Raw genomic sequence first — 144,179 nt, 5'->3', positions numbered from 1 at the left:
CGTTGAAAAGACCACTACCTTCAAACTGGTTGCAATTATTCCTCTTATACGATGGAAAAACTTTGTATCTCTATTGTATTTTATGTTTCGGGTGTTGACTTCTATGGCCCTACCTATCCGATCTGGTGGAACAACGCCCTACAGTGAAGCCCAGGTTCGCCGGAACGTCGATATGACCATAACATTCACACTGGTTGCGATTATTCGTTTTATACAATGGAAAGACTGTTGTATTTATAATTTATTTTGTGCTTCTGGCGTTGACTTCTAAGTCCCTAGCTATTAGATATGGTGGAGCAACGCCCTAGAGTGAAACCCAGGTTAACCGGAACGTAGGAACGACCAGTACTTTCACACTGTTTGCCATATTCCTGTTATACGATGGACAAACTGTTGAATTTTTCTCTACTTTATGCTTCTGGCGTTGACTGCTAAGGCCCTTTGTATTCGATCTGGTGGAACAATGCCTCACAGTTAGGTCTAGGATGCCCGAAACGTTGAAATGATCATTACTGTCACACTCGTTGCAATTATTCATGTTATACGATGGACAAACTGTTGGACTTTTATTGTACTTTATGCTTCTGGATTTGACTTCTAAAGCCCTATGTATTCGATCTGGTGGAGCAATGCCTCAGAGTTAAGTCTAGGATGCCCGGGAACGTAGAAATGACCATTAATTTCACACTGGTTACAATTATTCCTGTTATACGATGGAAGGGCTGTTGTATTTTTATAGCATTTTATGCTTGTGGCGTTGACTTCTTAGGCCCTAACTATTCGATCTGGTGGAGCAACGCCCTAGAGTGAAGCCTAGGTTACCCAGAACGTAGAAATGACCAGTACTTTCACATTGGTTGCAGTTATTCCTGTTATACGATGGAAATACTGTTGCACTTTTATTGTATTTTATGCTTCTGGCGTTGAATTCTAAGTCCCTAACTATTCGATCTGCTGGAGCAACGCCCTAGAGTGAAGCCTAGGTTGCCCGGAACGTAGAAATGACCACTACGTTCACAGTTGTTCCATCTGTTCCGGTCATACGTTCGCAAACCTGCCGTATTTATTCTTTATTCTAATCTTCTGGCGTTGACTTCTAAGTCCGTAGATATTAGATGTGGTGAAGCCACGCCCTAGAGTGAAGCCTAGGTTGCCCGGAACGTAGAAAAGACCATTACTTTCACACTGGTTGCAATAATTCCTGTTATACAATGGAAAAACTGTTGTATTTTTATAGTATTTTATGCTTCTCGCGTTGAATTCTATGTCCCTAGCTATTCGATCTGGTGGAGCAACGCCCTAGAGTGAAGCCTAGGTTGCTCGGAATGTAGAAATGACCATAACTTTCACACTGGTTGCAATTATTCGTTTTATACGATGGAAAAGCTGATGCACCTTTATCGTATTTTATGCTTCTGGCGTTGACTTCTAAGGCCCCAACTCTTCGATCTGGTGGAGCAACGCTCTAGAGTGAAGCCTAGGTTGCTCGGAACGTAGAAATGACCATTACTTTCACACTGTTTGCAATTATTCATTTTACACGATGGCAAAGCTGTTGTATTTATAATCTATTTTATGCTCCTGGCGTTGACTTCTAAGGCCGTGGTTATAAGGTGTGGTGGAGCTACGCCCTAGTCTTACGCCTAGGTTGCCCGGAATGTAGAAATGACCAGTACTTTCACACTGGATGCAGTTATTCCTGTTATACAATGGAAAAAATGTTGCATCTCTATTGTATTTTATGCTTCTGGCGTTGCCTTCTTAGGCCATAACTATTCCCTCTGGTGTATCAACGCCGTAGAGTGAAACCTAGGTTGCCGGAACGTAGAAATGACCATTACTTGCGCAGTGGTTGCAATTATTCCTGTTATACGGTGGAAAAAGTGCTGTATTTTTAATGTATTTTATGCTTTTAGCGTTGAATTCTAAGTCCCTAGCTATTCGATCTGGCGGTGCGACGCACCAGAGTGAAGACTAGGTTGCCCGGAACGTAGAAATGACCATTACTTTCACAATGTTTGCAATTATTCATTTTATACGATGGAAAAACTGTTGTACTTATTTTGTATTTTATTCTTCTGGTGTTGACTTCTTAGGCCCCAACTATTCGATCTGGTGGAACAACGACCTAGAGTGAAGCCTAGGTTGCCCGGAACGTAGAAATGACCATTACCTTCACACTGTTTGCAAGTGTACATTATATACGATGGAAAAGCTGTTGTATTTATATTGTATTTTATGCTTCTGGCGTTGACTTCTTAAGCCCTATCTACTTGAGCTGGTGGAGCACCGCCCTAGACTGAAGCCTCGGTTGCAAGGAACGTAGAACGTAACATTACCTTCACACTGGTTGCAATTATTCCTGTTATACGATGGAAAAACTGTTGCATCTTTATTGTATTTTATGCTTCTGGCGTTGACTTCTAAGGCCCTAACTATTCGATCTGGTGGAGCTACGCCCTAGAGTGAAGCCTAGGCTGCCCAGGAACGTAGAAATGACCATTACTTTCACACTGGTTACAATTATTCCTGTTATACGATGGAAGGACTGTTGTATTTTTATAGCATTTCATGCTTCTGGCGTTGACTTCTTAGGCCCTAGCTATTCGATCTGGTGGAGCAACGCCCTAGAGTGAAGCCTAGGTTAACCAGAACGTAGAAATGACCAGTACTTTCACATTGGTTGCAGTTATTCCTGTTATACGATGGAAACACTGTTGCACTTTTATTGTATTTTATGCTTCTGGCGTTGAATTCTAAGTCCCTAACTATTCGATCTGGTGGAGCAACTCCCTAGAGCGAAGCCTAGGTTGCCCGGAACGTAGTAAATACCATTACTTTCACACTGGTTGCAATTATTCCTGTTATACGATGGAAAAACTGTTGTACTTTTATCGTATTTTATGCTTTGGGCGTTGACTTCTAAGGCTCTAGCTATTCGATTTGGTGGAGCAACGCCCTAGAGTGAAGCCTAGCTTGCCCGGAAAGTAGAAATGACCATTATTTTAAGACTGGTTGCAATTATTCCTGTTATACGATGGACAAACTGTTGGTTTTTTATTGTACTTTTTGCTTCTGGATTTGACTTCTAAGGCCCTATGTATTCGATCTGGTGGAGCAATGCCTCAGAGTTAAGTCTAGGATGACCGAAACGTAGAAATGACCATAACTTTCATACTGATTGCAATTATTCGTTTTATACGAAGGAAAAACTGTTTTATTTATATTGTGTTTTATGCTTCTGGCGGTGACTTCTTAGGCCCTGACTATTCGATCTGGCGGGGGAACGCCCTAGAGTGAAGCCTAGGTTGCCCGAAACGTCGAAATCACTATTACTTTCACACTGCTTGCAATTATTAATGCTATACGATGGAAAAACTGTTGTATTTTTATTGTATTTTATGCTTCTGGCGTTGACTTCTTAGGCCCTAACTATGCGATCTGGCGGGGGAACGCTCTAGAGTGAAGCCTAGGATTCCCGAAACGTCGAAATGACCATTACTTTCACACTGGTTGCAATTATTCCTGTTATACGATGGCCAAACTGGTGCATTTTTATTGTACTTTATGCTTCTGGCTTTGACTTCTAAGGCCCTACGTATTCCACCTGGTGGAGCATTGCCTCAGAGTTAAATCTAGGATGCCCGAAACGTCGAAATGATCATTACTTTCACACTGATTGCAATTATTCATGCTATATGATGGAAAAACTGTTGTACTTTTATTGTATTTTATGCTTTGGGCGTTGTCTTCTAAGGCCCTAGCAATTCTATCTGGTGGAACAACACCCTAGAGGGAAGCCTAGGTTGCCCGGAACGTAGAAATGACCATTACTTTCACACTGGTTGCAATTATTCCTGTTATACGGTGGTAGGACTGTTGTATTTTTATAGCACTTTATGCTTCTGGCGTTGACTTCTTAGGCCCCAACTATTCGCTCTGGTCGAGGAATGCCTCAGAGTTAAGTGTAGGATGCCCGAAACATAGAAATGACATAACTTTCATACTGATTGCAACTATTCGTTCTATACGATGGAAAAGGTGTTCTATTTATATTGTATTTTATGCTTCTGGCGTTGTCTTCTTAGGCCCTAACTTTCCGATCTGGCGGGGGAACGCTCTAGAGTGAAGCCTAGGTTGCCGGAAACGTCGAAATGACCATTACTTTCAAACTGGTTGCAATTATTCATGCTATACGATGGAAAAACTGCTGTATTTTTATTGTATTTTATGCTTCTGGCATTGACTTCTAAGATCCTAGCTATCCGATCTCGGGGGCAGCGTCCAAGAGTGAAGCGTGTGTTGTCCGAAACGTAGAAATGACCATTACATTCGCACGGGTTGCAATTATTCGTTTTATACGATGGAAAAACTGTTGTATCTATATCGTATTTTATGCTTCAGGCGTTGACTTCTAAGGCCCTAACTACTCGACCTAGTGGAGCAACGCCCTAGAATGAAGCCTAGGTTGCCCGATACGTAGAAATGACCATAGCCTGACCACTGGTTGCTATTATTCCTGTTATACGATGGAAAAGGTGTTGTATTTATATTGTATTTTATGATTCTGGCGCTGACTTCTCAGGCCCTAACTATTCGATCTGGCGGAGCAACGCCCTAGAGTGAAGCCAAGGTTGCCCGAAACGTAGAAATGACCATCACTTTCACAATGGTTGCAATTATTCCTGTTATACGATGGACAAACTGTTGCAATTTTATTGTACATTATGCTTCTGGCGTTGACTTCTAAGGCCCTACGTATTCGTGCTGGTGGAGCAATGCCTCACAGTTAAATCTAGGATGCCCGAAACGTCGAAATGATGATTACGTTCACACTGGTTGCAATTATTCATGCTATACGATGGAAAAACTGTTGCATTTTGATTGTACTTTATGCTTCTGGCGTTGACTTCTTAGGCCTTAACTATTCGATCTCGGGGGCAGCGTCCAAGGGTGAAGCGTATGTTGCCCGAAACGTAGAAATGACCATTACATTCGCAATGGTTGCAATTATTCTTTTTATACGATGGAAAAACTGTTGTATCTATATCGTATTTTATGCTTCTGGCGTTGTCTTCTAAGGCCCTAACTATTCGATCTAGTGGAGCAACGCCCTAGAATGAAGCCTGGGTTGCCCGGAACGTAGAAATGACCATAGCCTTAACACTGGTTGCAATTATTCCAGTTATACGATGGAAAAGCTGTTGTGTTTATATTGTATTTTATGCTTCTGGCGCTGACTTCTCAGGCCATAACTATTCGATCTGGCGGAGCAACGCCCTAGAGTGAAGCCTAGGTTGCCCGTAACGTAGAAATGACGACTACTTTCACACTGGTTGCAGTTATTCCTGTTATACGATGGAAAAACTGTTGCTTTTTTATAGTGTTTTATGATTCTGGCGTTGACTTCTAAGGTCCTAGCTATTCGATCTCGTGGGGCAACGTTCAACAGTGATGCGTATGTTGCCCGAAACGTAGAAATGACCATTACTTTCACTCTGGTTACAATTATTCTTTTTATACGATGGAAAAACTGTTGTATTTTTATTGTATTTTATGCTTCTGGCGTTGAATTCTTAGGCCCTAACTATTCCATCTGGTGGAACAACGCCCTAGGGTGAAGCCTAGGTTGCCCGGAACGTAGAAATGACCATAACTCTCACACTGGTAGCAATTAATCGTTTTATACAATGGAAGAACTGTTACATTTATACTGCATTTTATGCTTCTAGTGTTGACTTCTAAGGCCCTAACTATTCGATCTGGTGGAGCAACGCCCTAGAGTGAAGCCTAGGTTGCCGGGAGCATAGAAATGACCACCACTTTCGCACTGGTTGCTATTATTCCTGTTATACGATGGAAAAGGTGTTGTATTTATATTGTATTTTATGATTCTGGCGCTGACTTCTCAGGCCCTAACTATTCGATCTGGCGGAGCAACGCCCTAGAGTGAAGCCAAGGTTGCCCGAAACGTAGAAATGACCATCACTTTCACAATGGTTGCAATTATTCCTGTTATACGATGGAAAAACTGTTGCATCTTTATTGTATTTTATGCTTCTGGCGTTGACTTCTAAGGCCCTAACTATTTGATCTGGTGGAGCTACGCCCTAGAGTGAAGCCTAGATTGCCCGGAACGTTGAAATGACCATTACCTTCACGCTTGTTGCAATTACTCCTGTTATACGATGAAAAAACTGTTTTACTTTTATTGTATTTTATGCTTAGGGCGTTTACTTCTTAGGCCCTAGCTATTTGATCTGGTGGAGCAGCCTCCTAGAGTGAAGCCTAGGTTGCCCGGAACGTTGAAAAGACCACTACCTTCAAACTGGTTGCAATTATTCCTCTTATACGATGGAAAAACTTTGTATCTCTATTGTATTTTATGTTTCGGGTGTTGACTTCTATGGCCCTACCTATCCGATCTGGTGGAACAACGCCCTACAGTGAAGCCCAGGTTCGCCGGAACGTCGATATGACCATAACATTCACACTGGTTGCGATTATTCGTTTTATACAATGGAAAGACTGTTGTATTTATAATTTATTTTGTGCTTCTGGCGTTGACTTCTAAGTCCCTAGCTATTAGATATGGTGGAGCAACGCCCTAGAGTGAAACCCAGGTTAACCGGAACGTAGGAACGACCAGTACTTTCACACTGTTTGCCATATTCCTGTTATACGATGGACAAACTGTTGAATTTTTCTCTACTTTATGCTTCTGGCGTTGACTGCTAAGGCCCTTTGTATTCGATCTGGTGGAACAATGCCTCACAGTTAGGTCTAGGATGCCCGAAACGTTGAAATGATCATTACTGTCACACTCGTTGCAATTATTCATGTTATACGATGGACAAACTGTTGGACTTTTATTGTACTTTATGCTTCTGGATTTGACTTCTAAAGCCCTATGTATTCGATCTGGTGGAGCAATGCCTCAGAGTTAAGTCTAGGATGCCCGGGAACGTAGAAATGACCATTAATTTCACACTGGTTACAATTATTCCTGTTATACGATGGAAGGGCTGTTGTATTTTTATAGCATTTTATGCTTGTGGCGTTGACTTCTTAGGCCCTAACTATTCGATCTGGTGGAGCAACGCCCTAGAGTGAAGCCTAGGTTACCCAGAACGTAGAAATGACCAGTACTTTCACATTGGTTGCAGTTATTCCTGTTATACGATGGAAATACTGTTGCACTTTTATTGTATTTTATGCTTCTGGCGTTGAATTCTAAGTCCCTAACTATTCGATCTGCTGGAGCAACGCCCTAGAGTGAAGCCTAGGTTGCCCGGAACGTAGAAATGACCACTACGTTCACAGTTGTTCCATCTGTTCCGGTCATACGTTCGCAAACCTGCCGTATTTATTCTTTATTCTAATCTTCTGGCGTTGACTTCTAAGTCCGTAGATATTAGATGTGGTGAAGCCACGCCCTAGAGTGAAGCCTAGGTTGCCCGGAACGTAGAAAAGACCATTACTTTCACACTGGTTGCAATAATTCCTGTTATACAATGGAAAAACTGTTGTATTTTTATAGTATTTTATGCTTCTCGCGTTGAATTCTATGTCCCTAGCTATTCGATCTGGTGGAGCAACGCCCTAGAGTGAAGCCTAGGTTGCTCGGAATGTAGAAATGACCATAACTTTCACACTGGTTGCAATTATTCGTTTTATACGATGGAAAAGCTGATGCACCTTTATCGTATTTTATGCTTCTGGCGTTGACTTCTAAGGCCCCAACTCTTCGATCTGGTGGAGCAACGCTCTAGAGTGAAGCCTAGGTTGCTCGGAACGTAGAAATGACCATTACTTTCACACTGTTTGCAATTATTCATTTTACACGATGGCAAAGCTGTTGTATTTATAATCTATTTTATGCTCCTGGCGTTGACTTCTAAGGCCGTGGTTATAAGGTGTGGTGGAGCTACGCCCTAGTCTTACGCCTAGGTTGCCCGGAATGTAGAAATGACCAGTACTTTCACACTGGATGCAGTTATTCCTGTTATACAATGGAAAAAATGTTGCATCTCTATTGTATTTTATGCTTCTGGCGTTGCCTTCTTAGGCCATAACTATTCCCTCTGGTGTATCAACGCCGTAGAGTGAAACCTAGGTTGCCGGAACGTAGAAATGACCATTACTTGCGCAGTGGTTGCAATTATTCCTGTTATACGGTGGAAAAAGTGCTGTATTTTTAATGTATTTTATGCTTTTAGCGTTGAATTCTAAGTCCCTAGCTATTCGATCTGGCGGTGCGACGCACCAGAGTGAAGACTAGGTTGCCCGGAACGTAGAAATGACCATTACTTTCACAATGTTTGCAATTATTCATTTTATACGATGGAAAAACTGTTGTACTTATTTTGTATTTTATTCTTCTGGTGTTGACTTCTTAGGCCCCAACTATTCGATCTGGTGGAACAACGACCTAGAGTGAAGCCTAGGTTGCCCGGAACGTAGAAATGACCATTACCTTCACACTGTTTGCAAGTGTACATTATATACGATGGAAAAGCTGTTGTATTTATATTGTATTTTATGCTTCTGGCGTTGACTTCTTAAGCCCTATCTACTTGAGCTGGTGGAGCACCGCCCTAGACTGAAGCCTCGGTTGCAAGGAACGTAGAACGTAACATTACCTTCACACTGGTTGCAATTATTCCTGTTATACGATGGAAAAACTGTTGCATCTTTATTGTATTTTATGCTTCTGGCGTTGACTTCTAAGGCCCTAACTATTCGATCTGGTGGAGCTACGCCCTAGAGTGAAGCCTAGGCTGCCCAGGAACGTAGAAATGACCATTACTTTCACACTGGTTACAATTATTCCTGTTATACGATGGAAGGACTGTTGTATTTTTATAGCATTTCATGCTTCTGGCGTTGACTTCTTAGGCCCTAGCTATTCGATCTGGTGGAGCAACGCCCTAGAGTGAAGCCTAGGTTAACCAGAACGTAGAAATGACCAGTACTTTCACATTGGTTGCAGTTATTCCTGTTATACGATGGAAACACTGTTGCACTTTTATTGTATTTTATGCTTCTGGCGTTGAATTCTAAGTCCCTAACTATTCGATCTGGTGGAGCAACTCCCTAGAGCGAAGCCTAGGTTGCCCGGAACGTAGTAAATACCATTACTTTCACACTGGTTGCAATTATTCCTGTTATACGATGGAAAAACTGTTGTACTTTTATCGTATTTTATGCTTTGGGCGTTGACTTCTAAGGCTCTAGCTATTCGATTTGGTGGAGCAACGCCCTAGAGTGAAGCCTAGCTTGCCCGGAAAGTAGAAATGACCATTATTTTAAGACTGGTTGCAATTATTCCTGTTATACGATGGACAAACTGTTGGTTTTTTATTGTACTTTTTGCTTCTGGATTTGACTTCTAAGGCCCTATGTATTCGATCTGGTGGAGCAATGCCTCAGAGTTAAGTCTAGGATGACCGAAACGTAGAAATGACCATAACTTTCATACTGATTGCAATTATTCGTTTTATACGAAGGAAAAACTGTTTTATTTATATTGTGTTTTATGCTTCTGGCGGTGACTTCTTAGGCCCTGACTATTCGATCTGGCGGGGGAACGCCCTAGAGTGAAGCCTAGGTTGCCCGAAACGTCGAAATCACTATTACTTTCACACTGCTTGCAATTATTAATGCTATACGATGGAAAAACTGTTGTATTTTTATTGTATTTTATGCTTCTGGCGTTGACTTCTTAGGCCCTAACTATGCGATCTGGCGGGGGAACGCTCTAGAGTGAAGCCTAGGATTCCCGAAACGTCGAAATGACCATTACTTTCACACTGGTTGCAATTATTCCTGTTATACGATGGCCAAACTGGTGCATTTTTATTGTACTTTATGCTTCTGGCTTTGACTTCTAAGGCCCTACGTATTCCACCTGGTGGAGCATTGCCTCAGAGTTAAATCTAGGATGCCCGAAACGTCGAAATGATCATTACTTTCACACTGATTGCAATTATTCATGCTATATGATGGAAAAACTGTTGTACTTTTATTGTATTTTATGCTTTGGGCGTTGTCTTCTAAGGCCCTAGCAATTCTATCTGGTGGAACAACACCCTAGAGGGAAGCCTAGGTTGCCCGGAACGTAGAAATGACCATTACTTTCACACTGGTTGCAATTATTCCTGTTATACGGTGGTAGGACTGTTGTATTTTTATAGCACTTTATGCTTCTGGCGTTGACTTCTTAGGCCCCAACTATTCGCTCTGGTCGAGGAATGCCTCAGAGTTAAGTGTAGGATGCCCGAAACATAGAAATGACATAACTTTCATACTGATTGCAACTATTCGTTCTATACGATGGAAAAGGTGTTCTATTTATATTGTATTTTATGCTTCTGGCGTTGTCTTCTTAGGCCCTAACTTTCCGATCTGGCGGGGGAACGCTCTAGAGTGAAGCCTAGGTTGCCGGAAACGTCGAAATGACCATTACTTTCAAACTGGTTGCAATTATTCATGCTATACGATGGAAAAACTGCTGTATTTTTATTGTATTTTATGCTTCTGGCATTGACTTCTAAGATCCTAGCTATCCGATCTCGGGGGCAGCGTCCAAGAGTGAAGCGTGTGTTGTCCGAAACGTAGAAATGACCATTACATTCGCACGGGTTGCAATTATTCGTTTTATACGATGGAAAAACTGTTGTATCTATATCGTATTTTATGCTTCAGGCGTTGACTTCTAAGGCCCTAACTACTCGACCTAGTGGAGCAACGCCCTAGAATGAAGCCTAGGTTGCCCGATACGTAGAAATGACCATAGCCTGACCACTGGTTGCTATTATTCCTGTTATACGATGGAAAAGGTGTTGTATTTATATTGTATTTTATGATTCTGGCGCTGACTTCTCAGGCCCTAACTATTCGATCTGGCGGAGCAACGCCCTAGAGTGAAGCCAAGGTTGCCCGAAACGTAGAAATGACCATCACTTTCACAATGGTTGCAATTATTCCTGTTATACGATGGACAAACTGTTGCAATTTTATTGTACATTATGCTTCTGGCGTTGACTTCTAAGGCCCTACGTATTCGTGCTGGTGGAGCAATGCCTCACAGTTAAATCTAGGATGCCCGAAACGTCGAAATGATGATTACGTTCACACTGGTTGCAATTATTCATGCTATACGATGGAAAAACTGTTGCATTTTGATTGTACTTTATGCTTCTGGCGTTGACTTCTTAGGCCTTAACTATTCGATCTCGGGGGCAGCGTCCAAGGGTGAAGCGTATGTTGCCCGAAACGTAGAAATGACCATTACATTCGCAATGGTTGCAATTATTCTTTTTATACGATGGAAAAACTGTTGTATCTATATCGTATTTTATGCTTCTGGCGTTGTCTTCTAAGGCCCTAACTATTCGATCTAGTGGAGCAACGCCCTAGAATGAAGCCTGGGTTGCCCGGAACGTAGAAATGACCATAGCCTTAACACTGGTTGCAATTATTCCAGTTATACGATGGAAAAGCTGTTGTGTTTATATTGTATTTTATGCTTCTGGCGCTGACTTCTCAGGCCATAACTATTCGATCTGGCGGAGCAACGCCCTAGAGTGAAGCCTAGGTTGCCCGTAACGTAGAAATGACGACTACTTTCACACTGGTTGCAGTTATTCCTGTTATACGATGGAAAAACTGTTGCTTTTTTATAGTGTTTTATGATTCTGGCGTTGACTTCTAAGGTCCTAGCTATTCGATCTCGTGGGGCAACGTTCAACAGTGATGCGTATGTTGCCCGAAACGTAGAAATGACCATTACTTTCACTCTGGTTACAATTATTCTTTTTATACGATGGAAAAACTGTTGTATTTTTATTGTATTTTATGCTTCTGGCGTTGAATTCTTAGGCCCTAACTATTCCATCTGGTGGAACAACGCCCTAGGGTGAAGCCTAGGTTGCCCGGAACGTAGAAATGACCATAACTCTCACACTGGTAGCAATTAATCGTTTTATACAATGGAAGAACTGTTACATTTATACTGCATTTTATGCTTCTAGTGTTGACTTCTAAGGCCCTAACTATTCGATCTGGTGGAGCAACGCCCTAGAGTGAAGCCTAGGTTGCCGGGAGCATAGAAATGACCACCACTTTCGCACTGGTTGCAATTATTCCTGTTATACGATGGAAAAGCTGTTGTATTTATATTGTATTTTATTTTTCTGGCGTTGATTTCTAAGTCCCTAGCTATTCGATCTGGTGGAGCAACGCCCTAGAGTTAAACCTAGGTTACCCGGAACGTAGAAATGACCAGTACTTTCACACTGTTAGCAGTTATTCCTGTTATACGATCTAAAAACTGTTGCATCTTTATTGTATTTTATGCTTCTGGCGTTGACTTCTAAGGCCCTAGATGTTCGATCTGGTGGAGCAACGCCCTAGAGTGAAGCCTAGGTTGCCCGGAACGTGGAAATGACCATCACTTTCACACTGGTTGCAATTATTCCTGTTATACGATGGAAAAGCTGTTGTATTTCTACTGCATTTTATGCTTCTAGTGTTGACTTCTAAGGCCCTAACTATTCGATCTGGTGGAGCAACGCCCTAGAGTGAAGCCTAGGTTGCCCGTAACGTAGAAATGACGACTACTTTCACACTGGTTGCAGTTATTCCTGTTATACGATGGAAAAACTGTTGCTTTTTTATAGTGTTTTATGATTCTGGCGTTGACTTCTAAGGTCCTAGCTATTCGATCTCGTGGGGCAACGTTCAACAGTGAAGCGTGTGTTGCCCGAAACGTAGAAATGACCATTACTTTCACACTGGTTGCAATTATTCGTTTTATACGATGGAAAAACTGTTGCATCTTTACTGTACTTTATGCTTCTGGCGTTGACTTCTAAGGCCCTAATTATTCGATCTGGTGGAGCAACGCCCTAGCGTGAAGCCTAGGTTGACCCGAAGGTAGAAATGACCATAACTTTCATACTGGTAGCAATTATTCGTTATACAGAATGGAAAAACTGTTCTATTTATTTTGTATTTTATGCTTCTGGCGTTGACTTCTAAGGCCCTAACTCTTCGATCTGGTGGATCAACGCCCTAGAGTGAAGTCTAGGTTGCCCGGAACGTGGAAATGACCATCACCTTCACACTGGTTGCAATTATTCCTGTTATACGATGGAAAAGCTGTTGTATTTATATCGTATTGTATGCTTCTGGCGTAGACTTCTTAGGCCCTAACTATACCATCTGATGGAACAACACCCTAGGGTGAAGCCTAGGTTGCCCTGGACGTAGAAATGAACATTACTTTCACACTGGTTGCAATTATTCGTTTTATACAATGGAAAAACTGTTGTATTTATTTTGTATTTGATGCTTCTGGCGTTGACTTCTTAGGCCCTAGCTATTCGATCTGGTGGAGCAACACCCTAGAGCGAAACATAGGTTGCCCGGGACGTAGAAATGACCATTACTTTCACCCCGGTTGCAATTAGTCCTGTTATACGATTGAAGGACTGTTGTATTTTTATAGTATTTTATGCTTCTCTCGTTGACTTCTTAGACCCTAGCTATTCGATCTGGTGGCACAACGCACTAGAGTGAAGCCTAGGTTGCACTGAACGCAGAAATGACCATAACTTTCACACTGGTTGCAATTATTCGCTTTATGCGATGGAAAAACTGTTGTATTTATATTGTATTTTATGCTTCTGTAGTTGACTTCTTAGGTCCTAACTATTCGATCTGGTGGAGCAACGCCCTAGAGTGAAGTCTAGGTTGCCCGAACGTAGAAATGGCCATAACTTTCACACTGGTTACATTTATTGGTTTTATACAATGGAAAAACTGTTCTATTTATTTTGTATTTTATGCTTCGGGCGTCGACTACTAAGGCCCTAACTATTCGATGTTGTGGAGCAACGCCCTAGAGTGAAGCCTAGGTTGCCCGGAACGTAGAAATGACCATAACTTTCACACTGGTTGCAATTAGTCGTATTATACGATGGAAAAGCTGTTGTATTTATATTGTACTTTATGCTTCCGGCGTTGACTTCTTACGCCCTAACTATTCGGTCTGGCGGAGCAACGGCCTGAAGTGAAGCCTAGGCTGCCCGAAACGTAGAAATGACCATTACTATCACACTGGTTGCAATTATTCATGCTATACGATGGAAAAACTGCTGTATTTTTATTGTATTTTATGCTTCTGGCATTGACTTCTAAGATCCTAGCTATTCGATCTCGGGCGCAGCGTCCAAGAGAGAAGCGTATGTTGCCCGAAACGTAGAAATGACCATTACATTCACACTGGTTGCAATTATTCTTTTTATACGATGGAAAAACTGTTGTACTCTTATTGTATTTTATGCTTTGGGCGTTGACATCTAAGGTCGTAGCTATTCGATGTGGTAGAGCAACGCCCTAGAGTGAAGCCTGAGATGCCCGGAACGTAGAAATGCACATTACTTTCACACTGGTTGCAATTATTCCTGTTATACGATGGAAAGACCGTTGTATTTTTATTGTATTTTATGCTCTTGGCGTTGACCTCTAAGTCCCTAGCTATTCGACCTGGTGGAGCAACGCCTTAGGGCGACGCCTAGGGTGCCCCGAACGTAGAAATGGCCATTACTTTCACACTGGTTGCAAATATTCGTTTTATACGATGGAAGAACTGTTGTATCTATATCGTATTTTATGCTTCTGGCGTTGACTTCTAAGGCCCTACGTATTCGATCTGGTGGAGCAATGCCTCAGAGTTAAGTGTAGGATGTCCGAAACGTAGAAATGAGATAACTTTCATACTGATTGCAATTATTCGTTTTATACGATGGAATAACTGTTCTACTTATTTTGTATTTTATGCCTCGGGCGTTGACTTCTAAGACCCTTACTATTCGATCGGGTGGAGCAACGTCCTAGAGTGAAGCCTAGGTTGCCCGGAACGTAGAAATGACCACAACATTCACACTGGTTGCAATTATTCGTTTTATACCATGGAAAAGGTGTTGCATCTTTATTGTATTTTATGCTTCTGGCGTTGACTTCTAAGCCCCTTACTATTCGTTCTGGTGGAGCAACGCCCTAGAGTGAAGCCTAGGTTGCCCGGTACGTAGAAATGACCATTACCTTCACGCTTGTTGCAATTATTCCTGTTACTCGATGAAAAAGCTGTTGTATTTCTTATTGCGTTTTATGCTTCAGGCGTTGAGTTCTAACGCTGTAGCTATTCGATGTGGCGGAGCAACGCCCTTGAGTGAAGCCTAGGTTGGCCGGAACGTAGAAATGGCCATTACTTTCACACTGTTTGCAATTATTCGTTTCATACAATGGAAAAACTGTTCTATTTATTTTGAATTTTCTGCTTCTGGCTTCGACATCTATGGTCCTAGCTATTCGATCCGGTGGGGCAACGTCCAAGAGTGAAGCCTATGTTGCCCGGAACGTGGAAATGACCATCACTTTCACACTGGTTGCAATTATTGCTGTTATACGATGGAAAAGCTGTTGTATTTATATCGTATTGTATGCTTCTGGCGTAGACTTCTTAGGCCCTGACTATACCATCTGATGGAACAACACCATAGGGTGAAGCCCAGGTTGCCCTGGACGTAGAAATGAACATTACTTTCACACTGGTTACATTTATTCGCTTTATGCGATGGAAAAACTGTTGTATTTATATTGTATTTTATGCTTGTGTAGTTGACTTCTTAGGTCCTAACTATTCGATCTGGTGGAGCAACGCCCTAGAGTGAAGTCTAGGTTGCCCGAACGTAGAAATGGCCATAACTTTCACACTGGTTACATTTATTCGTTTTATACAATGGAAAAACTGTTCTATTTATTTTGTATTTTATGCTTCGGGCGTCGACTACTAAGGCCCTAACTATTCGATGTTGTGGAGCAACGCCCTAGAGTGAAGCCTAGGTTGCCCGGAACGTAGAAATGACCATAACTTTCACACTGGTTGCAATTAGTCGTTTTATACGATGGAAAAGCTGTTGTATTTATATTGTACTTTATGCTTCCGGCGTTGACTTCTTACGCCCTAACTATTCGATCTGGCGGAGCAACGGCCTGAAGTGAAGCCTAGGCTGCCCGAAACGTAGAAATGACCATTACTATCACACTGGTTGCAATTATTCATGCTGTACGATGGAAAAACTGCTGTATTTTTATTGTATTTTATGCTTCTGGCATTGACTTCTAAGATCCTAGCTATTCGATCTCGGGCGCAGCGTCCAAGAGAGAAGCGTATGTTGCCCGAAACGTAGAAATGACCATTACATTCACACTGGTTGCAATTATTCTTTTTATACGATGGAAAAACTGTTGTACTCTAATTGTATTATATGCTTTGGGCGTTGACATCTAAGGTCGTAGCTATTCGATGTGGTGGAGCAACGCCCTAGAGTGAAGCCTGAGATGCCCGGAACGTAGAAATGCACATTACATTCACACTGGTTGCAATTATTCCTGTTATACGATGGAAAGACCGTTGTATTTTTATTGTATTTTATGCTTGTGTAGTTGACTTCTTAGGTCCTAACTATTCGATCTGGTGGAGCAACGCCCTAGAGTGAAGTCTAGGTTGCCCGAACGTAGAAATGGCCATAACTTTCACACTGGTTACATTTATTCGTTTTATACAATGGAAAAACTGTTCTATTTATTTTGTATTTTATGCGTCGGGCGTCGACTACTAAGGCCCTAACTATTCGATGTTGTGGAGCAACGCCCTAGAGTGAAGCCTAGGTACCCCGGAACGTAGAAATGACCATAACTTTCACACTGGTTGCAATTAGTCGTTTTATACGATGGAAAAGCTGTTGTATTTATATTGTACTTTATGCTTCCGGCGTTGACTTCTTACGCCCTAACTATTCGATCTGGCGGAGCAACGGCCTGAAGTGAAGCCTAGGCTGCCCGAAACGTAGAAATGACCATTACTATCACACTGGTTGCAATTATTCATGCTATACGATGGAAAAACTGCTGTATTTTTATTGTATTTTATGCTTCTGGCATCGACTTCTAAGATCCTAGCTATTCGATCTCGGGCGCAGCGTCCAAGAGGGAAGCGTATGTTGCCCGAAACGTAGAAATGACCATTACATTCACACTGGTTGCAATTATTCTTTTTATACGATGGAAAAACTGTTGTACTCTTATTGTATTTTATGCTTTGGGCGTTGACATCTAAGGTCGTAGCTATTCGATGTGGTAGAGCAACGCCCTAGAGTCAAGCCTGAGATGCCCGGAACGTAGAAATGCACATTACTTTCACACTGGTTGCAATTATTCCTGTTATACGATGGAAAGACCGTTGTATTTTTATTGTATTTTATGCTCTTGGCGTTGACCTCTAAGTCCCTAGCTATTCGACCTGGTGGAGCAACGCCTTAGGGCGACGCCTAGGGTGCCCAGAACGTAGAAATGGCCATTACTTTCACACTGGTTGCAAATATTCGTTTTATACGATGGAAGAACTGTTGTATCTATATCGTATTTTATGCTTCTGGCGTTGACTTCTAAGGCCCTACGTATTCGATCTGGTGGAGCAATGCCTCAGAGTTAAGTGTAGCATGTCCGAAACGTAGAAATGAGATAACTTTCATACTGATTGCAATTATTCGTTTTATACGATGGAATAACTGTTCTACTTATTTTGTATTTTATGCCTCGGGCGTTGACATCTAAGACCCTTACTATTCGATCGGGTGGAGCAACGTCCTAGAGTGAAGCCTAGGTTGCCCGGAACGTAGAAATGACCACATCATTCACACTGGTTGCAATTATTCGTTTTATACCATGGAAAAGGTGTTGCATCTTTATTGTATTTTATGCTTCTGGCGTTGACTTCTAAGCCCCTTACTATTCGTTCTGGTGGAGCAACGCCCTAGAGTGAAGCCTAGGTTGCCCGGTACGTAGAAATGACCATTACCTTCACGCTTGTTGCAATTATTCCTGTTACTCGATGAAAAAGCTGTTGTATTTCTTATTGCGTTTTATGCTTCAGGCGTTGAGTTCTAAGGCCGTAGCTATTCGATGTGGCGGAGCAACTCCCTTGAGTGAAGCCTAGGTTGGCCGGAACGTAGAAATGGCCATTACTTTCACACTGTTTGCAATTATTCGTTTCATACAATGGAAAAACTGTTCTATTTATTTTGAATTTTCTGCTTCTGGCTTCGACATCTATGGTCCTAGCTATTCGATCCGGTGGGGCAACGTCCAAGAGTGAAGCCTGTGTTGCCCGGAACGTGGAAATGACCATCACTTTCACACTGGTTGCAATTATTGCTGTTATACGATGGAAAAGCTGTTGTATTTATATCGTATTGTATGCTTCTGGCGTAGACTTCTTAGGCCCTGACTATACCATCTGATGGAACAACACCATAGGGTGAAGCCCAGGTTGCCCTGGACGTAGAAATCAACATTACTTTCACACTGGTTGCAATTATTCGTTTTATACAATGAAAAAACTTTTGTATTTATTTTGTATTTGATGCTTATGGCGTTGACTTCTTAGGCCCTAGCTATTCGATCTGGTGGAGCAACACCCTAGAGCGAAACATAGGTTGCCCGGGACGTAGAAATGACCATTACTTTCACCCCGGTTGCAATTAGTCCTGTTATACGATTGAAGGACTGTTGTATTTTTATAGTATTTTATGCTTCTCTCGTTGACTTCTTAGACCCTAGCTATTCGATCTGGTGGCACAACGCACTAGAGTGAAGCCTAGGTTGCACTGAACGCAGAAATGACCATAACTTTCACACTGGTTGCAATTATTCGCTTTATGCGATGGAAAAACTGTTGTATTTATATTGTATTTTATGCTTGTGTAGTTGACTTCTTAGGTCCTAACTATTCGATCTGGTGGAGCAACGACCTAGAGTGAAGTCTAGGTTGCCCGAACGTAGAAATGGCCATAACTTTCACACTGGTTACATTTATTCGTTTTATACAATGGAAAAACTGTTCTATTTATTTTGTATTTTATGCTTCGGGCGTCGACTACTAAGGCCCTAACTATTCCATGTTGTGGAGCAACGCCCTAGAGTGAAGCCTAGGTTGCCCGGAACGTAGAAATGACCATAACTTTCACACTGGTTGCAATTAGTCGTTTTATACGATGGAAAAGCTGTTGTATTTATATTGTACTTTATGCTTCCGGCGTTGACTTCTTACGCCCTAACTATTCGATCTGGCGGAGCAACGGCCTGAAGTGAAGCCTAGGCTGCCCGAAACGTAGAAATGACCATTACTATCACACTGGTTGCAATTATTCATGCTGTACGATGGAAAAACTGCTGTATTTTTATTGTATTTTATGCTTCTGGCATTGACTTCTAAGATCCTAGCTATTCGATCACGGGCGCAGCGTCCAAGAGAGAAGCGTATGTTGCCCGAAACGTAGAAATGACCATTACATTCACACTGGTTGCAATTATTCTTTTTATACGATGGAAAAACTGTTGTACTCTTATTGTATTTTATGCTTTGGGCGTTGACATCTAAGGTCGTAGCTATTCGATGTGGTGGAGCAACGCCCTAGAGTGAAGCCTGAGATGCCCGGAACGTAGAAATGCACATTACTTTCACACTGGTTGCAATTATTCCTGTTATACGATGGAAAGACCGTTGTATTTTTATTGTATTTTATGCTTGTGTAGTTGACTTCTTAGGTCCTAACTATTCGATCTGGTGGAGCAACGCCCTAGAGTGAAATCTAGGTTGCCCGAACGTAGAAATGGCCATAACTTTCACACTGGTTACATTTATTCGTTTTATACAATGGAAAAACTGTTCTATTTATTTTGTATTTTATGCTTCGGGCGTCGACTACTAAGGCCCTAACTATTCGATGTTGTGGAGCAACGCCCTAGAGTGTAGCCTAGGTTGCCCGGAACGTAGAAATGACCATTACCTTCACACTGGTTGCAATTATTCCTGTTATACGACGGAAAATCTATTGTATTTTTAGTGTATTTTATGCTTCTGGCGTTGACTTCTTAGGCCCTAGCTATTCGATCTGGTGGAGCAACGCCCTATAGTGAAGCCCAGGTTGCCCGGAACGTAGAAATGACCATTACATTCACACTGTTTCCAATTATTCATTTTATACGAGGGAAAAGCTGTTGTATTTATATTGTATTTTATGCTTCTGGCGATGACTTCTAAGGCCGTAGCTATCAGATGTGGTAGAGCAACGCCATAGTGTGACGCCCAGGTTGCCCGGAACGTAGAAATGACCATCACTTTCACACTGGTTGCAATTATTCCTGTTATACGATGGAAAAGCTGTTGTATTTATATCGTGTTTTATGCTTCTGGCGTTGACTTCTTAGGCCCTAACTATACCATCTGGTGGAACAACGCCCTAGGGTGAAGCCAATTTTGCCCGGAACGTTGAACTGACCATTGCTTTCACAACTGGTTGCAATTATTCGTTTTATACGATGGAAAACTGTTGTATTTATTTTGTATTTGGTGCTTCTGGTATTGACTTCTTAGTCCCTAGCTATTCGATCTGGAGGAGCCACGCCTCAGAGTGAACTCTAGGATGCCCGAAACGCCGAAATGATCATTACTTTCACGCTTGTTGCAGTTATTCCTGTTATACGATGAAAAGACTCTTGTATTTATATTGTATTTTATGCTTCTGGCGATGACTTCTAAGGCCGTTGCTATTAGATGTGGTGGAGCAACGCCCTAGAGTGAAGCGTAGGTTGCCCGGAACGTAGAAAAGACCATTACTTTCACACTGGTTGCAATTATTCCTGTTATACGATGGAAAAACTGTTGTATTTTTATTGTATTTTATGCTTCTGGCGTTGAATTCTAAGTCCCTAGCTATTCGATCTGGTGGAGCAACGCCCTATAGTGAAGCCCAGGTTGCCCGGAAAGTAGAAATGACCATAACTTTCATACTGGTTGCAATTATTCGTTTTATTCGATGGAAACACTGTTGTATTTATATTGTATTTTATGCTTCTGGCGTTGACTTCTAAGGCCCCAGCTATTCGGTCTGGTGGAGCAACGCCCTACAGTGAAGCCCAGGTTGCCCGGAACGTAGAAATGACCATTACATTCACACTGTTTGCAATTATTCATTTTATACGATGGAAAAGCTGTTGTATTTATATCGTATTTTATACTTCTGGCGTTGATATCTATGGCCCTAACTATTCCATCTGGTGGAACAACGCCCTAGGGTGAAGCCTAGGTTGCCCGGAACGTAGAAATGTCCATTACGTTCATACTGGTTGCAATTATTCGTTTTATCCGATGGAAAAACTGTGTATTTATTATGTATTTGGTGCTTCTGGCTTCGACTTCTTTGGCCACAGCTATTCCATCTGGTGGAGCAACGCCATAGAGTGAAACGTAGGTTGCCCGGAACGTAGAAATGACCATAACGTTCACACTGGTTGCAATTATTCGTTTTATGCGATGGAAAAGCTGTTGTATTTATATTGTATTTTACGCTTATGGCTTTGAATTCTAAGGCCGTAACTATTCGATCAGGTGGAGCAACGCCATAGAGTGAATCGTAGGTTGCCCGGAACATAGAAATGACCATTACATTCACACTGGTTGCAATTATTCATGTTATACGATGGAAAAACTGTTGTATTTATTATGTATTTGGTGCTTCTAGCGTTGACTTCTTAGGCCATAACTATTCCGTCTGGTGGAGCAACGCCATAGAGTGAAGCCTAGGTTGCCCGGAACGTAGAAATGACCATTACGTTCATACTGGTTGCAATTATTCGTTTTATACGATGGAAAAGCTGTTGTATTTATATCGTATTTTATGCTTCTGGCGTTGACTTCTTAGGCCCTAACTATATCATCTGGTGGAACAACGCCCTAGGGTGAAGCCTAGGTTGCCGGGAACGTAGAACTGACCATTACTTTCACACTGGTTGCACTTATTCGTTTTATACGATGGAAAAACTGTTGTATTTATTTTGTATTTGGTGCTTCTGGTATTGACTTCTTAGGCCCTAGCTATTCGATCTGGAGGAGCAACGCCTCAGAGTTAAGTCTAGGATTCCCGAAACGCCGAAATGATCATTACTTTCACGCTTGTTGCAGTTATTCCTGTTACACGATGAAAAGACTCTTGTATTTTTATTGTATTTTATGCTTCAGGCGTTGACTTCTAAGGCCGTAGCTATTCGATGTGGTGGAGCAACACCATAGAGTGAAGCCTAGGTTGCCCGGAAAGTAGAAATGACCATAACTTTCATACTGGTTGCAATTATTCGTTTTATACGATGGAAAAACTGTTGTATTTATATTGTATTTTATGCTTCAGGCGTTGACTTCTAAGGCCGTAGCTATTCGATGTGGTGGAGCAACACCATAGAGTGAAGCCTAGGTTGCCCGGAACGTAGAAATGTCCATTACTTTCACACTGGTTGCAATTATTCGTTTTATACGATGGAAAAACTGTTGCATCTTTATCGTATTTTATGCTTCTGGCGTTGACTGCTAATTCCCTAACTGTTCGATCTGGTAGAGCAACGCCCTAGGGTGAAGCCTAGGTTGCTCGGAATGTAGAAATGTCCATAACTTTCACACTGGTTGCAATTATTCGTTTTATAGGATGGAAAAACTGTTATATTTATACTGTATTTTATGCTTCTGGTGTTGACTTCTAAGGCCCTAACTATTCGATCTGGTGGAGCAACGCCCTAGAGTGAAGCCTAGGTTGCCCGGAACGTAGAAGTGGCCATTACCTTCACATTTGATGTAATTATTCGTTTTATACGATGGAAAGACTGTTGTATTTATATTGTATTTTTTGCCTCTGGCGCTGACTTCTTAGGGCCTAACTATTTGGTCTGGTGGAGCACCACCCTAGAGTGTAGCCTAGGTTGCCCTGAACGTAGAAATGACCATTACCTTCACACTGGTTGCAATTATTCCTGTTATACGATGGAAAAGCTGTTGTATTTATATCGTATTTTATGCTTCTGGCGTTGACTTCTTAGGCCCTAACTATACCATCTGGTGGAACAACGCCCTAGGGTGAAGCCAATTTTGCCCGGAACGTAGAACTGACCATTGCTTTCACAACTGGTTGCAATTATTCGTTTTATACGATGGAAAACTGTTGTATTTATTTTGTATTTGGTGCTTCTGGTATTGACTTCTTAGTCCCTAGCTATTCGATCTGGAGGAGCCACGCCTCAGAGTTAACTCTAGGATGCCCGAAACGCCGAAATGATCATTACTTTCACGCTTGTTGCAGTTATTCCTGTTATACGATGAAAAGACTCTTGTATTTATATTGTATTTTATGCTTCTGGCGATGACTTCTAAGGCCGTTGCTATTAGATGTGGTGGAGCAACGCCCTAGAGTGAAGCGTAGGTTGCCCGGAACGTAGAAAAGACCATTACTTTCACACTGGTTGCAATTATTCCTGTTATACGATGGAAAAACTGTTGTATTTTTATTGTATTTTATGCTTCTGGCGTTGAATTCTAAGTCCCTAGCTATTCGATCTGGTGGAGCAACGCCCTATAGTGAAGCCCAGGTTGCCCGGAAAGTAGAAATGACCATAACTTTCATACTGGTTGCAATTATTCGTTTTATTCGATGGAAACACTGTTGTATTTATATTGTATTTTATGCTTCTGGCGTTGACTTCTAAGGCCCCAGCTATTCGGTCTGGTGGAGCAACGCCCTACAGTGAAGCCCAGGTTGCCCGGAACGTAGAAATGACCATTACATTCACACTGTTTGCAATTATTCATTTTATACGATGGAAAAGCTGTTGTATTTATATCGTATTTTATACTTCTGGCGTTGATATCTATGGCCCTAACTATTCCATCTGGTGGACCAACGCCCTAGGGTGAAGCCTAGGTTGCCCGGAACGTAGAAATGTCCATTACGTTCATACTGGTTGCAATTATTCGTTTTATCCGATGGAAAAACTGTTGTATTTATTATGTATTTGGTGCTTCTGGCTTCGACTTCTTTGGCCACAGCTATTCCATCTGGTGGAGCAACGCCATAGAGTGAAACGTAGGTTGCCCGGAACGTAGAAATGACCATAACATTCACACTGGTTGCAATTATTCGTTTTATGCGATGGAAAAGCTGTTGTATTTATATTGTATTTTACGCTTCTGGCTTTGAATTCTAAGGCCGTAACTAATCGATCAGGTGGAGCAACGCCATAGAGTGAATCGTAGGTTGCCCGGAACATAGAAATGACCATTACATTCACACTGGTTGCAATTATTCATGTTATACGATGGAAAAACTGTTGTATTTATTATGTATTTGGTGCTTCTAGCGTTGACTTCTTAGGCCATAACTATTCCGTCTGGTGGAGCAACGCCATAGAGTGAAACGTAGGTTGCCCGGATCGTAGAAATGACCATTATATTCACACTAGTTGCAATTATTCCTGTTATACGATGGAAAAACTGTTTTATTTTTATTGTATTTTATGCTTCTGGCGTTGAATTCTAAGTCATTAGCTATTCGATCTGGTGGAGCAACGCCCTATAGGGAAGCCCAGGTTGCCCGGAACGTAGATATGACCATTACTTTCACACTGTTTTCAATCATTCATTTTATACGATGGAAAAGCTGTTGTATTTATATTGCCTTTTATGCTTCTGGCGTTGACTTCTAAGGCCGTAACTATTAGATGTGGTGGAGCAACGCCCTAGTGTGACGCCTAGGTTGCTCGGAACGTAGAAATGACCATCAGTTTCACACTGGTTGCAATTATTCCTGTTATACGATGGAAAAGCTGTTGTATTTATATCGTATTTTATGCTTCTGGCGTTGACTTCTTAGGCCCTAATTATATCATCTGGTGGAACAACGCCCTAGGGTGAAGCCTAGGTTGCCGGGAACGTAGAACTGACCATTACTTTCACACTGGTTGCACTTATTCGTTTTATACGATGGAAAAACTGTTGTATTTATTTTGTATTTGGTGCTTCTGGTATTGACTTCTTAGGCCCTAGCTATTCGATCTGGAGGAGCAACGCCTCAGAGTTAAGTCTAGGATTCCCGAAACGCCGAAATGATCATTACTTTCACGCTTGTTGCAGTTATTCCTGTTATACGATGAAAAGACTCTTGTATTTTTATTGTATTTTATGCTTCAGGCGTTGACTTCTAAGGCCGTAGCTATTCGATGTGGTGGAGCAACACCATAGAGTGAAGCCTAGGTTGCCCGGAAAGTAGAAATGACCATAACCTTCAAACTGGTTGCAATTATTCGTTTTATACGATGGAAAAACTGTTGCATTTATATTGTATTTTATGCTTCAGGCGTTGGCTTCTAAGGCCGTAGCTATTCGATCTGGAGGAGCAACGCCTCAGAGTTAATTCTAGGATTCCCGAAACGCCGAAATGATCATTACTTTCACGCTTGTTGCAGTTATTCCTGTTATACGATGAAAAGACTCTTGTATTTTTATTGTATTTTATGGTTCAGGCGTTGACTTCTAAGGACGGAGCTATTCGATGTGGTAGAGCAACACCATAGAGTGAAGCCTAGGTTGCCCGGAAAGTAGAAATGACCATAACTTACATACTGGTTGCAATTATTCGTTTTATTCGATGGATAAACTGTTGTATTTATATTGTATTTTATGCTTCTGGCGTTGACTTCTAAGGCCCCAGCTATTCGGTCTGGTGGAGCAACGCCCTACAGTGAAGCCCAGGTTGCCCGGAACGTAGACATGACCATTACATTCACACTGTTTGCAATTATTCATTTTATACGATGGAAAAGCTGTTGTATTTATATCGTATTTTATGCTTCTGGCGTTGATATCTATGGCACTAACTATTCCATCTGGTGGAACAACGCCCTAGGGTGAAGCCTAGGTTGCCCGGAACGTAGAAATGTCCATTACTTTCATACTGGTTGCAATTATTCGTTTTATACGATGGAAAAACTGTTGTATTTATTATGTATTTGGTGCTTCTGGCTTCGACTACTTTGGCCACAACTATTCCATCTGGTGGAGCAACGCCATAGAGTGAAACGTAGGTTGCCCGGAACGTAGAAATGACCATAACCTTCACACAGGTTGCAATTATTCGTTTTATACGATGGAAAGACTGTTGTATTTATTTTGTAGTTTATGCTTCTGGCGTTGACTTTTAAGGCCCTAACTCTTCGATCTGGTGTAGCAACGCCTCAGAGTTAAGTTTTGGATGCCCGAAACGCCGAAATGATCATTACCTTCGCACTGGTTGCAGTGATCCATGCTATACAATGGCAAAGCTGTTGTATTTATATTGTACTTTGTGCTTCTGGCGTTGACTTCTAAGGCCCTAACTATTCAATCTGTTGGAGCAACGCCCTAGGGTCAAACGTAGGTTGCCCGGAAAGTAGAAATGACCATAACTTTCATACTGGTTGCAATTATTCGTTTTATACGATGGAAAAACTGTTGTATTTATATTGTATTTTACGCTTCTGGCTTTGAGTTCTAAGGCCGTACCTATTCGATGTGGTGGAGCAACGCCCTAGAGTGAAGCCTAGGTTGCTCGGAATGTGGAAATGTCCATAACTTTCACACTGGTTGCAATTATTCGTTTTATAGGGTGGAAAAACTGTTATATTTATACTGTATTTTATGCTTCTGGTGTTGACTTCTAAGGCCCTAACTATTCGATCTGGTGGAGCAACGCCCTGGGGTGAAGCCTAGGTTGCCCGGAACGTAGAAATGTCCATTACTTTCACACTGCTTGCAATTATTCGTTTTATACGATGTAAAAACTGTTGTATTTATTATGTATTTGGTGCTTCTGGCTTCGACTTCTTTGGCCACAACTATTCCATCTGGTGGAGCAACGCCATAGTGTGAAACGTAGGTTGCCGGGAACGTAGAAATGACCATAACATTCACACTGGTTGCAATTATTCGTTTTATGCGATGGAAAAGCTGTTGTATTTATATTGTATTTTACGCTTCTGGCTTTGAATTCTAAGGCCGTAACTATTCGATCAGGTGGAGCAACGCCATAGAGTGAATCGTAGGTTGCCCGGAACATAGAAATGACCATTACATTCACACTGGTTGCAATTATTCATGTTATACGATGGAAAAACTGTTGTATTTATTATGTATTTGGTGCTTCTAGCGTTGACTTCTTAGGCCATAACTATTCCGTCTGGTGGAGCAACGCCATAGAGTGAAACGTAGGTTGCCCGGATCGTAGAAATGACCATTATATTCACACTAGTTGCAATTATTCCTGTTATACGATGGAAAAACTGTTTTATTTTTATTGTATTTTATGCTTCTGGCGTTGAATTCTAAGTCCCTAGCTATTCGATCTGGTGGAGCAACGCCCTATAGTGAAGCCCAGGTTGCCCGGAACGTAGATATGACCATTACTTTCACACTGTTTTCAATTATTCATTTTATACGATGGAAAAGCTGTTGTATTTATATTGTCTTTTATGCTTCTGGCGTTGACTTCTAAGGCCGTAACTATTAGATGTGGTGGAGCAACGCCCTAGTGTGACGCCTAGGTTGCTCGGAACGTAGAAATGGCCATCAGTTTCACACTGGTTGCAATTATTCCTGTTATACGATGGAAAAGCTGTTGTATTTATATCGTATTTTATGCTTCTGGCGTTGACTTCTTAGGCCCTAACTATATCATCTTGTGGAACAACGCCCTAGGGTGAAGCCTAGGTTGCCGGGAACGTAGAACTGACCATTACTTTCACACTGGTTGCACTTATTCGTTTTATACGATGGAAAAACTGTTGTATTTATTTTGTATTTGGTGCTTCTGGTATTGACTTCTTAGGCCCTAGCTATTCGATCTGGAGGAGCAACGCCTCAGAGTTAAGTCTAGGATTCCCGAAACGCCGAAATGATCATTACTTTCACGCTTGTTGCAGTTATTCCTGTTATACGATGAAAAGACTCTTGTATTTTTATTGTATTTTATGCTTCAGGCGTTGACTTCTAAGGCCGTAGCTATTCGATGTGGTGGAGCAACACCATAGAGTGAAGCCTAGGTTGCCCGGAAAGTAGAAATGACCATAACTTTCATACTGGTTGCAATTATTCGTTTTATACGATGGAAAAACTGTTGTATTTATATTGTATTTTATTTTTCAGGCGTTGACTTCTAAGGCCGTAGCTATTCGATGTGGTGGAGCAACACCATAGAGTGAAGCCTAGGTTGCCCGGAACGTAGAAATGTCCATTACTTTCACACTGGTTGCAATTATTCGTTTTATACGATGGAAAAACTGTTGCATCTTTATCGTATTTTATGCTTCTGGCGTTGACTGCTAATTCCCTAACTGTTCGATCTGGTGGAGCAACGCCCTAGAGTGAAGCCTAGGTTGCTCGGAATGTAGAAATGTCCATAACTTTCACACTGGTTGCAATTATTCGTTTTATATTATGGAAAAACTGTTATATTTATACTGTATTTTATGCTTCTGGTGTTGACTTCTAAGGCCCTAACTATTCGATCTGGTGGAGCAACGCCCTAGAGTGAAGCCTAGGTTGCCCGGAACGTGGAAATGACCATAACCTTCACACAGGTTGCAATTATTCGTTTTATACGATGGAAAGACTGTTGTATTTATTTTGTAGTTTATGCTTCTGGCGTTGACTTTTAAGGCCCTAACTCTTCGATCTGGTGTAGCAACGCCTCAGAGTTAAGTCTAGGATTCCCGAAACGCCGAAATGATCATTACTTTCACGCTTGTTGCAGTTATTCCTGTTATACGATGAAAAGACTCTTGTATTTTTATTGTATTTTATGCTTCAGGCGTTGACTTCTAAGGCCGTAGCTATTCGATGTGGTGGAGCAACACCATAGAGTGAAGCCTAGGTTGCCCGGAAAGTAGAAATGACCATAACTTTCATACTGGTTGCAATTATTCGTTTTATACGATGGAAAAACTGTTGTATTTATATTGTATTTTACGCTTCTGGCTTTGAGTTCTAAGGCCGTACATATTCGATGTGGTGGAGCAACGCCCTAGAGTGAAGCCTAGGTTGCTCGGAATGTAGAAATGTCCATAACTTTCACACTGGTTGCAATTATTCGTTTTATAGGGTGGAAAAACTGTTATATTTATACTGTATTTTATGCTTCTGGTGTTGACTTCTAAGGCCCTAACTATTCGATCTGGTGGAGCAACGCCCTGGGGTGAAGCCTAGGTTGCCCGGAACTTAGAAATGTCCATTACTTTCACACTGCTTCCAATTATTCGTTTTATAGGGTGGAAGAACTGTTATATTTATACTGTATTTTACGCTTCTGGTGTTGACTTCTAAGGCCCTAACTATTCGATCTGGTGGAGCAACGCCCTGGGGTGAAGCCTAGGTTGCCCGGAACGTAGAAATGTCCATTACTTTCACACTGCTTGCAATTATTCGTTTTATACGATGTAAAAACTGTTGTATTTATTATGTATTTGGTGCTTCTGGCGTTGACTTCTTAGGCCGTAACTATTCGATCTGGTGGAGCAACGCCATAGAGTGAAACGTAGGTTGCCCGGAACATAGAAATGACAATTACATTCACACTGGTTGCAATTATTCCTGTTATACGATGGAAAAACTGTTGTATTTTTATTGTATTTTATGCTTCTGGCGTTGAATACTAAGTCCCTAGCTATCCGATCTGGTGGAGCAACGCCCTATAGTGAAGCCCAGGTTGCCCGGAACGTAGAAATGACCATTACATTCACACTGTTTGCAATTATTCATTTTATACGATGGAAAAGCTGTTGCATTTATATTGTATTTTATGCTTCTGGCGATTACTTCTATGGCCCTACCTATTCGATCTGGAGGAGCAACGCCTCAGAGTTAACTCTAGGATGCCCGAAACGCCGAAATGATCATTACTTTCACGCTTGTTGCAGTTATTCCTGTTATACGATGAAAAGACTCTTGTATTTTTATTGTATTTTATGGTTCAGGCGTTGACTTCTAAGGACGTAGCTATTCGATGTGGTAGAGCAACACCATAGAGTGAAGCCTAGGTTGCCCGGAAAGTAGAAATGACCATAACTTACATACTGGTTGCAATTATTCGTTTTATTCGATGGAAAAACTGTTGTATTTATATTGTATTTTATGCTTCTGGCGTTGACTTCTAAGGCCCCAGCTATTCGGTCTGGTGGAGCAACGCCCTATAGTGAAGCCCAGGTTGCCCGGAACGTAGAAATGACCATTACATTCACACTGTTTCCAATTATTCATTTTATACGATGGAAAAGCTGTTGTATTTATATTGTATTTTATGCTTCTGGCGATGACTTCTAAGGCCGTAGCTATTAGATGTGGTAGAGCAACGCCATAGTGTGACGCCCAGGTTGCCCGGAACGTAGAAATGACCATTGCTTCCACACTGTTTGCAAATATACATTATATACGATGGAAAAGCTGTTGTATTTATATTGTATTTTATGCTTCTGGCGTTGAATTCTAAGTCCCTAGCTATTCGATCTGGTGGAACAACGCCCTAGAGTGAAACCTAGGTTACCCGAACAGTGGAAATGACCAGTACTTTCACACTGGTTGCAATTATTCATTTTAAACGATGGAAAAACTGTTGTATTTACATTGTATTTTATGCCTCTGGCGATTACTTCTAAGGCCCTAACTACTCGATCTGGTGGAGTAACGCCCTAGAGTGAAACCTAGATTGCCCGGAACGTAGAAATGACCATTACTTTCACACTGGTTGCAATTATTCCTGCTATACTATTGAAAAACTGTTGTATTTTTATAGTATTTTATGCTTCTGACGCTGACTTCTAATTCCGTAGCTATTCGGTGTGGTGGAGCAACGCCCTAGAGTGAAGCCTAGGTTGCCCGGAACGTAGAAGTGACCATTACTTTCACACTGGTTGCAATTATTCGTTTTATAGGATGGAAAAACTGTTGTATTTATTTCGTATTTTATGCTTCTGGCGTTGACTTCTAAGGCCCTAGCTATTAGACGTGGTGGAGGAACGCCCTAGTGTGAATCCTAGATTACCCGGAACGTAGAAATGACCAGCACTTTCACACTGGTTGCAGTTATTCCTGCTATACGATGGAAAAACTGTTGTATTGTTATTGCATTTTATGCTTCGGGCGTTGACTTCTAAGGCCCTAACTATTCAATCTGTTGGAGCATCGCCCTAGGGTGAAGCCTAGGTCGCCCTGAAAGTAGAAATGACCATAACTTTCATACTGGTTGCAATTATTCGTTTCATAGGATGGGAAAACTGTTGCATCTTTACTGCATTTTATGCATCTGGCGTTGACTTCTTGGGCCCTAACCATTCGATCTGGTGGAGCAACGCCCTAGAGTGAAAGCTAGGTTGACCGGAACGTAGAAATGACCATTACTTTCACACTGGTTGCAATTATTCCTGCTATACTATGGAAAAACTGTTGTATTTTTATAGTATTTTATGCTTCTGACGTTGACTTCTAATTCCGTAGCTATTCGGTGTGGTGGAGCAATGCCCTAGAGTGAAGCCTAGGTTGCCCGGAACGTAGAAATGACCAGTACTTTCACACTGGTTGCCATTATTCATGCTATACGATGGAAAAACTGTTGCATTTGTATTGCATTTTCTGCTTCTGGCTTCGACTTCTAAGGCCCTAGCTATTCGATCTGGTGAGGCAACGTCCAAGAGTGAAGCCTAGGTAGCCCGGAACGTAGATGTGACCATGTCGTTCACACTGGTTGCAATTATTCCTGTTATACGATTGAAAAACTGTTGTATTTATATTGTATTTTATGCTTCTGGCGTTGTCTTCTAAGGCCCTAACTATTCGATCTGGTGAAGCAACGCCCCACAGTGAAGCCTAGGTTGCCCGGAACGTAGAAATAACCATTACCTTCACGCTTGTTGCAATTATTCCTGTTATGCGATTGAAAAGCTGAAGTATTAATATTGTATTTTATGCTTCTGGCGTTGACTTCTAAGGCCCTAACTATTCGATCCAGTGGGGCAACGCCATAGAGTGTTGCTTAGCTTGCCCGGAACGAAGAAATGACCATAACTTTCACACTGGTTGCAATTATTCGTTTTATACGATGGAAAAACTGCTGTATTTTTATTGTATTTTATGCTTCTGGCATTGACTTCTAAGATCCTAGCTATTCGATCTCGGTGGCAACGTCCAAGAGTGAAGCGTATGCGGCCCGAAACGTAGAAAAGACCATTACTTTCACACTGGTTGCAATTATTCTTTTGATACGATGGAAAAACTGTTGTATTTTTATAGCATTTAATGCTTCTGGCTTTGACTTCTAAGGCCGTAGCTATTCGATGTGGTGGAGCAACGCTCTAGAGTGAAGCCTAGGTTGCCCGGAACGTAGATATGACCATTACTTTCTCACTGGATGCAATTATTCCTGTTATAAAAAGGAAAAACTTCTGTATTTATATTGTATAATATGCTTACGGCGTTGACTTCTAAGGCCCTAACTATTCGATCTGGTGGAGCAATGGCTCAGAGTGAAGCCTAGGTTGCCCGGAACGTAGAAATGACCATAACATTCACACTGGTTGCAATTATTCGTTTTATGCGACGGAAAAGCTGTTTTATTTATATTGTATTTTATGCTTCTGGCGTAGACTTCTTAGGCCCTAGCTATTCGATCTGGTGGAGCAATGCCTCAGAGTTAAGTCTAGGATGCCCGAAACGCCGAAATGATAATTACTTTCACACTGGTTGCTATTATTCGTGCCATACGATGGAAAAACTGTTGCATTTTTATTGTATTTTCTGCTTCTGGCTTTGACTTCTAAGACCCTAGCTATTCGATCTGGTGAGGCAACGTCCAAGAGTGAAGCCTAGGTAGCGCGGAACGTAGAAATGACCATGTCGTTCACACTGGTTGCAATTATTCCTGTTATACGATGGAAAAACTGTTGTATTTATATTGCATTTTATGCTTCTGGCGTTGTCTTCTAAGGCCCTAACTATTCGACCTGGTGAAGCAACGCTCCACAGTGAAGCCTAGGCTGCCCGGATCGTAGAAATGATCATTACCTTCACGCTTGTTGCAACTATTCCTGTTATACGACGGAAAAACTGTTGTATTTTCATTGTATTTTATGCTTCTGGCGTTGACTTCTTAGGCCCTAGCTATTCGATCTGGTGGAGCAATGCCTCAGAGTTAAGTCTAGGATGCCCGAAACGCCGAAATGATTATTACTTTCACACTGGTTGCAATTATTCATGCTATACGATGGAAAAACTGTTGCATTTGTATTGTATTTTCTGCTTCTTGCTTTGACTTCTAAGGTCGCAGCTATTCGATCTGGTGGAGCAACGCCCTAGAGTGAAGCCTAGGTTGCCCGGAACGTAGAAATGACCATAACATTCACTCTGTTTGCAATTATCCTTTTTATACGATGGAAAAGCTGTTGTATTTATATTGTATTTTATGCTTCTGGCGTTGACTTCTCAGGCCATAGCTATTCGATCTGATGGAGCAATGCCTCAGAGTTAAGTCCAGGATGCCCGAAACGCCGAAATGATCATTACTTTCACACTGGTTGCAATTATTCATGCTATACGATGGAAAAACTGTTGCATTTGTATTGTATTTTCTGCTTCTGGCTTTGACTTCTAAGGTCGTAGCTATTCGATCTGGTGGAGCAACGCCCTAGAGTGAAGCCTAGGTTGCCCGGAACGTAGAAATGACCATAACATTCACTCTGGTTGCAATTATTCTTTTTATACGATGGAAATGCTGTTGTATTTATATTGTATTTTATGCTTCTGGCGGTGACTTCTTAGGCCCTAACTATTCGATCTGGTGGAGCAATGCCTCAGAGTTATGTCTAGGATGCCCGAAACGTCGAAATGATCATTACTTTCACACTGGTTGCAATTATTCATGCTATACGATGGAAAAACTGTTGCATTTGTATTGTATTTTCTGCTTCTGGCTTTGACGTCTAAGGCCCTAGCTATTCGATCTGGTGAGGCTACGTCCAAGAGTGAAGCCTAGGTAGCCCGGAACGTAGATGTGACCATGTCGTTCACACTGGTTGCAATTATTCCTGTTATACGATGGAAAAACTGTTGTATTTATATTGTATTTTATGCTTCTGGCGTTGTCTTCTAAGGCCCTAACTATTCGAGCTGGTGAAGCAACGCCCTACAGTGAAGCCCAGGTTGCACGGAACGTAGAAATGGCCATTACCTTCACGCTTGTTGCAATTATTCCTGTTTTGCGATGGAAAAGCTGAAGTATTTATATTGTATTTTATGCTTCTGGCGTTGACTTCTAAGGCCCTAACTATTCGATCTTGTGGAGCTACGCCATAGAGTGAAGCCTAGTTTGCCCGGAACGTACAAATGGCCATACGTTTCACACAGGTTGCAATTATTCCTGTTACACGATGGAAAGACTGTTGCATTTTTATTGCATTTAATGCTTCTGGCTTTGACTTCTAAGGCCGTAGCTATTCGATGTGGTGGAGCAACGCTCTAGAGTGAAGCCTAGGTTGCCCGGAACGTAGAAATGACCATAACTTTCACACTGGTCGCAATTATTCCTGTTATGCGATGGAAAAAATGTTGTATTTTTATTGTATTTTATGCTTCTGGCGTTGACTTCTATGGCTGTAACCATTCGATCTGGTGGAGCAACGCCCTAGAGTCAAGCCTAGGTTGCCCGGAACGTATAAATGACCATAACTTTCACACCGGTTGCAATTATTCGTTCTATACGATGGAAAAACTTTTGCATTTCTATTGTATTTTATGCTCCTGCCGTTGACTTCTAAGGCCCTAACTATTGGATCTGTTGGAGCAACGCCCTAGAGTGAAGCCTAGGTTGCCCGGAACGTAGAAATAACCATTACCTTCACGCTTGTTGCAATTATTCCTGTTATGCGATTGAAAAGCTGAAGTATTAATATTGTATTTTATGCTTCTGGCGTTGACTTCTAAGGCCCTAACTATTCGATCCAGTGGGGCAACGCCATAGAGTGTTGCTTAGCTTGCCCGGAACGAAGAAATGACCATAACTTTCACACTGGTTGCAATTATTCGTTTTATACGATGGAAAAACTGCTGTATTTTTATTGTATTTTATGCTTCTGGCATTGACTTCTAAGATCCTAGCTATTCGATCTCGGTGGCAACGTCCAAGAGTGAAGCGTATGCGGCCCGAAACGTAGAAAAGACCATTACTTTCACACTGGTTGCAATTATTCTTTTGATACGATGGAAAAACTGTTGTATTTTTATAGCATTTAATGCTTCTGGCTTTGACTTCTAAGGCCGTAGCTATTCGATGTGGTGGAGCAACGCTCTAGAGTGAAGCCTAGGTTGCCCGGAACGTAGATATGACCATTACTTTCTCACTGGATGCAATTATTCCTGTTATAAAAAGGAAAAACTTCTGTATTTATATTGTATAATATGCTTACGGCGTTGACTTCTAAGGCCCTAACTATTCGATCTGGTGGAGCAATGGCTCAGAGTGAAGCCTAGGTTGCCCGGAACGTAGAAATGACCATAACATTCACACTGGTTGCAATTATTCGTTTTATGCGACGGAAAAGCTGTTTTATTTATATTGTATTTTATGCTTCTGGCGTAGACTTCTTAGGCCCTAGCTATTCGATCTGGTGGAGCAATGCCTCAGAGTTAAGTCTAGGATGCCCGAAACGCCGAAATGATAATTACTTTCACACTGGTTGCTATTATTCGTGCCATACGATGGAAAAACTGTTGCATTTTTATTGTATTTTCTGCTTCTGGCTTTGACTTCTAAGACCCTAGCTATTCGATCTGGTGAGGCAACGTCCAAGAGTGAAGCCTAGGTAGCGCGGAACGTAGAAATGACCATGTCGTTCACACTGGTTGCAATTATTCCTGTTATACGATGGAAAAACTGTTGTATTTATATTGCATTTTATGCTTCTGGCGTTGTCTTCTAAGGCCCTAACTATTCGACCTGGTGAAGCAACGCTCCACAGTGAAGCCTAGGCTGCCCGGATCGTAGAAATGATCATTACCTTCACGCTTGTTGCAACTATTCCTGTTATACGACGGAAAAACTGTTGTATTTTCATTGTATTTTATGCTTCTGGCGTTGACTTCTTAGGCCCTAGCTATTCGATCTGGTGGAGCAATGCCTCAGAGTTAAGTCTAGGATGCCCGAAACGCCGAAATGATTATTACTTTCACACTGGTTGCAATTATTCATGCTATACGATGGAAAAACTGTTGCATTTGTATTGTATTTTCTGCTTCTTGCTTTGACTTCTAAGGTCGCAGCTATTCGATCTGGTGGAGCAACGCCCTAGAGTGAAGCCTAGGTTGCCCGGAACGTAGAAATGACCATAACATTCACTCTGTTTGCAATTATTCTTTTTATACGATGGAAAAGCTGTTGTATTTATATTGTATTTTATGCTTCTGGCGTTGACTTCTCAGGCCATAGCTATTCGATCTGATGGAGCAATGCCTCAGAGTTAAGTCCAGGATGCCCGAAACGCCGAAATGATCATTACTTTCACACTGGTTGCAATTATTCATGCTATACGATGGAAAAACTGTTGCATTTGTATTGTATTTTTTGCTTCTGGCTTTGACTTCTAAGGTCGTAGCTATTCGATCTGGTGGAGCAACGCCCTAGAGTGAAGCCTAGGTTGCCCGGAACGTAGAAATGACCATAACATTCACTCTGGTTGCAATTATTCTTTTTATACGATGGAAATGCTGTTGTATTTATATTGTATTTTATGCTTCTGGCGGTGACTTCTTAGGCCCTAACTATTCGATCTGGTGGAGCAATGCCTCAGAGTTATGTCTAGGATGCCCGAAACGTCGAAATGATCATTACTTTCACACTGGTTGCAATTATTCATGCTATACGATGGAAAAACTGTTGCATTTGTATTGTATTTTCTGCTTCTGGCTTTGACGTCTAAGGCCCTAGCTATTCGATCTGGTGAGGCTACGTCCAAGAGTGAAACCTAGGTAGCCCGGAACGTAGATGTGACCATGTCGTTCACACTGGTTGCAATTATTCCTGTTATACGATGGAAAGACTGTTGTATTTATATTGTATTTTATGCTTCTGGCGTTGTCTTCTAAGGCCCTAACTATTCGAGCTGGTGAAGCAACGCCCTACAGTGAAGCCCAGGTTGCACGGAACGTAGAAATGGCCATTACCTTCACGCTTGTTGCAATTATTCCTGTTTTGCGATGGAAAAGCTGAAGTATTTATATTGTATTTTATGCTTCTGGCGTTGACTTCTAAGGCCCTAACTATTCGATCTTGTGGAGCTACGCCATAGAGTGAAGCCTAGTTTGCCCGGAACGTACAAATGGCCATACGTTTCACACAGGTTGCAATTATTCCTGTTACACGATGGAAAAACTGTTGCATTTTTATTGCATTTAATGCTTCTGGCTTTGACTTCTAAGGCCGTAGCTATTCGATGTGGTGGAGCAACGCTCTAGAGTGAAGCCTAGGTTGCCCGGAACGTAGAAATGACCATAACTTTCACACTGGTCGCAATTATTCCTGTTATGCGATGGAAAAAATGTTGTATTTTTATTGTATTTTATGCTTCTGGCGTTGACTTCTATGGCTGTAACCATTCGATCTGGTGGAGCAACGCCCTAGAGTCAAGCCTAGGTTGCCCGGAACGTATAAATGACCATAACTTTCACACCGGTTGCAATTATTCGTTCTATACGATGGAAAAACTTTTGCATTTCTATTGTATTTTATGCTCCTGCCGTTGACTTCTAAGGCCCTAACTATTGGATCTGTTGGAGCAACGCCCTAGAGTGAAGCCTAGGTTGCCAGGAACGTAGAAATGACCATAACATTCACACTGGTTGCAATTATTCGTTTTATACGATGGAAAAGCTGTTGTATTTATATTGTATTTTCTGCTTCTGGCTTTGACTTCTAAGGCCCTAGCTATTCGATCTGGTGAGGCAACGTCCAAGAGTGAAGCCTAGGTAGCGCGGAACGTAGATATGACCATGTCGTTCACACTGGTTGCAATTATTCCTGTTATACGATGGAAAAACTGTTGTATTTATATTGTATTTTATGCTTCGGGCGTTGACTTCTAAGTGCCTAGGTATCCGATCAGGTGGAGCAACGCCCTAGAGTGAAGCCTAGATTGCCCGAAACGTAGGAATAACCATTACCTTCACGCTTGTTGTAATTATTCCTGTTATCCGATGGAAAAGCTGAAGTATTTATATTGTATTTTATGCTTCTGGCGTTGACTTCTAAGGCCCTAACTATTCGATCTGGTGGAGCTACGCCATAGAGTGAAGGCTAGGTTGCCGGAACGTAGAAATGGCCATACGTTTCACACAGGTTGCAATTATACCTGTTATACGATGGAAAAACTGTTGCATATTTATTGCATTTAATGCTTCTGGCTTTGACTTCTAACGCCGTAGCTATTCGATGAGGTGGAGCAACGCTCTAGAGTGAAACCTAGGTTGCCCGGAACGAAGAAATGACCATTACTTTCACTCTAGTTGCAATTACTCATGCTATATGATGTAAAAACTGTTGTATTTTCATTGTGTTTTATGCTTCTGGCGTTGACTTCTAAGGCCGTAACTGTTCGATCAGGTGGAGCAACGCCCTAGAGTGAAGCCTAGGTTGCCCGGAATGAAGAAATGACCATTACTTTCACACTGGTTTCAAATATTCGTTCTATACGATGGAAAAGCTGTTGTATTTATTTTGTATTCTATGCTTCTGGCGCTGGCTTCATAGGACCTAACTATTGGATCTGGTGGACCAACGCCCTAGAGTGGAGCCTATGTTGCCCGGAACGTAAAAATGACCATCACTTTCACCCTGGTTGCAATTATTCCTGTTATACGATGGAAAAACTGTTGTATTTTTATTGTATTTCATGCTTCGGGCGTTGACTTCTAAGGCCCTAACTATTCCATCTGGTGGAGCAACGCCTTAGAGTGAAGCCTAGGTTGCTCGGAATGTAGACATGTCCATAACTTTCACACTGGTTGCAATTATTCGTTCTATACGATGGAAAAACTGTTGCATCTTTATTGTATTTTTTGCTTCTGCCGTTGACTTCTAAGGCCCTAACGATTGGATCTGTTGGAGCAACGCCCTAGAGTGAAGCCTAGGTTGCCCGGAAAGTAGAAATGACCATAACATTCACACTGGTTGCAATTATTCGTTTTATACGATGGAAAAACTGTTGTATTTATTTTGTCTTTTATGCTTCTGGCGTTGACTTCTTAGGCCCTAACTATTAGATCTGGTGGAGCGACGCCCTAGAGCGAAGCCTAAGTTGCCCGGAACGTAGATATGACAATTACTTTCACACTGGTTGCAATTATTCGTTTTATACGATGGAAAAGCTGTTGTATTTATATTGTATTTTATGCTTCTGGCGTTGACTTCTTAGGCCCTAGCTATTCGATCTGGTGGAGCAACGCCTCAGAGTTAAGTGTAGGATGCCCGAAACGTAGAAATGAGCATAACATTCATACTGATTGCAATTATTCGTTTTATACGATGGAAAAACTGCTGTATTTTTATTGTATTTTATGCTTCTGGCATTGACTTCTAAGATCCTGGCTATTCGATCTCGGGGGCAACGTCGAAGAGTGAAGCGTATGTGGCCCGAAACGTAGAAAAGACCATTACTTTCACACTGGTTGCAATTATTCTTTTGATACGATGGAAAAACTGTTGTATCTTTATTGTATTTTATGCGTCTCGAGTTGTTTTCTAAGGCCCCAACTATTCGTCCTGGTGGTGCAACGCCCTAGAGTGAAGCCTAGGTAGCACGGAAAATAGAAATGTCCATAACTTTCACACTGATTGCAATTATTCGTTTTATACGATGGAAAAACTGTTCTATTTATTTTGCATTTTATGCTTATGGCGTTGACTTCTAGGGCCATAGCGAATCGATGTGGTGGAGCAACGCCTTAGAGTGAAGCCTAGGTTGCCCGGAACGTAGAAATGAACATCACTTTCACACTGGCTGCAATTATTCCTGTTATACGATGGAAAAACTGTTGCATTTATATTGTATTTTATGCTCCTGGCGTTGACTTCTAAGGCGGTAGCTATTCGATATGGTGGAGCAACGCCCTAGAGTGAAGCCTAGGTTGCCCGGAACGTAGAAGTGACCATTACATGCACACTAGTTGCAATTATTCCTGTTATACGACGGGAAGGCTGTTGTATTTATATTGTATTTTATGCATCTGGCGTTGACTTCTAAGGCCCTAACTATTCGATCCAGTGGGGCAACGCCCTAGAGTGTTGCTTAGCTTGCCCGGAACGAAGAAATGACCATAACTTTCACCCTGGTTGCAATTATTCGTTTTATACGATGGAAAAGATGTTGTATTAATATTTTATTTTATGCTTCAGGCGTTGACTTCAAAGGTCGTAGCTATAGGATGTGGTGGAGCAACGCCCTAGAGTGAAGCCTAGGTTGCGTGGAACGTAGAAATGACCATAACTTTCACACTGGTCGCAATTATTCGTTTTACACAATCGAAAAACTGTTCTATTCATTTTGTATTTTATGCTTCGGGCGTCGACTACCAAGGCCCTCACTATTCGATGTGGTGGAGGAACGCCCTAGAGTGGAGCACAGGTTGCCCAGAACGTAGATATGACCTTTACTTTCACACTGGTTGCAATTATTCCTGTTATACGATGGAAAAGCTGTTGTATTTTTACTGTATTTATGCTTCTGGCGTTGATTTCTAAGGTCATAGCTATTTGATCTCGTTTGGCAACGTCCAAGAGTGAAGCCTATGTTGCCCGAAACGTAGAAATGACCATAACTTTCACACTGGTTGCAATTATTCCTGTTATGCGATGGAAAAACTGTTGTATTTATATTGTATTTTATGCTTCGGGCGTTGACTTCTCAGGCCCTATCTATTCGATCTGGTGGAGCAACGCCATAGGATGAAGCCTAGGATGCCCGGAACGTAGAAATGACCATAACATTCACACTGGTTGCAATTATTCGTTTTATACGATGGAAAAGCTGTTGTATTTATATTGTATTTTATGCTTCTGGCGTTGACTTCTTAGGCCCTAACTATTCGATCTGGTGGAGCAATGCCTCAGAGCTAAGTCTAGGATGCCCGAAACGTCGAAATGATCATTACTTTCACACTGGTTGCAATTATTCATGCCATACGATGAAAAAACTGTTGCATTCTTATTGTATTTTCTGCTTCTGGCTTTGACTTCTAAGGTCCTAGCTATCCGATCTGGTGGGGCAACGTCCAAGAGTGAAGCCTAGGATGCCCGGAACGTAGATATGACCATGTCATTCACACTGGTTGCAATTACTCCTGTTATACGATGGAAAGACAGTTGTATTTATATTGTATTTTATGCATCTGGCGTTGACTTCTAAGGCCCTAACTCTCCGATCTGGTGGAGCAATGCTCCAGAGTGAAACCTAGGTTGCCCGGAACGAAGAAATAACCATTACTTTCACTCTTGTTGCAATTATTCATGCTTTATGATGTAAAAACTGTTGTATTTTCATTGTATTTTATGCTTCTGGCGTTGACTTCTAAGGCCGTAACTATTCGATCAGGTGGAGCAACGCCCTAGAGTGAAACCTAGGTTGCCCGGAATGAAGAAATGACCATTACTTTCTCACTGGATGCAATTATTCCTGTTATAAAATGGAAAAACTTCTGTATTTATATTGTATATTATGCTTCCGGCGTTGACTTCTAAGGCCCTAACTCTTCGATCTGGTGGAGCAATGCTTCAGAGTGAAGCCTATGTTGCCCGGAACGTAGAAATGACCATTACTTTCACACTGGTTTCATTATTCGTTTTATACGATGGAAAAACCGTTGCATTTATTTTGTATTTGATGCTTCTGGCGCTGGCTTCATAGGACCTAACTATTGGATCTGGTGGACCAACGCCCTAGAGTGAAGCCTATGTTGCCCGGAACGTAAAAGTGACCATCACTTTCACACTGGTTGCAATTATTCCTGTTATACGACGGAAAAACTGTTGTATTTTTATTGTACTTTATGCTTCGGGCGTTGACTTCTAAGTCCCTAGGTATTCGATCTGGTGGAGCAACGCCCTAGGGTGAAGCCTAGATTGCCCGAAACGTAGAAATAACCATTACGTTCAGTCTAGTTGCAATTATTCATGCTATACGATGGAAAAACTGTTGTATTTTCATTGTATTTTATGCTTCTGGCGTTCACTTCTAATGCCGTAACTTTTGGATCTGGTGGAGCAACGCCCTAGAGTGAAGGCTAGGTTGCCCGGAACGTATAAATGACCATAACTTTCACTCTCGTTGCAATTATTCGTTCTATACGATGGAAAAACTGTTGCATCTTTATTGTACTTTATGCTTCGGGCGTTGACTTCTAAGGCCCTAACTATTCGATCTGGTGGAGCAATGCCTCAGAGTGAAGCCTAGGTTGCCCGGAACGTAGAAATGACCATAACATTCACACTGGTTGCAATTATTCGCTTTATACGATGGAAAAGCTGTTGTATTTATATTGTGTTTTATGCTTCTGGCGTAGACTTCTTAGGCCCTAGCTTTTCGATCTGGTGGAGCATTACCTCATAGTTAAGTCTAGGATGCCCGAAACGCCGAAATGATCATTACTTTCACACTGGTTGCTATTATTCGTGCCATACGATGGAAAAACTGTTGCATTTTTATTGTATTTTCTGCTTCTGGCTTTGACTTCTAAGGCCCTAGCTATTCGAACTGGTGAGGCAACGTCCAAGAGTGAAGCCTAGGTAGCGCGGAACGTAGATATGACCATGTCGTTCACATCTGGTTGCAATTATTCCTGTTATACGATGGAAAAACTGTTGTATATATATATTGTATTTTATGCTTCTGGCGTTGTCTTCTAAGGCCCTACCTATTCGAGCTGGTGAAGCAACGCCCCACAGTGAAGCCTAGGTTGCCTGGAACGTAGAAATGTCCATTACCTTCACGCTTGTTGCAATTATTCCTGTTATGCGATGGAAAAGCTGAAGTATTTATATTGTATTTTATGCTTCTGGCGTTGACTTCTAAGGCCCTAACTATTCGATCTGGTGGAGCTACGCCATAGAGTGAAGGCTAGGTTGCCGGAACGTAGAAATGGCCATACGTTTCACACAGGTTGCAATTATACCTGTTATACGATGGAAAAACTGTTGCATATTTATTGCATTTAATGCTTCTGGCTTTGACTTCTAAGGCCGTAGCTATTCGATGAGGTGGAGCAACGCTCTAGAGTGAAACCTAGGTTGCCCGGAACGAAGAAATGACCATTACTTTCACTCTAGTTGCAATTACTCATGCTATATGATGTAAAAACTGTTGTATTTTCATTGTGTTTTATGCTTCTGGCGTTGACTTCTAAGGCCGTAACTGTTCGATCAGGTGGAGCAACGCCCTAGAGTGAAGCCTAGGTTGCCCGGAATGAAGAAATGACCATTACTTTCACACTGGTTTCAAATATTCGTTCTATACGATGGAAAAGCTGTTGTATTTATTTTGTATTCTATGCTTCTGGCGCTGGCTTCATAGGACCTAACTATTGGATCTGGTGGACCAACGCCCTAGAGTGGAGCCTATGTTGCCCGGAACGTAAAAATGACCATCACTTTCACCCTGGTTGCAATTATTCCTGTTATACGATGGAAAAACTGTTGTATTTTTATTGTATTTCATGCTTCGGGCGTTGACTTCTAAGGCCATATCTATTCGATCTGGTGGAGCAACGCCATAGAGTGAAGCCTAGGTTGCCCGGAACGTATAAATGACCATAACTTTCACACTGGTTGCAATTATTCCTGTTATGCGATGGAAAAACTGTTGTATTTTTATTGTATTTTATGCTTCGGGCGTTGACTTCTAAGGCCCTAACTATTCCATCTGGTGGAGCAACGCCTTAGAGTGAAGCCTAGGTTGCTCGGAATGTAGACATGTCCATAACTTTCACACTGGTTGCAATTATTCGTTCTATACGATGGAAAAACTGTTGCATCTTTATTGTATTTTTTGCTTCTGCCGTTGACTTCTAAGGCCCTAACGATTGGATCTGTTGGAGCAACGCCCTAGAGTGAAGCCTAGGTTGCCCGGAAAGTAGAAATGACCATAACATTCACACTGGTTGCAATTATTCGTTTTATACGATGGAAAAACTGTTGTATTTATTTTGTCTTTTATGCTTCTGGCGTTGACTTCTTAGGCCCTAACTATTAGATCTGGTGGAGCGACGCCCTAGAGCGAAGCCTAAGTTGCCCGGAACGTAGATATGACAATTACTTTCACACTGGTTGCAATTATTCGTTTTATACGAAGGAAAAGCTGTTGTATTTATATTGTATTTTATGCTTCTGGCGTTGACTTCTTAGGCCCTAGCTATTCGATCTGGTGGAGCAACGCCTCAGAGTTAAGTGTAGGATGCCCGAAACGTAGAAATGAGCATAACATTCATACTGATTGCAATTATTCGTTTTATACGATGGAAAAACTGCTGTATTTTTATTGTATTTTATGCTTCTGGCATTGACTTCTAAGATCCTAGCTATTCGATCTCGGGGGCAACGTCGAAGAGTGAAGCGTATGTGGCCCGAAACGTAGAAAAGACCATTACTTTCACACTGGTTGCAATTATTCTTTTGATACGATGGAAAAACTGTTGTATCTTTATTGTATTTTATGCGTCTCGAGTTGTTTTCTAAGGCCCCAACTATTCGTCCTGGTGGTGCAACGCCCTAGAGTGAAGCCTAGGTAGCACGGAACATAGAAATGTCCATAACTTTCACACTGATTGCAATTATTCGTTTTATACGATGGAAAAACTGTTCTATTTATTTTGCATTTTATGCTTATGGCGTTGACTTCTAGGGCCATAGCGAATCGATGTGGTGGAGCAACGCCTTAGAGTGAAGCCTAGGTTGCCCGGAACGTAGAAATGAACATCACTTTCACACTGGCTGCAATTATTCCTGTTATACGATGGAAAAACTGTTGCATTTATATTGTATTTTATGCTCCTGGCGTTGACTTCTAAGGCGGTAGCTATTCGATATGGTGGAGCAACGCCCTAGAGTGAAGCCTAGGTTGCCCGGAACGTAGAAGTGACCATTACATTCACACTAGTTGCAATTATTCCTGTTATACGACGGGAAGGCTGTTGTATTTATATTGTATTTTATGCATCTGGCGTTGACTTCTAAGGCCCTAACTATTCGATCCAGTGGGGCAACGCCCTAGAGTGTTGCTTAGCTTGCCCGGAACGAAGAAATGACCATAACTTTCACCCTGGTTGCAATTATTCGTTTTATACGATGGAAAAGATGTTGTATTAATATTTTATTTTATGCTTCAGGCGTTGACTTCAAAGGTCGTAGCTATAGGATGTGGTGGAGCAACGCCCTAGAGTGAAGCCTAGGTTGCGTGGAACGTAGAAATGACCATAACTTTCACACTGGTCGCAATTATTCGTTTTACACAATCGAAAAACTGTTCTATTCATTTTGTATTTTATGCTTCGGGCGTCGACTACCAAGGCCCTCACTATTCGATGTGGTGGAGGAACGCCCTAGAGTGGAGCACAGGTTGCCCGGAACGTAGATATGACCTTTACTTTCACACTGGTTGCAATTATTCCTGTTATACGATGGAAAAGCTGTTGTATTTTTACTGTATTTATGCTTCTGGCGTTGATTTCTAAGGTCATAGCTATTTGATCTCGTTTGGCAACGTCCAAGAGTGAAGCCTATGTTGCCCGAAACGTAGAAATGACCATAACTTTCACACTGGTTGCAATTATTCCTGTTATGCGATGGAAAAACTGTTGTATTTATATTGTATTTTATGCTTCGGGCGTTGACTTCTCAGGCCCTATCTATTCGATCTGGTGGGGCAACGTCCAAGAGTGAAGCCTAGGATGCCCGGAACGTAGATATGACCATGTCATTCACACTGGTTGCAATTATTCCTGTTATACGATGGAAAGACAGTTGTATTTATATTGTATTTTATGCTTCTGGCGTTGACTTCTAAGGCCCTAACTCTTCGATCTGGTGGAGCAATGCTCCAGAGTGAAACCTAGGTTGCCCGGAACGAAGAAATAACCATTACTTTCACTCTTGTTGCAATTATTCATGCTTTATGATGTAAAAACTGTTGTATTTTCATTGTATTTTATGCTTCTGGCGTTGACTTCTAAGGCCGTAACTATTCGATCAGGTGGAGCAACGCCCTAGAGTGAAAACTAGGTTGCCCGGAATGAAGAAATGACCATTACTTTCTCACTGGATGCAATTATTCCTGTTATAAAATGGAAAAACTTCTGTATTTATATTGTATATTATGCTTCCGGCGTTGACTTCTAAGGCCCTAACTCTTCGATCTGGTGGAGCAATGCTTCAGAGTGAAGCCTATGTTGCCCGGAACGTAGAAATGACCATTACTTTCACACTGGTTTCAATTATTCGTTTTATACGATGGAAAAACCGTTGCATTTATTTTGTATTTGATGCTTCTGGCGCTGGCTTCATAGGACCTAACTATTGGATCTGGTGGACCAACGCCCTAGAGTGAAGCCTATGTTGCCCGGAACGTAAAAGTGACCATCACTTTCACACTGGTTGCAATTATTCCTGTTATACGACGGAAAAACTGTTGTATTTTTATTGTACTTTATGCTTCGGGCGTTGACTTCTAAGTCCCTAGGTATTCGATCTGGTGGAGCAACGCCCTAGGGTGAAGCCTAGATTGCCCGAAACGTAGAAATAACCATTACGTTCAGTCTAGTTGCAATTATTCATGCTATACGATGGAAAAACTGTTGTATTTTCATTGTATTTTATGCTTCTGGCGTTCACTTCTAATGCCGTAACTTTTCGATCTGGTGGAGCAACGCCCTAGAGTGAAGGCTAGGTTGCCCGGAACGTATAAATGACCATAACTTTCACTCTCGTTGCAATTATTCGTTCTATACGATGGAAAAACTGTTGCATCTTTATTGTACTTTATGCTTCGGGCGTTGACTTCTAAGGCCCTAACTATTCGATCTGGTGGAGCAATGCCTCAGAGTGAAGCCTAGGTTGCCCGGAACGTAGAAATGACCATAACATTCACACTGGTTGCAATTATTCGCTTTATACGATGGAAAAGCTGTTGTATTTATATTGTGTTTTATGCTTCTGGCGTAGACTTCTTAGGCCCTAGCTTTTCGATCTGGTGGAGCATTACCTCATAGTTAAGTCTAGGATGCCCGAAACGCCGAAATGATCATTACTTTCACACTGGTTGCTATTATTCGTGCCATACGATGGAAAAACTGTTGCATTTTTATTGTATTTTCTGCTTCTGGCTTTGACTTCTAAGGCCCTAGCTATTCGAACTGGTGAGGCAACGTCCAAGAGTGAAGCCTAGGTAGCGCGGAACGTAGATATGACCATGTCGTTCACATCTGGTTGCAATTATTCCTGTTATACGATGGAAAAACTGTTGTATATATATATTGTATTTTATGCTTCTGGCGTTGTCTTCTAAGGCCCTAACTATTCGAGCTGGTGAAGCAACGCCCCACAGTGAAGCCTAGGTTGCCTGGAACGTAGAAATGTCCATTACCTTCACGCTTGTTGCAATTATTGCTGTTATGCGATGGAAAAGCTGAAGTATTTATATTGTATTTTATGCTTTTGGCGTTGACTTCTAAGGCCCTAACTATTCGATCTGGAGGAGCTACGCCATAGAGTGAAGCCTAGGTTGCCCGGAACGTAGAAATGGCCATACGTTTCACACAGGTTGCAATTATTCCTGTTATACGATGGAAAAACTGTTGCATTTTTATTTCATTTAATGCTTCTGGCTTTGACTTCTAAGGCCGTAGCTATTCGATGTGGTGGAGCAACGCTCTAGAGTGAAGCCTAGGTTGCCCGGAACGTAGAAATGACCATAACATTCACACTGGTTGCAATAATTCGTGTTATACGATGGAAAAGCTGTTGTATTTATATTGTATTTTATGCTTCTAGCGTTGACTTCTCAGGCCATAGCTATTCGATCTGAGGGAGCAATGCCTCAGAGTTAAGTCCAGGATGCCCGAAACGCCGAAATGATCATTACTTTCACACTGGTTGCAATTATTCATGCTATACGATGGAAAAACTGTTGCATTTGTATTGTATTTTCTGCTTCTGGCTTTGACTTCTAAGGTCGTAGCTATTCGATCTGGTGGAGCAACGCCCTAGAGTGAAGCCTAGGTTGCCCGGAACGTAGAAATGACCATGTCGTTCACACTGGTTGCAATTATTCCTGTTATACGATGGAAAAACTGTTGTATTTATATTGTATTTTATGCTTCTGGCGTTGTCTTCTAAGGCCCTAACTATTCGAGCTGGTGAAGCAACGCCCCACAGTGAAGCCTAGGTTGCCTGGAACGTAGAAATGTCCATTACCTTCACGCTTGTTGCAATTATTCCTGTTATGCGATGGAAAAGCTGAAGTATTTATATTGTATTTTATGCTTTTGGCGTTGACTTCTAAGGCCCTAACTATTCGATCTGGAGGAGCTACGCCATAGAGTGAAGCCTAGGTTGCCCGGAACGTAGAAATGGCCATACGTTTCACACAGGTTGCAATTATTCCTGTTATACGATGGAAAAACTGTTGCATTTTTATTGCATTTAATGCTTCTGGCTTTGACTTCTAAGGCCGTAGCTATTCGATGTGGTGGAGCAACGCTCTAGAGTGAAGCCTAGGTTGCCCGGAACGTAGAAGAGACCATTACTTTCTCACTGGATGCAATTATTCCTGTTATAAAATGGAAAAACTTCTTTATTTATATTGTATATTATGCTTCCGGCGTTGACTTCTAAGGCCCTAATTATTGGATCAGGTGGAGCAATGCTCCAGAGTGAAACCTAGGTTGCCCGGAACGAAGAAATGACCATTACTTTCACCCTAGTTGCAATTATTCATGCTATATGATGTAAAAACTGTTGCACTTTCATTGCATTTTATGCTTCTGGCGTTGACTTCTAAGGCCGTAACTATTCGATCAGGTGGAGCAACGCCCTAGAGTGAAGCCTAGGTTGCCCGGAATGAAAAAGTGACCATTACTTTCACACTGGTTGCAATTATTCGTTCTATACGAAGGAAAAACTGTTGCATCTTTATTGTATTTTATGCTTCTGCCGTTGACTTCTAAGGCCCTAACTATTGGATCTGTTGGAGCAACGCCCTAGAGTGAAGACTAGGTTGCCCGGAACGTAGAAATGACCATAACATTCACACTGGTTGCAATTATTCGTGCTATACGATGGAAAAGCTGTTGTATTTATATTGTATTTTATGCTTCTGGCGTTGACTTCTTAGGCCATAGCTATTCGATGTGATGGAGCAATGCCTCAGAGTTAAGTCTAGGATGCACGAAACGCCGAAATGATCATTACTTTCACACTGGTTGCAATTATTCATGCTATACGATGGAAAAACTGTTGCATTTGTATTGTATTTTCTGCTTCTGGCTTTGACTTCTAAGGTCGTAGCTATTCGATCTGGTGGAGCAACGCCCTAGAGTGAAGCCTAGGTTGCCCGGAACGTAGAAATGACCATAACATTCACTCTGGTTGCAATTATTCTTTTTAAACGATGGAAATGCTGTTGTATTTATATTGTATTTTATGCTTCTGGCGGTGACTTCTTAGGCCCTAACTATTCGATCTGGTGGAGCAATGCCTCAGAGTTATGTCTAGGATGCCCGAAACGTCGAAATGATCATTACTTTCACACTGGTTGCAATTATTCATGCTATACGATGGAAAAACTGTTGCATTTGTATTGTATTTTCTGCTTCTGGCTTTGACGTCTAAGGCCCTAGCTATTCGATCTGGTGAGGCAACGTCCAAGAGTGAAGCCTAGGTAGCCCGGAACGTAGATATGTCCATGTCGTTCACACTGGTTGCAATTATTCCTGTTATACGATGGAAAAACTGTTGTATTTATATTGTATTTTATGCTTCGGGCGTTGACTTCTATGTGCCTAGGTATCCGATCTGGTGGAGCAACGCCCTGGAGTGAAGCCTAGATTGCCCGAAACGTAGAAATAACCATTACCTTCACGCTTGTTGTAATTATTCCTGTTATCCGATGGAAAAGCTGAAGTATTTATATTGTATTTTATGCTTCTGGCGTTGACTTCTAAGGCCCTAGCTATTCGATCTGGTGGATCTACGCCATAGAGTGAAGCCTAGGTTGCCGGAACGTAGAAATGGCCATACGTTTCACACAGGCTGCAATTATACCTGTTATACGATGGAAAAACTGTTGCATATTTATTGCATTTAATGCTTCTGGCTTTGACTTCTAAGGCCGTAGCTTTTCGATGTGGTGGAGCAACGCTCTAGAGTGATGCCTAGGTTGCCCGGAACGTAGAAATGACCATTACTTTCTCACTGGATGCAGTTATTCCTGTTAAAAAATGGAAAAACTTCTGTATTTATATTGTATATTATGCTTCCGGCGTTGACCTCTAAGGCCCTAACTATTCGATGAGGTGGAGCAACGCTCTAGAGTGAAACCTAGGTTGCCCGGAACGAAGAAATGACCATTACTTTCACTCTAGTTGCAATTACTCATGCTATATGATGTAAAAACTGTTGTATTTTCATTGTGTTTTATGCTTCTGGCGTTGACTTCTAAGGCCGTAACTGTTCGATCAGGTGGAGCAACGCCCTAGAGTGAAGCCTAGGTTGCCCGGAATGAAGAAATGACCATTACTTTCACACTGGTTTCAAATATTCGTTCTATACGATGGAAAAGCTGTTGTATTTATTTTGTATTCTATGCTTCTGGCGCTGGCTTCATAGGACCTAACTATTGGATCTGGTGGACCAACGCCCTAGAGTGGAGCCTATGTTGCCCGGAACGTAAAAATGACCATCACTTTCACCCTGGTTGCAATTATTCCTGTTATACGATGGAAAAACTGTTGCATTTTTATTGCATTTAATGCTTCTGGCTTTGACTTCTAAGGCCGTAGCTATTCGATGTGGTGGAGCAACGCTCTAGAGTGAAGCCTAGGTTGCCCGGAACGTAGAAGAGACCATTACTTTCTCACTGGATGCAATTATTCCTGTTATAAAATGGAAAAACTTCTTTATTTATATTGTATATTATGCTTCCGGCGTTGACTTCTAAGGCCCTAATTATTGGATCAGGTGGAGCAATGCTCCAGAGTGAAACCTAGGTTGCCCGGAACGAAGAAATGACCATTACTTTCACCCTAGTTGCAATTATTCATGCTATATGATGTAAAAACTGTTGCACTTTCATTGCATTTTATGCTTCTGGCGTTGACTTCTAAGGCCGTAACTATTCGATCAGGTGGAGCAACGCCCTAGAGTGAAGCCTAGGTTGCCCGGAATGAAAAAGTGACCATTACTTTCACACTGGTTGCAATTATTCGTTCTATACGAAGGAAAAACTGTTGCATCTTTATTGTATTTTATGCTTCTGCCGTTGACTTCTAAGGCCCTAACTATTGGATCTGTTGGAGCAACGCCCTAGAGTGAAGACTAGGTTGCCCGGAACGTAGAAATGACCATAACATTCACACTGGTTGCAATTATTCGTGCTATACGATGGAAAAGCTGTTGTATTTATATTGTATTTTATGCTTCTGGCGTTGACTTCTTAGGCCATAGCTATTCGATGTGATGGAGCAATGCCTCAGAGTTAAGTCTAGGATGCACGAAACGCCGAAATGATCATTACTTTCACACTGGTTGCAATTATTCATGCTATACGATGGAAAAACTGTTGCATTTGTATTGTATTTTCTGCTTCTGGCTTTGACTTCTAAGGTCGTAGCTATTCGATCTGGTGGAGCAACGCCCTAGAGTGAAGCCTAGGTTGCCCGGAACGTAGAAATGACCATAACATTCACTCTGGTTGCAATTATTCTTTTTAAACGATGGAAATGCTGTTGTATTTATATTGTATTTTATGCTTCTGGCGGTGACTTCTTAGGCCCTAACTATTCGATCTGGTGGAGCAATGCCTCAGAGTTATGTCTAGGATGCCCGAAACGTCGAAATGATCATTACTTTCACACTGGTTGCAATTATTCATGCTATACGATGGAAAAACTGTTGCATTTGTATTGTATTTTCTGCTTCTGGCTTTGACGTCTAAGGCCCTAGCTATTCGATCTGGTGAGGCAACGTCCAAGAGTGAAGCCTAGGTAGCCCGGAACGTAGATATGTCCATGTCGTTCACACTGGTTGCAATTATTCCTGTTATACGATGGAAAAACTGTTGTATTTATATTGTATTTTATGCTTCGGGCGTTGACTTCTATGTGCCTAGGTATCCGATCTGGTGGAGCAACGCCCTGGAGTGAAGCCTAGATTGCCCGAAACGTAGAAATAACCATTACCTTCACGCTTGTTGTAATTATTCCTGTTATCCGATGGAAAAGCTGAAGTATTTATATTGTATTTTATGCTTCTGGCGTTGACTTCTAAGGCCCTAGCTATTCGATCTGGTGGATCTACGCCATAGAGTGAAGCCTAGGTTGCCGGAACGTAGAAATGGCCATACGTTTCACACAGGCTGCAATTATACCTGTTATACGATGGAAAAACTGTTGCATATTTATTGCATTTAATGCTTCTGGCTTTGACTTCTAAGGCCGTAGCTTTTCGATGTGGTGGAGCAACGCTCTAGAGTGATGCCTAGGTTGCCCGGAACGTAGAAATGACCATTACTTTCTCACTGGATGCAGTTATTCCTGTTAAAAAATGGAAAAACTTCTGTATTTATATTGTATATTATGCTTCCGGCGTTGACCTCTAAGGCCCTAACTATTCGATGAGGTGGAGCAACGCTCTAGAGTGAAACCTAGGTTGCCCGGAACGAAGAAATGACCATTACTTTCACTCTAGTTGCAATTACTCATGCTATATGATGTAAAAACTGTTGTATTTTCATTGTGTTTTATGCTTCTGGCGTTGACTTCTAAGGCCGTAACTGTTCGATCAGGTGGAGCAACGCCCTAGAGTGAAGCCTAGGTTGCCCGGAATGAAGAAATGACCATTACTTTCACACTGGTTTCAAATATTCGTTCTATACGATGGAAAAGCTGTTGTATTTATTTTGTATTCTATGCTTCTGGCGCTGGCTTCATAGGACCTAACTATTGGATCTGGTGGACCAACGCCCTAGAGTGGAGCCTATGTTGCCCGGAACGTAAAAATGACCATCACTTTCACCCTGGTTGCAATTATTCCTGTTAAACGATGGAAAAACTGTTGTATTTTTATTGTACTTTATGCTTCGGGCGTTGACTTCTAAGTCCCTAGGTATTCGATCTGGTGGAGCAACGCCCTAGAGTGAAGCCTAGGTTGCCCGGAACGTAGAAATGACCATAACTTTCACACTGGTTGCAATTATTCCTGTTATGCGATGGAAAAACTGTTGTATTTATATTGTATTTCATGCTTCGGGCGTTGACTTCTAAGGCCATATCTATTCGATCTGGTGGAGCAACGCCATAGAGTGAAGCCTAGGTTGCCCGGAACGTATAAATGACCATAACTTTCACACTGGTTGCAATTATTCCTGTTATGCGATGGAAAAACTGTTGTATTTTTATTGTATTTTATGCTTCGGGCGTTGACTTCTAAGGCCCTAACTATTCCATCTGGTGGAGCAACGCCTTAGAGTGAAGCCTAGGTTGCTCGGAATGTAGACATGTCCATAACTTTCACACTGGTTGCAATTATTCGTTCTATACGATGGAAAAACTGTTGCATCTTTATTGTATTTTTTGCTTCTGCCGTTCACTTCTAAGGCCCTAACGATTGGATCTGTTGGAGCAACGCCCTAGAGTGAAGCCTAGGTTGCCCGGAACGTAGAAATGACCATAACATTCACTCTGGTTGCAATTATTCTTTTTAAACGATGGAAATGCTGTTGTATTTATATTGTATTTTATGCTTCTGGCGGTGACTTCTTAGGCCCTAACTATTCGATCTGGTGGAGCAATGCCTCAGAGTTATGTCTAGGATGCCCGAAACGTCGAAATGATCATTACTTTCACACTGGTTGCAATTATTCATGCTATACGATGGAAAAACTGTTGCATTTGTATTGTATTTTCTGCTTCTGGCTTTGACGTCTAAGGCCCTAGCTATTCGATGTGGTGAGGCAACGTCCAAGAGTGAAGCCTAGGTAGCCCGGAACGTAGATATGTCCATGTCGTTCACACTGGTTGCAATTATTCCTGTTATACGATGGAAAAACTGTTGTATTTATATTGTATTTTATGCTTCGGGCGTTGACTTCTATGTGCCTAGGTATCCGATCTGGTGGAGCAACGCCCTGGAGTGAAGCCTAGATTGCCCGAAACGTAGAAATAACCATTACCTTCACGCTTGTTGTAATTATTCCTGTTATCCGATGGAAAAGCTGAAGTATTTATATTGTATTTTATGCTTCTGGCGTTGACTTCTAAGGCCCTAGCTATTCGATCTGGTGGATCTACGCCATAGAGTGAAGCCTAGGTTGCCGGAACGTAGAAATGGCCATACGTTTCACACAGGCTGCAATTATACCTGTTATACGATGGAAAAACTGTTGCATATTTATTGCATTTAATGCTTCTGGCTTTGACTTCTAAGGCCGTAGCTATTCGATGTGGTGGAGCAACGCTCTAGAGTGATGCCTAGGTTGCCCGGAACGTAGAAATGACCATTACTTTCTCACTGGATGCAGTTATTCCTGTTAAAAAATGGAAAAACTTCTGTATTTATATTGTATATTATGCTTCCGGCGTTGACCTCTAAGGCCCTAACTATTCGATGAGGTGGAGCAACGCTCTAGAGTGAAACCTAGGTTGCCCGGAACGAAGAAATGACCATTACTTTCACTCTAGTTGCAATTACTCATGCTATATGATGTAAAAACTGTTGTATTTTCATTGTGTTTTATGCTTCTGGCGTTGACTTCTAAGGCCGTAACTGTTCGATCAGGTGGAGCAACGCCCTAGAGTGAAGCCTAGGTTGCCCGGAATGAAGAAATGACCATTACTTTCACAATGGTTTCAAATATTCGTTCTATACGATGGAAAAGCTGTTGTATTTATTTTGTATTCTATGCTTCTGGCGCTGGCTTCATAGGACCTAACTATTGGATCTGGTGGACCAACGCCCTAGAGTGGAGCCTATGTTGCCCGGAACGTAAAAATGACCATCACTTTCACCCTGGTTGCAATTATTCCTGTTAAACGATGGAAAAACTGTTGTATTTTTATTGTACTTTATGCTTCGGGCGTTGACTTCTAAGTCCCTAGGTATTCGATCTGGTGGAGCAACGCCCTAGAGTGAAGCCTAGGTTGCCCGGAACGTAGAAATGACCATAACTTTCACACTGGTTGCAATTATTCCTGTTATGCGATGGAAAAACTGTTGTATTTATATTGTATTTCATGCTTCGGGCGTTGACTTCTAAGGCCATATCTATTCGATCTGGTGGAGCAACGCCATAGAGTGAAGCCTAGGTTGCCCGGAACGTATAAATGACCATAACTTTCACACTGGTTGCAATTATTCCTGTTATGCGATGGAAAAACTGTTGTATTTTTATTGTATTTTATGCTTCGGGCGTTGACTTCTAAGGCCCTAACTATTCCATCTGGTGGAGCAACGCCTTAGAGTGAAGCCTAGGTTGCTCGGAATGTAGACATGTCCATAACTTTCACACTGGTTGCAATTATTCGTTCTATACGATGGAAAAACTGTTGCATCTTTATTGTATTTTTTGCTTCTGCCGTTGACTTCTAAGGCCCTAACGATTGGATCTGTTGGAGCAACGCCCTAGAGTGAAGCCTAGGTTGCCCGGAAAGTAGAAATGACCATAACATTCACACTGGTTGCAATTATTCGTTTTATACGATGGAAAAACTGTTGTATTTATTTTGTCTTTTATGCTTCTGGCGTTGACTTCTTAGGCCCTAACTATTAGATCTGGTGGAGCGACGCCCTAGAGCGAAGCCTAAGTTGCCCGGAACGTAGATATGACAATTACTTTCACACTGGTTGCAATTATTCGTTTTATACGATGGAAAAGCTGTTGTATTTATATTGTATTTTATGCTTCTGGCGTTGACTACTTAGGCCCTAGCTATTCGATCTGGTGGAGCAACGCCTCAGAGTTAAGTGTAGGATGCCCGAAACGTAGAAATGAGCATAACATTCATACTGATTGCAATTATTCGTTTTATACGATGGAAAAACTGCTGTATTTTTATTGTATTTTATGCTTCTGGCATTGACTTCTAAGATCCTAGCTATTCGATCTCGGGGGCAACGTCGAAGAGTGAAGCGTATGTGGCCCGAAACGTAGAAAAGACCATTACTTTCACACTGGTTGCAATTATTCTTTTGATACGATGGAAAAACTGTTGTATCTTTATTGTATTTTATGCGTCTCGAGTTGTTTTCTAAGGCCCCAACTATTCGTCCTGGTGGTGCAACGCCCTAGAGTGAAGCCTAGGTAGCACGGAACATAGAAATGTCCATAACTTTCACACTGATTGCAATTATTCGTTTTATACGATGGAAAAACTGTTCTATTTATTTTGCATTTTATGCTTATGGCGTTGACTTCTAGGGCCATAGCGAATCGATGTGGTGGAGCAACGCCTTAGAGTGAAGCCTAGGTTGCCCGGAACGTAGAAATGAACATCACTTTCACACTGGCTGCAATTATTCCTGTTATACGATGGAAAAACTGTTGCATTTATATTGTATTTTATGCTCCTGGCGTTGACTTCTAAGGCCGTAGCTATTCGATATGGTGGAGCAACGCCCTAGAGTGAAGCCTAGGTTGCCCGGAACGTAGAAGTGACCATTACATTCACACTAGTTGCAATTATTCCTGTTATACGACGGGAAGGCTGTTGTATTTATATTGTATTTTATGCATCTGGCGTTGACTTCTAAGGCCCTAACTATTCGATCCAGTGGGGCAACGCCCTAGAGTGTTGCTTAGCTTGCCCGGAACGAAGAAATGACCATAACTTTCACCCTGGTTGCAATTATTCGTTTTATACGATGGAAAAGATGTTGTATTAATATTTTATTTTATGCTTCAGGCGTTGACTTCAAAGGTCGTAGCTATAGGATGTGGTGGAGCAACGCCCTAGAGTGAAGCCTAGCTTGCGTGGAACGTAGAAATGACCATAACTTTCACACTGGTCGCAATTATTCGTTTTACACAATCGAAAAACTGTTCTATTCATTTTGTATTTTATGCTTCGGGCGTCGACTACCAAGGCCCTCACTATTCGATGTGGTGGAGGAACGCCCTAGAGTGGAGCACAGGTTGCCCGGAACGTAGATATGTCCTTTACTTTCACACTGGTTGCAATTATTCCTGTTATACGATGGAAAAGCTGTTGTATTTTTACTGTATTTATGCTTCTGGCGTTGATTTCTAAGGTCATAGCTATTTGATCTCGTTTGGCAACGTCCAAGAGTGAAGCCTATGTTGCCCGAAACGTAGAAATGATCATAACTTTCACACTGGTTGCAATTATTCCTGTTATGCGATGGAAAAACTGTTGTATTTATATTGTATTTTATGCTTCGGGCGTTGACTTCTCAGGCCCTATCTATTCGATCTGGTGGAGCAACGCCATAGGGTGAAGCCTAGGATGCCCGGAACGTAGAAATGACCATAACATTCACACTGGTTGCAATTATTCGTTTTATACGATGGAAAAGCTGTTGTATTTATATTGTATTTTATGCTTCTGGCGTTGACTTCTTAGGCCCTAACTATTCGATCTGGTGGAGCAATGCCTCAGAGTTAAGTCTAGGATGCCCGAAACGTCGAAATGATCATTACTTTCACACTGGTTGCAATTATTCATGCCATACGATGAAAAAACTGTTGCATTCTTATTGTATTTTCTGCTTCTGGCTTTGACTTCTAAGGTCCTAGCTATCCGATCTGGTGGGGCAACGTCCAAGAGTGAAGCCTAGGATGCCCGGAACGTAGATATGACCATGTCATTCACACTGGTTGCAATTATTCCTGTTATACGATGGAAAGACAGTTGTATTTATATTGTATTTTATGCTGCTGGCGTTGACTTCTAAGGCCCTAACTCTTCGATCTGGTGGAGCAATGCTCCAGAGTGAAACCTAGGTTGCCCGGAACGAAGAAATAACCATTACTTTCACTCTTGTTGCAATTATTCATGCTTTATGATGTAAAAACTGTTGTATTTTCATTGTATTTTATGCTTCTGGCGTTGACTTCTAAGGCCGTAACTATTCGATCAGGTGGAGCAACGCCCTAGAGTGAAACCTAGGTTGCCCGGAATGAAGAAATGACCATTACTTTCTCACTGGATGCAATTATTCCTGTTATAAAATGGAAAAACTTCTGTATTTATATTGTATATTATGCTTCCGGCGTTGACTTCTAAGGCCCTAACTCTTCGATCTGGTGGAGCAATGCTTCAGAGTGAAGCCTATGTTGCCCGGAACGTAGAAATGACCATTACTTTCACACTGGTTTCAATTATTCGTTTTATACGATGGAAAAACGGTTGTATTTATTTTGTATTTGATGCTTCTGGCGCTGGCTTCATAGGACCTAACTATTGGATCTGGTGGACCAACGCCCTAGAGTGAAGCCTATGTTGCCCGGAACGTAAAAGTGACCATCACTTTCACACTGGTTGCAATTATTCCTGTTATACGACGGAAAAACTGTTGTATTTTTATTGTACTTTATGCTTCGGGCGTTGACTTCTAAGTCCCTAGGTATTCGATCTGGTGGAGCAACGCCCTAGGGTGAAGCCTAGATTGCCCGAAACGTAGAAATAACCATTACGTTCAGTCTAGTTGCAATTATTCATGCTATACGATGGAAAAACTGTTGTATTTTCATTGTATTTTATGCTTCTGGCGTTGACTTCTAATGCCGTAACTTTTCGATCTGGTGGAGCAACGCCCTAGAGTGAAGGCTAGGTTGCCCGGAACGTATAAATGACCATAACTTTCACTCTCGTTGCAATTATTCGTTCTATACGATGGAAAAACTGTTGCATCTTTATTGTACTTTATGCTTCGGGCGTTGACTTCTAAGGCCCTAACTATTCGATCTGGTGGAGCAATGCCTCAGAGTGAAGCCTAGGTTGCCCGGAACGTAGAAATGACCATAACATTCACACTGGTTGCAATTATTCATGCTATATGATGGAAAAACTGTTGTATTTATATTGTATTTTATGCTTCTGGCGTTGACTTCTGCGACCCTAACTCTTCGATTTGGTGGAGCAATGCTCCAGAGTAAAACCTAGGTTGCTCGGAACGAAGAAATGACCATTACTTTCACTCTAGTTGCAATTATTCGTGCTGTATGATGGGAAAGCTGTTGTATTTTCATTGTATTTTATGCTTCTGGCGTTGACTTCTAAGGCTGTAACTATTCGATCAGGTGGAGCAACGCCACAGAGTGAAGCCTAGGTGGCCCGGAATGAAGAAATGACCATTACTTTCTCACTGGATACAATTATTCCCGTTATAAAATGGAAAAACTTCTGCATTTATATTGTATATTATGCTTCCGGCGTCGACTTCTAAGGCCCTAACTCTTCGATCTGGTGGAGCAATGCCTGAGAGTGAAGCCTAGGTTGCCCGGAACGTAGAAATGACCATAACATTCACTCTGGTTGCAATTATTCGTTCTATACAATGAAAAACTGTTGTATTTATATTGCATTTTATGCTTCTGGCGTAGACTTCTAAGGCCGTCGCTATTCGGTGTGGTGGAGCAACGCCCTCGAGTGAAGCCTAGGTTGCCCGGAACGTAGATATGTCCATTACTTTCACCCTGGTTGCAATTGTTCGTTATATACGATGGAAAAACTGTTGTATTTATTTTGCATTTGGTGCTTCTGGCGTTGACTTCTTAGGCCCTAACTCTTCGATCTGGTGGAGCAATGCTTCAGAGTGAAGCCCATGTTGCCCGGAACGTAGAAATGACCATTACTTTCACACTGGTTTCAATTATTCGTTTTATACGATGGAAAAACTGTTGTATTTTCATTGTATTTTATGCTTCTGGCGTTGACTTCTAAGGCCGTAGCTATTCGATCTGGTGGAGCGACGCCCTAGAGTGAAGCCTAGGTTGCCCGGAACGTATAAATGACCATAACTATCACATTGGTTGCAATTATTCCTGTTATGCGATGGAAAAACTGTTGTATTTTTATTGTATTTTATGCTTCGGGCGTTGACTTCTAAGGCCCTAACTATTGGAGCTGGTGGAGCAACGCCCCAGAGTGAAGCCTAGGTGGCTCGGAATGTAGAAATGTCCATAACTTTCACACTGGTTGCAATCATTCGTTCTATACGATGGAAAAACTGTTGCATCTTTATTGTATTTTATGCTTCTGTCGTTGACTTCTAAGGCCCTAGCTATTCGATCTGGTGGAGTAATGCCTCAAAGTTAAGTCTAGGATGCCCGAAACGCCGAAATGATCATTACTGTCGCACTGGTTACAATTAGTCATGCTATACGATGGAAAAACTGTTGCATTTGCATTGTATTTTCTGCTTCTGGCTTTGACTCCTAAGGTCGTAGCTATTCGATCTGGTGGAGCAACGTCCTAGAGTGAAGCCTAGGTTGCCGGAACGTAGAAATGACCATAACATTCAGTCTGGTTGCAATTATTCTTTTTATACGATGGAAAAGCTGTTGTATTTATTTTGTATTTTATGCTTCTGGCGTTGACTTCTTAGGCCCTAACTATTCGATCTGGTGGAGCAATGCCTCAGAGTTAAGTCTAGGATGCCCGAAACGTCGAAAAGATCATTACTTTCGTACTGGTTGCAATTATTCATGCCATACGATGGAAAAACTGTTGCATTCTTATTGTATTTTCTGCTTCTGGCTTTGACTTCTAAGGGCCTAGCTATACGATCAGGTGGGGCAACGTCCAAGAGTGAAGCCTAGGATGCCCGGAACGTAGATATGACCATGTCTTTCACACTGGTTGCAATTATTAATGTTATACGATGGAAAAACAGTTGTATTTATATTGTATTTTATGCTTCTGGCGTTGACTTCTAAGGCCCTAACTCTTCGATCTGGTGGAGCAATGCTCCAGAGTGAAGCCTAGGATGCCCGGAACGTAGATATGACCATGTCTTTCACACTGGTTGCAATTATTCCTGTTATACGATGGAAAAACGGTTGTATTTATATTGTATTTTATGCTTCTGGCGTTGACTTCTTAGGCCCTAGCTATTCGATCTGGTGGAGCAACGCCTCAGAGTTAAGTCTAGGATGCCCGAAACGTCGAAATGATCATTACTTTCGCACTGGTTGCAAATAGTCATGCTATACGATGGAAAAACTGTTGTATTTTTATTGTACTTTATGCTTCGGGCGTTGACCTCTAAGCCCTAGCTATTCGATCTGGTGGAGCAACGCCCTAAAGTGAAGCCTAGGACTTAGAAAACAATTCCAGACGCATAAAATACAATAAAAATACAACAGTTTTTCCATCGTATAAAAAGAATAATTGCAACCAGTGTGAAGGTAATGGTCATTTTTACGTTTCGGGAAACATACGCTTTACTGTTGGACGTTGCCCAACGAGATCGAATAGCTAGAATCTTTGGAGTCAACGCCAGGAGCATAAAATACAATATAAATAAAGATGTTTTTCCATTGTATATCACCAATAATTGCAACCAGTGTGAAAGATTTGGTTATTTCTACGTTACGGGCAACATAGGCTTCACTCTTGGACGTTGCCCGACGAGATCGAGTAGCTCGGACCTTAGAAGTCAGCGCAAGAAGCATAAAATACAATAAAAATACAACAGGTTTTCCATCGTATAGCATGAATAATTGAAACCAGTGTGAAAGTTATGGTCATTTCTACGTTCCGGGCAACAGAGCCTTCACTCTAGGGCGTTGGCCCACCAGATCGAATAGCTAGCACCTTAGAAGTCGAAGCCAGAAGCAGAAAATACAATAAAAATGCAACAGTTTTTCCATCGTATAGCATGAATAATTGCAACCAGTGTGAAAGTTATGATCATTTCGGCGTTTCGGGCATCCTAGGCTTCACTCTAGGGCGTTGCTCCATCACATCGAATAGCTCCGGCCTTAGGAGTCGACGCCAGAAGCATAATATGCAATAAAAATACAACAGTTTTTCCATCGTATAACAGGAATAATTCCAACCAGTTTGAAAGTGATTGTCATTTCCACGTTCCGGGCAACCTAGGCTTCACTCTAGGGCGTTGTTCCACCAGATCGAATAGTTAGGGCCCAAGAAGTCAACGCCAGAAGAATAAAACACAATATAAGTGCATCAGTTTTTCCATCGTATAAAATTAATAATTGCAAACATTGTGAAGCTAATGGTCATTTCTACGTTGCAGGCAACCTAGGCGTCACTCTAGAGCGTTGCTGCACCAGATCTAATAGCTATGGCCTTAGAAGTCAACGCCAGAAGCATAAAATACAATATAAATACAACAGCTTTTCCCTCGTATAAAATTGATAATTGCAAACAGTGTGAACGTAATGGTCATTTCTACGTTTCGGGCAACCTAGGCTTCACTCTAGGGCGTTACTCCACCAGATCGAATAGCTAGGGACTTAGAAATCAACGCTAAAAGCATAAAATACAATATAAATAAAGTAGCTTTTCCATCGTATAAAATGAATAATTGCAACCTAGGCTTCACTCTAGAGCGTCGCTCCGCAAGATCGAATAGCTAGGGCCTTAGAATTCAAAGCCAGAAGCATAAAATGCTATAAAAATACAACAGTTTTTCCATCGTATAAACGAATAATTACATCCAATGTGAAGGTAATGGCCACTTCTGCGTTCCGGGCGACCTAGGCTTCACTCTAGGGCGTTGCTCCGCCCGATCGAGTAGTTAGGGCCTTAGAAGTCAACGCCCGAAGCATAAAATACAATAAAGATACAACAGATTTTCTATCGTATAACAGGAGTAATTGCAGCCAGCCTGAAGGTTATGGTCATTTCTACGTTCCGGGCAATCTAGGCTTCAATATAGGGAGTTGTTCCACCAGACCGAATAGCTACGGAGTTAGATGTCGGCGCCAGAAGCATAAAATACAATATAAATACAACAACTTTTCCATCGTATAAAATGAATAATTGCAAACAGTGTGAAAGTAATGGCCATTTCTACGTTCCGGTCAATCTAGGCTTCACTCTAGGGCGTTGCTCCACCAGATTGAATACCTAGGGACTTAGAAGTCTGTGCCAGAAGCATAAAATACAATAAAAGTACAACAGTTTTTCATCGTATAACGGGAATAATTGCAAGCAGCGTGAAAGTAATGGTCACTTCTACCTTCCGTGCAACCTAGGCTCCACTCTAGGGCGTTGCTCCACGAGATCAAATAGTTAGGGCCTTAGAAGTCAACGCCCGAAGCATAAAATACAATAAAGATACAACAGTTTTTCCATCGTATAACAGGAGTAATTGCAACCAGTGTGAAAGGGATCGTCATTTCTACGTTCCGGGCTACCTAGGCTTCACTCTGTGGCGTTGTTCCACCAGAACGAATTGTTAGGGCATTTGAAGTCAACGCCAGAAATATAAAATAGAAAACAAATACAACAGTTTTTCCTACGTATAAAACGAATAATTGCAAACAGTGTGAAAGTTATGGTCATTTCTATTTTCCGGGCAACCTAGGCTTCACTATAGGGCGTTGCTCAACCACATCGAATAGCTACGGCCTTAGAAGCCAACGCCAGAAGCATAAAATACAAAATAAATACAACAGCTTTACCATTCTAAAACGAATAATTGTAACCAGTGTGAAGGTAATGGTCTTTTCTACGTTCCGGGCAACCTAGGCTACACTCCAGGGCGGTGCTCCACCAGATCAGATAGTTAGGCCCTAAGAAGTCAACGCCAGAGGCATAAAACACAATGTAAATACAACAATTTTTCCATCGTATAAAACGAATAATTACATCCAATGTGAAGGTAATGGACACTTCTACGTTGCGGGCAACATAGGCTTCACTCTAGGACGTTGCTCCACCAGATCGATTAGTTACGGCCTTTTGAAGTCAACGCCCGAAGCAAAAAATACAATAAAGATACAACAGTTTTTCAATCGTATAACAGGAATAACTGCAACCAGTGTGAAAGTGATGGTCATTTCTACGTTCCGGGCAACCTAGGCTTCACTCTATGGCGTTGTTCCACCAGATCGAATTGTTTGGGCCTTAGAAGTCAACGTCAGAAGCATAAAATACAAAATAAATACAACAGTTTTACCATCGTATAAAACGAATAATTGCAACCAGTGTGAAGGTAATGGTCTTTTCTACGTTCCGGGCAACCTAGGCTACACTCTAGGGCGGTGCTCCTCCAGATCAAATAGTTAGGCCCTAAGAAGTCAACGCCAGAGGCATAAAATACAATATAAATACAACAATTTTTCCATCGTATAAAACGAATAATTACATCCAATGTGAAGGTAATGGACACTTCTACGTTGCGGGCAACATAGGCTTCACTCTAGGACGTTGCTCCACCAGATCGATTAGTTACGGCCTTTTGAAGTCAACGCCCGAAGCAAAAAATACAATAAAGATACAACAGTTTTTCAATCGTATAACAGGAATAACTGCAACCAGTGTGAAAGTGATGGTCATTTCTACGTTCCGGGCAACCTAGGCTTCAGTCTAGGTCGTTGTTCCACCAGATCGAACAGTTAGGGCCTAAGAAGTCAACGCCAGAAGCATAAAATACAATATAAATACAACAGTTTTTCCATCCTATAAAACGACTAATTGCATCCAATGTGAACGTAATGGCCACTTCTACGTTCCGGGCAACCTAGGCTTCACTCTAGGTCGTTGCTCCACCAGATCGAATAGTTAGGGACTTAGAAGTCCACACCCGAAGCATAAAGTGCAATAAAGATACAACAGTTTTTCAATCGCATAACAGGAGTAATTGCAGCCAACGTGAAGGTTATGGTCATTTCTACGTTCCGGGCAACCTAGGCTGCAATATAGGCAGTTGTTCCACCAGACCGAATAGCTACGGAGTTAGAAGTCAACGCCAGAAGCATCAAATACAATAAAATACAACAACGTTTCCATCGTATATGATGAATAATTGCAAACAGTGTGAAAGTAATGGTCATTTCTACATTCCGTGCAACCTCGGCTCCACTCTAGGGCGTTGCTCCACCAGATCGAATATCTAGGGCCTAAGAAGTCAACGCCACAAGCATAAGATACACTAAAAATACAACAGCTTTTCGGTCGTATAACAGGAATAATTGTAACCAGTGTGAAGGTAATGGCCATTTCTACGTTCCGGGCTATCTAGGCTTCTCTCTAGGGCGTTGCTCCACCAGATCGAATACCTAGGGACTTAGAAGTCAACGCCAGAAGCATAAAATGCAATAAAAGTACAACAGTTTTTCATCGTATAACGGGAATAATTGCAAGCAGCCTGAAGGCAATGGTCACTTCTACCTTCCGTGCAACCTAGGCTCCACTCTAGGGCGTTACTCCACCAGATCGTATAGTTAGGGCCTTAGAAGTCACCGCACGAAGCATAAAATACAATAAAGATACAACAGTTTTTCCATCGTGTAACAGGAATAACTGCAACCAGTGTGAAAGTGATGGTCATTTCTATGTTCCGGGCAACCTAGGCTTCACTCTATTGCGTTGTTCCACCAGATCGAAAAGTTAGGGCCTTTGAAGTCAACTCCCGAAGCATAAAATACAATAAAGATACAACAGTTTTTCCATCGTATAACTGGAATACTTCCAACCAGTGTGAATGTGATAGTCATTTCTACGTTCCGAGCAACCGAGTCTTCACTCTAGGGCGTTGCTACACCACATCGAATAGTTAGGGCCTAAGAAGTCAACGCCAGAATCATAAAATACAATATAAATACAAGAGTTTTTCCATCGTATAAAACGAATAATTGCATCCAGTGTGAAAGTAATGGCCATTTCTACGTTCCGGGCAACCTAGGCTTTACTCTAGGGCGTTGCTCCACCAGATCGAATAGTTAGGACCTTAGAAATCAACGCCAGACGCATAAAATACAATATAAATACAACAGTTTCTCCATCGTGTAAAACGAATAATTGCGTCCAATGTGAAGGTAATGGCTACTTCTACGTTCCGGGCAACCTAGGCTTCACTCTAGGACGTTGCTCCACCAGATCGAATAGTTAGGGCCTAAGAAGTCGACGCCAGAAGCATAAAATACAATAATAATGCAACGGTTTTTCCATCGTATAAAACGAATAATTGCAACCAGTTTGAAGGCAATGGTCTTTTTTACGTTCCGGGCAACCTAGGCTTCAATCTAGGTCGTTGTTCCACCAGATCGAATAGTTAGGTCCTAAGAAGTCAACGCCAGAAGCATAAAATACAATATAAATACAACAGTTTTTCCATCGTATAAAACGAATAAGTGCATCCAGTGTGAAAGTAATGGCCATTTCTACGTTCCGGGCAACCTAGGCTTCACTCTAGGACGTTGCTCCACCAGATCGAATAGTTAGGGCCTTTGAAGTCAACTCCCGAAGCATAAAATACAATAAAGATACAACAGTTTTTCCATCGTATAACTGGAATACTTCCAACCAGTGTGAATGTGATAGTCATTTCTACGTTCCGAGCAACCGAGTCTTCACTCTAGGGCGTTGCTACACCACATCGAATAGTTAGGGCCTAAGAAGTCATCGCCAGGAGCATAAAATACAATATAAATACAACAGTTTTTCCATCGTATAAAACGAATAATTGCATCCAGTGTGAATGTTATGGTCATTTATACGTTCCGGGTAACCTAGGCTTCACTATATGTTGTTGCTCCACCACATCGAATAGCTACGGCCTTAGAAGCCAACGTCAGAAGCATAAAAGACAATATAAATACAGCAGCTTTTCCTTCGTATAAATTGAATAATTGCAAACAGTGTGAAAGTAACGTTCATTTCTACGTCGCGGGCAACTTACGCTTGACTCTAGGGCGTTGCTCCACCAGATCGAATAGTTAGGGCTTTATAAGTCAACGCCAGAAGCATAAAATACAATATAAATACAACAGTTTTTCCATCGTATAAAACAAATAATTGCATCCAGTGTGAAAGTAATGGCCATTTCTACGTTCCGGGCAACCTAGACTTCACTCTAGGGCGTTGCTCCACCAGATCGAATAGTTAGGGCCTTAGAAGTCAACGCCCGAAGCATAAAATACAATAAAGATACAACAGTTTTTCCATCGTATAACAGGAGTAATTGCAGCCAGCGTGAAAGTTATGGTCATTTCTACGTTCCGGGCAACGTAGGCTACACTCTAGGGAGTTGATCCACCAGATCGAATAGCTACGGAGTTAGAAGTCAACGCCAGAAGCATAAAATACAATATAAATACAACAGTTTTTCCATCGTATAAAACGAATAATTGCATCCAGTGTGAAAGTTATGGTCATTTCTACGTTCCGGGCAACCTAGGCTTCAATCTAGGGCGCTGTCCCACCAGATCGAATAGTTGGGGCCTATGAAGTCAACGCCAGAAGCATAAAATACAATATAAATACAACAGTACTTCCATCGTATAAAACGAATAATTGCAACCAGTGTGAAAGTTATGGTCATTTCTACGTTGCGGGCAATTTAGGCCTGACCCTAGGGCGTTGCTCTACCGGATCGAATGCATAGGGACTCAGAAGTCAACGCACGAAGCATAAAATACAATAAAGATACAACAGTTTTCCCATCGTATAACTGGAATAATTCCAACCAGTGCGAATGTGATAGTCATTTCTACGTTCCGGGCAACCTAGGCTTCACTCGAAGGCGTTGCTACACCACATCGAATAGTTAGGGCCTAAGAAGTCAACGCCAGAAGCATAAAATGCAATATAAATACAACAGATTTTTCATCGTATAAAACGAATAATTGCAACCAGGGTGAAAGTTATGGTCATTTCTACGTTCCCGGTAACCTAGGCTTGACTCTAGGGCGTTGCTCTACCGGATCGAATAGTTATGGCCCAAGAAGTCAACGCCAGAAGCATAAAATACACTAAAAATACAACAGTTTTTCCATCGTATAACAGGAATATTTGCAACTAGAGTGAAGGTAATGGTCATTTCTACGCTCCGGTCATCCTAGGCTTCACTCTAGGGCGTTGCTACACTACATCGAATAGTTAGGGCCTTAGAAGTTAACGCCACAAGAACAAAATACAATATAAACAGTACAGTTTTTCCATTGTATAAAGCGCATAATTGCAAACAGTGTGAAGGTCATGGTCATTTCTACGCTCCGGTCAACCTAGGCTACACTCTAAGGTGTTGCTCCACCACATCGAATAGCTAGGGCCTTAGAAGTCAACGCCATAAGAATAAAATACAATATAAATACAACAGTTTTTCCATCGTATAAAACGAATAATTGCAGACAGTGTGAAGGTTATGGTCATTTCTATTTTCCGCGCAACCTAGGCTTCACTATAGGGCGTTGCTCCACCACATCGAATAGCTACGGCCTTAGAAGCCAACGTCAGAAGCATAAAATGCAATATAAATACAACAGCTTTTCCAGCGTATAAATTGAATAATTGCAAACAGTGTGAAAGTAACGTTCATTTCTACGTTCCGGGCAACTTGGGCTTGACTCTAGGGCGTTGCTCCACCAGATCGAATAGTCAGGGCTTTAGAAGTCAGCGCCGCAAGCATAAAATACAATATAAATACAACAACTTTCCCATCGTATAAAATGAATAATTGCAAACAGTGTGAAAGTAATGGTCACGTCTACATTCCGTGCAACCTAGACTCCGCTCTAGGGCGTTGCTCCACCAGATCGAATTGTTAGGGCCTAAGAAGTCAACGCCAGAAGCATAAAATACAATAAAAATACAACGGTTTTTCCATCGTATAAAACGAATAATTGCAACCAGTGTGAAGGTAATGGTCTTTCTACGTTCCGGGCAAACTAGGCTTCAATCTAGGTCGTTGTTCCACCAGATCGAACATTTAGGGCCTAAGAAGTCAACGCAAGAAGCATAAAAAACAATATAAATACGACAGTTTGTCCATCGTATAAAACGAATAATTGCATCCAGTGTGAAAGTAATGGCCATTTCTACGTTCCGGGCAACCTAGGCTTCTATATAGGGAGTTGTTCCACCAGACCGAATAGCTACGGAGTTAGAAGTCAACGCCAGAAGCATAAAATACAATATAAATACAACAACTTTTCCATCGTGTAAAACGAATAATTGCAGACAGTGTGAAGGTTATGGTCATTTCTACGTTCCCGGCAACCTAGGCTACACTCTAGGGAGTTGTTCCACCAGATAGAATTGTTAGGGCCTTAGAAGTCAACGCCAGAAGCATAAAATACAAAATAAATACAACAGTTTTTCCATCGCACCAAACGAACAATTGCATCCAGTGTGAGAGTAACGTTCATTTCTACGTTCCGGGCAGCTTGGGCTTCACTCTAGGACGTTGTTCCACCAGATCGAATAGTTAGGGCCTTTAAAGTCAATGCCCGAAGCATAAATTACAACAAATATACAACAGTTTTTCCATCGTATAACAGGAATAACTGCAACCAGTGTGAAAGTGATGGTCATTTCTACTTTCCGTGCAACCTAGGCTTCACTCTATGGCGTTGTTCCACCAGATCGAATTGTTAGGGCCTTAGAAGTCAACGCCAGAGGCATAAAATACAAAATAAATACAACAGTTTTACCATAGTATAAAACGAATAATTGCAACCAGTGTGAAAGTAATGGTTACTTCTACCTTCCGTGCAACCTAGGTTCCACTCTAGGGCGTGGCTCCACCAGATCGAATAGTTAGGGCCTTAGAAGTCAACGCACAAAGCATAAAATACAATAAAGATACAACAGTTTTTCCATCGTATAACTGGAATAATTCCAACCAGTGTGAATGTGATAGTCGTTTCCACTTTCCGGGCAGCCTAGCCTTCAATCTAGGTCGTTCTTCCACCAGATCGAAAAGTTAGGGCCTAAGAAGTCAACGCCAGAAGCATAAAATACAATAAAGATTCAACAGTTTTTCCATCGTATAACAGGAGTAATTGCAGCCGGCGTGAAGTTATAGTCATTTCTACGTTCCCGGCAACCTAGGCTACACTCTAGGGAGTTGTTCCACCAGATCGAATTGTTAGGGCCTTAGAAGTCAACGCCAGAGGCATAAAATACAAAATAAATACAACAGTTTTACCGTAGTATAAATCGAATAATTGCAACCAGTGTGAAGGTAATGGTCTTTTCTACGTTACGGGCTACCTAGGCTACACTCTAGGGCGGTGCTCCACCAGATCCAATAGTTAGGGCCTAAGAAGTCAACGCCAGAAGCATAAAATACATAATAAATATAAGAGTTTTTCCATCGTATAAATTGAATAATTGCAGCCAGTGTGATGGTAATGATCACTTCTACGTTCCGTGCAAACTAGGCTCCACTCTAGGGCGTTGCTCCACCACATCGAATAGTTAAGGCCTAACAAGTCGACGCCAGAAGCATAAAATACACTGAAAATACAACAGTTTTTCCATCGTATAAAACGAATAATTGCATCAAGTGTGAAAGCAATGGCCATTTCTACGTTCCAGGCAACCTAGACGTCGCTCTAGTGCGTTGCTCCAACAGATCTAATAGTTAGGGCCTTAGAAGTCAACGCCCGAAGCATAAAATACAATAAAGATTCCACAGTTTTTCCATCGTATAACCGGAGTAATTGCAGCCAGCGTGAAAGTTATGGTCATTTCTACGTTCACGGCAACCTAGGCTTCACTCTATGGCGGTGTGCCACCAGATCGAATTGTTAGGGCCTTTGAAGTCAACGCCAGAAATATAAAATACAAAACGAATACAACAGTTTTTCCATCGTATAAAACGAATAATTGCAACCAGTGTGAAAGTTAAGGTCATTTCTACGTTCCGGGCAAGCTAGGCTTCACTATAGGGCGTTGCTCCACCACATCGAATAGCTACGGCCTTAGAAGCCAACGTCAGAAGCATAAAATACAATATAAATACAACAGCTTTTCCAGCGTATAAATTGAATAATTGCAAACTGTGTGAAAGTAACGTTCATTTCTACGGTCCCGGAAACTTAGGCTTGACTCTAGGGCGTTGCTCCACCAGATCGAACATTTAGGGCCTAAGAAGTCAACGCAAGAGGCATAAAATACAATATAAATACGACAGTTTGTCCATCGTATAAAACGAATAATTGCATCCAGTGTGAAAGTAATGGCCATTTCTACGTTCCGGGCAACCTAGGCTTCACTCTAGGACGTTGCTCCACCGGATCGAACAGTTAGGGCTTTAGAAGTCAACGCCAGAAGCATAAAATACAATATAAATGCAGCAGTTTTTCCATCGTATAAAACGCATAATTGCATCCAATGTGAACGTAATGGCCACTTCTACGTTCCGGGCAACCTAGGCTTCACTCTAGGGCGTTGCTCCACCAGATCGAATAGTTAGCGCCTTAGAAGTCAAAGCTCGAAGCATAAAGTACAATAAAGATACAACAGTTTTTCAACCGCATAACAGGAGTAATGGCAGCCAGCGTGAAGGTTATGGTCATTTCTACGTTCCGGGCAATCTAGGTTTCACTCTAGGGCGTTGCTCCACCAGATCGAATACCTAGGGACTTAGAAGTCAACGCCAGAAGCATAAAATACAATAAAAGTACAACAGTTTTTCATCGTATAACTAGAATAATTGCAAGCAGCGTGAAAGTAATGGTCACTTATACATTCCGTGCAACCTAGGCTCCACTCTAGGGCGTTGCTCCACCAGATCAAATAGTTAGGGCCTTAGAAGTCAACGCACGAAGCATAAAATACAATAAAGATACAACAGTCTTTCCATCGTATACATGGAATAATTCGAACCATTGTGAATGTGATAGTCGTTTCTACGTTCCGGGCAACATAGGCTTCAATCTAGGTCGTTGTTCCACCAGATCGAATAGTTAGGGCCTAAGACGTCAACGCCAGAGGCATAAAATACAATATAAATACAACAGTTTTTCCATCGTATAAAACGAATAATTGCATCCAGTGTGAAAACAATGGCCATTTCTACGTTCGCGGCAACCTAGGCGTCAATCTAGTGCGTTGCTCCAACAGATCGAATAGTTAGGGCATTAGAAGACAACGCCCGAAGCATAAAATACAATAAAGATACAACAGTTTTTCCATCGTATAACAGGAGTAATTGCAACCAGTGTGAAAGGGATGGTCATTTCTACGTTCCGGGCAACCTACGTTTCACTCTATGGCATTCTGCTACCAGATCGAATTGTTAGGACCTTTGAAGTCAACGCCAGAAATATAAAATACAAAACAAATACAACAGTTTTTCCATCGTATAAAAAGAATAATTGCAAACAGTGCGGAAGTTATGGTCATTTCTATTTTCCGGGCAACCTAGGCTTGACTCAAGGACGTTGCTCCAACACATCGAATAGTTAGGGCCTTAGAAGTCAACGCCCGAAGCATAAAGTACAATAAAGATACAACAGTTTTTCAATCGCATAACAGGAGTAATTGCAGCCAGCGCGAAGGTTATGGCCATTTCTGCGTTCCAGGCAATCTAGGCTTCACTCTATGGCATTGTGCCACCAGATCGAATTGTTAGGACCTTTGAAGTCAACGCCAGATATATAAAATACAAAACAAATACAAGAGTCTTTCCATCGTATAACAGGAGTAATTGCAACCAGTGTGAAAGGGATGGTCATTTCTACGTTCCGGGCAACCTAGGCCTCAATATAGGGAGTTGTTCCACCAGACCGAATAGCTACGGAGTTAGAAGTCAACGCCAGAAGCATAAAATACAATATAAATGCAACAGCTTTTCCAGCGTTCAAATTGAATAATTGCAAACAATGTGGAAGTAACGTTCATTTCTACGTTCCGGACAACTTAGGCTTGACTCTAGGGCGTTGTCCCACCAGATCGAATAGTTAAGGCTTTAGAAGTCAGCGCCGGAAGCATAAAATACAATATAGATACAATAGTTTTTCCATCCTATAAAACGAATAATTGCATCCAATGTGAAAGTAATGGCCATTTCTACGTTCCGGGCAACCTAGGCTTGACTCTAGGGCGTTGCTCCACCAGATCGAATAGTTAGGGCCTTAGAAGTCAGCGCCCGAAGCATAAAATACAATAAAGATACAACAGATTTTCAATCGTATAACAGGAGTAATTGCAGCCAGCCTGAAGGTTATGGTCATTTCTACGTTCCGGGCAACCTAGGCCTCAATATAGGGAGTTGTTCCTCCAGACCGAATAGCTACGGAGTTAGAAGTCAACGCCAGAAGCATAAAATACAATATAAATACAACAACTTTTCCATCGTATAAAATGAATAATTGCATCCAGTGTGAAAGTAATGGCCATTTCTACGTTTCGGGCAACCTAGGCTTCACTCTAGGACGTTGCTCCACCGTATCGAACAGTTAGGGCTTTAGAAGTCAACGCCAGAAGCATATAATACAATATAAATACAACAGATATTTCCATCGTATAAAACGAATATTAGCAACCAGTGTGAAAGTTATGTTCAATTCTACGTTCCGGGCAACTTAGGCTTCACTCTAAGGCGTTGCACCACCAGATCGAATAGTTAGGGCCTAAGAAGTCAACGCCAGCAGCATAAAATATAATAAAAATACAACAGTTTTTCCATTGTATAAAACGAATGATTGCCACCAGTGTGAAAGTTATGATCGTTTCTACGTTCTGGGCAACCTAGGCTTGACTCTTTGGCGTTGCTCCACCAGATCGAGTATTTAGCCCCTCAGAATTCAACGTCCGAGGCATGAAATACAAAATAAATAGAACAGTTTTTCCATTGTATAAACCGAATTATTGCAACCAGTGTGAAAGTAATGGTTACTTCTACCTTCCGTGCAACCTAGGCTCCACTCTAGGGCGTTGCTCCTCCAGATCGAATAGTTAGGGCCTAACAAGTCGACGCCAGAAGCATAAAATACACTGAAAATACAACAGTTTTTCCATCGTATAAAACGAATAATTGCATCAAGTGTGAAAGCAATGGCCATTTCTACGTTCCAGGCAACCTAGACGTCGCTCTAGTGCGTTGCTCCAACAGATCTAATAGTTAGGGCCTTAGAAGTCAACGCCCGAAGCATAAAATACAATAAAGATTCCACAGTTTTTCCATCGTATAACCGGAGTAATTGCAGCCAGCGTGAAAGTTATGGTCATTTCTACGTTCACGGCAACCTAGGCTTCACTCTATGGCGGTGTGCCACCAGATCGAATTGTTAGGGCCTTTGAAGTCAACGCCAGAAATATAAAATACAAAACGAATACAACAGTTTTTCCATCGTATAAAACGAATAATTGCAACCAGTGTGAAAGTTAAGGTCATTTCTACGTTCCGGGCAAGCTAGGCTTCACTATAGGGCGTTGCTCCACCACATCGAATAGCTACGGCCTTAGAAGCCAACGTCAGAAGCATAAAATACAATATAAATACAACAGCTTTTCCAGCGTATAAATTGAATAATTGCAAACTGTGTGAAAGTAACGTTCATTTCTACGGTCCCGGAAACTTAGGCTTGACTCTAGGGCGTTGCTCCACCAGATCGAACATTTAGGGCCTAAGAAGTCAACGCAAGAGGCATAAAATACAATATAAATACGACAGTTTGTCCATCGTATAAAACGAATAATTGCATCCAGTGTGAAAGTAATGGCCATTTCTACGTTCCGGGCAACCTAGGCTTCACTCTAGGACGTTGCTCCACCGGATCGAACAGTTAGGGCTTTAGAAGTCAACGCCAGAAGCATAAAATACAATATAAATGCAGCAGTTTTTCCATCGTATAAAACGCATAATTGCATCCAATGTGAACGTAATGGCCACTTCTACGTTCCGGGCAACCTAGGCTTCACTCTAGGGCGTTGCTCCACCAGATCGAATAGTTAGCGCCTTAGAAGTCAAAGCTCGAAGCATAAAGTACAATAAAGATACAACAGTTTTTCAACCGCATAACAGGAGTAATGGCAGCCAGCGTGAAGGTTATGGTCATTTCTACGTTCCGGGCAATCTAGGTTTCACTCTAGGGCGTTGCTCCACCAGATCGAATACCTAGGGACTTAGAAGTCAACGCCAGAAGCATAAAATACAATAAAAGTACAACAGTTTTTCATCGTATAACTAGAATAATTGCAAGCAGCGTGAAAGTAATGGTCACTTATACATTCCGTGCAACCTAGGCTCCACTCTAGGGCGTTGCTCCACCAGATCAAATAGTTAGGGCCTTAGAAGTCAACGCACGAAGCATAAAATACAATAAAGATACAACAGTCTTTCCATCGTATACATGGAATAATTCGAACCATTGTGAATGTGATAGTCGTTTCTACGTTCCGGGCAACATAGGCTTCAATCTAGGTCGTTGTTCCACCAGATCGAATAGTTAGGGCCTAAGACGTCAACGCCAGAGGCATAAAATACAATATAAATACAACAGTTTTTCCATCGTATAAAACGAATAATTGCATCCAGTGTGAAAACAATGGCCATTTCTACGTTCGCGGCAACCTAGGCGTCAATCTAGTGCGTTGCTCCAACAGATCGAATAGTTAGGGCATTAGAAGACAACGCCCGAAGCATAAAATACAATAAAGATACAACAGTTTTTCCATCGTATAACAGGAGTAATTGCAACCAGTGTGAAAGGGATGGTCATTTCTACGTTCCGGGCAACCTACGTTTCACTCTATGGCATTCTGCTACCAGATCGAATTGTTAGGACCTTTGAAGTCAACGCCAGAAATATAAAATACAAAACAAATACAACAGTTTTTCCATCGTATAAAAAGAATAATTGCAAACAGTGCGGAAGTTATGGTCATTTCTATTTTCCGGGCAACCTAGGCTTGACTCAAGGACGTTGCTCCAACACATCGAATAGTTAGGGCCTTAGAAGTCAACGCCCGAAGCATAAAGTACAATAAAGATACAACAGTTTTTCAATCGCATAACAGGAGTAATTGCAGCCAGCGCGAAGGTTATGGCCATTTCTGCGTTCCAGGCAATCTAGGCTTCACTCTATGGCATTGTGCCACCAGATCGAATTGTTAGGACCTTTGAAGTCAACGCCAGATATATAAAATACAAAACAAATACAAGAGTCTTTCCATCGTATAACAGGAGTAATTGCAACCAGTGTGAAAGGGATGGTCATTTCTACGTTCCGGGCAACCTAGGCCTCAATATAGGGAGTTGTTCCACCAGACCGAATAGCTACGGAGTTAGAAGTCAACGCCAGAAGCATAAAATACAATATAAATGCAACAGCTTTTCCAGCGTTCAAATTGAATAATTGCAAACAATGTGGAAGTAACGTTCATTTCTACGTTCCGGACAACTTAGGCTTGACTCTAGGGCGTTGTCCCACCAGATCGAATAGTTAAGGCTTTAGAAGTCAGCGCCGGAAGCATAAAATACAATATAGATACAATAGTTTTTCCATCCTATAAAACGAATAATTGCATCCAATGTGAAAGTAATGGCCATTTCTACGTTCCGGGCAACCTAGGCTTGACTCTAGGGCGTTGCTCCACCAGATCGAATAGTTAGGGCCTTAGAAGTCAGCGCCCGAAGCATAAAATACAATAAAGATACAACAGATTTTCAATCGTATAACAGGAGTAATTGCAGCCAGCCTGAAGGTTATGGTCATTTCTACGTTCCGGGCAACCTAGGCCTCAATATAGGGAGTTGTTCCTCCAGACCGAATAGCTACGGAGTTAGAAGTCAACGCCAGAAGCATAAAATACAATATAAATACAACAACTTTTCCATCGTATAAAATGAATAATTGCATCCAGTGTGAAAGTAATGGCCATTTCTACGTTTCGGGCAACCTAGGCTTCACTCTAGGACGTTGCTCCACCGTATCGAACAGTTAGGGCTTTAGAAGTCAACGCCAGAAGCATATAATACAATATAAATACAACAGATATTTCCATCGTATAAAACGAATATTAGCAACCAGTGTGAAAGTTATGTTCAATTCTACGTTCCGGGCAACTTAGGCTTCACTCTAAGGCGTTGCACCACCAGATCGAATAGTTAGGGCCTAAGAAGTCAACGCCAGCAGCATAAAATATAATAAAAATACAACAGTTTTTCCATTGTATAAAACGAATGATTGCCACCAGTGTGAAAGTTATGATCGTTTCTACGTTCTGGGCAACCTAGGCTTGACTCTTTGGCGTTGCTCCACCAGATCGAGTATTTAGCCCCTCAGAATTCAACGTCCGAGGCATGAAATACAAAATAAATAGAACAGTTTTTCCATTGTATAAACCGAATTATTGCAACCAGTGTGAAAGTAATGGTTACTTCTACCTTCCGTGCAACCTAGGCTCCACTCTAGGGCGTTGCTCCTCCAGATCGAATAGTTAGGGCCTTAGAAGTCAACGCACAAAGCATAAAATACAATAAAGATACAACAGTTTTTCAATCGCATAACAGGAGTAATTGCAGCCAGCGTGAAGGTTATGGTCATTTCTACGTTCCGGGCAATCTAGGTTTCACTCTAGGGCGTTGCTCCACCAGATCGAATACCTGGGGACTTAGAAGTCAACGCCAGAAGCATAAAATACAACAAAAGCACAACAGTTTTTCATCGTCTAACGAGAATAATTGCAAGCAGCGTGAAAGTAATGGTCACTTCTACCTTCCGTGCAACCTAGGCTCCACTCTAGGGCGTTGCTCCACTTGATGAAATAGTTAGGGCCTTAGAAGTCAACGCACGACGCATAGAATACAATAAAGATACAACAGTTTTTCCATCGTATACATCGAATAATTCGAACCATTGTGAATGTGATAGTCGTTTCTACGTTCCGGGCAACATTGGCCTCAATCTAGGTCGTTGTTCCACCAGATCGAATGGTTAGGGCCTAAGACGTCAACGCCAGAGGCATAAAATACAATATAAATACAACAGTTTTTCCATCGTACAAAACAAATAATTGCAACCAGTGTGAAAGTTTTATTCATTTCTACGTTCCGGGCAACTTAGGCCTCACCCTAGGCCGTTGTTCCACCAGATCGAATAGTTAGGGCCTAAGAAGTGAACGCCAGAAGCATAAAATGCAATAAAAATACAACAGTTTTTCCATCGTATAGCAGGAATAATTTGCAAGCAGTGTGATAGTAGTGGTCATTTCTACGTTCCGGGCAACCCAGGTTTCACTCCAGGGCGTTGCTCCGCCAGATCGAATAGTTACGGCCTAAGAAGTCAACGCCAGAAGCATAAAATACAATATAAATATAACAGTTTTTCCATCGTATAAAACGAATAATAGCAACCAGTGTGAAAGTTATGGTCTATTCTACGTTCCGGGCAACCTAGGTTTCACTCCAGGGCGTTGCTCCACCAGATCGAATAGTTACGGCCTAAGAAGTCAACGCCAGAGGCATACAATACGATAAAGATGCAACAGTTTTTCCATCGGATAAAATGAATAATTGCAAACAGTGAAAGATATGGACATTTCTACGTTCCGGGCTACCTAGGCTTCACTCTATGGCTTTCTTCCACCACATCGAATTGCAACCGCCTCAGAAGTCAACGCCAGAAGCATAAAGTACAATATAAATATAACAGCTTTTCCATCGTATAAAACGAATAATTGCTACCAGTGTAAAAGTTATGGTCATTTGTACGTTCCAGGCAACCTAGGCTTCACTGTATGGCGTTCTTCCACCACATCGAATAGCTACGGTCTCAGACGTCAACGCCTGAAGTATAAAATACAATAAAAATACAACAGTCTTTCCATCCTATAACAGGAATAATTGCAACCCGCGTGAAAGTGATGGTCATTTCTACGTTCCAGATAACCTAGGCTTCACTCTAGGGCGTTGCTCTACCAGATCGAATGGTTAGGGCCTTAGAAGTCAACGCACGAAGCATAAAATACAATAAAGATACAACAGTTTTCCCATCGTATAACTGGAATAATTCCAACCAGTGCGAATGTGATAGTCATTTCTACGTTCCGGGCAACCTAGGCTTCACTCGAAGGCGTTGCTACACCACATCGAATAGTTAGGGCCTAAGAAGTCAACGCCAGAAGCATAAAATGCAATATAAATACAACAGATTTTTCATCGTATAAAACGAATAATTGCAACCAGGGTGAAAGTTATGGTCATTTCTACGTTCCCGGTAACCTAGGCTTGACTCTAGGGCGTTGCTCTACCGGATCGAATAGTTATGGCCCAAGAAGTCAACGCCAGAAGCATAAAATACACTAAAAATACAACAGTTTTTCCATCGTATAACAGGAATATTTGCAACTAGAGTGAAGGTAATGGTCATTTCTACGCTCCGGTCATCCTAGGCTTCACTCTAGGGCGTTGCTACACTACATCGAATAGTTAGGGCCTTAGAAGTTAACGCCACAAGAACAAAATACAATATAAACAGTACAGTTTTTCCATTGTATAAAGCGCATAATTGCAAACAGTGTGAAGGTCATGGTCATTTCTACGCTCCGGTCAACCTAGGCTACACTCTAAGGTGTTGCTCCACCACATCGAATAGCTAGGGCCTTAGAAGTCAACGCCATAAGAATAAAATACAATATAAATACAACAGTTTTTCCATCGTATAAAACGAATAATTGCAGACAGTGTGAAGGTTATGGTCATTTCTATTTTCCGCGCAACCTAGTCTTCACTATAGGGCGTTGCTCCACCACATCGAATAGCTACGGCCTTAGAAGCCAACGTCAGAAGCATAAAATGCAATATAAATACAACAGCTTTTCCAGCGTATAAATTGAATAATTGCAAACAGTGTGAAAGTAACGTTCATTTCTACGTTCCGGGCAACTTGGGCTTGACTCTAGGGCGTTGCTCCACCAGATCGAATAGTCAGGGCTTTAGAAGTCAGCGCCGCAAGCATAAAATACAATATAAATACAACAACTTTCCCATCGTATAAAATGAATAATTGCAAACAGTGTGAAAGTAATGGTCACGTCTACATTCCGTGCAACCTAGACTCCGCTCTAGGGCGTTGCTCCACCAGATCGAATTGTTAGGGCCTAAGAAGTCAACGCCAGAAGCATAAAATACAATAAAAATACAACGGTTTTTCCATCGTATAAAACGAATAATTGCAACCAGTGTGAAGGTAATGGTCTTTCTACGTTCCGGGCAAACTAGGCTTCAATCTAGGTCGTTGCTCCACCAGATCGAACATTTAGGGCCTAAGAAGTCAACGCAAGAAGCATAAAAAACAATATAAATACGACAGTTTGTCCATCGTATAAAACGAATAATTGCATCCAGTGTGAAAGTAATGGCCATTTCTACGTTCCGGGCAACCTAGGCTTCTATATAGGGAGTTGTTCCACCAGACCGAATAGCTACGGAGTTAGAAGTCAACGCCAGAAGCATAAAATACAATATAAATACAACAACTTTTCCATCGTGTAAAACGAATAATTGCAGACAGTGTGAAGGTTATGGTCATTTCTACGTTCCCGGCAACCTAGGCTACACTCTAGGGAGTTGTTCCACCAGATAGAATTGTTAGGGCCTTAGAAGTCAACGCCAGAAGCATAAAATACAAAATAAATACAACAGTTTTTCCATCGCACCAAACGAACAATTGCATCCAGTGTGAGAGTAACGTTCATTTCTACGTTCCGGGCAGCTTGGGCTTCACTCTAGGACGTTGTTCCACCAGATCGAATAGTTAGGGCCTTTAAAGTCAATGCCCGAAGCATAAATTACAACAAATATACAACAGTTTTTCCATCGTATAACAGGAATAACTGCAACCAGTGTGAAAGTGATGGTCATTTCTACTTTCCGTGCAACCTAGGCTTCACTCTATGGCGTTGTTCCACCAGATCGAATTGTTAGGGCCTTAGAAGTCAACGCCAGAGGCATAAAATACAAAATAAATACAACAGTCTTACCATAGTATAAAACGAATAATTGCAACCAGTGTGAAAGTAATGGTTACTTCTACCTTCCGTGCAACCTAGGTTCCACTCTAGGGCGTGGCTCCACCAGATCGAATAGTTAGGGCCTTAGAAGTCAACGCACAAAGCATAAAATACAATAAAGATACAACAGTTTTTCCATCGTATAACTGGAATAATTCCAACCAGTGTGAATGTGATAGTCGTTTCCACTTTCCGGGCAGCCTAGCCTTCAATCTAGGTCGTTCTTCCACCAGATCGAAAAGTTAGGGCCTAAGAAGTCAACGCCAGAAGCATAAAATACAATAAAGATTCAACAGTTTTTCCATCGTATAACAGGAGTAATTGCAGCCGGCGTGAAGTTATGGTCATTTCTACGTTCCCGGCAACCTAGGCTACACTCTAGGGAGTTGTTCCACCAGATCGAATTGTTAGGGCCTTAGAAGTCAACGCCAGAGGCATAAAATACAAAATAAATACAACAGTTTTACCATAGTATAAAACGAATAATTGCAACCAGTGTGAAGGTAATGGTCTTTTCTACGTTACGGGCTACCTAGGCTACACTCTAGGGCGGTGCTCCACCAGATCCAATAGTTAGGGCCTAAGAAGTCAACGCCAGAAGCATAAAATACATAATAAATATAAGAGTTTTTCCATCGTATAAATTGAATAATTGCAGCCAGTGTGATGGTAATGATCACTTCTACGTTCCGTGCAAACTAGGCTCCACTCTAGGGCGTTGCTCCACCACATCGAATAGTTAAGGCCTAACAAGTCGACGCCAGAAGCATAAAATACACTGAAAATACAACAGTTTTTCCATCGTATAAGACGAATAATTGCATCCAGTGTGAAAGCAATGGCCATTTCTACGTTCCAGGCAACCTAGACGTCGCTCTAGTGCGTTGCTCCAACAGATCTAATAGTTAGGGCCTTAGAAGTCAACGCCCGAAGCATAAAATACAATAAAGATTCCACAGTTTTTCCATCGTATAACCGGAGTAATTGCAGCCAGCGTGAAAGTTATGGTCATTTCTACGTTCACGGCAACCTAGGCTTCACTCTATGGCGGTGTGCCACCAGATCGAATTGTTAGGGCCTTTGAAGTCAACGCCAGAAATATAAGATACAAAACGAATACAACAGTTTTTCCATCGTATAAAACGAATAATTGCAACCAGTGTGAAAGTTAAGGTCATTTCTACGTTCCGGGCAAGCTAGGCTTCACTATAGGGCGTTGCTCCACCACATCGAATAGCTACGGCCTTAGAAGCCAACGTCAGAAGCATAAAATACAATATAAATACAACAGCTTTTCCAGCGTATAAATTGAATAATTGCAAACTGTGTGAAAGTAACGTTCATTTCTACGGTCCCGGAAACTTAGGCTTGACTCTAGGGCGTTGCTCCACCAGATCGAACATTTAGGGCCTAAGAAGTCAACGCAAGAGGCATAAAATACAATATAAATACGACAGTTTGTCCATCGTATAAAACGAATAATTGCATCCAGTGTGAAAGTAATGGCCATTTCTACGTTCCGGGCAACCTAGGCTTCACTCTAGGACGTTGCTCCACCGGATCGAACAGTTAGGGCTTTAGAAGTCAACGCCAGAAGCATAAAATACAATATAAATGCAGCAGTTTTTCCATCGTATAAAACGCATAATTGCATCCAATGTGAACGTAATGGCCACTTCTACGTTCCGGGCAACCTAGGCTTCACTCTAGGGCGTTGCTCCACCAGATCGAATAGTTAGCGCCTTAGAAGTCAAAGCTCGAAGCATAAAGTACAATAAAGATACAACAGTTTTTCAACCGCATAACAGGAGTAATGGCAGCCAGCGTGAAGGTTATGGTCATTTCTACGTTCCGGGCAATCTAGGTTTCACTCTAGGGCGTTGCTCCACCAGATCGAATACCTAGGGACTTAGAAGTCAACGCCAGAAGCATAAAATACAATAAAAGTACAACAGTTTTTCATCGTATAACTAGAATAATTGCAAGCAGCGTGAAAGTAATGGTCACTTATACATTCCGTGCAACCTAGGCTCCACTCTAGGGCGTTGCTCCACCAGATCAAATAGTTAGGGCCTTAGAAGTCAACGCACGAAGCATAAAATACAATAAAGATACAACAGTCTTTCCATCGTATACATGGAATAATTCGAACCATTGTGAATGTGATAGTCGTTTCTACGTTCCGGGCAACATAGGCTTCAATCTAGGTCGTTGTTCCACCAGATCGAATAGTTAGGGCCTAAGACGTCAACGCCAGAGGCATAAAATACAATATAAATACAACAGTTTTTCCATCGTATAAAACGAATAATTGCATCCAGTGTGAAAACAATGGCCACTTCTACGTTCGCGGCAACCTAGGCGTCAATCTAGTGCGTTGCTCCAACAGATCGAATAGTTAGGGCATTAGAAGACAACGCCCGAAGCATAAAATACAATAAAGATACAACAGTTTTTCCATCGTATAACAGGAGTAATTGCAACCAGTGTGAAAGGGATGGTCATTTCTACGTTCCGGGCAACCTACGTTTCACTCTATGGCATTCTGCTACCAGATCGAATTGTTAGGACCTTTGAAGTCAACGCCAGAAATATAAAATACAAAACAAATACAACAGTTTTTCCATCGTATAAAAAGAATAATTGCAAACAGTGCGGAAGTTATGGTCATTTCTATTTTCCGGGCAACCTAGGCTTGACTCAAGGACGTTGCTCCAACACATCGAATAGTTAGGGCCTTAGAAGTCAACGCCCGAAGCATAAAGTACAATAAAGATACAACAGTTTTTCAATCGCATAACAGGAGTAATTGCAGCCAGCGCGAAGGTTATGGCCATTTCTGCGTTCCAGGCAATCTAGGCTTCACTCTATGGCATTGTGCCACCAGATCGAATTGTTAGGACCTTTGAAGTCAACGCCAGATATATAAAATACAAAACAAATACAAGAGTCTTTCCATCGTATAACAGGAGTAATTGCAACCAGTGTGAAAGGGATGGTCATTTCTACGTTCCGGGCAACCTAGGCCTCAATATAGGGAGTTGTTCCACCAGACCGAATAGCTACGGAGTTAGAAGTCAACGCCAGAAGCATAAAATACAATATAAATGCAACAGCTTTTCCAGCGTTCAAATTGAATAATTGCAAACAATGTGGAAGTAACGTTCATTTCTACGTTCCGGACAACTTAGGCTTGACTCTAGGGCGTTGTCCCACCAGATCGAATAGTTAAGGCTTTAGAAGTCAGCGCCGGAAGCATAAAATACAATATAGATACAATAGTTTTTCCATCCTATAAAACGAATAATTGCATCCAATGTGAAAGTAATGGCCATTTCTACGTTCCGGGCAACCTAGGCTTGACTCTAGGGCGTTGCTCCACCAGATCGAATAGTTAGGGCCTTAGAAGTCAGCGCCCGAAGCATAAAATACAATAAAGATACAACAGATTTTCAATCGTATAACAGGAGTAATTGCAGCCAGCCTGAAGGTTATGGTCATTTCTACGTTCCGGGCAACCTAGGCCTCAATATAGGGAGTTGTTCCTCCAGACCGAATAGCTACGGAGTTAGAAGTCAACGCCAGAAGCATAAAATACAATATAAATACAAAAACTTTTCCATCGTATAAAATGAATAATTGCATCCAGTGTGAAAGTAATGGCCATTTCTACGTTTCGGGCAACCTAGGCTTCACTCTAGGACGTTGCTCCACCGTATCGAACAGTTAGGGCTTTAGAAGTCAACGCCAGAAGCATATAATACAATATAAATACAACAGATATTTCCATCGTATAAAACGAATATTAGCAACCAGTGTGAAAGTTATGTTCAATTCTACGTTCCGGGCAACTTAGGCTTCACTCTAAGGCGTTGCACCACCAGATCGAATAGTTAGGGCCTAAGAAGTCAACGCCAGCAGCATAAAATATAATAAAAATACAACAGTTTTTCCATTGTATAAAACGAATGATTGCCACCAGTGTGAAAGTTATGATCGTTTCTACGTTCTGGGCAACCTAGGCTTGACTCTTTGGCGTTGCTCCACCAGATCGAGTATTTAGCCCCTCAGAATTCAACGTCCGAGGCATAAAATACAAAATAAATAGAACAGTTTTTCCATTGTATAAACCGAATTATTGCAACCAGTGTGAAAGTAATGGTTACTTCTACCTTCCGTGCAACCTAGGCTCCACTCTAGGGCGTTGCTCCACCAGATCGAATAGTTAGGGCCTTAGAAGTCAACGCACAAAGCATAAAATACAATAAAGATACAACAGTTTTTCAATCGCATAACAGGAGTAATTGCAGCCAGCGTGAAGGTTATGGTCATTTCTACGTTCCGGGCAATCTAGGTTTCACTCTAGGGCGTTGCTCCACCAGATCGAATACCTGGGGACTTAGAAGTCAACGCCAGAAGCATAAAATACAACAAAAGCACAACAGTTTTTCATCGTCTAACGAGAATAATTGCAAGCAGCGTGAAAGTAATGGTCACTTCTACCTTCCGTGCAACCTAGGCTCCACTCTAGGGCGTTGCTCCACTTGATGAAATAGTTAGGGCCTTAGAAGTCAACGCACGACGCATAGAATACAATAAAGATACAACAGTTTTTCCATCGTATACATCGAATAATTCGAACCATTGTGAATGTGATAGTCGTTTCTACGTTCCGGGCAACATTGGCCTCAATCTAGGTCGTTGTTCCACCAGATCGAATGGTTAGGGCCTAAGACGTCAACGCCAGAGGCATAAAATACAATATAAATACAACAGTTTTTCCATCGTACAAAACAAATAATTGCAACCAGTGTGAAAGTTATATTCATTTCTACGTTCCGGGCAACTTAGGCCTCACCCTAGGCCGTTGTTCCACCAGATCGAATAGTTAGGGCCTAAGAAGTGAACGCCAGAAGCATAAAATGCAATAAAAATACAACAGTTTTTCCATCGTATAGCAGGAATAATTTGCAAGCAGTGTGATAGTAGTGGTCATTTCTACGTTCCGGGCAACCCAGGTTTCACTCCAGGGCGTTGCTCCGCCAGATCGAATAGTTACGGCCTAAGAAGTCAACGCCAGAAGCATAAAATACAAAATAAATACAACGGCCTTTACACCGTATAAAACGAATAATTGCAACCAGTATGAAACTTATGGTCATTTCTACTTTCCGAGCAACCTAGGCTTCACCCTAGGGCGTTGCTCCAACAGATCGAATAGTTAGGGCCTAAGAAGTGAACGCCAGAAGCGTAAAATACAATATAAATACAACAGTTTTTCCATCGTATAAACCGAATAATTGCAACCAGTATGAAACTTATGGTCATTTCTACGTTCCGGGCAACCCAGGCTTCACTGTATGGCGTTCTTCCACCACATCGAATAGCTACGGCCTCAGAAGTCAACGCCTGAAGTATAAAATACAATAAAAATACAACAGTCTTTCCATTCTATAACAGGAATGATTGCAACCCGTGTGAGAGTGATGGTCATTTCTACGTTCGAGGCAACCTAGGCTTCACTCTAGCGCGTTGTTCCACAAGATCGAATAGTTAGGGCCTAAGAAGTCAACGCCAGAAGCATAAAATACAATATAAATATAACAGTTTTTCCATCGTATAAAACGAATAATAGCAACCAGTGTGAAAGTTATGGTCTATTCTACGTTCCGGGCAACCTAGGTTTCACTCCAGGGCGTTGCTCCACCAGATCGAATAGTTACGGCCTAAGAAGTCAACGCCAGAGGCATACAATACGATAAAGATGCAACAGTTTTTCCATCGGATAAAATGAATAATTGCAAACAGTGAAAGATATGGACATTTCTACGTTCCGGGCTACCTAGGCTTCACTCTATGGCTTTCTTCCACCACATCGAATTGCAACCGCCTCAGAAGTCAACGCCAGAAGCATAAAGTACAATATAAATATAACAGCTTTTCCATCGTATAAAACGAATAATTGCTACCAGTGTAAAAGTTATGGTCATTTGTACGTTCCAGGCAACCTAGGCTTCACTGTATGGCGTTCTTCCACCACATCGAATAGCTACGGTCTCAGACGTCAACGCCTGAAGTATAAAATACAATAAAAATACAACAGTCTTTCCATCCTATAACAGGAATAATTGCAACCCGCGTGAAAGTGATGGTCATTTCTACGTTCCAGATAACCTAGGCTTCACTCTAGGGCGTTGCTCTACCAGATCGAATGGTTAGGGCCTTAGAAGTCAACGCCCGAAGCATAAAATACGATATAAATACAACAGCATTTCCATCGTATTAAATGAATAATTGCAAACAGTGTGAAAGTAGTGGTCATTTCTACTTTCCGGGCAACCTAGGCTTCACCCTAGGGCGTTCTTCCACCAGATGGAATAGTTAGGGCCTAAGAAGTCAACGCCAGAAGCATAGTATACGATATAAATGCAACAGCTTTTCCATCGTATAAAACAAATAATTGCAACCAGTTTGATAGTGATGGTCATTTCTACGTACCGGGCAACCTAGGCTTCACTCTAGGGCGTTGCTCCACCAGATCGAATAGTTAGGGCCTTAGAAGTCAACGCCCGAAGCATAAAATATTATATAAATAGAACAGTTTTTCCATCGTATAAAACGAATAATTGCTACCAGTGTGAAAGTTATGGTCATTTCTACTTTCCGGGCAACCTAGACTTCACCCTAGGGCGTTGTTCCACCAGATGGAATAGTTAGGGCCTCAGAAGTCAACGCCTGAAGTATAAAATACAATAAAAATACAACAGAGTTTCCATCCTATAACAGGAATGATCTCAACCCGTGGGAAAGTGATGGTCATTTCTACGTTCCAGGCAACCTAGGCTCCACTCTAGGGCGTTGCTCCACCAGATCGAATTGTTAGGGCCTAAGAAGTCAACGCCAGAAGCATAAAATACAATAAAAATACAACGGTTTTTCCGTCGTATAAAACGAATAATTGCAACCAGTGTGAAGGTAATGGTCTTTTCTACGTTCCGGGCAAACTAGGCTTCAATCTAGGTCGTTGTTCCACCAGATCGAACATTTAGGGCATAAGAAGTCAACGCAAGAAGCATAAAATACAATACAAATGCGACAGTTTGTCCATCGTATAAAACGAATAATTGCATCCAGTGTGAAAGTAATGGCCATTTCTACGTTCCGGGCAACCTAGGCTTCAATATAGGGAGTTGTTCCACCAGACCGAATAGCTACGGAGTTAGAAGTCAACGCCAGAAGCATAAAATACAATATAAATACAACAACTTTTGCATCGTATAAAATGGATAATTGCAAACAGTGTGAAAGTAATGGTCACTTCTACGTTCCGTGCAACTAGGGTCCACTCTAGGGCGTTGCTCCACCAGATCGGACATTTAGGGCCCAAGAAGTCAGCGCAAGAAGCAGAAAATACAATATAAATACAACAGTTTGTCCACCGTATAAAACGAATAATTGCTCCAGTGTGAAAGTAATGGCCATTTCTACGTTCCGGGCAACCTAGGCTTCACTCTTGGACGTTGCTCCACCGGATCGAATAGTTAGGGCCCAAGAAGTCAACGCCAGAAGCATAAAATACACTGAAAATACAACAGTTTTTCCATCGTATAAAACGAATAATTGCATCCAGTGTGAAAGCAATGGCCATTTCTACGTTCCGGGCAACCTAGACGTCGCTCTAGTGCGTTGCTCCAACAGATCGAATAGTTAGGGCCTTAGAAGTCAACGCCCGAAGCATAAAATACAATAAAGATACAACAGTTTTTCCATCGTATAACAGGAGTAATTGCAACCAGTGTGAAAGGGATGGTCATTTCTACGTTCTGGGCAACCTAGGCTTCACTCTATGGCGGTGTGCCACCAGGTCGAATTGTTAGGGCCTTTGAAGTCAACGCCAGAAATATAAAATACAAAACGAATACAACAGTTTTTCCATCGTATAAAACGAATATTTGCAACCAGTGTGAAAGTTATGGTCATTTCTACGTTCCGGGCAACCTAGGCTTCACTATAGGGCGTTGCTCCACCACATCGAATAGCTACGGCTTTAGAAGCCAACGTCAGAAGCATAAAATACAATATAAATACAACAGCTTTTCCAGCGTATAAATTGAATAATTGCAAACAGTGTGAAAGTAACGTTCATTTCTACGGTCCCGGAAACTTAGGCTTGACTCTAGGGCGTTGCTCCACCAGATCGAACATTTAGGGCCTAAGAAGTCAACGCAAGAGGCATAAAATACAATATAAATACGACAGTTTGTCCATCGTATATAACGAATAATTGCATCCAGTGTGAAAGTAATGGCCATTTCTACGTTCCGGGCAACCTAGGCTTCACTCTAGGACGTTGCTCCACCGGATCGAACAGTTAGGGCTTTAGAAGTCAACGCCAGAAGCATAAAATACAATATAAATGCAGCAGTTTTTCCATCGTATAAAACGCATAATTGCATCCATTGTGAACGTAATGGCCACTTCTACGTTCCGGGCAACCTAGGCTTCACTCTATGGCATTCTGCTACCAGATCGAATTGTTAGGACCTTTGAATTCAACGCCAGAAATATAAAATACAAAACAAATACAACAGTTTTTCCATCGTATAAAACGAACAATTGCAAACAGTGTGGAAGTTATGGTCATTTCTATTTTCCGGGCAACCTAGGCTTGACTCAAGGACGTTGCTCCAACACATCGAATAGTTAGGGCCTTAGAAGTCAACGCCCGAAGCATAAAGTACAATAAAGATACAACAGTTTTTCAATCGCATAACAGGAGTAATTGCAGCCAGCGTGAAGGTTATGGCCATTTCTGCGTTCCAGGCAATCTAGGCTTCACTCTATGGCATTGTGCCACCAGATCGAATTGTTAGGACCTTTGAAGTCAACGCCAGATATATAAAATACAAAACAAATACAACAGTTTTTCCATCGTATAACAGGAGTAATTGCAACCAGTGTGAAAGGGATGGTCATTTCTACGTTCCGGGCAACCTAGGCCTCAATATAGGGAGTTGTTCCACCAGACCGAATAGCTACGGAGTTAGAAGTCAACGCCAGAAGCATAAAATACAATATAAATGCAACAGCTTTTCCAGCGTTCAAATTGAATAATTGCAAACAGTGTGGAAGTAACGTTCATTTCTACGTTCCGGACAACTCAGGCTTGACCCTAGGGCGTTGTCCCACCAGATCGAATAGTTAAGGCTTTAGAAGTCAGCGCCGGAAGCATAAAATACAATATAGATACAATAGTTTTTCCATCCTATAAAACGAATAATTGCATCCAATGTGAAAGTAATGGCCATTTCTACGTTCCGGGCAACCTAGGCTTGACTCTAGGGCGTTGCTCCACCAGATCGAATAGTTAGGGCCTTAGAAGTCAGCGCCCAAAGCATAAAATACAATAAAGATACAACAGATTTTCAATCGTATAACAGGAGTAATTGCAGCCAGCCTGAAGGTTATGGTCATTTCTACGTTCCGGGCAACCTAGGCCTCAATATAGGGAGTTGTTCCTCCAGACCGAATAGCTACGGAGTTAGAAGCCAACGCCAGAAGCATAAAATACATTATAAATACAACAACTTTTCCATCGTATAAAATGAATAATTGCAAACAGTGTGAAAGTAATGGTCACTTCTACGTCCCGTGCAACCTAGGCTCCACTCTAGGGCGTTGCTCCACCAGATCGAATTGTTAGGGCCTAAGAAGTCAACGCCAGAAGCATAAAACACAATAAAAATACAACGGTTTTTCCATCGTATAAAACGAATAATTGCAACCAGTGTGAAGGTAATGGTCTTTTCTACGTTCCGGACAACCTAGGCTTCAATCTAGGTCGTTGTTCCACCAGATCGAACATTTAGGGCCTAAGAAGTCAACGCAAGAGGCATAAAATACAATATAAATACGACAGTTTGTCCATCGTATAAAACGAATAATTGCATCCAGTGTGAAAGTAATGGCCATTTCTACGTTCCGGGCAACCTAGGCTTCACTCTAGGACGTTGCTCCACCGGATCGAACAGTTAGGGCTTTAGAAGTCAACGCCAGAAGCATAAAATACAATATAAATGCAGCAGTTTTTCCATCGTATAAAACGCATAATTGCATCCAATGTGAACGTAATGGCCACTTCTACGTTCCGGGCAACCTAGGCTTCACTCTAGGGCGTTGCTCCACCAGATCGAATAGTTAGCGCCTTAGAAGTCAAAGCTCGAAGCATAAAGTACAATAAAGATACAACAGTTTTTCAATCGCATAACAGGAGTAATTGCAGCCAGCGTGAAGGTTATGGTCATTTCTACGTTCCGGGCAATCTAGGTTTCACTCTAGGGCGTTGCTCCACCAGATCGAATACCTAGGGACTTAGAAGTCAACGCCAGAAGCATAAAATACAACAAAAGCACAACAGTTTTTCATCGTCTAACGAGAATAATTGCAAGCAGCGTGAAAGTAATGGTCACTTCTACCTTCCGTGCAACCTAGGCTCCACTCTAGGGAGTTGCTCCACCAGATGAAATAGTTAGGGCCTTAGAAGTCAACGCACGACGCATAGAATACAATAAAGATACAACAGTTTTTCCATCGTATACATCGAATAATTCGAACCATTGTGAATGTGATAGTCGTTTCTACGTTCCGGGCAACATTGGCCTCAATCTAGGTCGTTGTTCCACCAGATCGAATGGTTAGGGCCTAAGACGTCAACGCCAGAGGCATAAAATACAATATAAATACAACAGTTTTTCCATCGTACAAAACAAATAATTGCAACCAGTGTGAAAGTTATATTCATTTCTACGTTCCGGGCAACCTAGGCCTCACCCTAGGCCGTTGTTCCACCAGATCGAATAGTTAGGGCCTAAGAAGTGAACGCCAGAAGCATAAAATGCAATAAAAATACAACAGTTTTTCCATCGTATAGCAGGAATAATTTGCAACCAGTGTGATAGTAGTGGTCATTTCCACGTTCCGGGCGACCCAGGTTTCACTCCAGGGCGTTGCTCCACCAGATCGAATAGCTACGGCCTAAGAAGTCAACGCCAGAAGCATAAAATACGAAATAAATACGACAGCATTTACACCGTATAAAACGAATAATTGCAACCTGTGTGAAGGATATGGTCATATCTACGTTCCGGGCAACCTAGGCTTCACTGTCGGGCGTTGCTCCACCAGATCGAAATGTTAGGGCATAAGAAGTCAACGCCCGAAGCATAAAATACGATATAAATACAACAGCATTTCCATCGTATTAAATTCATAATTGCAAACAGTGTGAAAGTAGTGGTCATATCTACGTTCCGGGCAACCTAGGCTTCACTGTATGGCGTTCTTCCACCACATCGAATAGCTACGGCCTCAGAAGTCCACGCCTGAAGCATAAAATACAATATAAGTACAACAGTTTTTCCATCGTATAAAACGAATAATTGCAACCAGTATGAAACTTATGGTCATTTCTACTTTCCGAGCAACCTAGGCTTCACCCTAGGGCGTTGCTCCAACAGATTGAATAGTTAGGGCCTTAGAAGTCAACGCCCGAAGCATAAAATACAAAATAAATAGAACGGTTTTTCCATTGTATAAAACGAATAATTGCTACCAGTGTAAAAGCTATGGTCATTTCTACGTTCCGGGCAACCTAGGCTTCACCCTAGGGCGTTGTTCCACCAGATCGAATAGTTAGGGCCTAAGAAGACAACTCCAGAAGAATAATATACAATATAAATAGAAGAGCTTTTCCATCGGATAAAATGAATAATTACAAACAGTGTGAAAGTAATGGTCACTTCTACGATCCGGGCAACCTAGGCTTTAGTCTAGGGCGTTGCTCCACCAGATCGTATAGATAGTGCCTAAGAAGTCAACGCCAGGAGCATAAAATACAATATAAATACAACAGTATTTCCATCGTATAATAGGAGTAATTGCAACCTGTGTGAAGGTAATGGTCATTTCTACGTTCCGTGCAACCTAGGCTTCACCCTAGGGCGTTGGTCCACCAGATCGAATAGTTATGGCCTAAGGAGTCAACGACAGAAGCATAAAATACAATCTAAATACAACAGTTTTTCCATCGTATCAAACGAATAAATGCATCCAGTGTGAAGGTAATGGTCTTTGCTACGTTCCGGGCAACCTAGGCTTCAATCTAGGGCGATGGTTCACCAGGTCGAATAGTTAGGGCCTTAGAAGTCAACGCCAGAAGCGTAAAATACAATATAAATACAACAGTTTTTCCATCGTATAAACCGAATAATTGCAACCAGTATGAAACTTATGGTCATTTCTACGTTCCGGGCAACCCAGGCTTCACTGTATGGCGTTCTTCCACCACATCGAATAGCTACGGCCTCAGAAGTCAACGCCTGAAGTATAAAATACAATAAAAATACAAACAGTCTTTCCATTCTATAACAGGAATAATTGCAACCCGTGTGAGAGTGATGGTCATTTCTACGTTCGAGGCAACCTAGGCTTCACTCTAGGGCGTTGTTCTACAAGATCGAACATTTAGGGCCTAAGAAGTCAACGCAAGAGGCATAAAATACAATATAAATACGACTGTTTGTCCATCGTATAAAACGAATAATTGCATCCAGTGTGAAAGTAATGGCCATTTCTACGTTCCGGGCAACCTAGGCTTCACTCTAGGACGTTGCTCCACCGGATCGAACAGTTAGGGCTTTAGAAGTCAACGCCAGAAGCATTAAATACAATAAAAATACAACAGTCTTTCCATCCTATAACAGGAATAATTGCAGCCCGTGTGAAAGTGATGGTCATTTCTACGTTCCAGATAACCTAGGCTTCACTCTAGGGCGTTGCTCTACCGGATCGAATAGTTAGGGCCTTAGAAGTCAACGCCCGAAGCATAAAATACGATATAAATACAACAGCTTTTCCATCGTATAAAACAAATAATTGCAACCAGTGTGAAAGCTATGGTCATTTCTACGTTCCGGGCAGCCTAGGCTTCACTGTTTGGCGTTCTTCCACCACATCGGTTAGCTACGGCCTCAGAAGTCAACGCCTGAAGTATAAAATACAATAAAAATACAACAGTCTTTCCATCCTATAACAGGAGTAATCTCAACCCGTGGGAAAGTGATGGTCATTTCTACGTTCCAGGCAACCTAGGTATCACTCTAGGGCGTTGCTCCACCAGCTCGAGTAGCTAGGACCTCAGAAGTCTACGCTTGAAGCATAAAATACGATATAAATACAACAGTTTTTCCATCGTATAACAGGAATAATTGCAACCAGTGTGAAAGTAAAGGTCATTTCTACGTTCCCGGCAACCTAGGCTTCACTCTAGGGCGTTGCTCCACCAGATCGAATAGTTAGGGCCTAAGAAGTCAACGCCAGAAGAATAAAATGCAATATAAGTACAACAGTTTACCATCGTATAAAATGAATAATTGCAAACATTGTGAAAGTAATGGCCATTTCTACGTGCCGGGCAACCTACGCGTCACTCTAGGGCGTTGCTCCACCACAGCTAAAAGCTACGGCCTTAGAAGTTAACGCCAGAAGCATAAAATACAATAAATATGAAACCGATTTTCCATCGTATAGCATGACTAATTGCAACCAGTGCGAAAGTAATGACCATTTCGACGTTTCGGGCCTCCTAGGCTTAACTCTGAGGGGTTGCTCCACCAAATCGAAGAGATAGGGCCTTACAAGTCAGCGCCAGAAGCACAAAATACGATATAAATACAACAGCTTTTCCATCGTATAAAACGAATAATGGTAACCAGTGTGAAAGTTATGGTCATTTCTACGTTCCGGGCAACCCAGGCTTCACTCTAGGGCGTTGTTCCACCAGATCGAAAAGTTAGGGCCTAAGAATTCAACGCCAGAAGCATAAAGTACAATATAAATATAACAGTTTTTCCATCGTATAAAACGAATAATAGCAACCAGTGTGAAAGTTATGGTCATTTCTACGTTCCGGGCAACCTAGGCTTCACTCTAGGGCGTTGCTCCACCAGATCGAATAGTTTGGGCCTTAGAAGTCAACGGCCGAAGCATAAAATACAATAACAATACAACAGTCTTTCCATCCTATAACAGGAATAATTGCAACCCGTGTGAAAGTGATGGTCATCTGTACGTTCCAGGCAACCTAGTCTTCACTCTAGGACGTTGTTCGACCAGTTCGAATTGTTAGGGCCTAAGAAGTCAACGCCAGAAGCATAAGATACAATATAAATATAACAGCTCTTCCATCGTATAGAACGAATAATAGCAACCAGTGTGAAAGTTATGGTCATTTCTACGTTCCGGGCAACCTAGGCTTCACTCTAGGGCGTTGCTCCACCAGATCCAACAGTTAGGGCCTTAGAAATCAACGCCCGAAGCATAAAGTACAATAAAGATGCAACAGTTTTTCCATCGTATAAAACGAATAATTGAAACCAGTGTAAAAGTAATGGTCATTTCTACGTTCCCGGCAACCTAGGCTTCACCCTAGGGCGCTGCTCCACCAGATCGAATAGTTAGTGCCCTAGAAGTCAGCGCCAGAAGCATAAAATACAATATAAATACAACAGTTTTTCCATCGTATGAAACGAATAATTGCAACCAGTATGAAAGTTATAGTCATTTCTACTTCCCGGGCAACCTAGGCTTCACCCTAGGGCGTTGTTCGAACAGATTGAATAGTTAGGGCCTTAGAAGTCAACGCCCGAAGCATAAAGTACAATAAAGATGCAACAGTTTTTCCATTTTATAAAACGAATAATTGAAACCAGTGTAAATGTAATGGTCATTTCTACGTTCCCGGCAGCCTAGGCTTCACCCTAGGGCGCCTCTCCACCAGATCGAATAGTTAGGGCCTTAGAAGTCAACGCCCGAAGCATAAAATACTATATAAATACAACACCTTTTCCATCGTATAAAATGAATAATAGCAAACAGTGTGAAAGTAATGGTCATTTCTACGTTCCGGACAATCTAGGCTTCACTCTAGGGCGTTGCTCCACCACATCGAATAGCTACGGCCTTAGAAGTCAACGCTAGAAGCATAAATTACAATAAAAATGCATCAGTTTTTCCAACGTATAGCATGAATAATTGCAACCAGTGTGAAAGTGATGGTCATTTCTACGTTCCGGGCAACCCAGGCTTCACTCTAGGGCGTTGTTCCACCAGATCGAAAAGTTAGGGCCTAAGAATTCAACGCCAGAAGCATAAAATACAATATAAATATAACAGTTTTTCCATCGTATAAAACGAATAATAGCAACCAGTGTGAAAGTTATGGTCATTTCTACGTTCCGGGCAACCTAGGCTTCACTCTGGGGCGTTGCTCCACCAGATCGAATAGTTTGGGCCTTAGAAGTCAACGGCCGAAGCATAAAATACAATAACAATACAACAGTCTTTCCATCCTATAACAGGAATAATTGCAACCCGTGTGAAAGTGATGGTCATTTGTACGTTCCAGGCAACCTAGGCTTCACTCTAGGACGTTGTTCGACCAGATCGAATTGTTAGGGCCTAAGAAGTCAACGCCAGAAGCATAAGATACAATATAAATATAACAGCTCTTCCATCGTATAGAACGAATAATAGCAACCAGTGTGAAAGTTATGGTCATTTCTACGTTCCGGGCAACCTAGGCTTCACTCTAGGGCGTTGCTCCACCAGATCCAACAGTTAGGGCCTTAGAAGTCAACGCCCGAAGCATAAAATACAAAATAAATAGAACAGTTATTCCATTGCATAAAACGAATAATTGCTACCAGAGTGAAAGTTATGACCATTTCTACGTTGCGGGCAACCTAGGCTTCACACTAGGCTGTTGCTCCACCAGATCGAACAGTTAGGGCCTTAGAAATCAACGCCCGAAGCATAAAGTACAATAAAGATGCAACAGTTTTTCCATCGTATAAAACGAATAATTGAAACCAGTGTAAAAGTAATGGTCATTCCTACGTTCCCGGCAACCTAGGCTTCACCCTAGGGCGCTGCTCCACCAGATCGAATAGTTAGTGCCCTAGAAGTCAGCGCCAGAAGCATAAAATACAATATAGATACAACAGTCTTTCCATCGTATGAAACGAATAATTGCAACCAGTATGAAAGTTATAGTCATTTCTACTTTCCGGGCAACCTAGGCTTCACCCTAGGTCGTTGTTCCAACAGATTGAATAGTTAGGGCCTTAGAAGTCAACGCCCGAAGCATGAAATACAAAATAAATAGAACAGTTGTTCCATCGTATAAAACGATTAATTCCTACCAGTGTGAAAGTTATGGTAATTTCTACGTTCCGGGCAACCTACGTTTCACTCTAGGGCGTTGCTCCACCAGATCGCATAGCTAGGGACTTCGAATTCAACGCCATAAGAATAAAATACAATATAAGTACAACAGTTTTTCCTTCGTATAAAACGAATAATTGAAACCAGTGTAAAAGTAATGGTCATTTCTACGTTCCCGGCAACCTAGGCTTCACCCCAGGGCGCTGCTCCACCAGATCGAATAGTTAGTGCCCTAGAAGTCAGCGCCAGAAGCATAAAGTACAATATAACTATAACAGTTTTTCCATCGTATGAAACGAATAATAGCAACCAGTGTGAAAGTTCTGGTCATTTCTACGTTCCGGGCAACCTAGGCTTCACTCTAGGGCGTTGCTCCACCAGATCGAATAGTTAGGGCCTTAGAAGTCAACGCCCGAAGCATAAAATACAAAATAAATAGAACAGTTTTTCCATTGTATAAAACGAATAATTGCTACCAGTGTGAAAGTTATGTTCATTTCTACGTTTCTGACAACCTAGGCTTCACTGTAGGGAGTTGCTCCACCAAATCGAATAGGTAGGGCCATGGAAGTCAACGCCCGAAGCATAAAATACAATAAATATACAAGAGTTTTTCCATCGTATAATAGGAATAATTGCAACCAGTGTGAAAGTGATGGTCATTTCTACGTTTCTGACAACCTAGGCTTCACTGTAGGGCGTTGTTCCACCAGATGGAATAGTTAGGGCCTAAGAAGTCAACGCCAGAAGCATAAAACACAATATAAATACAACAGCCTTTCCATCGTATATAATGTATATTAGCAAACAGTGTGAAAGTAATGGTCATTTCTACGTTCCTGGCCACCTAGGCTTCACTCTAGAGCGTTGTTCCACCAGATCGAATAGTTAGGGCCTAAGAAGTCGACGCCAGAAGAATAAAATGCAATATAAGTACAACAGATTACCATCGTATAAAATGAATAATTGCAAACATTGTGAAAGTAATGGTCATTTCTACGTGCCGGGCAACCTAGGCGTCACTCTACGGCGTTGCTCCACCACAGCTAAAAGCTACAGCCTTAGAAGCTAACGCCAGGAGCATAAAATACAATAAAAATGCAACTGATTTTCCATCGTATAGCATGACTAATTGCAACCAGTGCGAATGTAATGACCATTTCGACGTATCGGGCTTCCTAGGCTTAACTCTGAGGCGTTGCTCCACCAAATCGAAGAGATAGGGCCTTAGGAGTCACCGCCAGAAGCATAAAATACAATATAAATACAACAGCTTTGCCATCGTATAAAATGAATTATTGCAAACAGTGTGAAGTTAATGGTCGTTTCTACGTTCCGAGAAACCTACGCTTCACTGTAGGGTGTTCCTCCGCCAGATCGAATAGGTAGGGCCTCAGATGTCAGCGCCAGAAGCATAAAATACAAAATAAATAGAACAGTTTTTCATTGTATAAAACGAATAACTGCAACCAGTGTGAAAGTACTGGTCATTTCTACGTTCCGGACAACCTAGGCTTCACTCTAGGGCGTTGCTCCACCAGATCGAATAGTTAGGGCCTTAGAAGTCAACGCCAGAAGCATAAAATACAATAAAGATGCAACAGTTTTTCCATCGTACAACAGGAATAACTGCAAACAGTGTGAAAGTACTGGTCATTTCTACGTTCCGGGTAACCTAGGTTTCACTCTAGGGCGTTGCTCCACCAGATCGAATGGCTAGGGCCTTAGAAGTCTACGCCCGAAGCATAAAATACAAAAAAATAGAACTGTTTTTCCATGTGTAAAACGAATAATTGCTACCAGTGTGAACGTTATGGTCATTTCTACGTTCCGGGAAACCTAGGCTTCAGTCTAGGGCGTTGCTCCACCAGATCGAATAGTTAGGGCCTTAGAAGTCAAGGCCAGAAGCATAAAATACGATGTAAATACAACAGCTTTTCCATCGTATAAAACGAATAATGGTAACCAGTGTGAAAGTTATGGTTATTTCTACGTTCCGGGCAACCTAGGCTTCACTCTAGCGCCTTGCTCCACCAGATCGAATGGTTAGGTCCTAAGAAGTCAACGCCAGAAGCATAAAATACAATAAAGATGCAACAGTTTTTCCATCGTACAACAGGAATAATTGCAACCAGTGTGAAGGTAATGGTACGTTCGACGTTCCGGGCAACCTAGGCGTCACTCTAGGGCGTTGCTCCACCAGACCAAATAGTTAGGGCCTAAGAAGTCAACGCCAGAAGCATAAAGTACAATATAAATGCAACAGCGTTTCCATCGTATAGCATGAATAATTGCTGCCAGTGTGAAAGTTATGGTCATTTCTACGTTCCGGGCAACCGAGGCTTCACTCTAGGGTGTTGCTCCAACAGATCGAATAGTTAGGGCCTTAGAAGTCAACGCCCGAAGCATAACATGCAAAATAAATAGAACAGCTTTTCCATGTATAAAACGAATAATTGCTTCCAGTGTGAAAGTTATGGTTATTTCTACGTCCCGGGCAACCTAGGCTTCACCATAGGGCGTTGTTCCACCAGATGGAATAGTTGGGGCCTAAGAAGTCGACGCCAGAAGCATAAAATACGATATAAATACAACAGCTTTTCCATCGTATAAAACGAATAATTGATACCAGTGTCAAAGTTATGGACATTTCTATGTTCCGGGCAACCTAGGCTATACCCTAGGGCGTTGTTCCACCGGATGGAATAGTTGGGGCCTAAGAAGTCGACGCCGAAAGCATAAAATACAAAATAAATAGAACAGTTTTTCCATGTATATAACGAATAATTGCTACCAGTGTGAAATTTATGGTCATTTCTACGTTCCGGGCAACATAGGCTTCACTCCAGGGCGTTGTTCCACCACATGGAATAGTTAGGGCCTAAGAAGTCAACGCCAGAAGCATAAAACACATTAAAGATGCCACAGTTTTTCCATCGTATAACAGGAATAATTGCAACCAGTGTGAAGGTAATGGTATGTTCTACGTTCCGGGCAACCTACTCTTCACTCTAGGGCGGTGCTCCACCAGGTTAAATAGTTAGGGCCTAAGAAGTCAACGCCAGCTGCATAAAATACGATATAAATACAACAGCTTTTCCATCGTATAGCATGAATAATTGCTGCCAGTGTGAAAGTTATGGTCATTTCTAAGTTCCCGGCAACCTAGGCTTCACCCTAGGGCGTTGTTCCACCAGGTGGAATAGTTAGGGTCTAAGAAGTCAGCGCCAGAAGCATAAAATACGTTATAAATACAACAGCTTTTCCATCGTATAAAACGAATAATGGTAACCAGAGTGAATGTTATGGTCATTTGTACGTTCCGGGCAACCTAGGCATCACTCTAGGACGTTGCTCCACCAGATCGAATAGTTTGGGCCTAAGAAGTCAACGCCAGAAGCATAAAATACAATAAAGATGCAACAGTTTTTCCAGCGTATAACAGGAATAATTGCAACCAGTGTGAAGGTAATGGTCATTTCTACGTTCCGGGCAACCTAGGCCTCACCCTAGGGCGTTGCTCCACCAGATGGTATAGTTAGGGCCTAAGAAGTCAACGCCAGCAGCATAAAATACGATATAAATACAACAGCTTTTCCATCGTATAGCATGAATAATTGCTGCCAGTGTGAAAGTTATGGCCATTTCTACGTTCCGGGCAACCGAGGCTTCACTCTATGGTGTTGCTCCAACAGATCCAATAGTTAGGGCCTTGGAAGTCAACGCCCGAAGCATAACATGCAAAATAAATAGAACAGCTTTTCCATGTATAAAACGAATAATTGCTTCCAGTGTGAAAGTTATGGTTATTTCTACGTCCCGGGCAACCTAGGCTTCACGATAGGGCGTTGTTCCACCAGATGGAATAGTTGGGGCCTAAGAAGTCGACGCCAGAAGCATAAAATACGATATAAATACAACAGCTTTTCCATCGTATAAAACGAATAATTGATACCAGTGTGAAAGTTATGGTCATTTCTACGTTCCGGGAAACCTAGGCTTCACCCTAGGGCATTGTTCCACCAGATGGAATAGTTAGGGCCTAAGAAGTCAACGCCAGAAGCTTCAAATACAATATAAATGCAACAGCCTTTCCACCGTATATAATGTATATTAGCAAACAGTGTGAAAGTAATGGTCATTTCTACGTTCCTGGCCACCTAGGCTTCACTCTAGAGCGTTGTTCCACCAGATCGAACAGTTAGGGCCTAAGAAGTCGACGCCAGACGAATAAAATGCAATATAAGTACAACAGATTACCATCGTATAAAATGAATAATTGCAAACATTGTGAAAGTAATGGTCATTTCTACGTGCCGGGCAACCTAGGCGTCACTCTACGGCGTTGCTCCACCACAGCTAAGAGCTACAGCATTAGAAGCTAACGCCAGAAGCATAAAATGCAAAATAAATAGAACAGTTTTTCCACTGTATAAAACGAATAACTGCAACCAGTGTGAAAGTACTGGTCATATCTACGTTCCGGGTAACCTAGGCTTCACTCTAGTGCGTTGCTCCACCAGATCGAATAGCTAGGGACTTAGAATTCAACGCCAGAAGGATAAAATACAATATAAGTACAACAGTTTTTCCATCGTATAAAATGAGTAATTGCAGACATTGTGAAAGTAATGGTCATTTCTACGTTCCGGTCAACCTAGGCGTCACTCTAGGGCGTTGCTCCACCACATCGAATATCTACGGCCTTAGAAGTCAACGCCAGGAGCATAAAATACAATATAAATACAACAGCTTTTCCATCGTATAAAATGAATGATTGCGAACATTGTGAAAGTAATGGTCATTTCTACGTTCCGGGCAACCTAGGCTTGACCCTAGGGCGTTGTACCACCAGATGGAATAGTTATGGCCTAAGAAGTCAACGCCAGAAGCATAAAATACGATACAAATACTACAGCTTTTCCATCGTAGAAAACGAATAATTGCAATCAGTGTGAAAGTAATGGTCATTTCTACGTTCCGGGGAACCTAGGCGTCACTCTAGGGCGTTGCTCCACCATATCCAGTAGCTACGGCCTTAGAAGTCAACGCCAGAAGCATAAACTACAAAATAAATACAACAGTCTTTCCATCGTATAAAACGAATAATTGCAACCTGTGTGATGGTTATGGACATATCTACGTTCCGGGCAACCTAGGCTTCACTGTAGGGCGTTGCCCCACCAAATCGAATAGTTAGGGCCTTAGAAGCCAACGCCAGAAGCATAAAATACAATATAAGTACAACAGTTTTTACATCGCATAAAATGAATGATTGCGAACATTGTGCAAGTAATGGTCATTTCTACGTTCCGGGCAACCTAGGCTTCACTGTAGGGCGTTGGTCAACCAAATCGAATAGTTAGGGCCTTAGAAGCCAACGCCCGACGCATAAAATACAATATAAGTACAACAGTTTTTCCATCGCATAAAATGAATGATTGCGAACATTGTGAAGGTAATGGTCATTTCTACGATCCGGGCAACCTAGGCTTGACCCTTGGGCGTTGTTCCACCAGGTGGAATAGTTAGGGCCTAAGAAGTCAACGCCAGAAGCATAAAATACGATACAAGTACAAAGCTTTTCCATCGTAGAAGACGAATAATTGCAGCCAGTGTGAAAGTACTGGTCATTTCTACGTTCCGGGTAACCTAGGCTTCACTCTAGTGCGTTGCTCCACCAGATCGAATAGCTAGGGACTTAGAATTCAACGCCAGAAGGATAAAATACAATATAAGTACAACAGTTTTTCCATCGTATAAAATGAGTAAGTGCAGACATTGTGAAAGTAATGGTCATTTCTACGTTCCGGTCAACCTGGGCGTCACTGTAGGGCGTTGCTCCACCACATCGAATATCTACGCCCTTAGAAGTCAACGCCAGGAGCATAAAATACAATATAAATACAACAGCTTTTCCATCGTATAAAATGAATGATTGAGAACATTGTGAAAGTAATGGTCATTTCTACGTTCCGGGCAACCTAGGCTTCACTCTAGGGCGTTGCTCCACCAGCTCGAATAGTTAGGGCCTTAGAAGTCAACGCCAGAAGCATAAAATACAATAAAGATGCAACAGTATTTCCATCATACAAAAGGAATAACTGCAAACAGTGTGAAAGTACTGGTCACTTCTACTTCCCGGGAAACCTAGGCTTCACTCTAGGGCGTTGCTCCACCAGCTCGAATAGTTAGGGCCTTAGAAGTCAACGCCAGAAGCATAAAATACAATAAAGATGCAACAGTTTTTCCATCATACAACAGGAATAACTGCAAACAGTGTGAAAGTACTGGTCACTTCTACTTCCCGGGAAACCTAGGCTTCACTCTAGGGCGTTGCTCCACCAGATCTAATAGCTACGGCCTTAGGAGTCAACGCCAGATGCATAAAATACGATATAAATACAACAGCTTTTCCATCGTATAGAACGAATAATGGTAACCAGTGTGAAAGTTATGATCATTTCTACGTTCCAGTCAACCTAGGCTTCACTCAAGGACGTTGCTCCACCAGATCGAATAGTTAGGGCCTATGAGGTCAACGCCAGAAGCATAAAATACAATAAAGGTGCAACAGTTTTTCCATCGTGTAACAGGAATAATTGCAACCAGTGTGATTGTTATGGTCATTTCTACTTCCCGGGCAACCTAGGCTTCACTCTAGGGCGTTGCTCCACCAGATCGAATAGTTAGGCCCATAGAAGTCAGCGCCCGAAGCATAAAATGCAAAATAAATAGAACAGTTTTTCCATTGTATAAAACGAATAACTGCAACCAGTGTGAAAGTACTGGTCATTTCTACGTTCCGAGCAGCCTAGGCTTCACTCTAGGGCGTTGCTCCACCAGCTCGAATAGTTAGGGCCTTAGAAGTCAACGCCCGAAGCATAAAATACGATATATATACAACAGCTTTTCCATCGTAGAAAACGAATAATGGCAACCAGTGTGAAAGTCATGGTCATTTCTACGTTCCGAGCAGCCTAGGCTTCACTCTAGGGCCTTGCTCCACCAGATCGAATAGTTAGGGCCTTAGATGTCAACGCGAGATGCATAAAATGCAATAAAGGTGCAACAGTTTTTCCATCGTATAACAGGAATAACTGCAACCAGTGTGAAAGTACTGGTCATTTCTACGTTCCGGTCAACCTAGGCTTCACTCTAGGACGTTGCTCCACCAGATCGAATAGTTACGGCCTACGGATTCAACGCCAGAAGCATAAAATACAAGAAAGGTGCAACAGTTTTTCAATCGTATAACGGGAATAATTGCAACCAGTGTGAAGGTAATGGTATGTCCTACGTTCCGGTCATCCTAGGCTTCACTCTAGGGTCTTGCTCCACCAGATCGAATGGTTAGGTCCTAAGAAGTCAACGCCAGAAGCATAAAATACAATAAAGATGCAACAGTTTTTCCATCGTATAACAGGAATAATTGCAACCAGTGTGAAGGTAATGGTACGTTCGACGTTCCGGGCAACCTAGGCGTCACTCTAGGGCGTTGCTCCACCAGACCAAATAGTTAGGGCCTAAGAAGTCAACGCCAGAAGCATAAAATACAATATAAATGCAACAGCGTTTCCATCGTATAGCATGAATAATTGCTGCCAGTGTGAAAGTTATGGTCATTTCTACGTTCCGGGCAACCGAGGCTTCACTCTAGGGTGTTGCTCCAACAGATCGAATAGTTAGGGCCTTAGAAGTCAAAGCCCGAAGCATAACATGCAAAATAAATAGTCCAGCTTTTCCATGTATAAAACGAATAATTGCAACCAGTGTGAAAGTTATGGTCATTTCTACGTTCCGGGCAACCTAGGCTTCACTCTAGGGCGTTGTGCCACCAGATCGAATAGTTAGGGCCTTAGAAATCAACGACAGAAGAATAAAATACAATATAAGTACAACAGTTTTTCCATCGTATAAAAGGAATAACTGCAAACATTGTGAAAGTAATGGTCATTTCTACATTCCGGGCAACCTAGGCGCCACTCGAGGGCGTTGCTCCACAACATCTAATAGCTACGGCCTTAGACGTCAACGCCAGAACCATTAGATACAATATAAATACAACAGCTTTTCCATCGTATAAAATGAATAATTGCATACAGTGTGAAAGTAATGGTCATTTCTACTTCCCGAGCAACCTAGGCTTCACCATAGGGCGTTGCTCCAACAGGTTGAATAGTTAGGGCCGTAGAAGTCAACGCCCGAACCATAAAATGCAAAAAAAATACAACAGTGTTACCATCATATGACAGGAATAATTGCAACCAGTTTGAATGTGATGGCCAATTCTACGTTCCGGGCAACCTAGGCTTCACTCTATTGCGTTGTTCCACCAGATCGAATAGTCAGGGGCTAAGAAGTCAACGCCAGAAGCATTAAATACAATATAAATATAACAGTTTTTCCATCGTATAAAACTAATAATAGCAGCCAGTGTGAAAGTTACTGTCATTTCTAAGTTCCGGGCAACCTAGGCTTCACTCTAGGGCGTTGCTCCACCAGATCAAACAGTTAGGGCCTTAGACGTCAACGCCCGAAGCATAAAATACAAAATAAACAGAACAGTTTTTCCATTGTATAAAACGAATAATTGCTACCAGTGCAAAAGTTATGGTCATTTCTACGTTCCGGGCAACCTAGGCTTCATCCTAGGGCGTTGCTCCAACAGATTGAATAGTTAGGGCCTTAGAAGTCAACGCCAGAAGCATAAAATACAATAAAGATGCAACAGCTTTTCCACCGTATAAAACGAATAATTGCAACCAGGGTGAAAGTAATGGTCATTTCTACGTTCCGAGCACCCTAGGCGTCACTCTAGGGCGTTGCACCACCACATCTAATAGCTACGGCCATAGAAGCCAACGCCAAAGGCATAAAATACAATATAAATACAACAGCCGTTACACCGTATAAAACGAATAATTGCAACCTGTGTGAAGGTTATGGTCATATCTACGTTCCGGGCAACCTAGGCTTCACTGTAGGGCGTTGCTCCACCAGATCGAAGTGTTAGGGCCTACGAAGTCAACGTCCGAAGCATAAAATACGATATAAATACAACAGCTTTTCCATCGTATTAAATGAATAATTGCAAACAGTGTGAAAGTTAACGTCATTCCTACTTTCAGGGCAACCTAGGCTTCACCCTAGGGCGTTGCTCCAGCAGATTGAATAGTTAGGGCCTTAGAAGTCAACGCCCGATGCATAAAATACAAAATAAATACAACAGTTTTTCCATCATATAACAGGAATATTTGCAACCAGTTTGAAAGTGATGGTAATTGCTCACGTTCCGGGCAACTTAGGCTTCACTCTAGGGCGTTGCTCCAACAGATTGAATAGTTAGGGCCTTAGAAGTCAACGCCCGATGCATAAAATACAAAATAAATATAACAGTTTTTCCATCGTGTAAAACGAATAATTGCTACCGGTGTGAAAATTATGGTCATTTCTACGTTCCGGTCAACCTAGGCTTCACCATAGGGCGTTGCTCCACCAGATCGAATAGTTAGGGCCTAAGAAGTGAACGCCAGAAGCATAAAATACAATATAAATACAACAGTCTTTCCATCATATAAAACGAATAATTGCAACCAGTATGAAAGCTATGGTCATTTCTACTTTACGGGCAACCTAGGCTACACCCTAGGGCGTTGCTCCTACAGATTGAATAGTTAGGGCCTTAGAAGTCAATGCCAGAAGCATAAAATGCAATAAAAATACAACAGTTTTTCCATCATATAACAGGAATATTTGCAACCAGTTTGAAAGTGATGGTCATTTCTACGTTCCGGGCAACCTAGGTTTCACTCTAGGGCGTTGCTCCACCAGGTCGAATAGCTAGGGCCTTATAAGTCAACGCCAGAAGCATGAAATACAATATAACTACAACAGTTTTTCCATCGTATAAAACGGATAATTGCTACTGGTGTGAAAGTTATGGTCTTTTCTACGTTCCGGACAACCTAGGCTTCACTCTAGGCCGTTGATCCATCAGATTGAATAGTTAGGGCCTTAGAAGTCAACGCCCGAAGCATAAAAAAAATATAAATATAACAGTTTTTCCATCATATATCAGGAATAATTGCAACCAGTTTGAAAGTGATTGTCATTTCTACGTTCCGGGCAACCTAGGCTTCACTCTAGGGCGTAGCTCCACCAGATCGAATAGTTAGGGCCTTCGAAGTCAACGCCGGAAGCATAAAATGCAATAAAAATACAACAGTTTTTCCATCGTATAAAAGGGTTAATTGCAACCAGTTTTGAAAGTGATGGTCATTTCTACGTTCCGGGCAACCTAGGCTTCGCTCTAGGGCATTGCTCCACCAGATCGAATAGTTTGTGCCTTAGAAGTCAGCGCCAGAAGCATAAAATACAATATAAATACAACAGTTTTTCCATCGTATAAAACTAATGATTGCTACCAGTATGGAAGTGATGGTCGTTTCTACGTTCCGGGCCACCTAGGCCTCACTCTAGGGTGTTGTTCCACCAGATTGAATAGTTAGGGCATAAGAAATCCACGCCAGAAGCATAAAATACAATTTAAATATAACAGTTTTTCCATCGTATAAAACGAATAATTTCAACCAGTGCGAATGTTATGGTCATTTTTACATTCCGAGCAACCTAGGCTTCACTCTAGGGCGTTGTACCACCAGATCGAATAGTTAAGGCCTAAGAAATGAACGCTAGAAGCATAAAATACAATATAAATACAACAGTTTTTTCATCGTATAAAACGAATGATTGCTACCAGTATGGAAGTGATGGTCATTTTTACATTCCGAGCAACCTAGGCTTCACTCTAGGGCGTTGATACACTAGATGGAATAGTTAGGGCCTTAGAAGTCAACGGCAGAAGCATAAAATTCAATAAAGATGCAACAGTTTTTCCATCGTATAACAGGAGCCACTGCAAACAGTGTGAAAGAACTGTTCACTTCTACGTTCCGGGTAACCTAGGCTTCACTCTAGGGCGTTGTTCCACCAGATCGAACAGTTAGGACCTAAGAAGGCAACGCCAGAAGCATAAAGTACAATATAAATACAACAGCTTTTCCCTCATATAAAACGAATAATTGCCACCAGTATGAAAGTTATGGTCATTTCTACGTTCCGGGCAACCTAGGCTTCACTCTATGGCGTTCTTCCACCACATCGAATAGCTACGGCCTCAGAAGTCAACGCCTGAAGCATAAAATACAATAAAAATACAACAGTCTTTCCATCCTATAATAGGAATAATTGCAACCCGTGTGAAAGTGATTGTCATTCGTACGTTCCAGGCAACCTAGGCTTCACTCTAGGGCGTTGTTCCACCAGATCGAATTGTTAGGGCCTAAGGAGTCAACGCCAGAAGCATAAGATACAATACAAGTATAACAGTTTTTCCATCGTATGGAACGAATAATAGCAACCAGTGTGAAAGATATGGTCATTTCTACGTTCCGGGCAACCTAGGCTTCACACTAGGGCATTGCTCGACCAGATCGAATAGTTTGTGCCTTAGAAGTCAACGCCAGAAGAATAAAATACAATTTAAATACAACAGTTTTTTCATCGTATAAAACGAATGATTGCTACCAGTATGGAAGTGATGGTCATTTTTACATTCCGAGCAACCTAGGCTTCACTCTAGGGCGTTGATACACCAGATGGAATAGTTAGGGCCTTAGAAGTCAACGCCAGAAGCATAAAATCCAATAAAGATGCAACAGTTTTCCATCGTATAAAAGGGTTAATTGCAACCAGTTTTGAAAGTGATGGTCATTTCTACGTTCCGGGCAACCTAGGCTTCACTCTAGGGCGTTGATACACCAGATGGAATAGTTAGGGCCTTAGAAGTCAACGCCAGAAGCATAAAATCCAATAAAGATGCAACAGTTTTCCATCGTATAACAGGAGTCACTGCAAACAGTGTGAAAGTACTGGTCATTTCTACGATCCGGGTAACCTAGGCTTCACTCTAAGGCGTTGTTCCACCAGATCGAACAGTTAGGACCTAAGAAGGCAACGCCAGAAGCATAAAGTACAATATAAATACAACAGTTTTTCCATCATATAAAACGAATAATTGCCACCAGTATGAAAGTTATGGTCATTTCTACGTTCCGGGCAACCTAGGCTTCACTCTAGGGCGTTGCTCCTACAGATTGAATAGTTAGGGCCTTAGAAGTCATTGCCCGAAGCATAAAATGCAATAAAAATACAACAGTTTTTCCATCATATAGCAGGAATAATTGCAACCAGTGTGAAAGTGATGGTCATTTGTACGCTCCGGGCAACCTAGGCTTCACTCTAGGGCGTTGCTCCACCAGATCGAATAGTTAGGCCCTTAGAAGTCAACGCCAGAAGCATAAAATACAATATAAATACAACAGTTTTTCCAACATATAAAACGAATAATTGCAACCAGTATGAAAGTTATGGTCATTTCTACGTTCCGGGCAACCTAGGCTACACCCTAGGGCGTTGCTCCAACAGATTGAATAATTAGGGCCTTAGAAGTCAATGCCCGAAGCACAAAATGCAATAAAAATACAACAGTTTTTCCATCATATAACAGGAATAATTGCAACCAGTTTGAAAGTGATGGTCATTTCTACGTTCCGGGCAACCTCGGCTTCACTCTAGTGCGTTGCTCCACCAGATCGAATAGTTAGTGCCTTAGAAGTTAACGCCAGGAGCATAAAATACAATATAAATACAACAGTTTTTCCATCGTACAAAACGAATAATTGCAACCAGTATGAAAGTTAATGTCATTTCAACTTTACGGGCAACCTAGGCTTCAGCCTAGGGCGTTGCTCCAACAGATTGAATAGTTAGGGCCTTCGAAGTCAACGCCGGAAGCATAAAATGCAATAAAAATACAACAGCTTTTCCATCGTATAAAAGGGTTAATTGCAACCAGTTTTGAAAGTGATGGTCATTTCTACGTTCCGGGCAACCTAGGCTTCGCTCTAGGGCATTGCTCCACCAGATCGAATAGTTTGTGCCTTAGAAGTCAGCGCCAGAAGCATAAAATACAATATAAATACAACAGTTTTTCCATCGTATAAAACGAATGATTGCTACCACTATGGAAGTGATGGTCGTTTCTACGTTCCGGGCCACCTAGGCCTCACTTTAGGGTGTTGTTCCACCAGATTGAATAGTTAGGGCATAAGAAATCCACGCCAGAAGCATAAAATACAATTTAAATATAACAGTTTTTCCATCGTATAAAACGAATAATTTCAACCAGTGCGAATGTTATGGTCATTTTTACATTCCGAGCAGCCTAGGCTTCACTCTAGGGCGTTGTACCACCAGATCGAATAGTTAAGGCCTAAGAAATGAACGCTAGAAGCATAAAATACAATATAAATACAACAGTTTTTTCATCGTATAAAACGAATGATTGCTACCAGTATGGAAGTGATGGTCATTTTTACATTCCGAGCAACCTAGGCTTCACTCTAGGGCGTTGATACACCAGATGGAATAGTTAGGGCCTTAGAAGTCAACGGCAGAAGCATAAAATTCAATAAAGATGCAACAGTTTTTCCATCGTATAACAGGAGCCACTGCAAACAGTGTGAAAGAACTGTTCACTTCTACGTTCCGGGCAACCTAGGCTTCACTCTATGGCGTTCTTCCACCACATCGAATAGCTACGGCCTCAGAAGTCAACGCCTGAAGCATAAAATACAATAAAAATACAACAGTCTTTCCATCCTATAATAGGAATAATTGCAACCCGTGTGAAAGTGATTGTCATTCGTACGTTCCAGGCAACCTAGGCTTCACTCTAGGGCGTTGTTCCACCAGATCGAATTGTTAGGGCCTAAGGAGTCAACGCCAGAAGCATAAGATACAATATAAGTATAACAGTTTTTCCATCGTATGGAACGAATAATAGCAACCAGTGTGAAAGATATGGTCATTTCTACGTTCCGGGCAACCTAGGCTTCACACTAGGGCATTGCTCGACCAGATCGAATAGTTTGTGCCTTAGAAGTCAACGCCAGAAGAATAAAATACAATTTAAATACAACAGTTTTTTCATCGTATAAAACGAATGATTGCTACCAGTATGGAAGTGATGGTCATTTTTACATTCCGAGCAACCTAGGCTTCACTCTAGGGCGTTGATACACCAGATGGAATAGTTAGGGCCTTAGAAGTCAACGCCAGAAGCATAAAATCCAATAAAGATGCAACAGTTTTCCATCGTATAACAGGAGTCACTGCAAACAGTGTGAAAGTACTGGTCATTTCTACGTTCCGGGTAACCTAGGCTTCACTCTAAGGCGTTGTTCCACCAGATCGAACAGTTAGGACCTAAGAAGGCAACGCCAGAAGCATAAAGTACAATATAAATACAACAGTTTTTCCATCATATAAAACGAATAATTGCCACCAGTATGAAAGTTATGGTCATTTCTACGTTCCGGGCAACCTAGGCTTCACTCTAGGGCGTTGCTCCTACAGATTGAATAGTTAGGGCCTTAGAAGTCATTGCCCGAAGCATAAAATGCAATAAAAATACAACAGTTTTTCCATCATATAGCAGGAATAATTGCAACCAGTGTGAAAGTGATGGTCATTTGTACGCTCCGGGCAACCTAGGCTTCACTCTAGGGCGTTGCTCCACCAGATCGAATAGTTAGGCCCTTAGAAGTCAACGCCAGAAGCATAAAATACAATATAAGTACAACAGTTTTTCCATCGTATGAAAGGTATAACTGCAAACATTGCGAAAGTAATGGTCATTCCACGTTCCGGGAAACCTAGGCGTCACTGTAGTGCGTTGCTCCACCACATCTACTAGCTACGGCCTTAGACGTCAACGACAGAATCATAAAATACAATAAAGATGCAACAGCTTTTCCATCGTATAAAACGAATAATTGCAACCAGTGTGAAAGTAATTGTCATTTCTACTTTCCGCGCAACCTAGGCTTCCCCCTAGCGCGTTGCTCCAACGGATTGAATAGTTAGGACCTTAGAAGTCAATGCCCGAAAAATAAAATGCATTAAAAATACAACAGTTTTTCCATCATATAACAGGAATAATTGCAACCAGTTTGAAAGTGATGGCCATTTCTACGTTCCGGGCAACCTAGGCTTCACTCTAGGGCGTTGCTCCACCTGATCGAATAGTTAGTGCCTTAGAAGTCAACGCCAGAAACATAAAATACAATATAAATACAACAGTTTTTCCATCGTATAAAACGAATAATTGCTACCAGTATGGAAGTGATGGTCATTTCTACGTTCCGGGCTACCTATGCCCCACTCTAGGTCGTTGTTCCATCAGATCGAATTGTTAGGGCCTAAGAAGTCAACGCCAGAAGCATAAGATACAATATAAATATAACAGTTTTCCATTGTATAGAACGACTAATAGCAACCAGTGTGAAAGTTATGGTCTTTTCTACTTTCCGGGCAACCTAGGCTTCACCCTGGGGCGTTGTTCCAACAGATCGAATAGTTAGGGCGTAAGAAGTGAACGCCAGCAGCATAAAATACAATATAAATACAACAGTTTTTCCATTGTATAGAACGAATAATTGCTACCAGTGTAAAAGTTATGGTCAGTTCTACGTTCCGGGCAACCTAGGCCTCACTCTAGGTCGTTGTTCCACCTGATCGAATTGTTAGGGCCTAAGAAGTCAACGCCAGAAGCATAAGATACAATATAAATATAACAGTTTCTCCATCATATAAAACGAATAATTGCAACCCGTATGAAAGTTATGGTCATTTCTACGTTCCGGGCAACCTAGGCTTCACTCCATGGCGTTCGTCCACTACATCGAATAGCTACGGCCTCAGAAGTCAACGCATGAAGCATAAAATACAATAAAAATACAACAGTCTTTCCGTCCTACAACAGGAATAATTGCAACCCGTGTGAAAGTGATGGTCATTTGTACGTTCCAGGCAACCTAGGCTTCACTCTAGGGCTTTGCTCCACCAGATCGAATAGTTAGGCCCTTATAAGTCAACGCCAGAAGCATAAAATACAATATAAGTACAACAGTTTTACCATCGTATAAAATGTATAATTGCAAACATTGCGAAAGTAATGGTCATTCCACGTTCCGGGCAACCTAGGCGTCACTGTAGTGCGTTGCTCCACCACATCTACTAGCTACGGCCTTAGACGTCAACGACAGAATCATAAAATACAATAAAGATGCAACAGCTTTTCCATCGTATAAAACGAATAACTGCAACCAGTGTGAAAGTAATTGTCATTTCTACTTTCCGCGCAACCTAGGCTTCCCCCTAGCGCGTTGCTCCAACGGATTGAATAGTTAGGACCTTAGAAGTCAATGCCCGGAACATAAAATGCATTAAAAATACAACAGTTTTTCCATCATATAACAGGAATAATTGCAACCAGTTTGAAAGTGATGGTCATTTGTACGTTCCGGTCAACCTAGGTTTTACTCTAGGGCGTTGCTCCACCAGATCGAATAGTTAGTGCCTTAGAAGTCAACGCCAGAAGCATAAAATACAATATAAATACAACAGTTTTTCCATCGTATAAAACGAATAATTGCTACCAGTATGGAAGTGATGGTCATTTCTACGTTCCGGGCTACCTATGCCCCACTCTAGGTCGTTGTTCCCCAGATCGAATTGTTAGGGCCTAAGAAGTCAACGCCAGAAGCATAAGATACAATATAAATATAACAGTTTTCCATTGTATAGAACGACTAATAGCAACCAGTGTGAAAGTTATGGTCTTTTCTACTTTCCGGGCAACCTAGGCTTCACCCTGGGGCGTTGTTCCAACAGATCGAATAGTTAGGGCGTAAGAAGTGAACGCCAGCAGCATAAAATACAATATAAATACAACAGTTATTCCATTGTATAGAACGAATAATTGCTACCAGTGTAAAAGTTATGGTCAGTTCTACGTTCCGGGCAACCTAGGCCTCACTCTAGGTCGTTGTTCCACCTGATCGAATTGTTAGGGCCTAAGAAGTCAACGCCAGAAGCATAAGATACAATATAAATATAACAGTTTTTCCATCGTGTAAAACGAATAATTGCTACCGGTGTGAAAGTTATGGTCATTTCTACGTTCCGGTCAACCTAGGCTTCACCATAGGGCGTTGTTCCAACAGATCGAATAGTTAGGGCCTAAGAAGTGAACGCCAGAAGCATAAAATACAATATAAATACAACAGTTTTTCCATCATATAAAACGAATAATTGCAACCAGTATGAAAGCTATGGTCATTTCTACTTTACGGGCAACCTAGGCTACACCCTAGGGCGTTGCTCCTACAGATTGAATAGTTAGGGCCTTAGAAGTCATTGCCCGAAGCATAAAATGCAATAAAAATACAACAGTTATACATCATATAACAGGAATAATTGCAACCAGTTTGAAAGCGATGGTCATTTCTACGTTCCGGGCAACCTAGGCTTCACTCTAGGGCGTTGCTCCACCCGATCGAATAGTTAGTGCCTTAGAAGTCCACGCCAGAAGCATAATATACAATATAAATACAACAGTTTTTCCATCGTATAAAACGAATAATAGCAACCAGTGTGAAAGTTATGGTTATTTCTCCGTTCCCGGCAACCTAGGCTTCACCCCAGGGCGTTGTTCCACCAGATCGAATAGTTAGGGCCTAAGAAGTGAACGCCAGCAGCATAAAATACAATATAAATACAACAGTTTCTCCATCATATAAAACGAATAATTGCAACCAGTATGAAAGTTATGGTCATTTCTACGTTCCGGGCAACCTAGGCTTCACTCCATGGCGTTCTTCCACTACATCGAATAGCTACGGCCTCAGAAGTCAGCGCCTGAAGCATAAAATACAATAAAAATACAACAGTCTTTCCGTCCTACAACAGGAATAATTACAACCCGTTTGAAAGTGATGGTCATTTGTACGTTCCAGGCAACCTAGGCTTCACTCTAGGGCGTTGTTCCACCAGATCGAATTGTTAGGGCCTAAGAAGACAACGCCAGAAGCATAAGATACAATATAAATATAACAGTTTTTCCATCGTATAGAACGAATAATAGCATCCAGTGTGAAAGTTATGGTCATTTCTACGTTCCGGGCAACCTAGGCTTCACTCTAGGGCGTTGCTCCACCAGATCAAACAGTTAGGGCCTTAGAAGTCAACGCCCGAAGCATAAAATACAAAATAAATAGAACAGTTTTTCCATCGTATAAAACGAATAATTGCTACCATTGTAAAAGTTATGGTCATTTCTACGTTCCGGGCAACCTAGGCTTCACCATAGGGCGTTGTTCCAACAGATCGAATAGTTAGGGCCTAAGAAGTGAACGCCAGAAGCATAAAATACAATATAAATACAACAGTTTTTCCATTGTATAAAACGAATAATTGCAACCAGCATGAAAGCTATGGTCATTTCTACTTTACGGGCAACCTAGGCTACACCCTAGGGCGTTGCTCCTACAGGTTCAATAGTTAGGGCCTTAGAAGTCATTGCCCGAAGCATAATATGCAATAAAAATACAACAGTTTTTCCATCATATAACAGGAATATTTGCAACCAGTTTGAAAGTGATGGTAATTTCTACGTTCCGGGCATCTTAGGCTTCACTCTAGGGAGTTGCTCCACTAGATCGAATAGTTAGTGCCTTAGAAGTCAACGCCAGAAGCATAAAATACAATATAAATGCAACCGTTTTTCCATCGTATAAAACGAATAATTGCAACCAGTATGGAAGTTAACGTCATTTCTACTTTCCAGGCAACCTAGGCTTCGCCCTAGGGCGTTGCTCCAACAGATTGAATAGTTAGGGCCTTAGAAGTCAACGCCGGAAGCATAAAATGCAATAAAAATACATCAGTTTTTCCATCGTATAAAATGATTAATTGCAACCAGTTTGAAAGTGATGGTCATTTCTACTCCCCGGGCAACCTAGGCTTCACCCTGGGGCGTTGCTCCAACAGATTGAATAGTTAGGGCCTTAGAAGTCAATGCCCGAAGCATAAAATGCAATAAAAATACAACAGTTTTTCCATAATATAACCGGAATAATTGCAACCAGTTTGAAAGTGATGGTCATTTCTACATTCCGGGCAACCTCGGCTTCACTCTAGGGCGTTGCTCCACCAGATCGAATAGTTAGTGCCTTAGAAGTCAATGCCAGAAGCATAAAAAACAATATAAATACAACAGCTTTTCCATCGTATAAAACGAATAATTACAACCAGTATGGAGGTTAACGTCATTTCTACTTTCCGGGCAACCTAGGCTTCACCCTAGGGCGTTGCTCCAACAGATTGAATAGTTAGGGCCTTAGAAGTCAACGCCGGAAGCATAAAATGCAATAAAAATACAACAGCTTTTCCATCGTATAAAATGATTAATTGCAACCAGTTTGAAAGTGATGGTCATTTCTACGTTCCGGGCAACCTGGGCTTCACCCTAGGGCGCTGCTCCACCAGATCGAATAGTTAGTGCCCTAGAAGTCAGCGCCAGAAGCATAAAATACAATATAAATACAACAGCTTTTCCATCGTATAAAACGAATAATAGCAACCAGTGTGAAAGTTATGGTCATTTCTACGTTCCGGGCAACCTACGCTTCACCCCAGGGCGTTGTTCCACCAGATCGACTAGTTAGGGCCTAAGAAGTGATCGCCAGCAGCATAAAATACAATATAAATACAACAGTTCTTCCATCATATAAAACGAATAATTGCAACCAGTATGAAAGTTATTGTCATTTCTACTTCCCGGGCAACCTAGGCTGCACCCTAGGGCGTTGCTCCAACAGATTGAATAGTTAGGGCCTTAGAAGTCAATGGCCGAAGCATAAAATGCAATAAAAATACAACAGTTTTTCCATCATATAACCGGAATGATTGCAACCAGTTTGAAAGTGATGGTCATTTGTACGTTCCAGGCAACCTAGGCTTCACTCTAGGGCGTTGTTCCACCAGATCGAATTGTAAGGGCCTAAGAAGTCAACGCCAGAAGCATAAGATACAATATAAATATAACAGTCTTTCCATCGTATAGAACGAATAATAGCATCCAGTGTGAAAGTTATGGTCATTTCTACGTTCCTGGCAACCTGGGCTTCACTCTAGGGCGTTGCTCCACCAGATCAAACAGTTAGGGCCTTAGAAGTCAACGCTAGAAGCATAAAGTACAATATAAATACAACACCTTTTCCATCATATAAAAAGAATAATTGCAAACAGTGTGAAAGTAATGGTCATTTCTACGTTCCGAGCAACCTAGGCTTGACTGTAGGGTGTTGCTCCACCAGATCGAATAGGTAGGGCCATAGAAGTCAACGCCCGAAGCATAAAATACATAATAAATAGAACAGTTTTTCCATTGTATAAAACGAATAATTGCTACCAGTGTGAAAGTTATGTTCATTTCTACGTTCCGGGGAACATAGGCTTGAATGTAGGGCGTTGCTCCACCAGATCGATTAGGTATGGCCATAGAAGTCAACGCCCGAAGCATAAAATACATTAAATATACAAGAGCTTTTCCATCGTATAACAGGAATAATTGCAACCAGTGTGTAAGTGATGGTCATTTCTACATTCCGAGCAACCTAGGCTTGACTCTATGGCGTCCTTCCACTACATCGAATAGCTACTGCCTCAGAAGTCAACGCCTGAAGCATAAAATACAATAAAAATACAACAGTCTTTCCGTCCTATAACAGGAATAATTGCAACCCGTGTGAAAGTGATGGTCATTTGTATGATCCAGGCTACCTAGGCTTCACTCTAGGGCGTTGCTCCACCAGATCGAATAGTTTGTGCCTTAGAAGTCAACGCCAGAAGCATAAAATACAATAGAAATACAACAGTGTTTCCACCGTATAAAACGAATGATTGCTACCACTATGGAAGTGATGGTCATTTCTACGTTCCGGGCAACCTAGGCCTCACTCTAGGGTGTTGTTCCACCAGATTGAATAGTTAGGGCCTAAGAAATCAACGCCAGAAGCATAAAATACAATTTAAATACAACAGTTTTTCCATCGTATAAAACGAATAATTTCAACCAGTGTAAATGTTATGGTCATTTTTACATTCCGAGCAACCTAGGCTTCACTCTAGGGCGTTGATACACCAGATAGGATGGTTAGGGCCTTAGAAGTCAACGCCAGAAGCATAAAATTCAATAAAGATTCAACAGTTTTTCCATCGTATAATAGGAGTCACTGCAAACAATGTGAAAGTACTGGTCGTTTCTACGTTCCGGGTAACAGAGGCTTCACTCTAGGGCGTTGGTCCACCAGATCGAACAGTTAGGGCCTTAGAAGTCAACGCCAGAAGAATAAAATACAATTTAAATACAACAGTTTTTTCATCGTATAAAACGAATGATTGCTACCAGTATGGAAGTGATGGTCATTTTTACATTCCGAGCAACCTAGGCTTCACTCTAGGGCGTTGATACACCATATGGAATAGTTAGGGCCTTAGAAGTCAACGCCAGAAGCATGAAATTCAATAAAGATGCAACAGTTTTCCATCGTATAACAGGAGTCACTGCAAACAGTGTGAAAGTACTGGTCATTTCTACGTTCCGGGTAACCTAGGCTTCACTCTAAGGCGTTGTTCCACCAGATCGAACAGTTAGGACCTAAGAAGGCAACGCCAGAAGCATAAAGTACAATATAAATACAACAGTTTTTCCATCATATAAAACGAATAATTGCCACCAGTATGAAAGTTATGGTCATTTCTACGTTCCGGGCAACCTAGGCTTCACTCTAGGGCGTTGCTCCTACAGATTGAATAGTTAGGGCCTTAGAAGTCATTGCCCGAAGCATAAAATGCAATAAAAATACAACAGTTTTTCCATCATATAGCAGGAATAATTGCAACCAGTGTGAAAGTGATGGTCATTTGTACGCTCCGGGCAACCTAGGCTTCACTCTAGGGCGTTGCTCCACCAGATCGAATAGTTAGGCCCTTAGAAGTCAACGCCAGAAGCATAAAATACAATATAAGTACAACAGTTTTTCCATCGTATGAAAGGTATAACTGCAAACATTGCGAAAGTAATGGTCATTCCACGTTCCGGGAAACCTAGGCGTCACTGTAGTGCGTTGCTCCACCACATCTACTAGCTACGGCCTTAGACGTCAACGACAGAATCATAAAATACAATAAAGGTGCAACAGCTTTTCCATCGTATAAAACGAATAATTGCAACCAGTGTGAAAGTAATTGTCATTTCTACTTTCCGCGCAACCTAGGCTTCCCCCTAGCGCGTTGCTCCAACGGATTGAATAGTTAGGACCTTAGAAGTCAATGCCCGAAAAATAAAATGCATTAAAAATACAACAGTTTTTCCATCATATAACAGGAATAATTGCAACCAGTTTGAAAGTGATGGCCATTTCTACGTTCCGGGCAACCTAGGCTTCACTCTAGGGCGTTGCTCCACCTGATCGAATAGTTAGTGCCTTAGAAGTCAACGCCAGAAACATAAAATACAATATAAATACAACAGTTTTTCCATCGTATAAAACGAATAATTGCTACCAGTATGGAAGTGATGGTCATTTCTACGTTCCGGGCTACCTATGCCCCACTCTAGGTCGTTGTTCCATCAGATCGAATTGTTAGGGCCTAAGAAGTCAACGCCAGAAGCATAAGATACAATATAAATATAACAGTTTTCCATTGTATAGAACGACTAATAGCAACCAGTGTGAAAGTTATGGTCATTTCTACTTTCCGGGCAACCTAGGCTTCACCCTGGGGCGTTGTTCCAACAGATCGAATAGTTACGGCGTAAGAAGTGAACGCCAGCAGCATAAAATACAATATAAATACAACAGTTCTTCCATTGTATAGAACGAATAATTGCTACCAGTGTAAAAGTTATGGTCAGTTCTACGTTCCGGGCAACCTAGGCCTCACTCTAGGTCGTTGTTCCACCAGATCGAATAGTTAGGGCCTAAGAAGTGAACGCCAGCAGCATAAAATACAATATAAATACAACAGTTTCTCCATCATATAAAACGAATAATTGCAACCCGTATGAAAGTTATGGTCATTTCTACGTTCCGGGCAACCTAGGCTTCACTCCATGGCGTTCGTCCACTACATCGAATAGCTACGGCCTCAGAAGTCAACGCATGAAGCATAAAATACAATAAAAATACAACAGTCTTTCCGTACTACAACAGGAATAATTGCAACCCGTGTGAAAGTGATGGTCATTTGTACGTTCCAGGCAACCTAGGCTTCGCTCTAGGGCTTTACTCCACCAGATCGAATAGTTAGGCCCTTAGAAGTCAACGCCAGAAGCATAAAATACAATATAAGTACAACAGTTTTACCATCGTATAGAACGAATAATATCATCCAGTGTGAAAGTTATGGTCATTTCTGCGTTCCGGGCAACCTAGGCTTCACTCTAGGGCGTTGCTCCACCAGATCAAACAGTTAGGGCCTTAGAAGTCAACGCCCGAAGCATAAAATACAAAATAAATAGAACAGTTTTTCCATCGTATAAAACGAGTAATTGCTACCATTGTAAAAGTTATGGTCATTTCTACGTTCCGGGTAACCTAGGCTTCACCATAGGGCGTTGTTCCAACAGATCGAATAGTTAGGGCCTAAGAAGTGAACGCCAGAAGCATAAAATACAATATAAATACAACAGTTTTTCCATTGTATAAAACGAATAATTGCAACCAGTATGAAAGCTATGGTCATTTCTACTTTACGGGCAACCTAGGCTACACCCTAGGGCGTTGCTCCTACAGGTTCAATAGTTAGGGCCTTAGAAGTCATTGCCCGAAGCATAATATGCAATAAAAATACAACAGTTTTTCCATCATATAACAGGAATATTTGCAACCAGTTTGAAAGTGATGGTAATTTCTACGTTCCGGGCATCTTAGGCTTCACTCTAGGGAGTTGCTCCACTAGATCGAATAGTTAGTGCCTTAGAAGTCAACGCCAGAAGCATAAAATACAATATAAATGCAACCGTTTTTCCATCGTATAAAACGAATAATTGCAACCAGTATGGAAGTTAACGTCATTTCTACTTTCCAGGCAACCTAGGCTTCGCCCTAGGGCGTTGCTCCAACAGATTGAATAGTTAGGGCCTTAGAAGTCAACGCCGGAAGCATAAAATGCAATAAAAATACATCAGTTTTTCCATCGTATAAAATGATTAATTGCAACCAGTTTGAAAGTGGTGGTCATTTCTACTCCCCGGGCAACCTAGGCTTCACCCTGGGGCGTTGCTCCAACAGATTGAATAGTTAGGGCCTTAGAAGTCAATGCCCGAAGCATAAAATGCAATAAAAATACAACAGTTTTTCCATAATATAACCGGAATAATTGCAACCAGTTTGAAAGTGATGGTCATTTCTACGTTCCGGGCAACCTCGGCTTCACTCTAGGGCGTTGCTCCACCAGATCGAATAGTTAGTGCCTTAGAAGTCAATGCCAGAAGCATAAAAAACAATATAAATACAACAGTTTTTCCATCGTATAAAACGAATAATTACAACCAGTATGGAGGTTAACGTCATTTCTACTTTCCGGGCAACCTAGGCTTCACCCTAGGGCGTTGCTCCAACAGATTGAATAGTTAGGGCCTTAGAAGTCAACGCCGGAAGCATAAAATGCAATAAAAATACAACAGCTTTTCCATCGTATAAAATGATTAATTGCAACCAGTTTGAAAGTGATGGTCATTTCTACGTTCCGGGCAACCTGGGCTTCACCCTAGGGCGCTGCTCCACCAGATCGAATAGTTAGTGCCCTAGAAGTCAGCGCCAGAAGCATAAAATACAATATAAATACAACAGCTTTTCCATCGTATAAAACGAATAATAGCAACCAGTGTGAAAGTTATGGTCATTTCTACGTTCCGGGCAACCTACGCTTCACCCCAGGGCGTTGTTCCACCAGATCGACTAGTTAGGGCCTAAGAAGTGATCGCCAGCAGCATAAAATACAATATAAATACAACAGTTCTTCCATCATATAAAACGAATAATTGCAACCAGTATGAAAGTTATTGTCATTTCTACTTCCCGGGCAACCTAGGCTGCACCCTAGGGCGTTGCTCCAACAGATTGAATAGTTAGGGCCTTAGAAGTCAATGGCCGAAGCATAAAATGCAATAAAAATACAACAGTTTTTCCATCATATAACCGGAATGATTGCAACCAGTTTGAAAGTGATGGTCATTTGTACGTTCCAGGCAACCTAGGCTTCACTCTAGGGCGTTGTTCCACCAGATCGAATTGTAAGGGCCTAAGAAGTCAACGCCAGAAGCATAAGATACATTATAAATATAACAGTCTTTCCATCGTATAGAACGAATAATAGCATCCAGTGTGAAAGTTATGGTCATTTCTACGTTCCTGGCAACCTGGGCTTCACTCTAGGGTGTTGCTCCACCAGATCGAATAGGTAGGGCCATAGAAGTCAACGCCCGAAGCATAAAATACATAATAAATAGAACAGTTTTTCCATTGTATAAAACGAATAATTGCTACCAGTGTGAAAGTTATGTTCATTTCAACGTCCGGGGAACATACGCTTGACTGTAGGGCGTTGCTCCACCAGATCGATTAGGTATGGCCATAGAAGTCAACGCCCGAAGCATAAAATACATTAAATATACAAGAGCTTTTCCATCGTATAACAGGCATAATTGCAACCAGTGTGAAAGTGATGGTCATTTCTACATTCCGAGCAACCTAGGCTTGACTCTATGGCGTCCTTCCACTACATCGAATAGCTACTGCCTCAGAAGTCAACGCCTGAAGCATAAAATACAATAAAAATACAACAGTCTTTCCGTCCTATAACAGGAATAATTGCAACCCGTGTGAAAGTGATGGTCATTTGTATGATCCAGGCTACCTAGGCTTCACTCTAGGGCGTTGCTCCACCAGATCGAATAGTTTGTGCCTTAGAAGTCAACGCCAGAAGCATAAAATACAATATAAATACAACAGTGTTTCCACCGTATAAAACGAATGATTGCTACCAGTATGGAAGTGATGGTCATTTCTACGTTCCGGGCAACCTAGGCCTCACTCTAGGGTGTTGTTCCACCAGATTGAATAGTTAGGGCCTAAGAAATCAACGCCAGAAGCATAAAATACAATTTAAATACAACAGTTTTTCCATCGTATAAAACGAATAATTTCAACCAGTGTAAATGTTATGGTCATTTTTACGTTCCGAGCAACCTAGGCTTCACTCTAGGGCGTTGATACACCAGATAGGATGGTTAGGGCCTTAGAAGTCAACGCCAGAAGCATAAAATTCAATAAAGATTCAACAGTTTTTCCATCGTATAATAGGAGTCACTGCAAACAATGTGAAAGTACTGGTCGTTTCTACGTTCCGGGTAACATAGGCTTCACTCTAGGGCGTTGTTCCACCAGATCGAACAGTTAGGGCCTTAGAAGTCAACGCCCGAAGCATATAATACAAAATAAATAGAACAGTTTTTCCATCGTATAAAACGAATAATTGCTACCATTGTAAAAGTTATGGTCATTTCTACGTTCCGGGCAACCTGGGCTTCGCCCTAGGGCGTTGTTCCACCAGATCGAATAGTTAGGGCCTAACAAGTGAACGCCAGAAGCATAAAATACAATATAAATACAACAGTTTTTGCATCATATAAAACGAGTAATTGCAACCAGTATGAAAGTTGTGGTCATTTCTACTTTCCGGGCAACCTAGGCTACACCCTAAGGCGTTGCTCCAACAGATTGAATAGTTAGGGCCTTAGAAGTCAACGGCCGAAGCATAAAATACAAAATAAATAGAACAGTTTTTCCGTTGTATAAAACGAATAATTGCTACCAGTGTGAAAGTTATGTTCATTTCTACGTTCCGGGCAACCTAGGCTTGACTGTAGGGCGTTATTCCACCACATCGAACAGCTACGGCCTCATAAGTCAACGCCTAAAGCATAAAATACAATAAAAATACAACAGCCTTTCCATCCTATAACAGGAATAATTGCAACCCGTGTGAAAGTGATGGTCATTTGTACGTTCCAGGCAACCTAGGCTTCACCCTAGGGCGTTGTTCCACCAGATCGAATAGTTAGGGCCTAAGAAGTGAACGCCAGAAGCATAAAATACATAATAAATACAACAGTTTTTCCATCATATAAAACGAGTAATTGTAACCAGTATGAAAGTTGTGGTCATTTCTACTTTCCGGGCAACCTAGGCTACACCCTAGGGCGTTGCTCCAACAGATTGAATAGTTAGGGCCTTAGAAGTCAATGCCCGAAGCATAAAATGCAATAAAAATACAACAGTTTTTCCATCATATAACAGGAATAATGGCAACCAGTTTGAAAGTGATTGTCATTTCTACGTACCGGGCAACCTAGGCTTCACTCTAGGGTGTTGCTCCACCAGATCGAATAGTTAGGGCCTTAGAAGTCAACGCCAGAAGCATAAAATACAATAAAGATGCAACAGCTTTTCCATCGTATAAAACGAATAATTTCAACCAGTGTGAATGTTATGGTCATTTCTAAATTCCGAGCAACCTAGGCTTCACCCTACGGCGTTGTTCCAACAGATTGAATAGTTAGGGCCTTAGAAGTCAACGCCCGAAGCATAAAATACAATATAAATACAACAGTTTTTCCATCGTATAAAACGAATAATTGCAACCAGTATGAAAGTTATGGTCATTTCTACTTTCCGGCAACCTAGGTTTCACCCTAGGGCGTTGCTCCAACAGATTGAATAGTTAGGGCCTTAGAAGTCAACGGCCGAAGCATAAAATACAAAATAAATAGAACTGTTTTTCCATCGTATAAAACGTATAATTGCTACCGGTGTGAAAGTTATTTCCATTTCTACGTTCCGGGCAACCCAGGCTTCACTCTAGGGCGTTGTTCCACCAGATGGAATAGTTATGGCATAAGAGGTCAACGCCAGAAGCATAAAATACAATATAAGTACATCAGTTTTTCCAACATATAAAATGAATAATTGCAAACATTGCGAAAGTAATGGTCATTTCTACGTTCCGGGCAACCTAGGCGTCACTCTAGTGCGCTGCTCCACCACATCTAATAGCTACGGCCTTAGACGTCAACGACAGAAGCATAAAATACAATAAAGATGCAACAGCTTTTCCATCGTATAAAATGAATAATTGCAACCAGTGCGAAAGTTATTGTCACTTCTACTGTCCGGGCAACCTAGGCTTCACCCTAGGGCGTTGCTCCAACAGATTGAGTAGTTAGGGCCTTAGAAGTCAATGCCCGAAGCATAAAATACAAAATAAATACAACAGTTTTTCCATCATATAAAACGAATAATTGCAACCAGTATGAAAGCTATGGTCATTTCTACTTTACGTGCTACCTAGGCTACACCCTCGGGCGTTGCTCCTACACATTGAATAGTTAGGGCCTTAGAAGTCAACGCCCGAAGCATAAAATGCAATAAAAATATAACAGTCTTTCCATCGTATAGAACGAATAATAGCATCCAGTGTGAAAGTTATGGTCATTTCTACGTTCCTGGCAACCTAGGCTTCACTCTAGGGCGTTGCTCCACCAGATCAAACAGTTAGGGCCTTAGAAGTCAACGCTAGAAGCATAAAGTACAATATAAATACAACACCTTTTCCATCATATAAAAAGAATAATTGCAAACAGTGTGAAAGTAATGGTCATTTCTACGTTCCGAGCAACCTAGGCTTGACTGTAGGGTGTTGCTCCACCAGATCGAATAGGTAGGGCCATAGAAGTCAACACCCGAAGCATAAAATACATAATAAATAGAACAGTTTTTCCATTGTATAAAACGAATAATTGCTACCAGTGTGAAAGTTATGTTCATTTCTACGTTCCGGGGAACATAGGCTTGACTGTAGGGCGTTGCTCCACCAGATCGATTAGGTATGGCCATAGAAGTCAACGCCCGAAGCATAAAATACATTAAATATACAAGAGCTTTTCCATCGTATAACAGGAATAATTGCAACCAGTGTGAAAGTGATGGTCATTTCTACATTCCGAGCAACCTATGCTTGACTCTATGGCGTCCTTCCACTACATCGAATAGCTACTGCCTCAGAAGTCAACGCCTGAAGCATAAAATACAATAAAAATACAACAGTCTTTCCGTCCTATAACAGGAATAATTGCAACCCGTGTGAAAGTGATGGTCATTTGTATGATCCAGGCTACCTAGGCTTCACTCTAGGGCGTTGCTCCACCAGATCGAATAGTTTGTGCCTTAGAAGTCAACGCCAGAAGCATAAAATACAATATAAATACAACAGTTTTTCCACCGTATAAAACGAATGATTGCTACCAGTATGGAAGTGATGGTCATTTCTACGTTCCGGGCAACCTAGGCCTCACTCTAGGGTGTTGTTCCACCAGATTGAATAGTTAGGGCCTAAGAAATCAACGCCAGAAGCATAAAATACAATTTAAATACAACAGTTTTTCCATCGTATAAAACGAATAATTTCAACCAGTGTAAATGTTATGGTCATTTTTACATTCCGAGCAACCTAGGCTTCACTCTAGGGCGTTGATACACCAGATAGGATGGTTAGGGCCTTAGAAGTCAACGCCAGAAGCATAAAATTCAATAAAGATTCAACAGTTTTTCCATCGTATAATAGGAGTCACTGCAAACAATGTGAAAGTACTGGTCGTTTCTACGTTCCGGGTAACATAGGCTTCACTCTAGGGCGTTGTTCCACCAGATCGAACAGTTAGGGCCTTAGAAGTCAACGCCCGAAGCATAAAATACAAAATTAATAGAACAGTTTTTCCATCGTATAAAACGAATAATAGCAACCAGTGTCAAAGTTATGGTCATTCCTACGTTCCGGGCACCCTAGGCTTCACCCCAGGGCGTTGTTCCACCAGATCGAATAGTTAGGGCCTAAGAAGTGAACGCCAGCAGCATAAAATACAATATAAATACAACAGTTCTTCCATCATATAAAACGAATAATTGCAACCAGTATGAAAGTTATGGTCATTTCTACGTTCCGGGCAACCTAGGCTTCACCCTATGGCGTTCTTCCACCACATCGAATAGCTGCGGACTCAGAAGTCAACGCCTGAAGCATAAAATACAATAAAAATACAACAGTCTTTCTATCCTATCACAGGAATAATTGCAACCCGTGTGAAAGTGATGGTCATTTGTACGTTCCAGGCAACCTAGGCTTCACTCTAGGGCGTTGTTCCACCAGATCGAATTGTTAGGGGCTAAGAAGACAACGCCAGAAGCATAAGATACAATATAAATATAACAGTTTTTCCATCGTATAGAACGAATAATAGCATCCAGTGTGAAAGTTATGGTCATTTCTACGTTCCGGGCAACCTAGGCTTCACTCTAGGGCGTTGCTCCACCAGATCAAACAGTTAGGGCCTTAGAAGTCAACGCCCGAAGCATAAAATACAAAATAAATAGAACAGTTTTTCCATCGTATAAAACGAATAATTGCTACCATTGTAAAAGTTATGGTCATTTCTACGTTCCGGGCAACCTGGGCTTCACCCTAGGGCGTTGTTCCACCAGATCGAATAGTTAGGGCCTAAGAAGTGAACGCCAGAAGCATAAAATACAATATAAATACAACAGTTTTTGCATCATATAAAACGAGTAATTGCAACCAGTATGAAAGTTGTGGTCATTTCTACTTTCCGGGCAACCTAGGCTACACCCTAAGGCGTTGCTCCAACAGATTGAATAGTTAGGGCCTTAGAAGTCAACGGCCGAAGCATAAAATACAAAATAAATAGAACAGTTTTTCCGTTGTATAAAACGAATAATTGCTACCAGTGTGAAAGTTATGTTCATTTCTACGTTCCGGGCAACCTAGGCTTGACTGTAGGGCGTTATTCCACCACATCGAACAGCTACGGCCTCATAAGTCAACGCCTAAAGCATAAAATACAATAAAAATACAACAGCCTTTCCATCCTATAACAGGAATAATTGCAACCCGTGTGAAAGTGATGGTCATTTGTACGTTCCAGGCAACCTAGGCTTCACCCTAGGGCGTTGTTCCACCAGATCGAATAGTTAGGGCCTAAGAAGTGAACGCCAGAAGCATAAAATACATAATAAATACAACAGTTTTTCCATCATATAAAACGAGTAATTGTAACCAGTATGAAAGTTGTGGTCATTTCTACTTTCCGGGCAACCTAGGCTACACCCTAGGGCGTTGCTCCAACAGATTGAATAGTTAGGGCCTTAGAAGTCAATGCCCGAAGCATAAAATGCAATAAAAATACAACAGTTTTTCCATCATATAACAGGAATAATGGCAACCAGTTTGAAAGCGATTGTCATTTCTACGTACCGGGCAACCTAGGCTTCACTCTAGGGTGTTGCTCCACCAGATCGAATAGTTAGGGCCTTAGAAGTCAACGCCAGAAGCATAAAATACAATAAAGATGCAACAGCTTTTCCATCGTATAAAACGAATAATTTCAACCAGTGTGAATGTTATGGTCATTTCTAAATTCCGAGCAACCTAGGCTTCACCCTACGGCGTTGTTCCAACAGATTGAATAGTTAGGGCCTTAGAAGTCAACGCCCGAAGCATAAAATACAATATAAATACAACAGTTTTTCCATCGTATAAAACGAATAATTGCAACCAGTATGAAAGTTATGGTCATTTCTACTTTCCGGCAACCTAGGTTTCACCCTAGGGCGTTGCTCCAACAGATTGAATAGTTAGGGCCTTAGAAGTCAACGGCCGAAGCATAAAATACAAAATAAATAGAACTGTTTTTCCATCGTATAAAACGAATAATTGCTACCGGTGTGAAAGTTATTTCCATTTCTACGTTCCGGGCAACCCAGGCTTCACTCTAGGGCGTTGTTCCACCAGATGGAATAGTTATGGCATAAGAGGTCAACGCCAGAAGCATAAAATACAATATAAGTACAACAGTTTTTCCAACATATAAAATGAATAATTGCAAACATTGCGAAAGTAATGGTCATTTCTACGTTCCGGGCAACCTAGGCGTCACTCTAGTGCGCTGCTCCACCACATCTAATAGCTACGGCCTTAGACGTCAACGACAGAAGCATAAAATACAATAAAGATGCAACAGCTTTTCCATCGTATAAAATGAATAATTGCAACCAGTGCGAAAGTTATTGTCACTTCTACTGTCCGGGCATCCTAGGCTTCACCCTAGGGCGTTGCTCCAACAGATTGAGTAGTTAGGGCCTTAGAAGTCAATGCCCGAAGCATAAAATACAAAATAAATACAACAGTTTTTCCATCATATAAAACGAATAATTGCAACCAGTATGAAAGCTATGGTCATTTCTACTTTACGTGCTACCTAGGCTACACCCTCGGGCGTTGCTCCTACAGATTGAATAGTTAGGGCCTTAGAAGTCAACGCCCGAAGCATAAAATGCAATAAAAATGCAACAGCTTTTCCATCGTATAAAACGAATAATTTCAACCAGTGTGAATGTTATGGTCATTTCTACATTCCGAGCAACCTAGGCTTCTCTCTAGGTCGTTGAGGCAACAGATTGAATAGTTAGGGCCTTAGCAGTCAACGCCTGAATCATAAAATACAATATAAATACAACAGTTTTTCCATCATATAACAGGAATAATTGCAACCAGTTTGAAAGTGATGGTCATTTCTACGTTCCGGGCAACCTAGGCTTCACTCTAGGGCGTTGCTCGACCGGATCGAATAGTTAGTGCCTTATAAGTCAACGCCAGAAGCATAAAGTACAATATAAATATAACAGTTTTTCCATCGTATTAAACGAATAATTGCAACCAGTATGAAAGTTATGGTCATTTCTACTTTCCGCGCAACCTAGGCTTCACCCTAGGGCGTTGCTCCAACAGATTGAATAGTTAGGACCTTAAAAGTCAATGCCCGAAGCATAAAATGAGATAAAAATACAACAGTTTTTCCATCATATAACAGGAATAATTGCAACCAGTTTGAAAGTGATGGTCATTTCTACGTTCCGGGCAACCTAGGCTTCACTCTAGGGCGTTGCTCCACCAGATCGAATTGTTAGGGACGTAGAAGTCAACGCCCGAACCATAAAATGCAAAAAAAATACAACATTGTTACCATCATATGACAGGAATAATTGCAACCAGTTTGAAAGTGATGATCATTTCTACGTTCCGGGCAACCTAGGCTTCACTCTAGGGCGTTGCTCCACCAGATCGAATAGTTAGAGCCTTAGAAGTCAGCGCCAGAAGCATCAAATACAATATAAATAAAACAGTTTTTCCATCGTATAAAACGAATAATTGCTACCAGTATGGAAGTGATGGTCATTTCTACGTTCCGTGCTACCTAGGCCTCACTCTAGGTCGTTGTTCCACCAGATCGAATTGTTAGGGCCTAACAAGTCAACGCCAGAAGCATAAGATACAATATAAATATAACAGTTTTTCCATCGTATAGAACGAATAATAGCAACCAGTGTGAAAGTTATGGTCATTTCTACGTTCCGGGCAACCTAGGCTTCACTCTAGGGCGTTGCTCCACCAGATCAAACAGCTAGGGCCTTAGAAGTCAACGCCCGAAGCATAAAATACAAAATAAATAGAACAGTTTTTCCATTGTGAAAACGAATAATTGCTACCAGTGTAAAAGTTATGGTCAGTTCTACGTTCCGGGCAACCTAGGCCTCACTCTAGGTCGTTTTTCCACCAGATCGAATTGTTAGGGCCTAACAAGTCAACGCCAGAAGCATAAGTTACAATATAAATATAACGGTTTTTCCATCGTATAGAACGAATAATTGCAACCAGTGTGAAAGTTAATGTCATTTCTACTTTCCGGGCAACCTAGGCTTCACCGTCGGGCGTTGCTCCAACAGATTGAATAGTTAGGGCCTTAGAAGTCAACGCCCGATGCATAAAATACAAAATAAATAGAACAGTTTTTCCATCGTGTAAAACGAATAATTGCTAGCGGTGTGAAAGCTATGGTCATTTCTACATTCCGAGCAACATAGGCTTCACCCTAGGGCGTAGCTCCAACAGATCGAATAGTTAGGGCCTTAGAAGTCAACGCCCGAAGCATAAAATACAAAATAAATAGAACAGTTTTTCCGTCGTATAAAACGAATAATAGCAACCAGTGTGAAAGTTATGGTCATTTCTACGTTCCGGCAACCTAGGCTTCACCCCAGGGCGTTGTTCCACCAGATCGAATAGTTAGGGGCTAAGAAGTGAACGCCAGCAGCATAAAATACAATATAAATACAACCGTTCTTCCATCATATAAAACGAATAATTGCAACCAGTATGAAAGTTATGGTCATTTCTACGTTCCGGGCAACCTGGGCTTCACTCTATGGCGTTCTTCCACTACCTCGAATAGCTGCGGCCTCAGAAGTCAACGCCTGAAGCATAAAATACAATAGAAATACAACAGTATTTCCATCCTATAACAGGAATAATTGCAACCCTTGTGAAAGTGATGGTCATTTGTACGTTCCAGGCAACCTAGGCTTCACTCTGGGGCGTTGTTCCACCAGATCGAATTGTTAGGGCCTAAGAAGTCAACGCCAGAAGCATAAGATACAATATAAATATAACAGTTTTTCCAACGTATAGAACGAATAATAGCAACCAGTGTGAAAGTTATGGTCATTTCTACGTTCCGGGCAACCTAGGCTTCACTCTAGCGCGTTGCTCCACCAGATCAAACAGTTTGGGCCTTAGAAGTCAACGACCGAAGCATAAAATACAAAATAAATAGAACAGTTTTTCCATTGTATAAAACGAATAATTGCTACCAGTGTAAAAGTAATGGTCATTTCTACGTTCCGGGCAACCTAGGCTTCACCCTAGGGCGCTGTTCCACCAGATCGAATAGTTAGTGCAATAGAAGTCAACGCCAGAAGCATAAAATGCAATATAAAAACAACAGTTTTTCCATCGAATAAAACGAATAATTGCAACCAGTATGAAAGTTAACGTCATTTCTTCTTCCCTGGCAACATAGGCTTCACCCTTGGGCGTTGCTCCAACAGATTGAATAGTTAGGGCCGTAGAAGTCAACGCCCGAACCATAAAATGCAAAAAAAATACATCGGTGTTACCATCATATAACAGGAATAATTGCAACCAGTTTGAAAGTGAGGCCAATTCTACGTTCAGGGCAACCAAGGCTTCACTCTATTGCGTTGCTCCACCAGATCGAATAGTTAGTGCCTTAGAAGTCGACGCCAGAAGCATAAAATACAATATAAATACAACAGTTTATCCATCGTATAAGACGAATAATTGCAACCAGTATGAGACTTATGGTCATTTCTACATTCCGAGCAACCTAGGCTTCACCCTAGGGCGTTGATCCAACAGATTGAATATTTAGGGCCATAGAGGTCACGCCCCAAGCATAAAATGCAATATAAATACAACAGTTTTTCCATCGTAAAAAACGAATAATTGCAACCAGTATGAAAGTTATGGTGATTTCTACTTTCCGGGCAACCTAGGCTTCACCCTAGGGCGTTGCTCCAACAGATCGAATAGTTATGGCTTTAGAAGTCAGCGGCCGAAGCATAAAATACAAAATAAATAGAACCGTTTTTCCATCGTATAAAACGAATAATTGCTACCGGTGTGAAAGTTATTTCCATTTCTACGTTCCGAGCAACCTAGGCTCCACCCTAGGGCGTTGTTCCACCAGATGGAATAGTTAGGGCATAAGAAGTCAACGCCAGAAGCATAAAATACGATATAAGTACTACAGCTTTTCCATCGTATAAAACGAATAATTGCAAACATTGCGAAAGTAATGGACATTTCTACGTTCCGGGCAACCTAGGCGTCACTCTAGTGCGTTGCTCCACCACATCTAATAGCTACGGGCTTAGACGTCAACGACAGAAGCATAAAATACAATACAGATGCAACAGCTTTTCCATCGTATAAAACGAATAATTGCGACCAGTGTGAAAGTTATTGCCATTTCTACTTTCCGTGAAACCTAGGCTTCACTCTAGGGCGTTGCTCCATCAGATCGAATAGTTAGAGCCTTAGAAGTCAACGCCAGAAGCATAAAATACAATATAAATACAACAGTTTTTCCATCGTATAAAACGAATAGATGCTACCAGTGTAAAAGTTATGGTCAGTTCTACGTTCCGGGCAACCTAGGCCTCACTCTAGGTCGTTTTTCCACCAGATCGAATTGTTAGGGCCTAAGAAGTCAACGCCAGAAGCATAAGATACAATATAAATATAACAGTTTTTCCATCGTATAGAACGAATAATTGCAACCAGTGTGAAAGTTAACGTCATTTCTACTTTCCGGGCAACCTAGGCTTCACCGTCGGGCGTTGCTCCAACAGATTGAATAGTTAGGACCTTGAAAGTCAATGCGCGAAGCATAAAATGCAATAAAAATACAACAGTTTTTCCATCATATAACAGGAATAATTGCAACCAGTTTGAAAGTGATGATCATTTCTACGTTCCGGGCAACCTAGGCTTCACTCTAGGGCGTTGCTCCACCAGATCGAATAGTTAGAGCCTTAGAAGTCAGCGCCAGAAGCATAAAATACAATATAAATAACACAGTTTTTCCATCGTATAAAACGAATAATTGCTACCAGTATGGAAGTGATGGTCATTTCTACGTTCCGGGCTACCTAGACCTCACTCTAGGTCGTTGTTCCACCAGATCGAATTGTTAGGGCCTAAGAAGTCAACGCTAGAAGCATAAGGTACAGTATAAATATAACAGTTTTTCCATCGTATAGAACGAATAATAGCAACCAGTGTGAATGCCATGGTCATTTCTACTTTACGGGCAACCTAGGCTACACCCTAGGGCGTTGCTCCACCAGATCGAATGGTTAGTGCCTTAGAAGTCAACGCCAGAAGCATAAAATACAATATAAATACAACAGTTTTTCCATCGTATAACAGGATTAGTTGCAACCAGTATGAAAGCTATGGTCATTTCTACTTTACGGGCAACCTATGCTACACCCTAGGGCGTTGCTCCACCAGATCGAATAGTTAGTGCCTTAGAAGTCAACGCCAGGAGCATAAAATACAATAAAAATACAACAGTTTTTCCATCGTATAAAACGAATAATTGCAACCAGTATGAAACTTATGGTAATTTCTACGTTCCGGGCAACCTAGGCTTCACTCTATTGCGTTGCTCCACCAGATCGAATAGTTAGTGCCTTAGATGTCGACGCTAGAAGCTTAAAATATAATATAAATACAACAGCTTTTCCATCGTATAAAACGAGTAATTGCAACCAGTATGAAACTTATGGTCATTTCTACTTTCCGAGCAACTTAGGCTTCACCCTAGGGCGTTGCTCGAACAGATTGAATAGTTAGGGTCGTAGAAGTCAACGCTCGAACCATAAAATGCAAAAAAAATACAACAGTGTTACCATCATATAACAGGAATAATTGCAACCAGTTTGAAAGTGATGGCCAATTCTACGTTCCGGGCAACCTAGGCTTCACTCTATTGCGTTGCTCCACCAGATCGAATAGTTAGTGCCTTAGAAGTCAACGCCAGAAGCATAAAATACAATATAAATACAACAGTTTTTCCATCGTATAAAACGAATAATTGCAACCAGTATGAAACTTATGGTCATTCCTAATTTCCGAGCAACCTAGGCTTCACCCTAGGGCGTTGCTCCAACAGGTTGAATAGTTAGGGCCGTAGAAGTCAACGCCCGAAACATAAAATGCAAAAAAAGTACAACAGTGTTACCATCATATGACAGGAATAATTGCAACCAGTTTGAAAGTGATGGCCAATTCTACGTTCCGGACAACCGAGGCTTCACTCTATTGCGTTGTTCCACAAGATCGAATAGTTAGGGGCTAAGAAGTCAACGCCAGAAGCATTAAATACAATATAAATATAACAGTTTTTCCATCGTATAAAACGAATAATAGCAGCCAGTGTGAAAGTTATGGTCATTTCTAAGTTCCGGGCAACCTAGGCTTCACTCTAGGGCGTTGCTCCACCAGATCAAACAGTTAGGGCCTTAGAAGCCAACGCCAGAAGCATTAAATACAAAATAAATAGAACAGTTTTTTCATTGTTTAAAACGAATAATTGCTACCAGTGTGAAGTTATGGTCATTTCTGCGTTCCGGGCAACCTAGGCTTCACCCTAGGCCGTTGTTCCACCAGATCGAATAGTTAGGTCCTAAGAAGTCAACGCCCGAAGCATAAAATACAATATAAATACAACAGTTTTTCCTTCGTATAACAGGATTAGTTGCAACCAGTTTGAAAGTGATGGTCATTTCTACTTTCCGGCAACCTAGGCTTCACTCTAGGGCGTTGCTCCACCAGATCGAATAGCTAGAGCCTTAGAAGTCAGCGCCAGAAGCATAAAATACAATATAAATAACACAGTTTTTCCATCGTATAAAACGAATAATTGCTACCAGTATGGAAGTGATGGTCATTTCTACGTTCCGGGCTACCTAGGCCTCACCCTAGGTCGTTGTTCCACCAGATCGAATTGTTAGGGCCTAACAAGTCAACGCCAGAAGCATAAGATACAATATAAATATAACAGTTTTTCCATCGTATAGAACGAATAATAGCAACCAGTGTGAAAGCTGTGGTCATTTCCACTTTACGGGCAACCTAGGCTTCACTCTAGGGCGTTGCTCCACCAGATCGAATAGATAGGACCTTAAAAGTCAATGCCCGAAGCATAAAATGCAACAAAAATACAACAGTTTTTCCATCATATAACAGGAATAATTGCAACCAGTTTGAAAGTGATGATCATTTCTACGTTCCGGGCAACCTAGGCTTCACTCTAGGTCGTTGCTCCACCAGATCGAATAGTTAGAGCCTTAGAAGTCAGCGCCAGAAGCATCAAATACAATATAAATAAAACAGTTTTTCCATCGTATAAAACGAATAATTGCTACCAGTATGGAAGGGATGGTCTTTTCTACGTTCCGTGCTACCTAGGCCTCACTCTAGGTCGTTGTTCCACCAGATCGAATTGTTAGGGCCTAACAAGTCAACGCCAGAAGCATAAGATACAATATAAATATAACAGTTTTTCCATCGTATAAAACGAATAATAGCAGCCAGTGTGAAAGTTATGGTCATTTCTAAATTCCGGGCAACCTAGGCTTCACTCTAGGGCGTTGCTCCACCAGATCAAACAGTTAGGGGCTTAGAAGCCAACGCCAGAAGCATTAAATACAAAATAAATACAACAGTTTTTCCATTGTATAAAACGAATAATTGCTACCAGTGTGAAGTTATGGTCATTTCTGCGTTCCGGGCAACCTAGGCTTCACCCTAGGCCGTTGTTCCACCAGATCGAATAGTTAGGGCCTAAGAAGTCAACGCCCGAAGCATAAAATACAATATAAATACAACAGTTTTTCCATCGTATAACAGGATTAGTTGCAACCAGTTTGAAAGTGATGGTCATTTCTACTTTCCGGCAACCTAGGCTTCACCCTAGGGCGTTGCCCCAACAGATCGAATAGTTAGGGCCTTAGGAGTCAACGGCCGAAGCATAAAATACAATATAAATAGAACTGTTTTTCCATCGTATAAAACGAATAATTGCTACCGGTGTGAAAGTTATTTCCATTTCTACGTTCCGGGCAACCTAGGCTTCACCCTAGGGCGTTGTTCCACCAGATGGAGTAGTTATGGCATAAGAGGTCAACGCCAGAAGCATAAAATACATTATAAGTAAGGCAGTTTTTCCAACGTATAAAATGAATAATTGCAAACATTGCGATAGTAATGGTAATTTCTACGTTCCGGGCAACCTAGGCGTCACTCTAGTACGTTGCTCCACCACATCTAATAGCTACGGCCTTAGACGTCAACGACAGAAGCATAAAATACAATAAAGATGCAACAGCTTTTCCATCGTATAAAATGAATAATTGCAACCAGTGTGAAAGTTATTGTCATTTCTACTTTCCGGGCAACCTAGGCTTCACCCTAGGGCGTTGCTCCAACAGATTGAATAGTTAGGACCTTAGAAGTCAATGCCCGAAGCATAAAATGCAATAAAAATACAACAGTTTTTCCATCATATAACGGGAATAATTGCAACCAGTTTGAAGGTGATGGCCAATTCTACGTTCCGGGCAACCTAGGCTTCACTCTATTGCGTTGCTCCACCAGATCGAATAGTTAGTGCCTTAGAAGTCAACGCCAGAAGCATAAAATACAATATAAATACAACAGTTTTTCCATCGTGTAAAACGAATAAATGCTACCAGTGTAAAAGTTATGGTCAGTTCTACGTTCCGGGCAACCTAGGCCTCACTCTAGGTCGTTTTTCCACCAGATCGAATTGTTAGGGCCTAAGAAGTCAACATCAGAAGCATAAGATACAATATAAATATAACAGTTTTTCCATCGTATCGAACGAATAATTGCAACCAGTGTGAAAGTTAACGTCATTTCTACTTTCCGGGCAACCTAGGCTTCACCGTCGGGCGTTGCTCCAACAGATTGAATAGTTAGGACCTTAAAAGTCAATGCCCGAAGCATAAAATGCAATAAAAATACAACAGTTTTTCCATCATATAACAGGAATAATTGCAACCAGTTTGAAAGTGATGATCATTTCTACGTTCCGGGCAACCTAGGCTTCACTCTAGGGCGTTGCTCCACCAAATCGAATAGCTAGAGCCTTAGAAGTCAGCGCCAGAAGCATCAAATACAATATAAAAAAAACAGTTTTTCCATCGTATAAAACGAATAATTGCTACCAGTATGGAAGTGATGGTCATTTCTACGTTCCGTGCTACCTAGGCCTCACTCTAGGTCGTTGTTCCACCAGACCGAATTGTCAGGGCCTAACAAGTCGACGCCAGAAGCATAAGATACAATATAAATATAACAGTTTTTCCATCGTATAGAACGAATAATAGCAACCAGTGTGAAAGCTGTGGTCATTTCTACTTTACGGGCAACCTAGGCTACACCCTAGGGCGTTGCTCCACCAGATCAAACAGCTAGGGCCTTAGAAGTCAACGCCCGAAGCATAAAATACAAAATAAATAGAACAGTTTTTCCATTGTGAAAACGAATAATTGCTACCAGTGTAAAAGTAATGGTCATTTCTACGTTCCGGGCAACCTAGGCTTCACTCTAGGGCGTTGCTCCGCCAGATCGAATAGTTAGAGCCTTAGAAGTCAGCGCCAGAAGCATAAAATACAATATAAATAAAACAGTTTTTCCATCGTATAAAACGAATAATTGCTACCAGTATGGAAGTGATGGTCATTTCTACGTTCCGTGCTACCTAGGCCTCACTCTAGGTCGTTGTTCCACCAGATCGAATTGTTAGGGCCTAACAAGTAAACGCCAGAAGCATAAGATACAATATAAATATACAGTTTTTCCATCGTACAAATCGAATATTAGCAGCCAGTGTGAAAGTTATGGTCATTTCTAAGTTCCGGGCAACCTAGGCTTCACTCTAGGGCGTTGCTCCACCAGATCAAACAGTTAGGGCCTTAGAAGCCAACGCCAGAAGCATAAAATACAAAATAAATAGAACAGTTTTTCCATTGTATAAAACGAATAATTGCCACCAGTGTGAAGTTATGGTCTTTTCTGCGTTCCGGGCAACCTAGGCTTCACCCTAGGCCGTTGTTCCACCAGATCGAATAGTTAGGGCCTAAGAAGTCAACGCCCGAAGCATAAAATACAATATTTAATACAACAGTTTTTCCAGCGTATAACAGGATTAGTTGCAACCAGTTTGAAAGTGATGGTCATTTCTACTTTCGGGCAACCTAGGCTTCACCCTAGGGCGTTGCCCCAACAGATCGAATAGTTAGGGCCTTAGGAGTCAACGGCCGAAGCATGAAATACAATATAAATAGAACTGTTTTTCCATCGTATAAAACGAATAATTGCTACCGGTGTGAAAGTTATTTCCATTTCTACGTTCCGGGCAACCTAGGCTTCACCCTAGGGCTTTGTCCCACCAGATGGAGTAGTTGTGGCATAAGAGGTCAACGCCAGAAGCATAAAATACATTATAAGTAAGGCAGTTTTTCCAACGTATAAAATGAATAATTGCAAACATTGCGATAGTAATGGTAATTTCTACGTTCCGGGCAACCTAGGCGTCACTTTAGTACGTTGCTCCACCACATCTAATAGCTACGGCCTTAGACGTCAACGACAGAAGCATAAAATACAATAAAGATGCAACAGCTTTTCCATCGTATAAAATGAATAATTGCAACCAGTGTGAAAGTTATTGTCATTTCTACTTTCCGGGCAACCTAGGCTTCACCCTAGGGCGTTGCTCCAACAGATTGAATAGTTAGGACCTTAGAAGTCAATGCCCGAAGCATAAAATGCAATAAAAATACAACAGTTTTTCCATCATATAACAGGAATAATTGCAACCAGTTTGAAGGTGATGGCCAATTCTACGTTCCGGGCAACCTAGGCTTCACTCTATTGCGTTGCTCCACCAGATCGAATAGTTAGTGCCTTAGAAGTCAACGCCAGAAGCATAAAATACAATATAAATACAACAGTTTTTCCATCGTATAAAACGAATAATTGCAACCAGTATGAAACTTATGGTCATTCCTAATTTCCGAGCAACCTAGACTTCACCCTAGGGCGTTGCTCCAACAGGTTGAATAGTTAGGGCCGTAGAAGTCAACGCCCGAAACATATAATGCAATAAAAATACAACAGTTTTTCCATCATATAACAGGAATAATTGCAACCAGTTTGAAAGTGATGATCATTTCTACGTTCCGGGCAACCTAGGCTTCACTCTAGGGCGTTGCTCCACCAGATCGAATAGTTAGAGCCTTAGAAGTCATCGCCAGAAGCATAAAATACAATATAAATAAAACAGTTTTTCCATCGTATAAAACGAATAATTGCTACCAGTATGGAAGTGATGGTCATTTCTACGTTCCGTGCTACCTAGGCCTCACTCTAGGTCGTTGTTCCACCAGATCGAATTGTTAGGGCCTAACAAGTAAACGCCAGAAGCATAAGATACAATATAAATATACAGTTTTTCCATCGTACAAAACGAATATTAGCAGCCAGTGTGAAAGTTATGGTCATTTCTAAGTTCCGGGCAACCTAGGCTTCACTCTAGGGCGTTGCTCCACCAGATCGAATAGTTAGAGCCTTAGAAGTCATCGCCAGAAGCATAAAATACAATATAAATAAAACAGTTTTTCCATCGTATAAAACGAATAATTGCTACCAGTATGGAAGTGATGGTCATTTCTACGTTCCGTGCTACCTAGGCCTCACTCTAGGTCGTTGTTCCACCAGATCGAATTGTTAGGGCCTAACAAGTAAACGCCAGAAGCATAAGATACAATATAAATATACAGTTTTTCCATCGTACAAAACGAATATTAGCAGCCAGTGTGAAAGTTATGGTCATTTCTAAGTTCCGGGCAACCTAGGCTTCACTCTAGGGCGTTGCTCCACCAGATCAAACAGTTAGGGCCTTAGAAGCCAACGCCAGAAGCATTATATACAAAATAAATAGAACAGTTTTTCCATTGTATAAAACGAATAATTGCTACCAGTGTGAAGTTATGGTCTTTTCTGCGTTCCGGGCAACCTAGGCTTCACCCTAGGCCGTTGTTCCACCAGATCGAATAGTTAGGGCCTAAGAAGTCAACGCCCGAAGCATAAAATACAATATAAATACAACAGTTTTTCCATCGTATAACAGGATTAGTTGCAACCAGTTTGAAAGCGATGGTCATTTCTACTTTCCGGCAACCTAGGCTTCACCCTAGGGCGTTGCCCCAACAGATCGAATAGTTAGGGCCTTAGGAGTCAACGGCCGAAGCATAAAATACAATATAAATAGAACTGTTTTTCCATCGTATAAAACGAATAATTGCTACCGGTGTGAAAGTTATTTCCATTTCTACGTTCCGGGCAACCTAGGCTTCACCCTAGGGCGTTGTTCCACTAGATGGAGTAGTTAGGACCTTAGAAGTCAATGCCCGAAGCATAAAATGCTATAAAAATACAACAGTTTTTCCATCATATAACAGGAATAATTGCCACCAGTTTGAAGGTGATGGCCAATTCTACCTTCCGGGCAACCTAGGCTTCACTCTATTGCGTTGCTCCACCAGATCGAATAGTTAGTGCCTTAGAAGTCAACGCCAGAAGCATAAAATACAATATAAATACAACAGTTTTTCCATCGTATAAAACGAATAATTGCAACCAGTATGAGACTTATGGTCATTTCTACATTCCGAGCAACCTAGGCTTCACCCTAGGGCGTTGCTCCACCAGATCGAATAGTTAGTGCCTTAGAAGTCAACGCCAGAAGCATAAAATACAATATAAATACAACAGTTTTTCCATCGTATAAAACGAATAATTGATACCAGTGTGAAGTTATGGTCATTTCTGCGTTCCGGGCAACCTAGGCTTCACCCTAGGCCGTTGTTCCACCAGATCGAATAGTTAGGGCCTAAGAAGTCAACGCCCGAAGCATAAAATACAATATAAATACAACAGTTTTTCCATCGTATAACAGGATTAGTTGCAACCAGTTTGAAAGTGATGGTCATTTCTACTTTCCGGCAACCTAGGCTTCACCCTAGGGTGTTGCCCCAACAGATCGAATAGTTAGGGCCTTAGGAGTCAACGGCCGAAGCATAAAATACAATATAAATAGAACTGTTTTTCCATCGTATAAAACGAATAATTGCTACCGGTGTGAAAGTTATTTCCATTTCTACGTTCCGGGCAACCTAGGCTTCACCCTAGGGCGTTGTTCCACCAGATGGAGTAGTTAGGACCTTAGAAGTCTATGCCCGAAGCATAAAATGCTATAAAAATACAACAGTTTTTCCATCATATAACAGGAATAATTGCAACCAGTTTGAAGGTGATGGCCAATTCTACGTTCCGGGCAACCTAGGCTTCACTCTATTGCGTTGCTCCACCAGATCGAATAGTTAGTGCCTTAGAAGTCAACGCCAGAAGCATAAAATACAATATAAATACAACAGTTTTTCCATCGTATAAAACGAATAATTGCTACCGGTGTGAAAGTTATTTCCATTTCCTCGTTCCGGGCAACCTAGGCTCCACCCTAGGGCGTTGTTCCGCCAGATGGAATAGTTAGGGCATAAGAAGTCAACGCCAGAAGCATAAAATACGATATAAGTACTACACTTTTTCCATCGTATAAAACGAATAACTGCAAACATTGCGAAAGTAATGGGCATTTCTACGTTCCGGGCAACCTAGGCGTCACTCTAGTGCGTTGCTCCACCACATCTAATAGCTACGACCATAGACGTCAACGACAGAAGCATAAAATACAATACAGATGCAACAGCTTTTCCATCGTATAAAACGAACAATTGCAACCAGTGTGAAAGTTATTGTCCTTTCTACTTTCAGCGAAACCTAGGCTTCACTCTAGGGCGTTGCTCCACCAGATCGAATAGTTAGTGCCTTAGAAGTCAACGCCAGAAGCATAAAATACAATATAAATACAACAGTTTTTCCGTCGTATAAAACGAATAAATGCTACCAGTGTAAAAGTTATGGTCAGTTCTACGTGCCGGGCAACCTAGGCCTCACTCTAGGTCGTTTTTCCACCAGATAGAATTGTTAGGGCCTAAGAAGTCAACATCAGAAGCATAAGATACAATATAAATATAACAGTTTTTCCATCGTATCGAACGAATAATTGCAACCAGTGTGAAAGTTAACGTCATTTCTACTTTCCTGGCAACCTAGGCTTCACCGTCGGGCGTTGCTCCAACAGATTGAATAGTTAGGACCTTAAAAGTCAATGCCCGAAGCATAAAATGCAAAAAAAATACAACAGTGTTACCATCATATAACAGGAATAATTGCAACCAGTTTGAAAGTGATGGCCAATTCTGCGTTCCGGGCAACCTAGGCTTCACTCTATTGCGTTGCTCCACCAGATCGAATAGTTAGTGCCTTAGAAGTCAACGCCAGAAGCATAAAATACAATATAAATACAACAGTTTTTCCATCGTATAAAACGAATAATTGATACCAGTGTGAAGTTATGGTCATTTCTGCGTTCCGGGCAACCTAGGCTTCACCCTAGGCCGTTGTTCCACCAGATCGAATAGTTAGGGCCTAAGAAGTCAACGCCCGAAGCATAAAATACAATATAAATACAACAGTTTTTCCATCGTATAACAGGATTAGTTGCAACCAGTTTGAAAGTGATGGTCATTTCTACTTTCCGGCAACCTAGGCTTCACCCTAGGGCGTTGCCCCAACAGATCGAGTAGTTAGGGCCTTAGGAGTCAACGGCCGAAGCATAAAATACAATATAAATAGAACTGTTTTTCCATCGTATAAAACGAATAATTGCTACCGGTGTGAAAGTTATTTCCATTTCTACGTTCCGGGCAACCTAGGCTTCACCCTAGGGCGTTGTCCCACCAGATGGAGTAGTTAGTACCTTAGAAGTCAATGCCCGAAGCATAAAATGCTATAAAAATACAACAGTTTTTCCATCATATAACAGGAATAATTGCAACCAGTTTGAAGGTGATGGCCAATTCTACGTTCCGGGCAACCTAGGCTTCACTCTATTGCGTTGCTCCACCAGATCGAATAGTTAGTGCCTTAGAAGTCAACGCCAGAAGCATAAAATACAATATAAATACAACAGTTTTTCCATCGT

The sequence above is a fragment of the Calliopsis andreniformis genome, unplaced genomic scaffold, assembly GCF_051401765.1.
Source record: "Calliopsis andreniformis isolate RMS-2024a unplaced genomic scaffold, iyCalAndr_principal scaffold0027, whole genome shotgun sequence".
Classification (NCBI taxonomy): Eukaryota; Metazoa; Arthropoda; class Insecta; order Hymenoptera; family Andrenidae; genus Calliopsis; species Calliopsis andreniformis.
The sequence above is the reverse complement of the archived record's forward strand: the minus strand, read 5'-3'. Positions refer to the sequence as shown.